This window comes from Trifolium pratense, linkage group LG2 (genome assembly GCF_020283565.1).
Source record: "Trifolium pratense cultivar HEN17-A07 linkage group LG2, ARS_RC_1.1, whole genome shotgun sequence".
Lineage (NCBI taxonomy): Eukaryota > Viridiplantae > Streptophyta > Magnoliopsida > Fabales > Fabaceae > Trifolium > Trifolium pratense.
Window position 1 is genome coordinate 55,680,073 of NC_060060.1, and position 142,184 is coordinate 55,822,256.

The 142,184-nt window shown below is 32.7% G+C and overlaps 15 protein-coding genes, 4 long non-coding RNA genes and 1 pseudogene across 28 annotated transcripts in view; 6 read left to right on the forward strand and 14 right to left on the reverse strand.

Moving 5' to 3' along the window:
- The first annotated feature begins 6,637 nt into the window (after positions 1-6,637).
- Positions 6,638-11,179, forward strand: LOC123907406 (delta-aminolevulinic acid dehydratase, chloroplastic). The gene is made up of 12 exons (XM_045957668.1): positions 6,638-7,110; positions 7,195-7,306; positions 7,643-7,716; positions 8,211-8,279; positions 8,357-8,440; positions 8,542-8,611; positions 9,029-9,084; positions 9,289-9,410; positions 9,586-9,657; positions 9,757-9,838; positions 9,947-10,024; positions 10,747-11,179. The coding sequence occupies exons 1-12, from the start codon at positions 6,853-6,855 to the stop codon at positions 10,912-10,914; spliced, it is 1,245 nt and encodes a 414-aa protein (XP_045813624.1). The 5' UTR covers positions 6,638-6,852; the 3' UTR covers positions 10,915-11,179.
- Positions 11,180-11,333: 154 nt separating this feature from the next.
- LOC123907405 (IAA-amino acid hydrolase ILR1-like 6) lies at positions 11,334-18,712 on the reverse strand. The gene is made up of 5 exons (XM_045957667.1): positions 18,003-18,712; positions 15,920-16,045; positions 12,424-12,738; positions 12,184-12,312; positions 11,334-12,064 (listed from the first exon to the last, which is right to left on the reverse strand). Exons 1-5 carry the CDS (start codon positions 18,495-18,497, stop codon positions 11,699-11,701), a joined length of 1,431 nt encoding a protein of 476 aa, XP_045813623.1. The 5' UTR covers positions 18,498-18,712; the 3' UTR covers positions 11,334-11,698.
- Positions 18,713-21,967: 3,255 nt separating this feature from the next.
- LOC123908824 lies at positions 21,968-23,877 on the reverse strand. Its single transcript, XR_006809729.1, has 2 exons — positions 23,748-23,877; positions 21,968-22,228 (listed from the first exon to the last, which is right to left on the reverse strand). It is a non-coding gene; the product is annotated as an uncharacterized LOC123908824 (long non-coding RNA).
- A 2,307-nt stretch (positions 23,878-26,184) lies between these two features.
- Positions 26,185-28,095, reverse strand: LOC123908825. Its single transcript, XR_006809730.1, has 2 exons — positions 27,966-28,095; positions 26,185-26,445 (listed from the first exon to the last, which is right to left on the reverse strand). It is a non-coding gene; the product is annotated as an uncharacterized LOC123908825 (long non-coding RNA).
- A 3,265-nt stretch (positions 28,096-31,360) lies between these two features.
- Positions 31,361-37,286, forward strand: LOC123908190 (F-box protein 7). Of its 2 annotated transcripts, none has more exons than XM_045958745.1 (11): positions 31,361-31,580; positions 31,889-31,975; positions 32,088-32,200; positions 32,656-32,772; positions 32,852-32,948; positions 33,251-33,324; positions 34,289-34,342; positions 34,430-34,531; positions 34,669-34,727; positions 36,459-36,669; positions 36,952-37,286. In XM_045958745.1, exons 1-11 carry the CDS (start codon positions 31,565-31,567, stop codon positions 37,009-37,011), a joined length of 990 nt encoding a protein of 329 aa, XP_045814701.1. In that variant the 5' UTR covers positions 31,361-31,564; the 3' UTR covers positions 37,012-37,286. The 2 variants fall into 2 exon arrangements, with proteins under 2 accessions (XP_045814701.1, XP_045814702.1); XM_045958746.1 differs by having other exon boundaries at positions 31,387-31,580; positions 31,904-31,975.
- Positions 37,287-40,192: 2,906 nt separating this feature from the next.
- On the reverse strand, positions 40,193-42,066 carry LOC123908191 (acetyltransferase At1g77540). The gene is made up of 2 exons (XM_045958747.1): positions 41,734-42,066; positions 40,193-40,414 (listed from the first exon to the last, which is right to left on the reverse strand). Exons 1-2 carry the CDS (start codon positions 41,986-41,988, stop codon positions 40,343-40,345), a joined length of 327 nt encoding a protein of 108 aa, XP_045814703.1. The 5' UTR covers positions 41,989-42,066; the 3' UTR covers positions 40,193-40,342.
- A 981-nt stretch (positions 42,067-43,047) lies between these two features.
- Positions 43,048-45,847, forward strand: LOC123907919 (BTB/POZ domain-containing protein At1g21780). The gene is made up of 4 exons (XM_045958380.1): positions 43,048-43,330; positions 43,408-43,553; positions 44,351-44,466; positions 45,033-45,847. Exons 1-4 carry the CDS (start codon positions 43,221-43,223, stop codon positions 45,642-45,644), a joined length of 984 nt encoding a protein of 327 aa, XP_045814336.1. The 5' UTR covers positions 43,048-43,220; the 3' UTR covers positions 45,645-45,847.
- Positions 45,848-49,904: 4,057 nt separating this feature from the next.
- LOC123907917 (beta-galactosidase 16-like) lies at positions 49,905-57,694 on the forward strand. Its single transcript, XM_045958376.1, has 18 exons — positions 49,905-50,212; positions 53,055-53,150; positions 53,264-53,376; positions 53,505-53,571; positions 53,825-53,917; positions 54,007-54,150; positions 54,302-54,396; positions 54,522-54,630; positions 54,720-54,804; positions 54,887-55,005; positions 55,093-55,251; positions 55,421-55,602; positions 55,711-55,802; positions 55,904-56,013; positions 56,136-56,228; positions 56,492-56,596; positions 56,824-56,969; positions 57,307-57,694. The coding sequence occupies exons 1-18, from the start codon at positions 50,036-50,038 to the stop codon at positions 57,419-57,421; spliced, it is 2,100 nt and encodes a 699-aa protein (XP_045814332.1). The 5' UTR covers positions 49,905-50,035; the 3' UTR covers positions 57,422-57,694.
- LOC123907920 lies at positions 54,624-55,780 on the reverse strand. Its single transcript, XR_006809522.1, has 3 exons — positions 55,673-55,780; positions 55,078-55,147; positions 54,624-54,827 (listed from the first exon to the last, which is right to left on the reverse strand). It is a non-coding gene; the product is annotated as an uncharacterized LOC123907920 (long non-coding RNA).
- A 148-nt stretch (positions 57,695-57,842) lies between the features above and the next one.
- LOC123907918 (N-glycosylase/DNA lyase OGG1) lies at positions 57,843-61,739 on the reverse strand. 2 transcript variants are annotated; one of them, XM_045958378.1, is made up of 4 exons: positions 61,003-61,739; positions 60,336-60,546; positions 59,747-59,972; positions 57,843-59,654 (listed from the first exon to the last, which is right to left on the reverse strand). In XM_045958378.1, the coding sequence occupies exons 1-4, from the start codon at positions 61,674-61,676 to the stop codon at positions 59,650-59,652; spliced, it is 1,116 nt and encodes a 371-aa protein (XP_045814334.1). In that variant the 5' UTR covers positions 61,677-61,739; the 3' UTR covers positions 57,843-59,649. The 2 variants fall into 2 exon arrangements, with proteins under 2 accessions (XP_045814334.1, XP_045814335.1); XM_045958379.1 differs by having other exon boundaries at positions 58,897-59,500; positions 61,003-61,726.
- Positions 61,740-65,166: 3,427 nt separating this feature from the next.
- On the forward strand, positions 65,167-73,033 carry LOC123906959 (SWI/SNF complex subunit SWI3C). Its single transcript, XM_045956991.1, has 9 exons — positions 65,167-65,516; positions 65,658-66,185; positions 66,456-66,991; positions 70,321-70,687; positions 70,763-70,836; positions 71,099-71,220; positions 71,572-71,645; positions 71,764-71,948; positions 72,183-73,033. Exons 1-9 carry the CDS (start codon positions 65,498-65,500, stop codon positions 72,642-72,644), a joined length of 2,367 nt encoding a protein of 788 aa, XP_045812947.1. The 5' UTR covers positions 65,167-65,497; the 3' UTR covers positions 72,645-73,033.
- Positions 73,034-82,604: 9,571 nt separating this feature from the next.
- Positions 82,605-85,331, reverse strand: LOC123904993 (annotated as a pseudogene).
- A 108-nt stretch (positions 85,332-85,439) lies between these two features.
- LOC123909182 lies at positions 85,440-97,010 on the reverse strand. Its single transcript, XR_006809845.1, has 3 exons — positions 96,979-97,010; positions 96,697-96,777; positions 85,440-85,526 (listed from the first exon to the last, which is right to left on the reverse strand). It is a non-coding gene; the product is annotated as an uncharacterized LOC123909182 (long non-coding RNA).
- A 7,241-nt stretch (positions 97,011-104,251) lies between these two features.
- LOC123909184 lies at positions 104,252-106,149 on the forward strand. The gene is made up of 7 exons (XM_045959961.1): positions 104,252-104,432; positions 104,606-104,653; positions 104,719-104,765; positions 105,294-105,360; positions 105,450-105,493; positions 105,716-105,773; positions 105,861-106,149. Exons 1-7 carry the CDS (start codon positions 104,355-104,357, stop codon positions 105,909-105,911), a joined length of 393 nt encoding a protein of 130 aa, XP_045815917.1. The 5' UTR covers positions 104,252-104,354; the 3' UTR covers positions 105,912-106,149.
- Positions 106,150-106,372: 223 nt separating this feature from the next.
- LOC123909183 (metal transporter Nramp5-like) lies at positions 106,373-111,294 on the reverse strand. The gene is made up of 13 exons (XM_045959960.1): positions 111,003-111,294; positions 110,747-110,825; positions 110,385-110,425; positions 110,201-110,279; positions 109,575-109,679; positions 109,215-109,324; positions 108,922-109,103; positions 108,763-108,832; positions 108,085-108,258; positions 107,870-107,974; positions 107,625-107,756; positions 107,433-107,528; positions 106,373-107,177 (listed from the first exon to the last, which is right to left on the reverse strand). Exons 1-13 carry the CDS (start codon positions 111,123-111,125, stop codon positions 106,830-106,832), a joined length of 1,644 nt encoding a protein of 547 aa, XP_045815916.1. The 5' UTR covers positions 111,126-111,294; the 3' UTR covers positions 106,373-106,829.
- A 5,338-nt stretch (positions 111,295-116,632) lies between these two features.
- LOC123909185 (metal transporter Nramp5-like) lies at positions 116,633-121,172 on the reverse strand. Of its 4 annotated transcripts, none has more exons than XM_045959964.1 (13): positions 120,879-121,017; positions 120,638-120,716; positions 120,486-120,526; positions 120,302-120,380; positions 119,803-119,907; positions 119,553-119,662; positions 118,839-119,020; positions 118,572-118,641; positions 118,285-118,458; positions 118,048-118,152; positions 117,816-117,947; positions 117,615-117,710; positions 116,634-117,223 (listed from the first exon to the last, which is right to left on the reverse strand). In XM_045959964.1, the coding sequence occupies exons 1-13, from the start codon at positions 120,936-120,938 to the stop codon at positions 116,894-116,896; spliced, it is 1,563 nt and encodes a 520-aa protein (XP_045815920.1). In that variant the 5' UTR covers positions 120,939-121,017; the 3' UTR covers positions 116,634-116,893. The 4 variants fall into 4 exon arrangements, with proteins under 4 accessions (XP_045815922.1, XP_045815920.1, XP_045815918.1 ...); XM_045959962.1 differs by having other exon boundaries at positions 116,635-117,223; positions 120,638-120,722; positions 120,879-121,172; XM_045959965.1 differs by having other exon boundaries at positions 116,635-117,223; positions 120,638-120,742; positions 120,879-121,004.
- A 7,469-nt stretch (positions 121,173-128,641) lies between these two features.
- Positions 128,642-129,796, reverse strand: LOC123909186. The gene has a single exon (XM_045959967.1). The coding sequence runs from the start codon at positions 129,744-129,746 to the stop codon at positions 129,255-129,257; it is 492 nt and encodes a 163-aa protein (XP_045815923.1). The 5' UTR covers positions 129,747-129,796; the 3' UTR covers positions 128,642-129,254.
- A 2,111-nt stretch (positions 129,797-131,907) lies between these two features.
- On the reverse strand, positions 131,908-135,606 carry LOC123909187 (ankyrin repeat-containing protein P16F5.05c-like). Of its 4 annotated transcripts, none has more exons than XM_045959969.1 (2): positions 135,456-135,606; positions 131,908-132,671 (listed from the first exon to the last, which is right to left on the reverse strand). In XM_045959969.1, exon 2 carries the CDS (start codon positions 132,611-132,613, stop codon positions 132,140-132,142), a length of 474 nt encoding a protein of 157 aa, XP_045815925.1. In that variant the 5' UTR covers positions 132,614-132,671; positions 135,456-135,606; the 3' UTR covers positions 131,908-132,139. The 4 variants fall into 4 exon arrangements, with proteins under 4 accessions (XP_045815925.1, XP_045815924.1, XP_045815927.1 ...); XM_045959968.1 differs by having other exon boundaries at positions 131,908-132,677; positions 135,456-135,582; XM_045959971.1 differs by lacking the exon at positions 135,456-135,606 and adding an exon at positions 133,989-134,177.
- A 1,465-nt stretch (positions 135,607-137,071) lies between these two features.
- Positions 137,072-139,747, reverse strand: LOC123909189 (elongation factor 1-gamma-like). 2 transcript variants are annotated; one of them, XM_045959972.1, is made up of 8 exons: positions 139,592-139,747; positions 139,437-139,461; positions 139,183-139,332; positions 139,025-139,085; positions 138,877-138,926; positions 138,688-138,789; positions 137,890-138,385; positions 137,072-137,666 (listed from the first exon to the last, which is right to left on the reverse strand). In XM_045959972.1, exons 2-8 carry the CDS (start codon positions 139,443-139,445, stop codon positions 137,287-137,289), a joined length of 1,248 nt encoding a protein of 415 aa, XP_045815928.1. In that variant the 5' UTR covers positions 139,446-139,461; positions 139,592-139,747; the 3' UTR covers positions 137,072-137,286. The 2 variants fall into 2 exon arrangements, with proteins under 2 accessions (XP_045815928.1, XP_045815930.1); XM_045959974.1 differs by having other exon boundaries at positions 139,437-139,509; positions 139,592-139,745.
- A 1,485-nt stretch (positions 139,748-141,232) lies between these two features.
- LOC123909190 (replication factor C subunit 2) overlaps positions 141,233-142,184 on the reverse strand; it is a 4,719-nt gene continuing 3,767 nt past the window's right edge. Inside the window, exon 12 of the mRNA XM_045959975.1 lies at positions 141,233-141,584. Within this exon, the coding sequence (XP_045815931.1) occupies positions 141,480-141,584 (105 nt within the window). The 3' untranslated portion in view covers positions 141,233-141,479. The remainder of the gene's footprint in view (positions 141,585-142,184) is intronic.

Sequence of the window (142,184 nt, forward strand, 5' to 3'; positions counted from 1 at the left end):
CTAATTAGGTGTAATATGTAACAATAAAAAATAAAATACAAAAATTCTAAGAGCATTTTCAATAAGAGTAGTATAGGGAATTTCATGGACTAATTATTCTATATTTATTTATGTGTTTATTTTATATTTTATATATTTTTTAAATAATTTTGGAACCCCATCGTTTTGTTTACTTATTAAAAAAAAAATTGCTGATAACTAAAGGTTAAAAAATTGATGATAATTAAAGGTTATAAAAAAACTAAAGACATAATCAATAACATAAACTTAAGTAGACATCCATAAATAAATAAAAATTGTGATTAATTCCGCCGTTCAAATTTATTGAAGACAGGGTTAACATATTAGGATTCCTAAATTCTTTCATAATTGAAGCACATGTTTTAGCGGTTGAAAGGTTTTATTGTAAGTAAGGGATGCAGGTTCGATGACAAATCTGTATTTTTTTAATATAAAGCTGCAATAAAAAGAAAGAGAAAATGAGAGGGGAAAAAATTTAGTTTAGGGTTAGCTTATGTTAGCAAGCTTATAATATAAGAGATTATCGGTTTTTAATTGTTTAAATTGTGCAATGAAAATTGATGGTGCTTAATTATCGTATGAAATCTTTCCTATGAAAATTGATGGAGCTTAACACTTTGTGGACATAATTTAAATCACAATTGGTCTGCTAGTGCATATTGTATCAATTGATCATCGGTTAATATTAAATATGCAATGTTAAAATCAAAATAATGAATGTGATTAATGACATAACTATAATTGTGTTTGGTTGTATTGCAAAAAAAAAATTGATTTAGCAGAATTGAGTTTGATAATAACTTTTCAAATTACACGTGATAATAACTTTCCAAATTTCACATAATAATTATTCTCTAAATTTATTACACGTGATAATAACTTTCCAAATTTCACATAATAATTATTCTCTAAATTTATGATCCGATAGAAAAAAAATCATTGATCAGGAAAGACATAAAAATATTTCGTGATGAATAATATAGTCAACAATAATTTTGATATGATATACTTTTAAAATTGATGGTGCTTATCAATTATTGCACATAATTTTAATCACAATTGATATACTTGCCATAGTGGTTGGAAATATTGCCTTGCGTTGAAGGGTTGCGAGTTCGAATCATAGTCAAGACAAAATTGTATTATTTTTTAATAAAAATTGCAAGATAAAATGGAGGGAAAACAAATTAGGGTTTAGAGTTTGCTTGTGTATACAAGCTTATAATATAAAAGATAGGTTGGGTTGGCCTGAGCCTATGTAGGTTAGGCATTACGGCCTAGTAGGCCGGCCTGACCTGTTTCCACCTCTAATTATACCCTCATCTTAATTCACCAATAAATTCCTTCTTTTTTTTTTGCACTCTTTCAAATAAATTTATTAGTTTGCACCTAGTACTCATCTTATTTAAATCTTCAATGAACCATTATTATAGATAACAAATTCTGTTTAAATCTAAATATAACAAGGAAGCAACAAACTTTCCTATCGTAAAAAAAAACAAAGTTTCTTTTTAAAAAAAAAAAAAAACTTTAGTTTTTCAAATATATATAGAAAATATATTGAAAAAGATAACAATAATTAACAAAGGGTATAATTGATAAATCATATTCTTAAAACACAAACTGGACAGTTAATTACAAATGCTAAATATAATAAAATTGGACGCTTTATAAAAAAACGGTGAGAGTAAAAAGTATAAGAGGTGCGTAAAAAAAATAAAAAATAAGCGGTACTCAATTTTCCCCTATAGGAAGAGTACATATTAGTACTCAAATGAGCAACTAGGCGAAAAAGGATTACACCCCAAACACTATGCTCTTAAACCAATATTATCCTCAAACCCATGTGACTTGCTTCTTAATTTAATAAAGGAAGCATTATCTATATCGCCACGTGAACGAGTCGACAAATAAATTTTTAAGATTCTAGTATTTGTTGAGAATATAGCAAGTGTGAGTTTGTGAAAATAGTCTCACATTGGATAGGAATGTGGTGACTTGAGCATTTATAAGTGGGAGAACCCACTCACCTATCACCTTAAGGTTTTGAGTGAACAAGTGGTGTGTCTCCCAAAAAGGCGTGTTGCTCAAAAGAACAAGTGCCACAAAAGTGAATGCTCCTCGCTTGACCCTCTCCCGATTGTTGCGCCAACAAATGGTATCACGAGCCTTTGGTTTCAAGAAAGGGACCGGCTTACTTGTATCGAAAAGTACCCCACATGGTCATGAGTAAGTGTCTCACATGTGGGTAAAAGAGTGTTCCGTTGAAGTGAGTCAACGGCGGTACAAAGTGTATGTGGAAGAAAGAGCTTCCACTTTAGGGGGAGCATTGTGGACTCACACTTGAGGGGGAGTGTTGAGAATATAGCAAGTGTGAGTTTGTGAAAATAGTCCCACATTGGATAGGAATGTGGTGACTTGAGCATTTATAAGTGGGAGAACCCACTCACCTATCACCTTAAGGTTTTGAGTGAACAAGTGGTGTGTCTCCCAAAAAGGCGTGTTGCTCAAAAGAACAAGTGCCACAAAAGTGAATGCTCCTCGCTTGACCCTCTCCCGATTGTTGCGCTAACAGTATTTAGGTAGAAAGATTATTGTATGTTTAGTTTTGTTGGTAGACATGACATTATATATGTAAAGTGGGAGTTTGAACTCCCCGAACATTCTATGCATATATTTACTTTAAGAGTCAAATTCTATATACTAAACTATTTGGTACGATATATTCATGTAGAAAGAAAGAGACACTAAAAATATGAATTAAAAAAAATAAAATAGCATGAATTTGGTACGATATATTCCCACTTTATTTCAAATCACCAAAAATTCAATCTAATGTCTCATAAAAAAGGGGGACAAATTGATCTGCTATATCATATTCATGTTATGCATATGATTTGTTTTTGGCAAGATGTGCAGGGGCGTCTCCGAGTTTTAGGAGGTTCTGTGCAAAATATAAAAGTGGCTCATTTAATAAAAAAAATTAAAAAAATTATTGATTTAAATTGCATATAATATAAAAAAAAACATTCTTGTAAACATATAAATTATCAATATTAAATCTTACATTAAATTAAATGGAACAAGAAATACAAAATAATTATCTTTGAATATAACGTCAAAAAGGAACATCATAATCTAAGATTAAATTTTATGCAAAGATTAAAATGGACTAGAACTATATTTACGAGTATAGATAACTAATATATTGATACTCATGATATTTATGAACATTAACAATATATAACTATTATTTTAGGGCCTAAAAATTAATCTATTAATATACATCTGATATTTTGTAGGTATAAATAATATATAAATAATATTATAGGATCTCAAAATTTTGAGTTGAGACCTCCAAAATTTTGAGGCCCTATGCCGTCGCACACCTCGCACATGTATGCGAGCCTCCGAATCTATTAAGATCTCATATTTGAAACTTTGAGAAACACCACCCTAAGATCATGTGGGAAAGAAATAATTAACATCATTTTTTTCATGGCACAAACCATTACGAATACGTGAGAGATAAGAATTATTAAAAAGAAAAGATAGGGAAGAAAAATAAAAATGAAAAAGTGAATGCATGAGCGGTCCCCATTCTATTAACGTGATTATAATGTTGGATTTTACCGACTTTGATGTCTAAATACAAATGCATGCATTTGCATTGACCCGTTTCTTTGTTCCAAATTAAGACATGTGAACCACATTTATCGATGCAAGAAAGAGTGGAGGAGAGTGGCACAATTGATAGATATTTGTATCCCTTATAGACTAATCATTTCGTCAAAGGTTCGATTCTCGATCGATGCATATGGAAAAAAAAATGTTGGCTATTGCAGTTATGCATATAGCATACCTTATTTAATTTGCAGAACAAATAAAAGTGCATTATAAGCTACGTACTTATCTGTATAGGATTAGTTTTTGTAGTTGCGTCCAGAATATACTTCGAGGAACTAGTCTTCGCAGTTAATGTTGAGATTTGTATAATGCATATTGGAGCAATTCTTCCATAGTCACTACCATTTGGTCTCCTTGTTTGATCACACTCACATATTTAGAAAAATGTAGAAAGGGAAATGAATTAAATATTATGTATTTTTAATATAATTAAATGATCAACCATTTTTGTGAGTATTTTTCTGCATATTGTCATTTAGACAGTTCCTCGTTCTGCAAGTAACAAATTAGTTAGTTGTAATCTATTGCTTATGTGTCAAGTAATAGTTATGTTTGTTAGCTAGAGAGTTAATAACCACTTTTGAGTTTGTTAGGGTGTTAGTTAGAAACTACCTTTGTAGCTTGTGTGTTAATCAATTCCTATAAATGCTTAGATTAATTTATCATTAGTAATTGTAATTGTGATTTTGACCCTAAACAATTCATTCATTGTTAAACCATTTTCATTGTTCTTCAGTCTTCTCCTTGCTCATGCATTTGCATTTTTTGGTTTTTCTGTGTTCCGACTCATAAGCGCGTTCGCGCCAGAGACTATGTGTGTGTGCTTGGTTTGATCTTTTGCTGCTTCTACCCAAAAAGAAAGTTACTTGAAAGAAACTTACAAACAATGTTAGCCTCCTGTAAATGAGATTAAGAGGTCTCTACACCTCTATGATGCTTTATTCTTCAATGAAAATAGCATAAGTAGTTGAAATATCATAGTTAACAAGTATTTGTTAAGCTTCTAGCAGTGATGGATTTGTGTAGTACACTATAGATTCTGAGTTCGATTTCAAGTTCATTGTAAATAAAAAAAATAGTTGCAAAATTAACTTCATTAATAATTTATGCTATAACAACAAAGAATTCAAAATTAACTTCTTTAATGCATTTTGTCAAACACTTTGTATACATAAATATCACTAAAATTCCTACCAAATAATTCAACCCAACAACTACCATATTATGATATTAAAACTCATTTCTTGGTTTTGGTTCATAGGCTGTTCGGGTAGATTTAACACTTTCTTGTATTCTGATTGGTGTGCTAATCCCTTAGAATGTATTCTTAATATCTAAGTTTTTTTTTTGTATTGTAAGGATTTGAGTACTCCTTATACTCCTCATTAATACAAATTTTGATTATCAAAAAAAAATATTATGATATTAAAACAACAAACCCTTATACAAAAAAAAAAAAAAAACCTTATTATAATCATTTTCAAACATAAACCTTAAAATCTATAACTACAAATTATATTTCTTTTGATATCAAAGAGGAAAAAAAAGAAGAGGGCTATTGCCCATATAACAACAAATTTCAACCTAACCCATAAATTATCATTTTACAAATTATAAATTAATTTGCAACAAAAACCACTTGTTGTGTTGATCACGTTGGATAGATGATAAAGGATGATTGAAGTGGATGGAATGACTTAGATTGATTAAGTTCTTTCTCATCCATCATGTACTGTTAATCAAACTTGAATATCATGTTAGTTGTCAAATGAATAACATATAACAGGCTTCAACCAATTTTATCAATTGCAAAAGAACCACCAAACCCCAAACGAACACGAATATCTTCAACTTTATTCGTATGAACAAGAGTTTTACATAAAAAAATTACATCAGGCTTGTATTTCCGAACGAGGTCTTGAATGGTGGGAACTACACTCGGGTTGCCTAGGCCCCGACAGTTCCAACTTAGAATACTCATTTTTCTCGACAGGCCTGCTTGCCAAGACCTGCGATAAAAAATTATGTTTACCCTTGTCTAGTGTGTGTTCTTCATTGGACTCCTTCCCACCAGAAGCACATTAGCTTCCACGTCATTCACTATAATTAAGTTGGACTACTAATTAATTCTGCAATATTTTTTTTTTGATGTTTTCTTTTCCCACCTCCCATGAATCTTTTATACCCCCAATATTCCAATTTTGCCCTTGCAGAAAAATTCCGTTCGCAGAAACCAAATTTTTTCTAGTGCAAATTCAGAGTAAATTTCGGTTTAAAAACCGAAATTTGTTTTCAAGGCAAAAAAAAACTTCGGTTTCTACGAACCGAAGTTTTTTTAAGGGCAAAATTGAAAATTCAAGAGGGATAAAAAATTCACGAGGGGTGGGAAGAGAAAACATCTTTTTTTATGATAGTGGGCCGAAGCCCAGCAATTAAATCTTTTTCTTCTCTTTCGGTTTTTCTTCCACATTCAATGCGAAATTTGATTGGCCATTGAATGTTACTATATACTATTAATTATGGTAATTAATTACATTACATGCTAATGCTACGGTGGACCACCTTCACAAGTGGTCCATCATAGATAAGTGATCTATCGAATATGAATTTTACGAAATTCACTGTTGGATTGAAAGTTTATATCGTATAGATCATTCATAAATTTTTTAATTTTTTTTTAAAATCATTTGATATGTTCCGTTAATCTTGATGTGTCTCAATAACATATCAAATGATTTTCAATTTTTCTAAATTTTTTTATGGATGATCTAAACTTTTAATCCAATGATAGATTTTATAAAATTTGTATTTATTATAATGTTATTCATTAATAATCCACCATGAACCACTTGATGAAGTAATCCATATTAGAATTTACCTAGATTACATAGTATTAATGAAAAGCAGCGACTGCGCTGCTAATTAGAGTGAAAAGAAAGAAACAGCGGCGGCTGTGTCAAAGGACAAAAATGGTTTGGTCAGGGACAGAAATGGAAATTGAATAAATTGTGAGAATAAATAATCCAGTGTACTTGTTCCTCACGAAACTTTATCTTGTTATTATTGGTTATCTAGATCCTCTCTCAATCATCAACATCTCACTCAATCTCAACCACCTTGGCTCCACATTTCAACGCCTGAATCATGGCAACAGCATCTTCTTCAACAATTCCAAACCTATCCTTAACATTCAATTGCAAAACCTACGTTGATCTCAAACCTTCATTACCGAACTATTTCAGTTTCTCTTCATCGAAGCTTCGACGACCTCCATGTCTTTTCACTGTCAGAGCTAGCGACTCAGATTTCGAGGCTGCCGTTGTTGCCGGTAATGTACCGGAGGCGCCTCCTGTACCGCCTACACCTGCTGCACCTGCCGGAACACCGGTGGTTCCTTCACTTGTAAGTATTATTGTTACTGCATTGCTGATAAATGAGTAAATTGATTTTGATTCATTCATTTTTTCTGTTTGTTGTTTGTCACAGCCACTTCAGAGGCGTCCTCGTCGGAATCGAAGGTCGCCTGTACTTCGATCGGCGTTTCAGGAAACAAGTTTATCACCTGCTAATTTTGTGTACCCGCTTTTTATACATGAAGGTTTGTTTTGTTATTGCTTTTGAAGAGCTTTTAAAAGATTGAGCTTTTGGGCTGTGATTATGTAATAGTGGCCTAAATACTTGTCAGACACTCAGACTGTTTGAGTGAACTTATCAAACAGCTTATGGCATGTTGATAAGTTGTTTTTGGCTTATTTTCATAAGCATGCTAAGATAGCTTATGAAAACAACTTATAGTTTGTACGAAAAGAATATAACTTTATTTTATCTTTTGTTGTTGAATAGTATACATAAGTGCTATGCTATAAGTTGCAAATAAGGATGTTTATCCAAACAAGGCCTATTTGATTTTAGATTATTATCCAAACAATTGCAGGTGAGGAGGACACCCCAATTGGGGCTATGCCTGGATGCTACAGGCTTGGCTGGAGACATGGACTTGTGGAAGAGGTTTTTATCTGCTTTCTCTCTCTCTCTCAACCATGTTTAATGGGAGATTATGCAGACTTTTTTCTTTTGCATAATTTTATTTCAATGTTCACAATTTATTTATTTTTGCTTTCATGCTAATTCTATGGTATACAAGATAAGTTATTCATATCTACTTTATGGATTAGCTTTCACTGTTTAAAGTATTATTTAAGCTACGTTTTAGAAGTTTCATTCTTCTCTAATTTGGTCTAGGAGTTTAGACAGATTTGAATCTTCCTAAGAATTTGACTTTTTCTAAGCATGCCATGATGGGGAAAATTTGCAGACTTGTTGGGTTTTTTACTTCCCTTGCTGAATCTTATCATTATAAGTTATAACTGATAAGTACACTGATTCGCATTGACATGAAGCCTTTTCTTTTTTATCTTTTAAACTGCTTGGTGATGGTGACATTGTTCTTGCTATTCCTTATTGAATTTTAGTTTAATTTCGGTGCGCATTTCATAATTTAGATTGCAAAAGCACGGGATGTTGGTGTTAACAGTGTTGTGCTCTTCCCCAAAATTCCAGATGCTTTGAAGGTTCTATTCTCTGTCCTACATAGAATAAGTTTTTAGTAGAATAAATTCAATCTAGTATAACAGGTTTCCCACTTTAGTCTCCCACAGGTGATGAAGCATTCAATGAGAATGGTTTAGTTCCTCGGACTATACGGTTACTCAAGGATAAGTACCCAGATCTTGTAAGTGAACATAGTTCTTCTGATTTGAAAATGTCATCTTTTTCATTTTGTGTTTGTCAGAAAATTAATCCATTATCCTTTCTTGTTCAATTTCTCTTCAGATTATTTACACAGATGTTGCATTAGATCCGTATTCGTCTGATGGACATGATGGCATTGTCAGAGAAGATGGTATGCTAAAAAATTTGTCTTTTGTACTTTGAGTTGAAAATCTTTTATTCAAACCTATTTTGTTACAAACATGATTCACTGGCTTAATAATTCATAAGAAATGCCTCTTTTATCTAAACATTTTACATTTGGATGATGGAATTTGTAAGTCATGCCAGAGCAGACTTCTAGCTTTAGTTTAATCCTTGCTGAATATGTTTTTCGTGTGTGTAGCTTTAATTATTCCTGGAAAAAATATTAAAAAAGAAATTGCCAGAAATTAAGTTGTGCCTTTATCTCCTTCCTGTATGAATTTCTGTATAAAATCAGGATCTATTCTGCGTTATTTGAACTTTTTTTGAAGGAAGTGGCAAATGGCCTGTCTTGATTGCAGTCACTTAAGTACTGATTATAACGTATATCCTTAATATCTTGTAGGAGTTATTATGAATGACGAGACTGTTCATCAGCTTTGTAAACAAGCTGTAGCCCAGGTAACATAACTACATGTTTCATGTGTACAACTTCTCAAAAAACCTAGGAAGGTTAATGGTTGAGCATTGTTAAATGGTGAAATCATCATATGTTTCTATGTTCCAAACCTCCTAGTTTTTCTTGACATGCTACTATATCCACACTACACACTTCTATATCCACACTAACATAATTTATTGTCTTTCTATTTTATTTTATAAAAGGCCCGAGCTGGAGCAGATGTTGTCAGCCCCAGCGATATGATGGATGGCCGGGTAGGAGCAATGCGATTAGCTCTCGATGCTGAAGGCTTTCAGCACGTTTCTATAATGTCATATACAGCAAAGTAATTTTATGACTTGGCCACTTCTTTTTCCTTATCTTGCTTTCTGTTTATGCCAACATGCATTGGAATTTACTGAAGATTATATCAGTGGATGTTGCAATTAGTTTCATGCATTCTTTTTCTTGTCAGTTATATAGCTCGGTCCTAAATTATGCCATTTATCTGTTTCCAACAGGTATGCAAGTTCATTTTACGGCCCCTTTAGAGAAGCATTGGACTCAAACCCCCGGTTCGGAGACAAGAAGACGTATGTGTTATCTTGAAATTGAACTTAGTATCAAATATCTAATCTATTTTACAATATTGATTCTTACTTTACCATAAATTTGGTTTGGCTGAACAAAAGCTATCAGATGAATCCAGCAAATTACAGAGAGGCATTGACTGAGATGAGGGAAGATGAATCTGAAGGAGCTGACATTCTCTTGGTTGGTTTAGTTTTAATTATGTCTCTTTATGTGTATGATCATAGATAGGAATGGAACTCATCTTATGCTCAATTTTTATACTGACTTTTAGAAAATTTTGATGTGCAGGTGAAGCCTGGTCTTCCTTATTTGGATATCATTAGGCTGCTTAGGGATAATTCTCCTCTGCCAATTGCAGCATACCAGGTTCTTCTCTGGCCCATTCTAGCTCTAGGAAAAATAGTTTTGCCGAAAAGTTGATATATTCAATTAACATACTCATAACAGAAGTCTGTTGATAATAGCAAAAGTGACCCTTATATTTTTATATCGAGCCGGGGCACAAGTTTTATGGTTGCTTCAACAGTTAAATGTTCTTATGTTGTTCTGCTGTTACATGTCATCAATTTTGATCTAATTCTTTCCAAAAGTGATTGATTGGCAATTGTTTGTGTAGTGTGATTGTTCTAGTTTTGGAATATAAACAGCACATATGTTTATAACATTTTTAACTGCTATAACAAATTAACAATATTTTAAGTACAAAGTTGCTCAATATTTTAACTTGAAGAAGCTTGTTTGATATTCTAATTCAATAGTTTCTTTGAAACACTTCTGTTGTAATAAATTTTGGCAGTTTGTGTGTTCTAGAAAGATTAGTCAACTTTCTTTTTAAAACTTTCTTTTTAAAATCAGCTGGTAAAGAATGGGAACAAGTATAAAACATACAAATGTTGTTCATCGTAGATATTATGGATACATGATGCTTCATACCCTACCCTTAAGTTTAAAGCTATCAATTTCAGAAAAAACCTTGACATAATTTTATGTGAATAAGATATGTTTCTGCATAGTTTGAAAACGTGTTGTTTTGCTTTATTAATTTAACTGCCCTTTATTCATATAATCATTCCGAATTCATGGAACAGGTTTCTGGTGAATACTCGATGATAAAAGCTGGCGGTGCTCTAAAAATGATTGATGAAGAAAAGGTTATGATGGAATCATTATTGTGCCTCCGGCGAGCAGGTGCTGACATCATCCTTTCATATTTTGCTCTACAAGCTGCTAGATCTTTGTGTGGAGAGAAGAGGTGAGATTCTTAAAATAGATAGGGCAATTTTCATCCTAGAAGGCCGATGAGCTCGAAGCATTTGCCAGTATGCAGGGTTCAAATAATATGCTTAGATTATTTTCCCCAATGTGTTATTGTAGTTTTTGTCAACCCATTATCTTATAAACGGTGTAATTTATTCATCTGCAGAATAATTAGTACGGTATAATCGATAGAATGTACTCAACTGCAGAACAATGAGAACTATAATGTTTAGTGCTGAAATAAAGTCAATTTTTTGCAAGGAATGTTTATGTTCCATTAGCTTCTCTTTGTCATATAGAATGCCGTTTATAGTATAAATCATACAATGGAGGATATGATTGGTGCAGCTACTTGATTTTGTAATAGCAGATCTCACGAACGGTCGACTCTAAGTGACATGGATTCAGACTCTAAGTATCGATAAAAGTAAATTGCATAACCATACTAACTATTCCTTTGTTTACTCTCTTATCCTCAGTCCGCTGGCATTGTAAGTTTTGCCAGTATAGCGGAAGCCTAATCTCAATAGAATGTGCTTATAAATTATTAATAGTTTATACTAAAGGACATCTTCAGAAACGGTAAACAGATTTTTTACATTTATATATTTCCTCCAACCCTCCCTCTCTTTTCTTTCCTATTTTGAACCTACCTTCTACACAAAGAAATGATAACCTGGTTTCTACCATTCCAACCTCAAGCAACAAATAAACAGAGAACATGAGGCGGAAGGATAAACTAGTGTACCAGTTTTGTACAAAATGGAATGGATTGTTCCAATATTAACCATGTTCGATGAGGTACCTCTCTGCAACAGTGGCATGAACAGAAGCTCCGATTGGTAGAGCATCTTCATCAATCATGAAATGCGGAGAGTGTGCCGTGTGAATAGAGCCTAGTGTTTCATTCATTATCCCTATGTAAAAGAAAGCTGAAGGAACCACCTGAGAGTAAAAAGAGAAATCTTCAGCACCCATCACAGGTGAGACTACTCTGAAATTCTCTTGACCCAGCAAATCGATGGACACTTTTTTCACATGCTCATACATTTGGTCATCATTAACCATCGGAGGGTAAATAGTGTACTCTTTTTCAAAGAAGTCAACTTCTGCAGAGCACCTGTAGACACTAGTCTGTTCCACAATCACCTGTTTGACAGTTGGGACAACAATAGAATACAAGGTAAGCTCATTCAGTCATTTGAACTCACGTTTTTAGTATAATGGAAGTAGAAATGGTGATACATTTATATAGCCAAGTCACCAACCTGCTCTATTCTTTTTAGCAGATGGTAAAAACTGCTGTTAGAAAATGCTCTGAAGGTCCCACCGATGACCACCTTATCTGCTATCATGTCATGACTATTGCCTCCATTAAAGACAGTTATAGACACAACCTGAGTTGTAATGGGAGCCAAATAGTTAGTTAGGGAAGGTATGCAAGCAAAACTTAGAGAAGAATACACAAGATTAAAATTTTGTTAAAAGGGGTATATATGAGGTAATACATGTGAATCCAATGGATTTGATTCGCGGGAGACAATGCCCTGTAAGCTTATAACTGCAGCTGAAGCGGCCAAAACTGGATCAGCATACTGGTGCGAGTTCGCAGCAAGGGAGCTTTTCCCACTAATCACAGCTCTGAAAAAACCACAACCAGCCAACAGGGGTCCAGGCCTCGACCCAATTACACCTGTTGGAAGTTGATGGGATACATGAACTGCAAATATAGCTTCCACATCCTCCAAAGCACCATCCTGTATCATTCGTTTTGCACCATTACCGGCTTCCTCTGCAGGTTGAAATAACAGAATTACAGTCCCCTGTAATGACACAACAAAAATACTGATTAAGAGCTTATGTTATAGAGGATGTGAAGTATGAAATTTAGTTTAGTGATAACTATAATTTACAAGTAGCTCTATCAAAAAATAATACTCCAATTTACAAGTAGCTTATCACGCAAATCAGAAACTCAGAAAAAGAAAGGTTCTTCCAAGTTTTAAGTGCATGTCAACAAGTGAAAATATTTCATGAAACTTGGGCATTTTATTGAAATTGTGATTTTCAAATTTCAATGGCTTTTGCTGCACTTTTGCAAATGACCACTCCCTATTTTAAAATCAACTTTTAATGAAAGTTCTGAGCGGCAGAGCGGGTAACTTGTCTGGTTTGCATTCATTGTGCACAATGCTTGAACTTTTCCGGCAGTAGCTACCAATTGAATTACTTTTACAGGGTAAATAATCTTAAAATACTCTATATGTTCCTAATTATAAGTAGCCATTAGCTTTTTTTGGGTTGGTACATTGGTATTGGTTTGGGACATGGGAGTGTGCTCCTTTTGAAGTCTGAGGTTCGATTCTCTCTGGTGCCAATTTGGATGGGCTAATTTAGATTCTTCAAAAAAAAAAATATAAGTAGCCATTGGAAAAAATATATAAGTTATCATATTTTTAATAACAAATACTTTCAAATCCACACTATTTTCTAAATGCATATTATGGGACTATGAATCTATGGAATCCAAAATTTTAACTTTATGAGGTATATTTACTTAAGGAACAAACCTATAAAATTTTAAATACATAAAATTAAAAAAAATTAATTCTATGGACTTAATTTATTTTATTTTGTTAACTATGGAGCTCAATTTTGAGGTATATTGATTAAGGAACTTCTATGCTACTTATAGATGTTCTTAAGATAAAGATTTCTTTTCTTGACCCAACACAAATGCTAACGAGTGTTTTAATGACATATTAATGAATTTAATAATAAAAAAAATTATCTTCTAAGTGCTGTATTTAATTTAATTTTATTTTTTAAATATTCAATTTGTGACATTCCAATACAGTAAATATTACTATTTCCCAGGTTTCCTTTTGAACTGCCAATGTTTTGTAAAATTTATTCTTATTTATCTATTACTTTAAAATTTTAATTTATTTTTTATTAATTTATTCTCTTACTTTATCAGGAAGGATTGAAAAAAATGCTATATTGATGAGTGAGCCAATAAAAGTAAAAAAGTTTTGAATAAAAAAAATATTAACGAAAATTCATTTTTAATTTGTATATAACAATCTTAAATGACACAATTGAGAGACTAACAAGTAACAAGTGTCCTGAGAATTATAAATTTGCATTTAAATTATCAAATTTTAATAAACATTTTCTTTGTCAAAAATAAAATAAAAAACAAACTAGTACAGGAGAAATGCTAACTTGGGCACAATCCCAAATAATTTTATTTAGGCATACACACATCATTGAAAAAAATTTAAAGATAAAAAAATTAGTCACATCATCTTATATTAATCCATTCTTTTATCTTTTAATTTTTTTAACTTATGTATGTGTGTCTAAGAAAAATTAATTTAGGCTTGTGCCTAGGTAAGAATACCTCCTAGTACAGAGTATATTGTTTAATGTTTAAGCTCACGTGTTAACAAGACTACTTACCCTAAATTTACGTACTAGCCACATCACATCGTCCTTTTCTCTTTAATCGACATAAGCTATCGCTTATCGGCAGCACTATTGAAGTACTACGCACTCTGGCCGATACAAGACAGACAACTTTATTCATAAAGGCCACTTTTGCATTTCTGCACTGTGGCAATAAACACTGAATATTTCCTTAGAACAGGAGGTCTGTGATATTATGTAACATTTTTTGTGGTAACTGAATGAATGACATTTTGTTTAACGTCTGTAAACTTCTCTAACTTGATATATATATTATGTAGTATAAATTAGTGAGACACTAGTATAGTGTATAGATTAAATATTAGTCCTATTAATATATTGTTTTTTCTCATATTATTCGTCTTATATTATTTGCCTCTTTATATAATCGATGAAATATTAATTATTATTTTACTATATATCCTTATTTATACTTAACTACTAGTACTTCATTCACTAAAATTAGTACTCCCTCCGTCTCAGAATGAGTGAGTCATTTGACTATAAGTGCACTATTCACATATCTTACTTTGATCCTATTTTTATATTAATAAATAAAAACAAATATTAGCATATAAGATGTTGTTGGATATCTCGATGAGTATTTTCAAAATATCATATTTTTATAATTTTTACTATTATACAATTAAAAATATTAATCGTCAAAGTTATGAATTGACATGCGTGAAGCAGTCAACTGACTCACTCATTGTGGGACGGAGGGATTAGTATAAAATTCTATTTTATCATTAACACTAATGAGTAATCATTTTGCTAAGATGAATGTTTGGAACACTCTTTAATACTTTAATATTTACTTTCTAATTGATTGAAATTAATATGAAAAACACTATGTTTTCAATATTTTCTCTAACACTCACTCTGTTCTACATTAAAATTAAGGGTCTTACTAACGTGTGCCCTAAGGGTACATGCTTAGAAACTCAAAGGCAGAATTATAACATCATAAATGCAATAATTTGACTTTTGAAAAGTTAAATGAACAATTTTTAAGAAAAATATTTCTATATTAAGTTGTTTATCATGTGTCTCAGCGCTTAGGACACATGTTAACATTTGCCTGAAATCAATATGGCAAACATTTCTTTTTTAATATTCACTCTCTAGTTAAAAATTAATATGGGAAACATTTGCCTATATAGATCTCTCACTTTAAAAACAATTCCCACATATATATATATAAAAAGCAAATGTTAAGAGAAAGTATTGATAAAGAGAATTGCTAAAGTTAATCTCTTTGTAACTCTCCAACACTTGCTCTTTGCGCAACTAAAACGTGACATTGTAAGAGGACAAAAGAGATTCTTTTGCATTTTGTCCCATATTTAAGGGATAGAATAGAATACACAAACTTTGGTTTGACAGCTGGTTATACAGTAGATAGATACCAAACGATTTAAAATTCTTCTGGTTGAAAATACTGTAGTAATAATAGTCCCAAAACAAAAATAGTGGTAAATACTACATGTCTACATGTGCGTCAATATATAAGGGATGAGAGTAAGAACAAACCTTTAATAAATGCTCCCGAGTTTTCAAGATCTTGGCAGCACCAATAAGCATCGCCACATGTGCGTCGTGCCCACAAGCGTGCATTTTGCCAGCTACTTTAGACTTGAACTCCCATTCCACACCTTCCTGGAACGGATCCCAAACAACACATTTTTTTCTTAAGATGGTAAATTTATTAAGGTTTAATCGGTCTTTTAGTCCCTTAAAGATATTTTAAGTTTCATAATGGTTCCTTAAGGAAAAAAGGTCAGGATTGGTCCCTTAAAGACACATTTGTTTCTCAATTGGTCATTTCCATCAATTTTTTACAAAAAATGTTAGTTTTAGTAAACTGAATTGTGGATGTCATTAAGTGTAAGTGGTCCACTAAAAACCTTATTAATTTTTAAAATTTTAACCATTTGAATTTTTTGTTATATTTGGAGTTAAAATTTAACGAAAATGACTAATACGGCAAAAATATATGTCTTTAAGGGACCAATCCGGGTCTTTTTTTTCTTTAAGGTACTAATCCGGACCTTTTTTTCTTTAAGGGACCATTGTAAAACCTAAAATGTTTTTAAGGGACCAATAGACTAATTAAGCCATTTATTAATTATACCTTGATTTCTAAAATGAATCAAAATTTCAGGATAAAAATAAAAAAACATTAGTAAAAGGACCATAGATTCACGGAGTGAGTTTATTATAGCAATATACTTCATCCATAACACTTTATTAACAAAAATACGTTTTTTAAGGTTCATTGTATAATATATCTAGTCAGCCAGATATATAATGAACGTAAAAATTGTATTTTTGCTTATAAAATGTTATGAAGGGGGAAGTAATCAGTACATTAATAATTAAATGAACTTAAAAAGTATATATATATATATATATATATATATGAGATAAAAAAAAGTAACATTTAATTTTAATGAAAACTAAAATTCATTAATTCAAGCAGAGTTTGGTGTCCACAATAAAGGTAAAAACACTTTATGGTTCAAAACAAAAAGATGTAGCCCTACTACTAGTTTTCTACAATAATTTGAACACTACTTTATAAATTAATGAAATCATAACTAATACTCCATCCGATCATTTTTATAAGGAACACTTAGGGCAAAAAATTTGGTCCTTTTTATAAGAAACTTTGACCAATTTTCAAATGTTTTAAATGTTCAATTCCACTTATGCCCTTATTTATTATGAGAGAGAATTTAAAAATAAGTAAGTTAGTTGAATAAAGAGTAATTAAATAAGGGTATACATGGAATAAATTTAAATTTATAAAAGTATTAAATGAAAATAACTATGTTAAATGTGTTTCATTGGTCTGTGTGATTTTTTCAAAATGTTCCTTATAAAAATGACCGGAAGGAGTACTAGTAACAATTAGGAATTAGTAAAAAAAAAAAGTAACAATTAGGAAGGTTATTTTTTTATCTAATAAAAATAGGAAAGTTATCTATAAAATTAAAATACTTAATTCATAATACTCTTCTGTCAAAAAAATATTAACCATGCTACTCATAGTTCAATACACAAAAAACTACACAAATCTAGTACTACATTATCTTATTTTTACTTGCAACATAAAAAATTTCTGACAAAACCCTTTAAAAGATTTAAAGGTTTATCCATATATAGATTCAAAAGTCTGACACACCTTTTAAAATGCATCATTAATGTAAGACAGAAAAAAAGAGACAAAATCAGATCAGGTGCAGTACAATATACTAGTACACGTCAAATCAGATATACTCCGTACTAAGATATTCAGAATCTTGTATGACTTATCGTCTCGAAGACTTTTCTAAATCCAACTCACCCAAACTTTTTAATCATAATCATTTATGAGAAATGAGAAATGTATTAAATTTTAAAATTTTAAATGTACATTATTACTCCATAGCCAAATTTAGGAAACATATTTGTCATGAAATACCAGCATAATTTCACCCAAAAATTAAAATAATTTTTGTGTTTTCTATTATATTAATAGTACTACTAATTCTAGCAAAAAATATAACTAATTGGGAAAAATAAATAATACTACAAAATAGTCAAAAATTGTGGAGTGGAAAGAAAGTGCAACCTGTATGGGAAGTGCATCCATGTCAGCTCTAACTGCAACAAAAGGCGGTCCACCAGTACCGATCCAGGCACGAATACCGGTTTTCGCGAGAGGATACCGATAACTAACTTCCATCAGATCCAACTCTTCTCTAATCAAACGGCTCGTCTCGATTTCCTCAAAAGCCAACTCCGGATTCTCATGAATCTTCCTCCGAACACTTTTCAACCACTCAACTGTCTCCGGCCGCCGTGCTACGTTGAACACCGCCTCCGAACATGCCTCGCTCCAAACTTCGCAGTTTGTTGCCGTCTTCCCTCTCAGCGTCTTGTTTTTGCATAAGGTTATAGTTAACTCTTTGTTATCCCGATCGCTGCATCTCCGATCGGAGAACAAAACGCGGTCGTAAGCGGCGGAAGGTATTTTCACGGCGATTGAAACCGTTAAGTGTTCTAGAATTATAACGGTTATTAAAAATTTGATCGGAAAGTGAAACGAAGAGTTTCGGAATTTCATTTTGTTTTAGTTTTCTGCTGAAAAAACAGAGTAGAGAAAAGAGAGAGAGAGAGAGAGAGAGAGAGAGAGAGAGAGAGAGAGTAATGAAGAAGAGATGAGAGATAGAAAAAGATTATGGAGAATTATAACACGTGGGGATAAAAGAACTTAAAATAATGGACGGAGAGAGAGTGAAAGAGATTACTTTAAATTTATTGATTTGTTGATTAAGAACGGAATTGAAGCACGTGGGTACGACACGGAAGTAAATGTAATGCAGGAACCGCGGTAGGGTGGGTCCAGCCACATTCAGTAGCGTTTACCACCGAAATTAAATGGATGCATAAGCCTACGACACCTAAATTGTCTACTCCCTCCGTCCCAAAAAGAATGACCCATTTTGAATATATGCACTATTCATATATATTGTTTTGACCATATTTTTCTACTAATAAATAAAAATAAATATTAACATATAAGATGTTGTTAGATTCGTCTCGATGAGTATTTTCAAAATATCAATTTTTTATAATTTTTACTATTATACAATTAAAGATATTAGTCGCCAAAGTTATGCATTGGCATGCGTGTTTCGGTCAACTGGGTCATTCTTTTTGGGACGGAGGGAGTATTGTATTTGTACATGTCTGGATAAGTCATAAGCGTTCAGGATTGTTTTGAAAACTGAGGAATTTGACCTTAATCGAAATTTGTCAGTGAAATCAAAGTGATCCAAGTAATAAGGAATTTGATCCTAATCGCGACCAGTCAGTAGAAGCAAAGTGCAACCCTAATCGTGACTTGCTAACACTATAAAGTTCTTATCCTAAAAACAAATGAAAAGTTCTCGAATAGAAAACTCTCAAATTGATAAAATTACACTACAAATCCTTTATCTTATTTTTTTGTAACAGTTTGGTCCTTTATCTTTTTTTTGTAACAATTTGGTCATTTATCTTTTTTTTTTAACACTTTGGTCCTTATCTTATTTATTTATAAAAAATAAAGGATCAACGTGTTACAAATAAAAAAAGATAAAGGACCAAACTGTTACAAAAAAGGGGACTAAAGTGTTACAAATAAAAAAAATAAAGGACTAAAGTGTTACAAATAAAAGATAAAGGACCAAAGTGTTACAAAAAAAATATAAAGGACCAAAGTGTTACAAAAAAAATAACATAAAAGACCTGTAGTGTAATTTTGCCTTGATAATATTCAAGTTGTTATTTGAGAATTACATGAGAGTCATGAAAATCAGACACGCGTACGGCCTAGATGCGCAACACCGCGTAACATGAGAATTGTGGGGGTGTGATGCGGGTGGTAGACCGCTAACACACGTCAAGTGTCTTTGGTCCATATAACTTTCTACACCAATTTCACTATGTGTTAAGTCTATCATTCTAGCACTGGTTCATATAGCTTGCTACACCAATTTGATGCGTCACACTCAAAAGTAACTCAGGCAATGTCTTCAAACAATTCTAATTTATAATTTTTTAATTTAAACTTTTAAAATATGTGAGGGATTGTTGGAAATTTGAGTATATTTCAAAAGTTTAAATTATATTGTGTCTCATAATTTCAAGTGAGAAATATAAAAATATATTTGGCTTAAATGCAATTTTACCCTCCTTGTTTTGATTAAATCAGAATTTTACCCTCCTGTTTTAAAACGCGGACTTTTACCCCCTGTTTTATAATTTTTTGGATTTTGCTCCCCTTAAAATTCTGCTTTCGAGTCACAACTTAAAAAGCTTATCACACAACTCAATTTGGATCAATAATTCACCAAACGTATACCGAAATGACCGTAATCGAGTTATCTTTCCACAGAATCAAACTCACTAAATTTGGAGTTACAAAGAGAGATTAATTACAGTTTTAGTGAAGGTATGTCCCCCAAAATTCTGCACAAAATCTGCTTTCGAGTCATAACTTCAAAACTTCGCATAGAATTCCATTTGGATCCTTAATTCACCAAACTGGTACCGAAATGACCGCAGTCGAGTTAGTTTTCCACAGAATAAACTCCACTAAATTTGGAGTTACAGAGAGAGATTAATTATCATTGTAGTGAAGGTCTGTCCAAATTAATTATTGTATGAAACTACTACTGGTATTTTTGTCATGTCTCTCACTTTGTAGCTCATTTTTTAATAGTATTTACATGTCTGGAAAGCTAACAAAATTACCATTGTTTTCATTTAAATTTCCTCAAATTTGGAGTTACGATGTGTTTGGTAGACGATGTTGAATTTGAAGGTCAGAAGTAGATTTCTGCAAAATTAATAATTAGACAGACCTTCCCTAAAACGATAATTAATCTCTCTTTGTAACTCCAAATTTAGTGGGGTTTGATTCTGTGGAAAGATAACTCGATTACGGTCATTTTGGTATCCGTTTGGTGAATTATTGATCCAAATTGAGTTGTGTGCGAAACTTTGAAGTTGTGACTCGAAAGTAGAGTTTTTGCAGAATTTTAGGGGACATACCTTCACTTAAACGGTAATTAATCTCTCTTTGTAACTCCAAATTCAGTGGGGTTTGATTATGTGGAAAGATAACTCGATTACAGTCATTTCGGTATCCGTTTGGTGAATTATTGATCCAAATTGAGTTGTGTGTGAAGCTTTGAAGTTGTGACTCGAAAGCATAATTTTAGGGAGGGGGGGGGGCAAAATCCAAAAAATTATAAAACAGTGGAGTAAAAGTCCGCGTTTTAAAACAGGACGAGTAAAATTCCGATCAGCGGGCAAAACTGCATTTAAGCCAATATATTTTTATTAAAAAATATTTTATTTTCTATTATATTTATTTAAAATTTTGATTAAATTGACTTGATCTTCTGACATGGAATTCCCTATTTTATAGTATCACTATGTTTTGCTTTTATTTAGGGAATTAATCATAGAATTAAAGTGCCACTTATTTAGATAACCGTTTGGAAAAATACTAATTAAGAGTATTGATTTGTTTTACATGAGAGGGCCATGCTTTTTACTTGGTCGTGATATCTATGTACGCATGCATTTTATAAACATGAAGAAATATATAGCAATTAGCAAGTATATACATGCCCAAAAACTTATGGTGTTTTATTTTCATCTAATGTATTTTCTAATAAGTGTCTGAGTTACCAACCATATCGATATTCTCGTGTTTTGATAGTCTCGACATATTTAACGTCGAGAAGAACCGGTTGTATTTTGGGGGAGTTGCGCAATATTTGCGGATAATTCCTTAGTTCAAGGATTACACGCCTCCGGTTATTTATTTTCAGCCATCCAGGCCAACACACATCACATAGTACTTCATCTTTATATCCTCCAATTGTGAACGACACTCGTACTTGTTTGGTCACCAAATAATTAGGCATATCTTTAAACTCCGGATCCTCAAGACTAGCAATTATATATTGTAACCACCCTAACCTAATATTCAATTTATCTTAATAAAAGAATGTTTTTTTTCAAAAACTACACAGCGGATAAAAAAATAACTTTAAGACTCGAAGTCAAAATGAATTATAAAATATTGGTTCAAAAGGTGTTACATTCTTCATTAAAAACTCTACTGATAAAATTAATTAGTAATTATCACTTATACAAAACCCTTTTATAAAATATACACCTTTAATTTAAATTAAATAAAAAAAACAACAAATAAAGACTCTGAACCCTTCCCCGTGTCATAATCAGAGCGGAGCTTCACCAACAACCCGAACACCGACAAACATACAACCTGAGAATCTGAACCCCCAACGGTTCAGCACAAACACAAAACAGAGGGTTAGATTATATAATCATAACCAGTGATCGAATATAACGAATATCCGACACTAAATAAATAAGTACAATTGCATAGATACAACTCAGACATCCACATACATGTATCAGACATACTCAGACGTATGTATATATGAGTTAAAGATAACATATATCACATAACTATATGTTATTAACAATTTGTAATAATCAGATAACACATCATATTCATTTATCAATCATACATCACATTTGAGATATATCAACCATCAAAATGAATTCTATATATGCCAAGTATCATTTAACAATTAGGAACAACACATAATTCCTAATATATTCTAATGTCACATAGATGTGATATCACCTAGACACGTCTAATGCATGTGGTACGATTTCATCATAGTCTTGGATAATTCAATCCAAGTGTTTTAGATCATCGTCTCTAAAACATTCTAGATCATCGTCTCTAGAATAACAGTAAACTAGATCATCGTCTCTAGGATACTCATCAATAAACACAACTTATGAATGCATGAATTTGCATATACCAAACGCATGGTTTTATCTCAACTATAACCTCAACATAATATGGATGACATAATCCAAATATTATAAATCATCGTCTTTAGAATACATCAATTCATGATAAATCATCATTTATCATCATCAATAACTCAACATCATGATTTATCATAATCTATCAACAACCTAATCATCATCATCATTAATCAACAACACATAATGCATCAACAAGGCTTAACAACATCACTATCATCATCAACTCATGGAAAATACATTTATTCCATACTCAAAAGATACTAAAACTAACCAACAACAATTAGTTATTTAATTCAATTAATAAAACTAATTAAGCATATTTTTTTAGCAAAATATAAGCAATCACAAATAACCAACCATCATCTAAGAAAAAAAACTCCGTAATTGGAATCTACACGAAAAACTGAGAAAAATAGATTTCGGGTGCATAAGTCAACAAAAGTCAAAAATAGTCAACATAAGGGTTGCGTCGGCTATAGCGTCGGCCTGATTGCGTCGCAACCGCACTGTTCATGCTGCAGAATTCTGCAGGGCACGTTTTGGCTCGATTTTAATCCAAATAAGCACTTATAAGCCACGAAAATCACTTATTTAAGCTCATAAATTCATGTCAAACAATTACCACACTTACAACATGATTAAAACAACTTAAATCATCATTTATAAGCATTTATTCATGGATTTTCATCATTTGTCAAAACTAATCAAACTTCTCAAATAATAACAACAATATACCAAGCATCAATTTTTATCACATCATTTCATTTATAAATCATGAACAAACATAGATAATCATATATCATAACATAAATTTCATGATTAACACATTCTCAAATCCCATAACTAACCCAAAATGAAAAGAGATGAGAAGAGTTTGAGCTAGAGAAAAATACTTCTCTCCTCTCCATTAATTCATCTCAAAGATTATAAAATCAAACCCTCATACCTTGATTGAAGGCAATCATAGCTCATCTTCTTCCTCTCTAGCTTCTAACTTGGCTTAGTCTCCTTTTCTCTTTCTTTCTCTCGTATTCTTTTCTCTAACTTATGACTACCTCTTCAAATTTTTTTTTGATAAAATGGTTTCTATCTTTGAGTTATCTTAATAAGTAGGGTTTACTATCTTTTTCCAATTAACACCCCCTTATTCTACTCATCTCACCACTTATTCTCTCTCTCTAGGCCCAATTCTCACTTCAAGCCCAAAATTTAATCCCACTCACAAGGCTCAATTCACATAAACCCACTAATTAATTAAAACTGGTTAAAACTCATAAATACTAACTTACAAAAGTTACGCGACACATAATTAAATAAACACAATTAAATTAATGAATAACCTATTAATAAAATTGGGATGTTACAACTCTCCCCCACTTAAAGAATTTTCGCCCTCGAAAATTGCCCGACTAAAACAACCTCAGATAAGACTCCTTCATCTGATTTTTTTTTTTTTTTTAAATCTTGAGCACACACACAACAACCGCAATTCCAAATCATGAGTCGGATAACTTCTTCCGTGAATCCCCCACTCCCTCGACGCATATGCCACAACCTGACCATTTGTAGAAGCACACCATTCAACTTATTTTAGTAAACTTTCAATACCTCCGACGGTAACTAGCTAATTCCCGAAAAATTCTAATCTCAATAACCGACTTAGGATTTTCTATTGCACCACGACATCCACTTTTATCTTATGATAACTTATCTCCAATCTCTCATACTTAACTTACTAGCACTGATCAACTAATCTATAAACTTGTCTAATGCTATTCTCATCCAATCGCCGAGAATCAACACGCCACTCCATATTGTCATCCTTCTTCTTACTCAACAATAATAGCTTCTCCACAACAAAATGATCGATCTGGCCAACTTCTTCAACGGTCCTCCAACTGCCCTTCTAGTTCATCCAACTCTGAAACGGACATCACTAACGCCTGAACACTCTCCTTCGGACATCTCTATCTATCTTATTTTCCTACACTCAAACATCTCAAAGGAATATAATCTTCTCCCCCACTTATCTCAAACCCACCTACAACTCCAATTGGAATTCTCAACTCTCATACCTAATTGTAGACTTCTAAGGTTCTCTAACTAGCTCTCACGAAAGAAACTAGAATCGACGGTGTTTACACACTTGTCGCATACAAAGGGTAAACTACAAAATACAAAACATGAACATCTACATGAAATTGCACAAAAGCCAAACATACCATTTCACATAGCATTCAAGTAACATATATCTTCCCTTAATTCTAAAAATTAAGAATTAAATCAAAACAAGAAAGGATAAATATTTCATAACAATGAATTCTAAAATTCAACAATTTACTTTCACTTAAGCATGCCATACAAAAATATAATTATCTTAACATGGTAAAACAAAATATCAAAACTTGTGGAAGACATTTACCAAATTCATCTTATAGAAAATAACATAGTTAATTCTCTATAACTCATAGATAATAAAAGAACAAAGAACAAGTCAAGTTTCATAGCAATAATCTAGTGCACGTCATATAAATCAAACATATCTTAGAATTCACTTATCTTTATTACCAATTCCTACTCTTCTTACTTTCATGAAAATAATTAGTTTCTCATACTCAAAGAAAACAATTTACATTTTCAACAAGATTTACATCATTGAAAATAAATACTTCTTCTAAAACTTTTATATGTCCTAAAGAACTACACACAAATTATACATATATAGACATACATAAGGATTCACATAAATTCTACCACGAATAGTTAATTTAACTATTGATTCCATTAGCATATTCAAGTCATGATTGAATCTAGATAACACAAAATAATTTTAAACATTCTATACAAGTTCAATTAATAACAAAACGATCATTATCTTCCCATTTAATTTAATCACAAGTAACACAAGAATGCAAGAATTTTCATGCTCAAGCAACTAGAACAAAACATCATCTATCATTCAAGCATTGACAAGTTAATACTTAAACTATCATCATTTTAATATTCAATCATGAAGTAAGGATTATAAATGCTAAAGTTCATTTCACTTAAAAACATAAGTTTTAAGAATCAAGTAAAGCAACATGCTAACAAGGAACTACCAACAAACTTCACGAAACTAGTCACACATACACAAAACAATTAAATAGTGACTAATGTGCAAGTGTAACTGCGAAAATTAAATCACAAAGTAAATACAACAATTACACAAACACGACTGACACTATGCCCACTAAGTCTGACTACACAGACTCGCTCTGATAGACACATAACCCACACAGTCCGAAGACAACGGGGCTCTGATACCACTTTGTAACCACCCTAACCTAATATTCAATTTATCTTAATAAAAGAATGTTTTTTTTCAAAAACTACACAGCGGATAAAAAAATAACTTTAAGACTCGAAGTCAAAATGAATTATAAAATATTGGTTCAAAAGGTGTTACATTCTTCATTAAAAACTCTACTGATAAAATTAATTAGTAATTATCACTTATACAAAACCCTTTTATAAAATATACACCTTTAATTTAAATTAAATAAAAAAAACAACAAATAAAGACTCTGAACCCTTCCCCGTGTCATAATCAGAGCGGAGCTTCACCAACAACCCGAACACCGACAAACATACAACCTGAGAATCTGAACCCCCAACGGTTCAGCACAAACACAAAACAGAGGGTTAGATTATATAATCATAACCAGTGATCGAATATAACGAATATCCGACACTAAATAAATAAGTACAATTGCATAGATACAACTCAGACATCCACATACATGTATCAGACATACTCAGACGTATGTATATATGAGTTAAAGATAACATATATCACATAACTATATGTTATTAACAATTTGTAATAATCAGATAACACATCATATTCATTTATCAATCATACATCACATTTGAGATATATCAACCATCAAAATGAATTCTATATATGCCAAGTATCATTTAACAATTAGGAACAACACATAATTCCTAATATATTCTAATGTCACATAGATGTGATATCACCTAGACACGTCTAATGCATGTGGTACCATTTCATCATAGTCTTGGATAATTCAATCCAAGTGTTTTAGATCATCGTCTCTAAAACATTCTAGATCATCGTCTCTAGAATAACAGTAAACTAGATCATCGTCTCTAGGATACTCATCAATAAACACAACTTATGAATGCATGAATTTGCATATACCAAACGCATGGTTTTATCTCAACTATAACCTCAACATAATATGGATGACATAATCCAAATATTATAAATCATCGTCTTTAGAATACACCAATTCATGATAAATCATCATTTATCATCATCAATAACTCAACATCATGATTTATCATAATCTATCAACAACCTAATCATCATCATCATTAATCAACAACACATAATGCATCAACAAGGCTTAACAACATCACTATCATCATCAACTCATGGAAAATACATTTATTCCATACTCAAAAGATATTAAAACTAACCAACAACAATTAGTTATTTAATTCAATTAATAAAACTAATTAAGCATATTTTTTTTAGCAAAATATAAGCAATCACAAATAACCAACCATCATCTAAGAAAAAAAACTCCGTAATTGGAATCTACACGAAAAACTGAGAAAAATAGATTTCGGGTGCATAAGTCAACAAAAGTCAAAAATAGTCAACATAAGGGTTGCGTCGGCTATAGCGTCGGCCTGATTGCGTCGCAACCGCACTGTTCATGCTGCAAAATTCTGCAGGGCACGTTTTGGCTCGATTTTAATCCAAATAAGCACTTATAAGCCACGAAAATCACTTATTTAAGCTCATAAATTCATGTCAAACAATTACCACACTTACAACATGATTAAAACAACTTAAATCATCATTTATAAGCATTTATTCATGGATTTTCATCATTTGTCAAAACTAATCAAACTTCTCAAATAATAACAACAATATACCAAGCATCAATTTTTATCACATCATTTCATTTATAAATCATGAACAAACATAGATAATCATATATCATAACATAAATTTCATGATTAACACATTCTCAAATCCCATAACTAACCCAAAATGAAAAGAGATGAGAAGAGTTTGAGCTAGAGAAAAATACTTCTCTCCTCTCCATTAATTCATCTCAAAGATTATAAAATCAAACCCTCATACCTTGATTGAAGGCAATCATAGCTCATCTTCTTCCTCTCTAGCTTCTAACTTGGCTTAGTCTCCTTTTCTCTTTCTTTCTCTCGTATTCTTTTCTCTAACTTATGACTACCTCTTCAAATTTTTTTTTGATAAAATGGTTTCTATCTTTGAGTTATCTTAATAAGTAGGGTTTACTATCTTTTTCCAATTAACACCCCCTTATTCTACTCATCTCACCACTTATTCTCTCTCTCTAGGCCCAATTCTCACTTCAAGCCCAAAATTTAATCCCACTCACAAGGCTCAATTCACATAAACCCACTAATTAATTAAAACTGGTTAAAACTCATAAATACTAACTTACAAAAGTTACGCGACACATAATTAAATAAACACAATTAAATTCATGAATAACCTATTAATAAAATTGGGATGTTACAAAGTTCAATAATATATGGTCTACAAAGTTCAATAATCGAAAGTCTCAATTTCTCCACCCCTGGTTATTCTTACCATGTTGATCCAATATTTTCTATCAATGAACAAGTTGCAAACCTTATCTTTCACGATACATTCAGGGGTGGAGCCCCTCATGGGCTGGACAGGGCCATGGCCCACCCCAACATTTTTAATTTTTTTTCATATACATGTCTTCTAGCGGCGGTTTTGATACTATTTGGCGGCGGTTTTGATACTATTAAACGGCGGTTTTAAACCCCCGCTAAATAGTACGTGTAGTTTGTTTTCCTCCAGTTTTGCGGGGGTTTCTATCTCCATTTTTGGGCAACCCAAAATTATTTAACTGCTTTCCAGTTTGCGGGGGTTATAAACCCCCTCTATGTTTAGATATTCAAATTTGATACACCCTTTTATATATATATATATATATATATATATATATATATATATATATATATATATATATATACACACTGTTTTTTTAGTAATTTTTTTTTGAATATTCAATTTATATTTATAGCGGCCCGCCCTCATTTTTTAGGCTAGCTGCGCCACTGAATACATTTTGTCAAGAAAATATGTTCCTTTTGCTTGCCCTTAAATGAAGGAACGCTCATCTTAATGCTTCTCAGTTGGTTATCTCTTCTTGATTCAACTCTTCGCCTCCATTCATTCCTTCTTCTATCGGAATACTCCTCTTCCTCATAACTTGGATGTCTTTGGCACAATCCTTTGATTGGTGGGAGTAGTCTCTGTGATCATTAATTATCCATGACTTTTTAGTTTGTCTACCGAGAAATACTCCCTCCGTCCCAATTTGAATGAACCATTTGCTCATTTCACACATATTAAGAAAAGTGTATGAGTGAATGAGAGATAATATTAATTTTACCAAATTACCTTTGTACTAAAATCCAATTTTAAAAAACGTAGATTCGATGCACTTTTCTCCAAAAACATTTATAAGGGGTAAACATGGAAAAATGACATAGAAAAGTGAAATGACTCAAGTATTATGGGACAAATTTTTTTTAGTAAATGACTCATTAAATTGGGACGGTGGGAGTATATGTATAGTTTAGGGTGGAAGTTTGGCACGAAATGATGGAGATGGAGGCATAAGCTCTTTGTTTTGGAGGAGAATTTATTTTTGGATTGTTGTGCTGAATTAATAACATGTAATTACTTGTAGATACATTATAGGGGATATACAGATATTAGAGTTCGAAATTGGTACTTTTACTTATTCATCTTAAAATGTGAAATTCTAACCACCAAACTATCTAATAAAAAATGTTCCACTAAACTATACATACACTAAGTGTGTGTTTGGTTTAGCGGCGGCTAAAATTGAGTTTGGTAGAATTGAGTTTGATAGAATTGATTTTAGTTAAAAGTGAGTTGGTCAGAATTGATTTATGTTTGGATACATTATCTAAAAGTGATTCTCAACTTTTAATGTTGTTTGGTAATTTGAAATTAAAATTGCTTTTAAACTTGGAAATTACCAAAAGGGTATAATATACAATATCAAGATAAATATAAAGACTAAGTGAAATTCTATACATGTTTAATTTGATTAAATGTGACAACCACTTTGAGTTTATCTAATTAATTAAAATCAATTTAAAAAAGAAACAAGAATTCTCTATAACCATTAATCAAAAATATAAAAAGAATTCTCCAGATCTCCCCATATAAAGATGAAGAAGACTATTGTATCTCTAAATTAACCCGATGTAAAGATGAAGAAATTTTTTTTTATCTCCAAAATTTTTTGTTGACTTTTGCTTATAAATAAAGTCGGACGGAGTACATAATGGGTTGAATACATGTGACTTTATTAAATAAAATATTGTCAAATATACTAATTATTTGATAAAAAAATAAACCGACTCAATAAAATGGCCTTCAGATGTATCTCTTTTTTTATCTAAAAAAATGAAATTGCCCAATTCTTGTTCTCTTCCCTAACCTCTGGATAAGTGCAAAACGCAACAAGGAAGAAAAGGGTAAAGTAGGAAACTATCATGTGACGTCCCTAAACGTGATTTCAGCCAACGCAAAAGCTACAAGGAGCAGCTTCAACTGGAATCGATTTTAAACAGAAGAATCACGTTTTTAACTAACTGCCAAACATCTTAAAATATTAGAAAATCACATTTAAAAAGGATAGACGCACGTTAATGGGTTCTCAACGCAGAACCAAACAGAGGCTAAGTACTTGTTTGGTTTCAAGTTTCAAAACACAATGTGTATATAGGTGTATGCAACAATACCAACCAAAGCATAATTACCGTGATATTTAGAAGCTAAATAAATGTGAAAATTTTGACATGATTTTTACTTTGCCTTGGAAAACAACTGCAGATTCAAATAGACCGTAAAATATCTTTGTTTTCCTTTCATTTTGGGAGATATGTACTTCTTTACAGTTGAAGATGCTTATCTCAAAATCAAAGGAAAAAAGGAAAATACTTATAGGAATCAATCAACCATATGGTCTCTTTTTTAATTAAATCTATCATATGGTCAATCATTAATCATTTTTACAAATTTTATTTTCAGTTAGGGACTTGATAGAGCTCTTAGTATTCATCTTTTTAATGTGCATGTTTTTGTCAAGTAGTTTATTAATAAAAAATTTTATTGGATAAGTGGAATGACCATGATTCGAACTCTGAGCTCCTACATATATAATACATTGCCTCTGTCAACTGAGCTAATCTCACATGATAATTTGTGCACACTTTCTACTACTAATATGTAGAGTAGTTTTTCATTTTTAGTATAATTGGTTTTTGGTTGATTAATTTTTTCATTTTATTTTTCTGAATCTCATTTACTCCATCAATGTAATGCTAATGCACCTGGACGTAATAAGCGAACATGTCATTTTCTTACGTTAATTTCTCTTAAAAATCCAAAATAAATAAATAAATAAATAAAAAATAGTAATGTTTAGGATTATTTACAACCGCGGAAATTTCATAATTCCGCGAAACCAAACCTCACAGCTCTCATCGATACGTCGTCGTTTTGACATTGTCGGTTCCATTGTCCAATAGAAACCTTGATTCTGAATCATTTTCATTCTCTTCACCTTCAATTTCGTTTTTGAGAAATTCACCAACGAACCTCACTCTCCTCTGTTGCTTCATATGGCTTCAAGTTCAGGTATATTTCAATTTCCTCTCACCACTTCGTTCTTAATCTTCTTCAACGGTTTAGATTTTCAATTTCGCGTCTATTCTTCCGCTATTGCTTATTCAATTTCAAAGTTATCAAATTTTTGAAATATTGGGTTTTGTGTGTCTTTTATTTTTCAAAAAATTTAATTTGGGTTTTAATTTTGGATAAATTGATAATTTCAGGTAATTTCATTTCATGTTCTGAATTTGGTTTGAGTTATTAAATTTGAGCATATTATAAATGAAATTGAAATGTTTATTGATTTGATATCAAAGTGTATCTTGATTTTGTAGATTTTGCTTTAACAGTTCCTTCTGAGCTGGAATCAATTTTGAGGTTGAAAACTGTTAACTACTTTGTTACAAGGAGGCCATGGCTCGGTATGTTCCATTTCCTTGCTGCAATGATTATTTGCTATTGTATTGTTTGATTCGTCTTAGATGTTTGGTTAAATTCACCTGTTATTGTGTTTCTATGTGTTTTGTTTTAAAGATCTTTATGGAGTTAATGTGAGGCCTGTTGCGCCGTTTGGAAGTACAAGTAGAAAGCCTTATGTGGATTCTTCTCTTCTACATCGTTGCTTACCGGATGAGCTTCTGTTTGAGGTATTGTATTTCACATGATGTAGCTCTATACTAGTATTTGGTTATGATGACTTATTGATATTGTGTGAGACTAGTTACAATGTGTGGGTATTGTTACATTTTTTTGTGTTGTATGCTCCTATTTAAGATCACTCATATGCGATATTTTATGAAATAGTGTTAGAACATATTAACAAATCTCTCCTTGTACTTGAAACTTTAAAGAAGGCATCTTTTTTTACAATATTAAAAATCACCTCTCTCTCTCTCTCTCACAACTTATTGACAGTATTTGAACAAATAAAGTGTTCTTAAAATAGGAACCAGAATGTGGATAAGCTATAACGAGTCTCCTTTTTAGACCTTTAAGCTGATTTTTGGACAAATTAGATGTGTGAAAATGCATGCACACAAAGGTTTATGGTTTTACACGAGCAATTTCTCAGAGGGAGATTTATTGAATACATTTTTTGCAGGTCTTTGCTCGAATGACTCCATATGATATGGGAAAAGCATCCTGTGTTTGTCGAAAATGGCGGTATACAATTCGTAATCCTGTATTTTGGCGCAATGCATGCTTGAAGGGTTGGCAGGTAAGGTCAATAGAGGTTTTTAATATGGAACTTTTGTTGCTTACAAGTCTAATTTCTGATCATGGAGCCTTTTATGCAGCTCTCTGGAGCAGTTGAAAACTATAAGATACTTCAATCAAAATACGATGGCTCATGGCGGAAAATGTGGCTTTTACGTCCAAGGTTGCGAACTGATGGTAAGCGCAGCTATCTCTTACTTCATAGCCTTATTTCATGATCTTCGTATTGATTGGGTACCTGTGATGGTTAAGTTTTTTATTCTAGTTGAAACAAATGTTGTATGGAAATGTATCGTATTTAAAGGCGTGACTCTTATAGATCAGATGATCTTCCCTCTCCTCCACTGCAAAAGACCAAAAATAATATTTTTAAAGTGGTTATAATACCATGCTTACAAGAGATTTACATGATTTTACTATTCCTTTTCTGTTCTACTATTTTGGCTATGCCACTGTCTTATCACAGTCTTGCATCACAGGTCTTTATGCTAGTAGAAATACTTACATTCGGGTTGGAGTTGCAGAATGGAAAGTCACTAATCCAGTTCACGTGGTATGCATTCATATGTACTTGTGCTATCCTACTATGAAACAGACATCCTTTTTTAAATTCTGTTAGTCATCGTTCATTGTTAGATCTGCATTAGGAATATAGGTAGCATGTGATTAACTAGCTCAATGTCAACTATTTGTCAATTTAATATCTTAGAAATAAGATGTATTAAGAGATAGTCTACTAAAATCAGAAACTAATTTATGAGACAATTTAAAATATTAGATGATATTTTCATATCATTTAACATAACATAAGCTTTAAAATTGTTTTCATGCAAACACTAGTGCATGAAGATGAAAATATTGCACTTGAATGAAAAGATCATAAATTAAAGGATCTGAACTCAGAATATCATGCTGAAAATGAATTTAAGGAACGAACTCTCGACAATGAATCCCATGAAACTCTCGAGAAATGGAAGAACGTGCACAAATTGATTTGCTCTGCCCTGCATAGTGCAGGAAAATTAAGTATAGTCAAAACCTCTTTAAAGTGTGCAACAGCCAAGAGTGTATGGGCACGTCAAAGAATTTTGGACATGATCTCTAGCAAAAAACTTATCATTTTTAACATGGAATGAATTAAATATGAATTTTTTTAAAGCCAAAAGTTTTAAATAAAATTAACGAAAATCTGGACCTAGAAATTAAATTTTGAGCTCATTTTTTGTAGAAGTTTTTTATAATGTTTGAAACATGCCTGCAAAAAAAATCATTCAAAAATAAATGTTGACTTAACAGCACGGACTAAAACAATGCTCAGGAAAATTGTGTAGGGACGAAAAACATATTTAACCTAATTGTATATGAATGTGACTTTAAATGTATTTCTCTAATCTTTATCATATGAATAATAACATAGTAATATAAATCCATGAGTAAATCTTGTGAAGTCTTTCATTTTTTCACATATTTTCTATATATAATATATTATATAATATTATTTTTCTCGTATACTGCAGGTCTGTTATTTCCGGTATCTGAGATTTTTTCCTTCTGGGAAATTTCTTTACAAGGTTATTATTTTGTGCAGTTTGAATCCATTTTAATAATATATGTTTTTCCTATATGTGACTGTATGAGAAGTTGATTGTATTGTACAGAATTCTTCTCAAAAGATCAAGGATGTGGTGAAGTGCATGAACTTTCGGTCATACAAAGCAGACTCTGTCTTTGGTGGACACTACACATTGACAGATGACAAGGTATGTTTTTTTCTCTCTTTAATCTTCATATTCATAGTTTGCATATCTAGTAGACATTTCTTTCTAGAGAAATATCGAGTATTATTTATTTCTATATACGGATCTTGAGGCATTTTCAATTGATATTATCGTTGCAGGTTGAAGCTGCTGTCTTGTATCCAGGCACACGACCTACTGTTTTGAGGATACGCATGAGGTAATTGATAAATTTTCCTGATAGCACATCCTGCTAAGAAGTTAAGTTAACATCAAGCACCAGAAAAGAAACTTTGTATTCCCTGTCTGGTTTGGTCGGGATTTGATGTTCCAATATGCTCTCTGCTAAGAGAATAGATCAAAATTCATCAGAAGTATCTTCAATATGTGGAGGATAACGTTTTCACTTTTATCTATCTTAGTGTGTGTGTATTTCTTTCACTCTGGGTTTACCAATGCCTAATTGACCCCCCATAAAACAATTCCCCCTCACATTGAAAAAAAAAAAAAAAAAAAGTCTGAAAGCGCATCAGTATCCTGTATAGTATGAATTAGAAGGCATCAATGTTTATGTTTGTGAAGAGAGAAAACAAAGGAAAGAAGGATTAAGTTGTGATTGGACAAGAATGACCTACGCAGACGACAGTGTTTTTAGGAATAACTACCATTGTGTCCCCGAAGGAGTATCTTGGTAGTATGGGTTCGGACACTAAAAGTGTTATATATAGAGGAGGTCTAGGGTTGAATTTCTGCTACCTAACATTTCCCTCTCTCCCTAACAAATTAACCACTAACATTTTGCCTATAAAAAGGAGGAATAACTACCATTTTGTTGGTTGGCATTCATGCGTTAATGAATTTATTAGTGAGGCTTCTAATGCTTTAACATCTGTACAGAGTTTGAAAATTAGGACCTTTGTAATGTGGCATATGTAGTAATAAAAAACAGTAAGTAAAAATTCAATAGAGATAGAAACTCAGAAGATTAACGTGGAACATTAAGTTTTAAGCCAAATCTTCAGAGAGACTTGTCAGGTAAGTCTTAGACTATTTTTTAGCCAAAAGCTGATTAAGAATTACGTTAGTTTCCTAGGACATTTTGTTAGATGGGTTGCCTAGCATCCTATCCATCCAGTTACACGTCTTAAGTAGATCACAAACACCCTAGTTCATTGCAAGGTTACATGCTAGTGTGACTTGCACCACATTTTAAATGGTTTTGGAACATTTGTCAAAAAAAAAAAGGTTTTGGAACAACATAGTTGACCCAAAAAAGGATGCTACACAGTAGAGATAGGGTATTTAAACAGAATAAGCTGCAAAGCATGCTTAGGCTGATCCAAACCAGAGATTGGAGGAGTTAGTTGAATTCTATCTAGCAAGGAAGTTAGATTCCCTTCATAAAGAACATGAATTAGATAAACAATTCAATCTCATTGGAAAAGTATAATGTTACCATAGAGATGGCAAGGAACGCTACCCTGACAAGATGAAATACAGCACTTCCAAAGACAATACATAAGAATTACAGAAGTGCAATTCTACAACAGCCTGCATATTAGCTGTTAAGTGAGTAACAACTATCGAAGGAAGCAAGATGGCAAGGAAGAATGTGTTTGACCATGGTAGAACCCAAACTAAAGAGAAATAGTAATAGTATTATTGATCGAAAAGGTAAAATATTACAAAAGAAAACTCCTGTAGTACCAGAGCTAAGCTCCTCAGAGAGGATATTATTGAACAAGGAAAGTATGCAGTTTATTAGATTTTGCATCTTTGTATGTTATTTTTATTCTTTGAAACTAAACCTTTTTCTTTTAGCTAAAAAATACAGAAAATAAATATTTAGCACAAGTGGTGCCAAATATTAAATAAGAGAGTTACAAATGTGTCAAGAAAGAGTTGGACTTTCCTTATGCACTATGCTGATATGGATCTACCTGTGGTATAGGTTAAGGGGAACAACTACAGGGGCTAACAATAGGATGGATTTGATCTCACTTGTCACTAGTGGTGTGGACAATAACGAGGCAAGTGCATATGAGGAGGACATTCTTGGAGTTGTTGAAGGATGGCAGGATGATGAAACCCACAACCCAGATGTGCCAGCTGTCTCTCATAAGAGGGGAATGACTCCCTTTGTCTTTGTTCCATTTGAAGAGGTACAGTTTTGTCATATTTATTGGCTTTCTTAGACTAAATTCAGCAACAAACTTCTAAATGAGCCTCTGGCTTTGAATGAGCATTACATCTCAGTTTTTGTTTGCCTAAATAGTCATCAATTTTTAAATTAACATTGTCAAATAATGAATTTGTATGCACTCTACTTCAGTTTATGCTATAATATTTTCTATTTGTGTCAATCTCTAGTATATAAATTTGTATGTACTCTACTTTAGGTTATGCTTTAATACACTCTTAAAATTTTTGCCTTTTGTATATAGGTGGAAACATCTGTTCTGAATTTGCCCGTGGAGAAGATGGATTATTATGTTCCTGGTTGAATGATGCCCTGGCCAAGAATATATCTCTTCAATTGTAAATATTCCATAACTTCCAATATAAGGTTAATAATTTGTGTAAGTAGTAAGTACATGCATGTGTGAAAAAGTGGCAACGTGATTGATTCTCTAGTTCATGTTGTCGAATTTATCTTTTGTTTTGTTTTGCTTTGCTTTGCTTTGTGCACCCAGGTAACTATAATAATGGTTTGTACATAATGGGAAGAATTGTTATATTGTAATTTGTGTAACATATAAACCATGTGTTCTGCTGTCAAGTTGTATTTTGAATCATAATATCCTTTATTTTTGGAATTTGAATTTTGAAAAAGTTGAACTAGGCCACAAGAATACCATTGTTCTTAATGTAGTGTTTGAAGGGAAGGGTTTAATCAACCTAAACAACTTTTCAGAGTATAATGAATAGACACATTTAGGAATCTATAGTAATTTGGCTATTGATTTGGATCTTTTAATCACTTAGAAGTTTGGATGTTACAAGTTCAATCGCTTCAAACCACCAACGATGGTGGTGCAATGTCGTTGTTTGAGCTTTCTTTAATTTCTAATGATAACTCGTCATCACCTCCTTCTTTTCATGTCATCACCTCCTTCTTTTCATGTTAGACGAGATTTCGGCTGGCAGCCAGACACAAGACCTTTACTTGCCTAAATCAATCATGTAATTCTGGCAAATGCCTTCCTTAAACTTGCACCAATACTATACCACCCAACTCTTCATCTTTGAAAAGCTAACTTGATTAATATAAAGTATGTCTTTATATTTTTTATTTAAGTAGACATTAAAATTTCTACAAATGTACATATCAACAAAAATTTCTACAAATGTACATATCAACAAAGGTGGTTTTTGCAATGATAAATAGGCTAGTGCTACTGTGCACCATCTTCATAAGTTGTCCACTGTGGACTAATGTTAAAAATTATCCGAAATTTTAATGACCTTTGACAATAATTTTTAAGATAAAAAATCTCAACTCTCATAGTCTTTACGGTTAAAACAATGACATGGTTGAAGTTGGTTAAATTCAGGTTACATCTTTATTTTTTGTTATTTTAGTCAAATTGACATCAATTAAGTCATTATTTTAATCGTTAAAATAAAAAAGGTAAATGACTGTTTAACCCCTGCAAAGTTAGGGAAATTTGATTTACCCCTTGCGCAAATGTTTTTTCTTCTGTTTACCTGTGCAATATAAAGATTCTCTCATTTTACCCCATGAGTGGACAGTTGAATATTTGACTGTATTTTTTATGACGAGGCATGCACATGTGCATGCCGTGCATGCCACATCATTAAAAATAAAATAAAAATTAATGACGTGGCATGCTGATAACAGTCAATTATATAATGTTTTAGTAGTATTTTAGGTTAGTTTTAGTAGTAATTGAAAATCAAATGCAAGCAAAAACCTAAAGAAAAGAAGTTACTTGACCAAGAAACAAGAAAAGTGGAAAATGAAAAAAAGGGCAAAAAAGGAAGAAACAACGCACATCGTACCAAAAACACCATAACTGGAGCTACGAGTATCGGATCAAGGCCCGTGACCATGCGTTGGAAAGTTAAGACAAAGAGCTACAACTTTAATGTTGAAGCAAAAATATAATTCAGAAGTCTCATCGTGCCCACGATGGATTCATCGTGCCCACGATGAAGAAGAAATTTAAACCGCCAAAACTGCGTGCTGATCAAGCCAGAAAATACACTCCATCGTGGGTATGATGGATCCATCGCGGCGCGATGGAAAAATCTCAAATCCACTAAAAATTATAAATAGAACTCCCCTCCTTCACAATTATTCGTTTAGAAGTTCAGAGAACTATAAGCTCACTAAGGAGCAAAGGAAGATGAGCAAGGATGGCTAAGGAGCTCTCAAGAGAGGGAGACTCTCCCTCACCATCGGGATACGAACTTCCTCCGCAAGGAATCAAAGTTATTTTTATGCATGTTTTCTTTATTGTTCAATACGCTTAATATTAGCTAAGTCCCTTTAGGTTAGGTCGAGTAGATGAACTCCCTTATGAACGCTCAGACATGTAATTTGGTTCGAACAAGACTATATACAATTACTATTTAGTTATTATCTGTTATTATCTCTGCTTATTTATACACTTTCATATATGAATGCGTACATATTTTGATAGTACCTAGAGTCGAAGTGGATCCCGTGACACATCTTAGACTCCGAATCAAAGAGATAATTTAACCAACAAACATGAGTCCATTATATTACGAAATCATTTTCTCTTATAATACAAACCAATTTGTTGATTCTATCCTTATTATTTGGTACTAATTTTGAGCAGGTAGACATTGAATTGCCAGAAGATTTGCCATTAAAAGAGCACATGCCATTGGAGAGACTCTACAAATAAAGCTCGAGAAACTTCCAGAAGTTGAGGGAGCATTAGTTCATCTAGACTTTGAGTGTGATCACAAACCAGAGTACTCAGTTCTTAGTAAACTACCCAACAATCAACCTTAAGCACGTTTTACCGGTTTGTGCATAAGAACAATTTCAATGCTGGTGTAATGAGTTAATATAGACCCAAGAGAATAGAAAAATCCAAGGAGTTGGCTTAAAGAAGTGGCGTTGGAGATATCAACATCGAAAGGAGACTCGGAGTCAAGGCTAGAACGGACTTTATCAGGAAGCATGGACAGAAAAGCGGATTTGAGAGAGCTAACTGAGTTCCGGCGAGTGACACAGGTTTTCCAAGCGCCGCGTTCGGTGGAGGTCCGGCCATTTTTGGACAAAAGTGGTTTAGTTGGATCCCAACCGGAAGTCATGTTATAATTATTATGAATGAATTGTCAACCAATCATTAATTTCAAGGAGGAAAGTTTCTGTTATTGAATGATGACAAGGAATAGGAAAATTAGTTTTACTTGGCAGCAATACAACTTAAGTACTTTGAAAAAGAAAAATTTATCACTACCCACTTGCCAATAGCTTACTCCTAAAATGTAGGAACCACTAATTTACTAGTAATTGAGAAAGCAGAAGTCTTGTTGTTGCACTGAACTTGCTGTAAAATTATGTTTGAATATTTTTATTCTAAAGACAAGTTTGATATAAACTTACTGTAAAATTTTCAATCTCATACAATAACTATTTTATATCGCTTCCAGTGAAAGCGAGAATTGAAGCGAAAAAATCAATTACCAAACACCAGTTTTTATTAATCAAATTTGGTACTCTGACATGAATCCAAACACAGTTATTCTGGGTAGCAGAGCCGCTTAATCGCAGCATGGCTAGATTTTGATGAAAACATACAAGCGTTTAGAACATCTAGGTGTTTAGTAAGTTTACATATTAGATTGGCCACCCTCTTTGTACACGACAGAATTCCAGGATGGGTTCTTCGGAAGAAACGTTTCCTGCAAACAACAGAAATCGTTACATGAGTAAAAGTAAAACAATAACTCTATCGTTGAGTAAATTCCCAAAGAGTGTTACTGCAAATCGCTAAAGTTGCTGATAACAAAGTTAAAATGAGGATTAGCAGGAAATTTGTGAACTGTAGTATGCGAGTAAAATCTTAAATGGGCTTAAAACCGATTCAACGATGACATAAGTGATGGTTTTTTTTGGAAATTAAGGGGTATTCAAATGTTATGTAGGTAGACTAAACATAAAAGGCAGTTAAAACCCAGAGACAGCAACAACAATCAAGAATACTGAACAACTGGACCTTTGTACTTTTGTTTCAGCTCAAGCATTGCACTTCAAGTTCGACCCCTAAATTGTCCATTCACTTAAGTAAAACACACTCGCGTTTCTTATTCATTTGTTGCTTGATATAGTCATCTAAGTTTCACAGCTAACCTTAAGAACATACTAGGTAATAACTTTCAAATAAGCTAATGGAAAAAAAAAAATCCCACTAAATTTCAGGGGATGGTGTCTCTAATCACTGCCATCTTGGTGAAGTGAACTATCTCTAGTCTAGGTGACTTAAATGTTTCCATGTAAATGAACTTATCCTTTGATATGTGGCATTATACAGCTTTAGGTTCTGATATGAGCACTTCATAGATAGACCACATGTTAAGTTCAACAAATATCTTTGTGGTCTCTGCGTATCATATTGATATTCTTCGATTACAGCTATATATACATGTTAGAAACCACAACCATTCATTCATTCGTGATTCATATCACAGGGGGAATTTGGCGCCACTACTCCCTACTCCTTGAATCAACTATTGTAGTGTTTCTGCTAGATGACTGAGGCGAAATTGTGGCAATAGATTCATAAAAACCTATTATTTTATTTGTTTAAAATAGGATGAAAAGGAACTAATGACATTCCATCAAAATCCAATACCCCAATTTGAGGAAAAAGATATGAAACAAATCATTTTGTCCATTGTTTTATATTTATTATTCATAGACGAAGTGACAAGCACCACTGAAACTCACACACAACTGCCAAGTCCGGGATAGAAATAATAACATAACAATTAACAAAATAATAACATAACAATTAACAAATTCATTCCACTCGGTTCCATTTGATCAACCATTTTCCATCTCATTCCATTTCATTTACCCTATTAGAAATCCAAACAAACATTTCACATAATCATAATTAAATACTTTAGTATATCATATGAATCAGATACATCAGTTATTGAGATTATTATACTTTAGTAAAACAGCAATCAATCAAGTAATGAAATTCAAATGAACTCACAGAGATGTAAGAACAGGTGGGGATGACTGATAATGAATGAGAGGATGCGTGATTAAAGGCAGCGAGAGTTAGGTGAGAAGCCAAACCCAAACCTCTCTTAGAAGGAGGAACAAAAGTGTGTACCAAATCCATCACTTTTCCGTTATCTCTGAGGACATACTCTAAGTATGCTTTCTTGTCATCTGTTTCAAACCTCTTTGTTCCTTCATTCCACACGATCGTTGGATTTCCAGTTCCACCAACAATATTCGCCATTTTCCTCAACTCACTCACTTTTCCAGTTCCACGCTGTTTCCCCCTCTTCTGATTTTTTTGTGGTATGAGTGATCTTTTAATTTTTACACATCTTTATTTTTTCTTATTATTATTAAATTAAAATAAAATATATTCATTTCATCAAGTGGAATATATTAAATTCACTTGACCAAAAAAAATAATATTAAATTCAACTACAAATTTAATACCACAGCAGTAAGGAGGTTTATTTTTTTTTATTAAAAATTCTAAAATGTTACGTGTTATTCCAAAACTAACGTTGAAAATGTGTCTGTATAATTAATGCATAACATTGGAATAGATTACATTTTATATAATTTAATAAGGGTATAAAAGAGATTACATATTTAATAAAGAATAAATTTAAAGAGTGTTTCTTATAAAAAATACCAAAATAAATTTTCAAAGTGTTCCTTATATATAGGACCGGAGGGAGTAACATAAAATGACATACTTATGTCTATAAATAATGTGATAAAATCAAACTACTACAATACACGGTGTGATTTTCACATATTTGTTTGTTTCGATTTCTCGTCTTTGTACGATAAATTTTGTTGGTTTGTATGGTGTATTTTTATTTTTCCATTTTTGTGCGGTGTTCATTTATTTCAGTTTTGATATAGTGCAAATCCAATCAATGTCGACTTTGGTGTTATTAACGATATAAATCTAGAGACATGAATACCTCGAATACTTCAATATAATTTGTAACTTATGAAATTTTCCATTTTATGCTATTAATATGGATACTGTGAGTTTGTTCGCAGATTTATTATTTTGTTTTGATTTATCCTTTTTATTTTTAACAAATTTAAATTTATATTGTCTTAATTTGAATGAATAAATATATTTTTTTTATAAAATGCAGTAGTTATTTTTTAAAAAAATTATTTATGGAAAATGATAGATATTTCTTATTACTCGCAATCCTTTCATTTAACAAAAATATCAAATGCACTCTTTATTAAAACTAGAAAAATAAAAATAAAAATTTTATAAAATAAAAAAAAAACACTAAAAGAAAAAGGAAAAAATATCTAAATAGAAAAAGTAGAAATAGAAAGCTTCCACGTTTGTGTTTCTTAGCTTGGAGACATGAACATTGAACACACGAGTGAGGATGAGAGAAGAAGAATCGTCAAAATGCTTTTAGACTTTAGAAAGACACTCTCCAACCTATTTTAGCTTTACTCTTTCTCATCTCAACCATGTCTGATAGGGTGGAAACAGTTGCAAGATTAGCACAATGGAAAATCGATAACTTTGGACCTTGTTCTTACAAAAAATCCGATCCTTTTAAGCTCGGAATTTGGAACTGGTATGTACAATTTATTTATTCGATTTAATATTTTTATTGTTTCATCTTCTTACTTAATTTATTTCCCAATTATTCAGGCACTTTTCAATAGTAAGGAATAGATTCTTCTCCATACATCTTTTTCCAGAATCTTCTCGTATTTCTAAGGAACATCCACCTGTTGCCAGATTCATTCTTCGTGTCTCGGTTGCTGGTTCATCTCGCAAATTTATTATTTCTCCTGGTCAGTATATATGCACCAACAATTATTATTTATTTATGTTATCGTTACATGATGGCATTATTTTTGCAAAAATGGGATAAAATGGTAAAGTTTGTGTATGTGTTTTGGCTTTTGATCAATGTTCATTTTTCGACTTTTTTTTACAGCTTATAGAGATTATGGAAGAGAGAAAATATACACAAACACAAATTATAAATTAGGATTGTATTGAAATGATTGAATTGATTTAAAAAGCTATGTCATTATTCAATAATATCGGCTATAATCGCCCCGTGTATTGCACCGGTACGTATACTATATATAGGGTAACAAACTAATATCTAGCTTTTTTGTTTGTTGGAAAAACCTACTCTATCCGTCCCATTTTAAATGACGTAGTTTGATCAGATACACTATTCACATATGTAAGATGTTAGATTTGTTTCGATGACGATTTTCAAAATATCAAATTTTTATAATTTTTACTAATACACAATTAAAGATATTAATGATCAGAGTAATATCTAACTACTGCTAGTAACCAACCAACCAACTAACTAACTACATCTCTAATAGGAATGGATTAGGCCGTTAATTAAGATCAGATGACCGGTAGTTTGAATTCGGTATTTGTTGTTATTCAATCTCTATCCAATGGTTTAGAGGGATTGATTGTAATCTTAGGAAATGACTCCTGAAATTTCATATTGCATCTCAAATAGGTAAATGAGGAATTTGCCATTGCAATTACCTATGCCAGTTTAAAGATTAGATGCTGAAATGCTGATGCGGGTTTATTTCTGTTTTCTTGTGTGCAGTTTATGAAAGGCTGCTTAGGACACAAGATGACTTTGTCTGGCCTGTTGACACTGCTTTTATGGGCCGCTTCATCATTGATGTTGAGTTTCTTGACCTGAAGATATGCCATATGAATGTGAGTTTCTAATTCCTATGCTTTTTTTCCTTTCCAATACCAATATTGATGTAGCCATGTAGGTGTGTTTAATAAACAAAATAGCACAGTACAACAGTACAAGTGATTGGGTCACTAGGTAATTTTTCAGCGATCTTAGCTGTTTGATTACCAATACACAGGACTTGCATTTTATCTATCTCTGCTAATTGATGTGCAGAAAAATTTACCGGATTGTCCTTTGTATTGTGGATTGTTTGTTTTGCATGCAATAGAGCTGCAAAAGTGAAAAGCAAGGGTCATTTGTTTTTTCTTCTTCTTTGTAATGTATGCTATGGGCAAAATATTGTCAATAAGACATGACATACCTTTAATTTGTCTGTCTCCCTTATTTTTAAACAAATCAAATGGACCTTTAACTATATAACCATTTAGCCAAGATGCATAGATGTCAAAATTATAGCGATTATTTTCGAAGATAATCTTTTACATAGCTACTAGTGCAGTTGGTTTAGTATATTGGTTAGTAACTTAGTATCAGATTTTTTTTCTTCTGCTTATGCTTTGAACTTTTTGTTTGACCTCAGGGTGGAGAACCTAGTTCTGTATGGTCATATGATGGAAATTCACAATGTGTTGAAGCTCAAAGAAGTACTCTCCATTGCCTCTCTCGCATGCTTGATGAGGCTATACTTGCTGACCTAACCATTATCACGGCTGATGGTACGTTGAGAGCTCACAAGGCAATTTTGTCAGCGAGTTCCCCCGTGTTTCAAAGCATGTTTCATCACAACCTAAAGGAAAAAGAGTCTTCAACAATCCATATCGAAGACATGTCACTTGAATCATGCACTGCTCTTCTAAGTTACTTGTATGGAACAATTAAACAAGAAAATTTCCGCAAACACTGTCTTGCATTGCTCGGAGCCGCCAATAAGTATGATATTGGTAGTCTTAAAGATTTATGTGAGGAAAACCTTCTGGAAGATATTAACTCAAACAATGTTCTTGAGATGCTAAATGAGGCTTGGTTTTATCAATTACACAAGTTAAAGAAAGGATGTTTAACATTCTTATTTGAATTTGGTAAAATATATGATGTTAAAGATGATGAAATAAATAACCTTTTCCAGCATGCAGATAGGGAGCTAGTGATGGAGATGTTTCAGGTGATGCTTACAATTTCCAACCCAGAATAGGTTAGTTAATTGTATGGGAAAATTATTTGCCACTTGGATCATGTAAATGGTATATCAATGTGTATATTCGCCTTTACTCAAAAAAATTTGTCAAGTATCCTGATGGTATATCTAGAGTTTGAACTCCAGGCCCTACAATAATGTCTCTAATAGCTACCAATTGAGCTGCATTTACGAGACGCATAACACGCGTTTACTCAGTTTCTACTTTCCCATTTACAACGTCAACAGTTTCATGATACATTGAGAGTTGAGACTAAACTGGCATTTTCTTTCAACAATCTGGCTGTGGTTAAAATGACAAATGAAGTATATTATGGTATTAAATTAGTTTTTTATCTTTAAAAATATTTACAATGATAAATTAACTTTAATTCTTAGTTCAACTATAAAGAATATTTTATTTTACTACTCATAAAACACAATTGGACCCTTATTGCCAACAACGAGGTCACAATATTAAGCCCGATTGGGATGATTTTTATTTTTCTGTTTTTAAATTTGAAAAGCTTTAGTTTTGAATTGAGTTCTGGTTTTTATTCATTTAGTTTTTATAGTTAATTTTTTTTTTCTATAATAACTTTCTTTGTATTGTTTCATTATGTACTTACTCAATACAACAAATAAAAACATGATATTTTTCATTCTCTAAAAATTTCAGTTTTGTTTTTGGTTCTCAATAAGCAATTTATTTTCATGGTAATATTGTCGAAATTATGTCCTCTTATCTTCAAGATGGACACATGTATGTCCATCCAATAGGTCAAGTGTCATTATGTTCATATTATGTATCAAAATTATGTTCATTAATTAATGGACAAAAATAAAACATAAAATTTTAGGAGAACGGAAATATTCTATTTTTTCATTTGTATAATGTCAAAATTCACTATATTTTTATGACAAAAAATTTATTTAATCTTATTCTATAATATGCAACATATTCTCACATTAAAGGTGCGTTTGATTTGCTAAAAAACAGGGGACTGGACAAGACAACTTTTGTTGTACTCTGTTTGATTTGAAATTTGTTATGGGACTGGACAAATTAGATAGCAAGGGACAGGACAAAAACAAGATTTTTTGTCCCTCACTAAACCACGGGACAACTTTTTGTCCACAGTACAAATATAAAAAATACGAAAATACCCATTTTATTTTCGAATATAAAAATATTATCGTCCTATATCTTTCCGGTACAGGTTTGTCCTGTCCTGTATTATCTTGTTCTGTCCTGTACTGTTCTGTCCAGTCCTTGTTGTTTTACGAATCAAACGCACCCTAAATATTTTAATAATTAATTTAATGGTTTTTGGATTAATACTTTTGTTCTCAGAGAAAAGAATTTCGATAATCCGACGTTCGTCCGCGAGGTAAGTAACGTCTGACAAAGAATATTGTTTTCACCAGGATTCAAACTCTGGCTCTCTTGTACGATTCGTCCTAGGGGAGTCCATTAACCACTTATTTACCCCCTTGAAATGACCAAACTAACCCTCTCGCTAGCTTTCTATGATGCGAGCATTTTTTCGCACTCTAAGTAGCGAGTGACAATATTTTTAACTCAAACACAACGTCTGCACTCTGCATCCCCATGAATGAAAAAATTATGAAAAAAAAAGAGTTCGCATGCTAGATACGAACTTTTTTTTTCATAATTTTTTCATTCATGAGGACGCAGATGTTGTGTTAGTATAAAATATTATCGCTCGCTACTTAGGAGAAATTCTTGTGTGAGTCCTCACCTAAGCATTAATGGTTACAGTTACACGCAACCAATCAAATGATTACAAGTAATTAATAGAGTAGTAATTAAAATAATTACAAGTAATCTAGGAAAGGCTTCCGGTTGGTGTGACACTCGGTCCTTTGGTGTATTTGGAGAGCTAGGAATAATATGGTTTTTAATAATATTCCGTTGGAGCCGTTGGAAATAGTGGAGGAAGTTAAAATAATCTCTTGAAAATGGAGTGTTGATAGATGATGTCTTGGGAGCCCGGAATTTGCTTCAATAGATGATGTCCCTTGGGTCAGTAGCTTGCTCTTTGGTTAGAGCTCTAGCTCCACCTTTCATTGTATTCCTGCTTTCACCCCTTTCTTGGCCCTTCTTGTGCCTTGATCGGAGGCTTAATAAATTGTTTGCAATTAAAAAAAAAATAAAATAAATCTCTACAAATTAAATAAGGAAAGAAAAAAAAATGTTCACTTTATAAAAAAAAATTATAATCGGTCATATTTTTTTCATTCCAACTAATCATTTTTTTTTTAATTTGCTACAAACTAATTAAGCTCTCTTTTTTAATATTTTATTTATTTTTTTGTTTACAATGACATGAGAATCGAACCCAGTACCTATAGCGTATTACCTAAACCCCTCACTACTAAACCTAGCAGCTTTAATTTTTTATTTCTTTGTTCCAATTATTTGTATATTATTATTTCTCTGTGTTTTGGAAATTTAGGGACTATACAAACTATTATAGCCCTGTTTTGTAAAAAAAAATTAGTGGGTAGTTAAACAAGCCATAAGTTATACATTCAAAATTTGACATTACGAAACATAGATATATGAATATGTACAAACTATAACCATAACTTAAATTCAACTAACAACAGCTAGTAAAACTCAATTTAACAAATATTAGAAGAATAATATTGTATTATAAATTCGTAAAAAAAAATTGTAGTATAAATGTATAACTTTTTTTTGTTACAGTATAAATGTATAATATAAATTAAAACATCTTTCACCTTGTTAAACTTAAAATATAAAGGAATAATGCAAAAAAAAAAATGGAACAAGAAATAAACGAAAATAAAAAAAATTGAGATTTTGGAACAAAAAAATATGAGGGATTGAAAAATAAAAAATTAAAGTGCACACGTGTTTTTATTATTATTATTATTATTATTATTATTTCTTTCCTTATTTTTAGAGATTTAGTTTTAATGACTACTTCATTAATAACTAATAATTATTTATTATAAAAAGACTTTACTATTAATTATTTGTAATTATGTGATTGTTGTGTGTAACCATTAATGCTTAGGTGAGGACTCACACAAAAAAATTATTTAATCTTATTTTATAATATGCAACATATTCTCACATTAAATATTTTAATATTTAATTTAATGGTTTTTGGATTAATACTTTGGTTCTCAGAAAAAAGAATTTCGATAATCCGACGCTCGTCTGCGAGGTATGTTTTCACCAGGAATCAAACTCTGGCTCTCTCGTACGATTCTTCCTAGGGGAGTCCATTAACCACTTATTTACCCCTTGAAATGACCAAACTAACCCTCTCGCTAGCTTTCTAGGATGTGAGCATTTTTTCACACTCTAAGTAGCGAGTGACAATATTTTTAACTCAAACACAACGTCTGCATCCCCATGAATGAAAAAATTATGAAAAAAAAAGAGTTCGCATTCTAGATGCGGACTATTTTTTTCATAATTTTTTCATTCATGGGGACGCAGATGTTGTGTTAGTATAAAATACTATCGCTTGCTACTTAGAGTGCGAACTAAAACACACTTCGCTACCTAGAATGCGAACGAAAATACAATTTGCTATTTAATGTGAATTTATATTTATTTTTATGTATATAATTTACTTCCTTATTTGGCGCATCAATTTTACTAATATTAACTTGATCCGTGGGAGAGAAAGAAACATGAAGAAAAATGTGTAATCTCTTTACATCAATGATTTGCTTAAAATATTGAATTTTCCATGAATGGAAAAGATACAGATATAATTACAAATATTAATTATAAATATTCTACATAATATCTTAATATTAATACAATTTAATTCATGTTATTACTACTTTATAAGATGAAGGAAACAAAAAAATTAATTTTTATATGGTGAACTAGTTCGCATCCTAGAATGCGAACTGTGGTTTTTCAATTTTTGCAGTTTTACACATTTGCGGATTGGCATGCAAACTGTGGTGTTTCAATTTTACAATTTTATACACTCGCTTCCTAAATAATAAAATGGGTAAATTGATAATATCAGGTGCACATGTATTAGGATGCAGAAGTAGGATTCTTTATCATTATGTTTAATATCATAGAATTTCCTTAAAATGCTTCTATTCTTATTTTTCTTCTATTCTTTAAATGCTTCTATTCTAATTTAGAATATTAAAAAGATAGTTGGTAAGTTTTATTTACACAATTCAAGTCTAGTAAGTCACCATATACACATCCATGTCAATATAAAAGGCTCTTTACAATCACAAACAAGAGCAAGTAATATCTCTCTCTCTCTCTCTCTCTCTCTCTCTCTCTCTCTCTCTCTCTCTCTCTCTCTCTCTCTCTCACACACACACACACACACACACACACACACACAAAAACAGCATTACCAAAATATACTATGGGAGATTGGTGGTGGTGGCGGTGTTCTTTTTTATTAGTTTCACTGATTTTAACAGCATCTCTTGGCACCATCCATGGTGGCAATGTCACCTACGACAGAACATCATTAGTCATTAATGGCCAACATAAAATCCTCTTCTCCGGTTCAATTCATTATCCTCGTAGCACTCCTCAGGTACGTTCAAGTTATATATATATATATATATATATATATATATATATATATATATATATATATATATATATATATCTTGTGTGTGTTTTGTTTTTTTTTTAGCTACTATAGTTTGTTCCGGGTTCGTCCCATAAGTGTAGCTTGTCGTAACATTGATTTGCAGAGACATACATGTTAGTATATCTGAGATTTTTCAATTCTCTATATTTAAAGTGTGATAGTCTATTTTAAAAGTAAAAGTAAGTTCAACAATGCATGCTTAATTTGTGTTATTATTTATTTGCACCATTCTATATCTTATATTTTTCATTTCTCTATATTTAAAGTGTTGAATTTTGACATTATAATCTACTTTAAAAGAAAAAGTAAACAATGCATTCTTAATTTGTGTTATTATTTGTTTGTAATATTACGTATTTTTGTTGTTGTTGAAAATATTAAGTTTTCTTAATAACAATAAAGAAATTTAATTAACCTAGCTATTACCTTTTATATTTATATAGTTAACGTACTTCAATGGTCAACTTTAAACTTTTTCTAAAAGATCCATATACGAGAAGCACTCATGTTTTATTGTATGTTTTTAGGGGTTAAGTAAAAGTCACATAAATTTTAGAATTAAACATATATTAGCAAAAGAGAGAAAGAGACGAGGGAGAGAGGGGAAAGAATCATATTATTCTCATTGTCCTTATTAGGTAAGAAGTATAATCTTTACTCCATCTCAAATGAAGTATAAATAAAAATTGATCACATTTGTACCATAAGCTCTAGCTTAACTGTTAAAAATGTTGAAATTGTTAGGTCGGACGTCGTGATCCGGGTTCGAACCCGGGATCTCACAATTATATATGAATTTAATTTCAGTGAATTACCCCTTCATCTAAGACAAAAAAAAAATTGATTACATTTAAATTATATGTAATTTCAATAAAAAAAATTAAGTTTATTGCTAAATTGTCATCTATATCACATGACTAATAAATTTGGTCTTTAAAAATATAAAAATTAAATTAAATTAAACGAAGAATATTTTAGAGACACTATTATATAGAGAAGTTGTTAAATTTGTTTATATTTCACTTTTTTTTTTATAATTTTTATATTTCACTTCTAAAAATATGAGTAAATTTTGCTTATATGAAAAAATATGAAATGGTTAACTAGTGCATAAAAATTCGTGTGTAATTCATAAGTACGATAGGAGGGAATTTGAACCAATTGATATCAGAATTGATCCCAAATTAGATTAAATTGGTGGTAAAAAAAATCGTGTGTAATTGAGCTTTAACACAGTTATTAATTTTATTCTAATTGCAAACTGAAACTTAATGCACAATCTGACATGACAAGCTGTTTTTCTTTACAAATAATGTGTGTAACATGGGCTTCTAATTTTATTTGATGAAGTATACTTATACTAATTAAATATTTTTTTTCTTTATTTTTGATCATGATGGTAACTGTCACAGTGCCATCTCTTGTATGTATTTAATTGTTATTGTTATGTCATGTGTATGTTTCACATGGTGAGGCCCTTAAGAAATAGTTTTTAATTATTTTTAGTTTGACCATTATATGTGAATGTGAGTAAGCCTTTAATTAATTAATTAAATTAAACTATACTTGTAAACAATATTAATGGGGTCTCCCTTCTCTCCAATTGTCAATTATATATATCTTGAGATTTGACTTGAACGAGCTTGTTTGGATTGGAGTTGAGCCATTAATTATTAGGATTGAGATTGAGTTTTAATTTCTCAGTGAATCTAGGATGTCCTCCAATATTGCTTAATTGTACTAGCTACTAGGGATACTCCCATCTTACATAATTTATGTAAATTTGTTTTCATTCTCAAATTATCTATCTTGTTACGTGCCGAAATAAATCTTCAATTCAGAGATGACGTCTTACCTAATTGGTTTAAATTTGGTTTTATTCTCAAATTTTCTTGTTCTATATGAGATCCAATCATTATTATTATATACAGAAATAAGAACATTATTTCCTTTGTATTTTACATTTTATTATATAATGTTTGTTTTAAAATATATTGAAATAATTGCATTTACAAATAATACTAATAATTAATATTATCTCTATAATGCTGTCCAAACATATCCATGACTTTTCATATTAAAGAAATATTTATTTTTTTGGACTAAAAATATTTATTTATTTGAACCTTTCATTTCCTGAATATTTCGCACTATATTATGGGTATATAGCTTTATTTATTGAGGGCAATAATCATTTGATGCAAGTCAAATTTAAGTTTCTAAGAGTGAGGTGAGAAACAATCATTTTATTTTATTCAAGTCAAGCTAATTTTCCAAAGAGTCTAGGTCCAAATTACTCTCTTCAGGTGAGAGCTATGTATATGTAGTCTTTTATTAAGGTGCGAGAGACCACATTACTTTCTTTCTTGAGAACTCGACTTCATTCTTCTTATGTCTTCTTCATCATCAGAGGTTCAAAAATGACAATGGAGTGCAAAAAATGAAGAGAAAAAAACCAAATAGTTAACAGCTAAATTATGAACCTATTAGTTATTTATTAAGCATAATAAGAATATATAAACAAAATTAATTAATTTTTATGAATTGAAAAATCGCATGCATTTTCACATTAAAAAGACAACTATACATATAGCAAAGTAAAATATAGAAGAAAAAAACACATAATAATTCCACTAAAATTTAAAATAACTTAAATTGAAAAATAAAGCTGGAAATACTTGTACTTATATTGTGTTTGAAGGGGACAAGAAAAACATGAAGAAAGACTCACTTTTAAATGATGAATTGGAATTAATTTTTTTTCTTCATGATTTTTTAACAGATGTGGCCTAACTTAATTGCCAAAGCCAAGGAAGGGGGATTAGATGTCATACAAACTTATGTATTTTGGAATCTTCATGAGCCTCATCAAGGCCAGGTAACCTTATTTGTCCATGATATATAATTTTTCAAAGTTTTTTTTTTCTTTCTTGAGCTCATAATTACCTACAAACAAAATGCATGGTTATTATTTTTTACTTGCTTTTGCAGTATGAGTTTAGTGGAAGGTTTGATTTAGTGGGATTCATTAAAGAAATTCAAGCACAAGGTTTATATGTGTCACTTAGAATTGGACCTTACATTGAGAGTGAATGCACTTATGGGTAAGGCTACCAACAAATTTAATTTTCATAACAAATTGCAATAAAAAAATATTTTCTATTGATTCTATTCATATATAACAAAAATATTTCATTGCTACCTTTTATTGACTCCTAATTTGTTGCTTTAGGGGTCTACCATTATGGTTACATGATATTCCAGGAATTGTATTTAGATCTGATAATGATCAATTCAAGGTACCACTAACTTTAGTTTTTCATCCATTCAATTTTTGGTAGTAGTAAAAACGGACATTTTTTGGATTAGGCGTGTCATGGTGTCAGACACGTGTCCAACACCGATACTTATAATTACATTAAATTGTGTCATTTTCTTAAATTATTATCGGTGTCGACGTGCCAGTGTCCGTATTGTATCTGATGTTCGTGTCTGTGCTTCATAACTTACTAGTAATTGATTATTCATTAACTTAACTTTTCTTAATGACAGTTTCACATGCAAAGATTCACAACCAAAATAGTCAACCTAATGAAATCAGCCAAACTTTTTGCTTCACAAGGAGGACCTATCATACTATCTCAGGTTTAAACTTCAAAAGAGATACTACCAATTAAGTATAAATTTGGCATTGTTTTTTATTGGTACTTAGGAATGTCTTGTGGTTCATGTAGATTGAGAATGAATATGGTAACGTCGAAAGGGGGTTTCAACAGAAAGGATTCAGCTATGTTCGTTGGGCGGCTCAAATGGCCGTGGGACTCCAAACGGGTGTACCTTGGGTAATGTGTAAACAAGATGATGCTCCTGACCCTGTGGTTAGTCTCTCGATTATATTGTCAGTTGCTTAAAGTTTTTCTGATGTTAACAAGTATACTGGTATTTTTATTTGATTCAAATTGAAACCAAATATATGTACCTATTTTATTTATATTTAAGACCGAATAAAGTAACAAATAACTTATGCAGATCAACACATGCAATGGCATGCAATGCGGGAAAACATTTAACGGGCCAAACTCGCCTAACAAGCCTTCATTATGGACAGAGAATTGGACTAGTTTGTATGTTCTTGTACAATTTTTCGTTACAATTTACAAACATTCATTTTTCTTAAAGTGTGAATTTCAGTTAGCAAAGTGTCTTACTATACTGATGTAATTTATTTAACGTTTAAATCAACTCGAAGTTATCAATTCTTTGGTGGAGTACCATACCTGAGATCAGCTTCAGACATTGCCTACAATGTTGCCTTGTTCATTATTGCAAAGAAAGGAAGCTATGTGAATTACTACATGGTATCATCACTGTCTATAATTAACTGCTCCTCTTTTTCTTTAGCTTCTGTTTTTCTCAGCAACTCACATGCATGATGGTTTTGATGCAGTACCATGGAGGAACCAATTTTGATAGATTGGCCTCCCCTTTCATAACAACAGCTTATTATGATGAGGCTCCACTAGACGAATATGGTACGGTTCTCTCGTTTCTCCACCTGCGTAAATCGCAAATATTGAACCATTATTATGTGATTGACTATGCTTCTGTAAACAGGTTTGGTAAGGCAACCAAAATGGGGACATCTTAAGGAGCTACATGCTGCAATCAAGTCATGTTCACAACCTCTTCTTTATGGAACTCAAACCACTTTCAACTTAGGCTTACAACAAAAAGTAATTAAGAAAGAATATTCTATAATATACGGTGATCAATGAATTAATAAAGCAAGTTAATCATTTTCTCACCTCTTTCCTTTTCAGGCTTATGTTTTCAGAAGCTCCACAGAATGTGCTGCCTTCTTGGAAAATAGTGGACCTAGGGATGTCACAATTAAATTTCTAAATATTCCGTATCAATTGACCCGAAAATCAATCAGTATTCTACCAGGCTGCAAGAATGTAGCATTCAATACTGGCAAGGTAAAATCGAATTTTTGATACATACTTTATCATTTATTTTAAAGAAATAACGAGTTTCTCTTCTTTCTTATCTGACTTACTTCGACCGTTATTCTTTGCATCAATGAGCTACATTACAGAAATATAATGCAGTTAGTGAAATGTGTCTCATATTTTTATGTTCTTGTAGGTGACTATACAGAACAGTATCAGAGAAATGAAACCGCAGTTTCGGTTTAATTCAGCTGAAAAATGGAAAGTGTATACAGAAGCCATCCCTAATTTTGACGATACGTCATTAAGAGCAAATAGATTATTAGATCAAATCGCCACAGCAAAAGATACATCTGATTACATGTGGTACACTTTCAGGTAAAATAGCAACATAATCTAAATGACAGATGCAGTTAAGAATGTTTGATGTATCATAAATACTTCATACCTTTTACTAAGATGCTTGTTGACCTATTGATGGTGCAGGCTTAATCACAACTCTCCTAATGCTCAATCTGTTCTTAGTATATACAGCCTAGGACATGTTTTGCATTCGTTCGTCAATGGAGTCTTAACAGGCGAGCTCTAAATATTCGTACTATATCACTTGTTCACTTTATATTTCAGTGTACAAACTGAGATATTAATATTTGGGCTCTATACATTTTTTTCACTCTAGGTTCTGCACATGGAAGTCACAACTATACGTCTGTTGCAATGGAAAAAAATGTTAATCTGGTAAATGGGATGAACAACATCTCCATACTAAGTGCAACAGTTGGATTGCCGGTAATTGTCTCAATTGTTTAGTCTACAATACAAAGATTGATTAAAAATCATACAAATAAGATTATGGTAACCAAAATAAGATTATGGATTTACATGAAATGTATATTTATTTTTACATGAAGAACTCGGGAGCATATTTAGAGCGCAAAGTTGCTGGTTTGAGTAAAGTGAAAGTTCAAAGAAGAGATTTCACTAATTACTCATGGGGATATCAGGTGATTATCTCTGCAATCTGCATAATGAGACCACAATTATCAATCATGTTTCTTTAATCATTAACCATCTTAACATACTATTCACAATGTAGTTCTCAGAACTTATTTAACATTTTTCTCTACAACTTGACTCTTTGAGCAAATTTCTTCTTAATGTATCCCTATAAACCTATCATTACCTACTACTTAAAAACTCCAATTGTTGATCACTTAAACAAAAATGTCTTGTCCACTGCATGATGATGTCGAATTTTTGAACGAAGGTTGGGTTGTTGGGAGAAAAATTGCAAATCTATACAGTCAGTGGATTAAGTAAAGTTCAGTGGAAAAGTTTTCAAAGCTCTACTAAACCACTAACATGGTATCAGGTAATTTATCATCACTAAATTTTATTGTTCCATTATTTTTCTTCAACAATGCATACTAGATTCTGTCTCAACCCTTTCTAAGGATTGGGGAGGCAGCAAAGGTGTAAACTATTTCACCGTCACAACAACTCCGCGTTTATATTATTTAACAACTAATTACTAACATTGTTCGTTTTTAAAAAAATCTATTCGGTGAACTAATATTTTATTTACCTGTTGAGTGACAGACCACATTTGATGCACCAGAAGGTAACAAACCTGTAGTGCTTAACCTTGGTTCCATGGGAAAGGGACTTGCTTGGGTTAATGGCCAAGGTATTGGTCGATATTGGGTATCTTTCCACACTCCACGGGGGACTCCTTCTCAACAATGGTACGTTTCTATGCCACAAATTTTCTCAAATTCCTACTTTCCAAATAGAAAATTAAAAGTCGCATGTTTAATTCCTTAAAAGTTTAAAAAATGTATTTTCAGTACAACATTTCTACTTTTTAATTCATTAATGTGCGACTTATAGCACAAGTTAACAAGACTCAGTACACGGCTTTTCAAACACAGATGACAGATATTTATAAATTTATAAAATACATGGGGAATTTGATTAGTTTTCTATATTTCTTCACGTTTTGAAATTCAGATTTTACACTAATATATAAATAAAGAATTATTCCAAACATTTATTTATTTTCAACTGATCATTTTTATTCAGGTATCACATACCCCGTTCCTTCCTAAAAGCTACCGGGAACCTACTTGTTATACTAGAAGAAGAAACTGGAAATCCTTTAGGAATCACTCTAGACACAGTATACATCACGAATTGAGATCGTCTTCATTCGAAAGATCGCACATTGTGAGTAAACATTCAACAAAGAGTGCTCTGTCTTCAGTCACACGAATAAAAATGTATCATGGAATGGATATATCATTATTTGTAGTATTATTAGGCTTCATGGTTACTGTAAAAGGGTTATCTTACAAGTAGAGAGCACAGAATAGCTAAAAGAAAGATATGTTTAGTTTAAGTAGTCTTGTACACATCAAGATAAAATTTAAATATATCTTATAGAATGAAAATGGAGTAAATTTAGAGACAATATATCGTTATTATTTGCGAGGAATCTTCGAATTTGGATCATCTGTTGCCCACCTCTCTGCAGCACCATCTGCTGCATTATTTTCAGCCTTTGGATTAATCCAACAGCTATGATATAAAATGAAATTAAAATGTAAAAGAAAAACCATGAAGAGCTTGTGTTTGGTACACCACCTTCTTTTAATTTTGCCAGAAAGTTTCCTTGCTCCTTCATATGCCATGGCAGTTTCAGTTCAAGATAAAACCCTTTTTTTACGAACCTTGTTGAACATTTGCAATCATTTTTTGGCACAATGTTATGTTTTTTCTACTACGCAGTTCTCTTTATTCTTTGTTCTTATAATGCATAGTTACTTTTGCCGCCCTACGTGTTTATCGTGCGCCCTATTTTTACTCATCCGCTACTTAGGTGGCAGATGCTATAAAATGAGAAATTTTAGGGAAAAATGTCGTCCGCTACTTTGTTTGAGAAAATGGTAGGGCGGCAAAAGTAACTCCCAAGATACAATAGCAATATCAAATTCAAAATTTGCCCAATCTCTTAATAGCAAGATTATAAAACAAAGAAAACCTAAAAATGCAAGTATTGTTTAATCCCAATTACAATAGTTAACAAAATGAAGCCCCAAATCCATCAACATAATTAAATTTGCCGACCCTGCCAACCTGCCACACCAAAGTGAGTTGGGTTCTTGCAAACAATCGTCACTGCAATTGAGGCGTGACCCCTTCATCTCTCAAGTCGATTGATTTCACTTGTGAGAAAGGGTTTCTAACTTTCTACAATGTAAAAGCATGTAATTTGTTTTTACAATTTTTATTTGGTTGTGTCAAATTCTATGCCGTTAGATTAATCACATGGATCAAAATAGTGAAGCAGGCATAGTTGCAGACATTGTGGCAAGTGAGGATACGGATCAGGAATGGAACCGGATCCTCTCAATTTCTTTTTCTGTCAATCTCTCTCAACAATAAAATACACCCTTTAGATTAATCTAACAGCTGACAGTTTAGAAGTCCATTACATGCATTCTCTCATCAAATCCTCGTCTTATCCTCACCGTCAGTCCATCACCATGTATAGTGTGTATTCCATCTTTTCGTTTTTTATTCAGTTTCTCAGAAGTTGTGTCAAATTCACAATAAACAATTAGCCTAAATATCAGAATCCATAATCAATTGTGTGAAGTGTTTATTTAAATAGAAAGGAAAATAAATCTTCCTCCTAATGAAGAAGAAAGATACAGAATATCAATTACAACAAATCAATCTGAAACTAATAAAATGCAAGGAATGCATGGTCAACACGAGAGTAGACAATGAACTATTGGTGGAAGACATGGTTGATGCAGACGATGAATTGTTGGGAGAAAACAATGGACATGCAGTGCAGGTCAATGTTAATAGCTGTGAATTCTTACTGATCTCACACCCTCTATCTCTGTTTGCATTTTCACTCAGTCATCCAAGAATCCCTATTAGTCTCAAATATAAAAGAAGTGAAACAGAGAATCATCATAGTAAGGGAAGAAGAGAAACACAGAACAGACACCAAGCCTCGTGAATGGTGATAAGTTATCCACATCTGATATAAGTTATTATTGACTGTTGACCTATATTTTCATCGCCACTATTTAATCTGGCAACAGTTTATCTTCCATGTCTGCAACTACTACAGTTTCCGCCAGTAGTTCATTTACCACCTCTGTTTGGCCCATGTCCTCTACTGATATTTCATTGTCCACCTCTGTCAACCAAGATTGAAGGTTAGGGAAAGAGCAGGTAACAATATGCATAGTAGAAGAACCTGTGTATAGTAGTTGAAACATCACACTTCATTCATCACTCAGCATTGTGATATCAGTATCACCATATTCAATCTCATAAAATATTGACTTCAGTGTGTCATGCCTGAGTCTCCAGCATTCATATCCCCAGACTCACCACCCATGAGTGTCACTCTAATTGAGAAAAGAAAAAGTAAATATTTGCCAGATAGTTGAATACCTAACTTATAAGGTCAACATTAAAAGACTACAATTGTTTTTCTTACCAGCTTCTTCACGGTTTTCTCTCTTTGTGGGAGTCTGCTGTTTGGTAGTTTTCAAATGTGAAGGTAGAAGGGCCTTTTGTGAAGGCAACTCAGCAATAAATAAAACAGCTTGAGCCCAACCGGCATATTTACCATATTTTGTTACAAAAGCCTCTGCAACACGATTGCAAAGCTTCAGTGTCAACTTGGAACCTGCAAGCTCGGGTAAGAGATACTTTTGAGCAATCTTACCCAAGTTTGAAAATGATAAATGCAAATCAACATCAACTCTCAATAAAACAGCAATCCAATCATAAAATTGTACAAGATGTGATAGATAACCAGTAGTAATGCATAAATGATAGCAAAAAAACATATAAATAACTTAATTAACATAGGAAATTCAAAATCTGCAATGAAACACTCCCCCCCAGAAATGACGACATAAATCAATCCTTTTACTATCATCTTTGTCTTGTTATACATTCAAATATATTCCCTATGATTGTACATTTTCACACCACATTCTATTACAACATAAATCACCTTGCTTATCGACGATAACAAATTTGAACTCGGAGCAGTTGGTGATAAATATAAAGTAGCTTACCCGCCACACATGAACATCAACAGGAATAGCATGGTGTTGATCAAGCGAGTATAGAGCTATACAAGCCGCAACTTTAGGACCCACTCCAGGTAACTTTGAAAGTTCAGATATAACATCTCGAAGCTCCAATTTTCGAAGAGAACGAAGCCATTCTTCCCCACCTTCAGGTTTCGATTGCAAAGCATTTACCGTGCCAACTATATACTTAGCCCTGTCAAGGAAAAAAACACACATTTACATTCACTCTATGAAGCACGGACACTCTTCAGATTAGGGTGTCCCGGTGTCAGACACAAATCGACACAACACGGATTACATTGACTTATGTCATTTTCTCGAAGGAAAATGCTGAGTATTACGAATCCAACTTAAATGAAACCAAGGAAATACACTATGGTTAATTTGATATCACCATTTTGTCCATCTTTTATTTTCTATTTCATCGAACTACCCATGTTTGGTTGGTTAGTTAGTCTATACTCTCCACCAATTTCGTGAGATAAAATGCCCTACTATATATCATAGCTATTTCTCAAATTATCACTAGTGTCGAAGTGTCAGTGTGTTGTGTCCGGTATTCGTGTCTGTTTGTGTTTGATAGCATTCACATTCACATGAAACTAAACTAATAGCAGTTATTATAGTTATCAAATGAACCGAACCTAACCTGTAACCAAAACCAGCATTTCTGAGTTGTTGCTCGGAGACCAATGAAAGCTGTTGAAGAGTTGGGAAAGCATGGAAATCAAAACCTTCAACATGACCTAAGAAATTCCCAAGAGACGAAACATATTCAACCATTTTAGTGATTCTACTAATATGATTATTAGAAGAACACATGAACTGAATCAAGCATTCAAAAGGATCTTGTCTCAAAACCCTAGCACCACTCAAATGTTGCGCCAGTTCCGCAAATCGTTCATCAGAAGCCGAGAAAACCTTCCACGTGTCAGCCAGAGAAACGTCCGCGTTCAAGAAATCAAGCAATGCCGATTTGGCATCGTCGTTGGATTGGGATTGGGAGTGAAGGGAGTAACATACGTCGCCGTTTTGAAGTTGTTTTAGGGATACGAGGTGGGGCCCGACGACGCCAGTGTATTGAGAAGGAGCGGTGTTTTTCCAACGGAAGGTTTGGCCGGTGGGGAATGTGAGGGGTAGTGAGAGTTCTTGTCGGGTTATGTTTAGAGGGATCCATACCCGTGATTTAGAGACGTTGGTGGAGTGGCGGGTTTGGGTTTGGGGTGTTGGAGGGGTTGATGGTGGAGGAGGCAGCGATTTGGGGGATCTTTTTCTCTTCATAATTGTTCTTACTTGGGTGGTAGCAAGATTCAATGAATTCATGTGTGAAAGAAGAAGAAAAAAAAGCCGTTAACTGCTTGATAATGTTATTGGTCAATAGATGATGAGAGGAGGAGAGTCAAATAATGGCGGGTCGGTTCATGGTCGTTGTTGGGTTTACATTGAGTCCGAAATTGTGGGTTTAGGAAGCGTTTGATTTGCTAAAAAATAAGGGACTGGACAAGATAACTTATGTTGTACTGTATTTGATTTTAAAACTGTTCCTGGTACTGGACAAACTGGGGGCCAAGGGACATGACAAAACTTGAAATTCTTGTCCCCCACAGAACCACGGGACAACTTTTTGTCCTCAGCACAAGTTGTCTAAAATACCAAAATAATCTTTTGTCCATCAAACATCGTACAACACAAAGTTTGTTCAATACCTTAAATGTTTGTCTTGTGTTGTACTGTCTTGTACTGTCTTGTACTGTTCCGTCCAGTATTTATATTTTGCAGATCAAACGGATCTTTAGTGTGTGTTTTTTAGTGTGTTGAATTAACGAAAATAGTTTTTCTAGCCTCTTGTATATGAAGATTGCTTTTTTCGCCCCCATAGTTTCCTCTAAGGTCCCCCAAAGTGACCATTTTGACCTTTTAAATGCATTTGGATTCTAGAATCCGAACATTGTTTGTTATGGACCATAGAATCCGTACATTGTAACCCACTTGAGTTGGTGCATTGGTATTGGCTTGGGACCTGGGAGTGTGCTCCTCTTGAGGTCTGAGGTTCGATTCTCTCTGGCGCCAATTTGGGTGGGCTAATTTAGCTTCTTTAAAAAAAAAAAGAATCCGAACATTGTTTGTTATGGACCATACAATCCGAAACCAGTTTAAACAAGCAATTGGTTGGTTATGGATGGCTTGTACGTGATATTTTGCCTAGAAAAACATAGGTTTGGACTGTACAATCCAAACATCCTTATTTTTAATGTGTTTGGAGTCTAGAATCCAAAACATGTTTGATATGGACCATACAATTCGAAACCAGTTTAAACAAGCAACTGGCTGGCTATGGTTGGCTTGTATGAAATGCCTTGCTCCTAAATTTTTTGCATCATTTCGGATTCTACCAACTGGAAATGCTGATATTCGGTTCGTAGGATCCGAATACAGTCTATATAGCCTATGTGACAGAAGTTGTACTTTCATAACCACTTGGGCACTCAATCGAGAGTTTCGGAGCTAGGGCGATTTTTTTGGCGTATCAGAGGCTTGAAAGCAACGTTTATTCACTCAAAGAGGGCGCAATACTCAATCGGAGTCATACAAGAGGTAATATGCGCTTTAAACCGTTAATGTTTTCAATTTTCATGGTTTTATGATCGCAGTCGCCTTTGGATCACACAATCCGAAACCATTTCGGATCCTACATGCCAAACTGAGCAGTTTTTTTAAAAAAAAAATTTGTAATTTGTTATAGGTAAGGTTTGGGATGACCAAACTTCCGTTTGAAATGAAACCAAACATCGATGAACCCGACATTGCACAACCTAATGTAGTTGAACCCGTCATAAGTTGTAATTTTCTTATAGGTTCACTTGTATTGTTTTTAAGTTTGAAGTTGCAATTGACGTTTTAGAGTTTGAAGTTGTAATTTATTTGATTATGTTTTGAAGTTTATCGTATGTAAGGACAATGGATATTTTTAACTTTTAATTTAGTGCAAAAGAGCAAATTCCGAACCTATGTTGGCATTTAACCTGTAAAAATTTCCTGCAGTAAACATGATTTCGGACTGTACAATCCAAATATGTAATTTGCTTGTCCATTTTGGTTCGCAGGATCCAAACTTGTAATTTTCGTGACCATTTCGGTTCGCAGGATCCAAACCTAATTTGTTTCGGATGGTAGGATCCAAACCAACGTCTGCACACATTTTTTCCTTGCAAAAACCATGTTCTCATCTATATTTGGCTTGTTTCGGATCCCACGACCCGCATCTAATGTATTTCGGATTCAAGAATCCATATCATCCCGAACCCCCCAAAATCAAGGTTATTTTGGGATTTTGGGGGGTTTAAGAGGAACATGGGGGGCGAAAAAAAGCAATCTTCCTTGTATATTGTTTTCGGGCCCCAAACTTACGAATTTATTTTTCGGATCATTTTGGATCTTATAATATAAATACATAATTTTGGAACATATTTTTCAAAATTATTTGATTTTTTTTAATTTCGGAATTTAGGTTCCCAAATTATGCGTGTTTGTATCTAAGATTCGAAATTAGTTTGTATCCTAAGATCCGAAATTAGTTTGTATATAAGATTCGAAATATGTAGGTTTCAAAACTGGCTATTTGAGGAACGTAGGTTTCGAAATTAATTACAGATCATTTTGAATCGTAGGTTCCAAACAAAACTAGGTCCAAATTAAAGATGTTTTGGGTTTTTGGATGGCCTGAGAGCATTTCAGGAGGCCTAAAGAGCAATTTTTTGTTATTTAGACATTGAGTCCATTTGGAGTGTCTAAACTTTGATTTAACGCTAATTATACTAGTGTCGTGCGGTTAGAGAATTGTGACTTAGAATTCTTCATTATTATTTTATATTAATTCAACATGATATAATATAATTAAAAATAACATAAATTTAAAGTCGTTAAAATTAAAAGAAATGAATATGTAAATAAACATGCAAGATCCAAGTGAATACTTCCTTCGGTCCTTAACAAATGAGTGTGTGCTTTGAAGTCCTTACCAATTGATTCTCAAAGTGATTCTCATGATGTGAGAATTTGATTGTTTGGTAGTTATAGAGAACACAAATAAAATGACACCAACGCAAAATTTTAATCTCAACATGAACCGGTTCAGAGGATTAGTATGCACTAGTTCATACAAAAAAAAAGGAACAAAAAGGACATAACAATTCTTTCATCGGTGCATGTTGAATTATGCACCGGTTCAAAATTGTTAGGAACCTCAAGTATCGGTTCATCCAAAGGGGTGCACCGGTTCATAAAAGTTTGGGGAAATTTGAAAAAACCTTCACATGTCTATACACCGGTTCATAAAACTCTCGAGTTTGTGAAAAATATCCATGCACTGATTCAAGATTTATGCAAGAAGTTTATAAAAAAAAAAACACTTCGTTAATTTGGTGTCATTATTTTAAAGAGACTTTTATAAAGGTAGAGAGAATATATTAGAAGTAGATTATATCTATACATAAATTCATTTTTTTTATTTTGTTCATATCTTATTAATAGAGTAAAATTACAATGAAAAATATAAAATTTGAAATATTATTAAAACAGATAAGAATAAATTAATAAATTTGATATTAATCAATTTGATTATATTACCGTAGATTAGAAGTAGATTAAGATATATTTTTTTGGATTAATTATTACTGGTATAGACTGTTTAGAGTAGACAAACAAAAATCCAAAGCGGGAGAAATTACCAAATAAATCAATAAATATTAGTACAGTAGTATTTTTAAAAAAGAAAAAGAATAAAAACAGCATATCAACCTTACATAATCGCGTACACATCACAACCTAATAAAAACATCGCGTTCGATTCACGCGCGAAAAGAAGCTCTACTAACTCAACTTTCACGGTACACACCCCGTTCCGATTCTGGTATCACCCCCACCGCACCACACCCACACCACACCACAACATCAACAATCTCAAAGTTTTTCTCCAAACTATTCACAACTCTGTGTTCACCTCACATCCATCACACACACATCACACAACACAACAACAACAACACATAACAACCGATCCCCCAATTATCACTCCCAAATCAACGACCCCACACACACACTCTTCCAATTTTCTCTCTCTTAAAACCCTTCTCTCCTTTCTTGCCATGCCAGCTTCTCCTTCAGGTATTGTATTTTCTCTCCCTCTCTTAAACCCTCACTCTCTCTCTCTCTCTCTCTCTGCAATTACAATGCCAACCCTATCTTCTGATTCATTCAAATCTTAGGGTTTCATTCTTCAATTCTCAATTTCAATTTTGTTACCAGATAATCGAACCAAATGGAGGAAACGGAAAAGAGAATCACAAATCACCAAACGTCAACAGAAACATCAAGAGGAAGAAGAAGAAGAAGACGAAGAAAATCCCAATGCCGATGAAGAAAACGAACGCGACTACGATTCAGAGGACCAACACAACCATAACCACTCTAATTCTCAACCGCAACATGAAATCGAGATTCTATCTGATCACGGTATTCAGATTTCGCACTTTCCCATGGTTATTAAGCGTGCTGTTAATCGTCCTCATTCTTCTGTAACTTCAATTGTTGCTCTTGAACGAGCTATGGAGTTGGGAGATACCAAAGCTCAGCTTCAGAATCAGAATCCTCCGTTTCTGGAGAATATTTCTCATGGACAGCTTCAAGCGTTATCGTTTGTTCCTTCTGATAGTCTCTCTTTGGATCAGGATCGTGCTGATTCCTCTTATGTTATCACTCCACCACCTATTTTGGAAGGCCGCGGCGTTGTTAAGCGATTTGGAAGTAGGGTTCTTGTGCTTCCAATGCATTCAGGTTCTTTCTCTTTTTCTACTTTCACTGTGTTGCCTTTGCAATGGTTTAATTTTAGATTAGATTTAGTTTGGATAACTTCAGAAATACTTATGGAAAGAAAAAATATTAATAGAAATTTGTAACTAAGTATGGTTTTTTAAACAATAGAGTCTAAAATCTTCTATAAATGTAACTTATAAGGACTTAATTTTAAGTGAGAAGCTAGCATGAATTGGTAATTAATTCAAGCTGGACCTAATTTAATGTTATTTTTGGAGTTTCTATGAGCAGATTGGTTTTCACCTGGAACTGTGCATCGGTTAGAGAGACAAGCAGTGCCACATTTCTTTTCAGGGAAAACAAAGGATCTTAGTCCTGAAAAGTACATGGAATGTAGGAACTATATTGTTGCATTATATATGGAGGAGCCGCGGAAAAGGATTACTGCTTCTGATTGCCAGGGATTGCAGGTTGGTGTTGATCATGAAGATTTGTCTCGAATTGTACGGTTTCTTGACCACTGGGGCATTATCAATTACTGTGCCCGGGTGCCAAGTCATGAGCCTCCAAATGCTGTGTCATGCTTGAAGGAGGATACTGGTGGAGAGCTTCATGTGCCATCAGAGGCCTTGAAGTCTATAGATAGTTTGATCAAATTTGATAAGCCTAACTGTAAGCTCAAAGCAGAAGAAGTTTATTCACCACCGACAACAAATAGCTCGGATGTCCCTGATCTGGATGGCAGAATAAGAGAGCATCTGTCTGATAATCATTGCAATTATTGTTCTTGTCCTCTTCCTGCTGTATACTATCAGTCTCAAAAGGAGGTATGCTGCATTTTTGTTTTAAATTTAATTATATATTATCGTCATATGGTTTTCCATTGCTTTTGTCATTTAGCTAATTTGCTGGATGAAAAATAAATAGGATTATGAATTGTTTCAGTTATTGAATGATCCCCTGTTAACCTTGCATGATTATGGTCAATGGACAGTTACCATTACATTAAATGATCAGTGCATATTATTGCTGAGAATAAGCCTGATGTAATTGAAAGCTGCACCTAGTGTAGTTCACAATTTCTATAAATAGCAACCCCGTCCCTTGCTTTTAAAAGCAGTTACTAAAATCAAAATTAAATATCCAAAATATGGGTTACTATTGCATGGTAGTGCTTATAGAAATGTTATATTCTTCCTGGAATTCTGAATAATTTCTCCCTATGGTTTGGGTCAATACACAAACAAAATATAACCTAAATAGGTTTTGGCTTGTCATCTGAGGGTGGATCTAGAACTAGTACTGTATTGTCAGGATGTTATTTTGAGGGAAACATACTATGCTGATGATTTATTGCTCATCTTTAATCTGCGTGTTTGTGTATTATACTCGTTATTTTGACAACAATCCAGTGTTGTTTCGTGAATCACAGAAAGTTTTGGTTTGTTTAAATTCTGCTAGCTACAGCGCTGCTATAGCCATTAGCCACTATTTGACAATACTTTGTATTAAATCATGTGTATTGTGGAATAATAGTAGTTGTTCAAATTCCAATTCACTATAGCGGTATACCGTATACCGCTGCTATTGCTGCTATTTGACAACACTGAACAATCCCTAAGTAGTTATTTTAGCAATTGCTTTATTATTGTGTTTGCAGTATCTAATAGTTTAATAATCAGTTTATGGGAAAAGTACTGGAATGAATGCACGTTTGTGATAGGGCCAACACATCATATTGGGTTCTTATTGTTGTAGGAGTCTTATTAGTAGGGTTCTTTTTGTACTAGTCCTACAATTTTAATACTTAAGTTTGTCTCGTTTTTAAAAATTGGCTCCAATTTATTGTATAGGAAAGAGGCTTCCATTTTTCCTGATTTAAGAATCTTTTAAAAAGGAGATAAAATACAACTGGTGGAAACTAAGGAATCCTTATAAGTAAAACAGTAACAGAATATTGAGCCAAACTGGATCAAACACGTAATAAAAGCTGTTCAATGTCTTTGCACATCAATGTTGGAAAATCCTCATCCCATGAAATAGCAATGAGCAGAGAACCAAAGAGAGGTCATGAACAAAATTCTGCCCCTAATCAATTGTAAGGGGAGAGAAGCTCTTGAATATGAAGGAGTTTTGTTTTTTGTACTCCACCAAATGCACCATAGAACTGCATAGACTACATGTTGCGACAGAATATTACACTCCTTCCTTCATAAACCTTTAAAGCATGCCCAAAGTTCATATTCTTATATCTTGAATAGGGGAGAGTTGTGCAGTCAAGAGTAGAAAATGTTTTAATTTACCAATATCTCTACCAGCCTGGTTCGTGCAAAAGTTAAGGTCCTAGGAAACACACGACCCTGAGAAGAATAAAAGCTCTTCATGGTTGACTTTAGAGAGAATTTAAATGAGGGAAAAGCTTCCAGAAGGAATTTATTCTACCCATGCTCAAGTTTTATGCGAGAGCCATTACCCGACCCCAAATATACTGAAAGGATCATGTACACAAAAAACAGGCAAAATAAAGTACTTCACTGGCTTTTAGTTTCAGTTTTTGGCAAGCTTTTATAAAATTTAGAAGTTGAACTTAAATTACATCAATCTTTCATGTTGAAGTAACTTCATTTCCACACTCTTAGAACTAATGTGATATAAGTGATGAAGCATAAACACATTTACAGATGCCGATAAAGAAATATATTCATCCCTTTTACTGGTGAGCTGTCAGATTAAAGTTTGATATCAGGAACATTCAGTTAATGGTTTTTTGGGGCCCACTTCTGAACAATAAGTCAATAATAGCATGTAAGAGTGAGTGCATAGGAGTTGAACTAACAAAATGAATGTTTGTTTAAGAAAGACAAGCAATTAGAAATCGATTTTAGTTGCTTTAGTAGCCTTGGTTATCAACTCTTAGGAATCTGCTGAATACGTTTTTTGCTAGTTTTTTATGCAAAAAAAAAAAAAAAAAACTTTGCTCTTTTTTGGATGCTCTCCTATTTCTCTTTATTATAGAGAAACATGTTATTATCTTCCATGCATTTTGACTTCCAATTTTGTCCACTCACAATGTCTGCAGTCCTACTCACACATCTGTGACACAGTTGATTGAATGACAAAATGGAAAAAGAAAATTTCGCTTCCAATGGTTTCCCCATGTATTTATGATTAAGTCCAGTTCTCCAATATTAAAAATTCAGAATGAATTCCCTTCTACCCTTTCCTACAATTTAAGCTAACTTCCTGACCCACTTGAAGTTCATCATTGTTCTCAAAGATGGATATTGGGGATTCCTCCTGCATGAGAATTCCCATTGGTCAGGTCATCTCCCCACATTTCTTTTCCCTCCGGAGTCAGGACCATACCCCATTCTTATCTACTTGCTCACTGCCAAGATTGTAACCATTTTTTTCCTGGCCATTTGTGCATAGTGCCAAATGCTTGGCCAAAAGCCACACACAAAACATCTACCCTTTCTTTGAAGCTCATTGCTGTCCTCAATGTGGAAATCAAGGATTCCTCTTGCATGAGAACTCCTGTAGGACACATGCCCACGTTTCTTCTCCCTCCTAAGTGTAAACCATCTCCCTATCCTTTTCTGCTGGTTCATATTCTCCCAAGGCTAAGTTAACGTTAGGTTTCTTTGTTCATTTATCAAATAATTGCTGAATTCCTTCGATACCATCTAAACTCTATCAGTCACATCCATAGAGATTAATCACTATCCGTGTTTTTAAGTTTTCTTAAAAAATTTAACCATGAACTCTATCACCAACATTCACCGTTCTATTTCTTTTCCAGTAAGAGATCTAGAACAAAATCATTACACAACCAAAAGCAGGATGTGATATTTCAGAGAAAGAGCTGAGAAAACAGATAAGAGGGACTGAGCAGTGGGATTATTCTGACGTCATTAGAAGGGGTCTTCCTACTCTAGGAGTGCCATAGTATTTTTTCTGTTATTTTTCCATATCCTCCAAGAGGATTAATCTCCATCCATAGCTTACTACTGTTACATTGCTTGTATTGAGGATTTCATCCTCTATTTCCCATGTTGATATGAATGCTATTCCCCCTTATTTAGCAACACTGATGTGTTCTCACTAGAGCACCTTTATCATCATATGTAATCCATATCGCATTCTCATGTTACAGGTGGATATTTTACTTTGCACTGATTGCTTTCATGATGGGAAATTTGTCGTTGGTCATTCAAGTATAGATTTTATAAGGGTGGACTCAACAAGGGATTATGGTGAATTAGATGGGGAAAGTTGGACTGATCAAGAGACCTTGTTACTGCTTGAAGCAGTGGAGATTTACCATGAGAATTGGAATGAAATAGCTGACCATGTTGGTACCAAGTCAAAAGCACAATGCATTCTTCATTTTCTTCGTCTACCCATGGAAGACGGGAAATTGGAAAATATCAATGTTCCAAGCATGTCCTCCGTGTCATCCAATGTGATGAGTAGAGATGATAATGGAAGATCACATCATTACTCAAACGGAGATTCTGCAGGTCTGTCTTATATTATTCTTAAACAAAACAAAATTGCTGTGATATAGTTTTGATTTTATATCTATGCTCTCACAGGACCTGTCCATCAAATCAGAGATTCTGACAGCCGCCTGCCTTTTGCTAACTCTGGAAATCCAGTTATGGCTCTGGTAGGTGATTACAAATAATATTTCCCAAATTATTATTTAAGAAATGTAATTTAAAAACAAGTTTATATATAAGACTAGAATGTGGTGCAGTACTACACTCGGCATCTTGTTCGTAACTTATTTTCTTTGAAGGAGCAAATGCTGACATGCGATATTATTTAGATACTGCACCAGAGTTTCACAACAAATTAAACTGTATTGTATATTTTGCAGTTCTTATGTTATTCTTACACATCTGGTTTTGGTTGGATGTTTTCTAAAGGTTGCCTTTTTAGCATCTGCGGTTGGACCAAGAGTAGCAGCTTCTTGTGCTCACGCAGCATTATCAGTACTGTCAGAGGATAACACTGGCTCCCAGACGGAAGCATCAGGACATGATAATAGGTGAGTAAGATTGCCAAAGAACATGCAGTTTTATTGGGCAAAATGTTTTCCTGGGTTGTTCCTCTTGTACATGTCATCATATCTCCTGCTTTCTTACTCCTCTCTCTCTCTCTCTCTCACACACACACACACACACACACTAGATTTGTTTTTTTGTTAAAAGAAATCTTATACAGTATGATTAAACCTTGCCTGGAACCCTAGAAAGATAAAAGGACGAAAACTTTCATTAGGTTATGTCTGCCCTATTTCTTTAGTAGAGTGGGAAAATCAAACACTGGTTTAACTGTTGTATTTGTGGTTGCTAGTTTATGAATTTTGTACTGACATTAATAATATTTACCCATGAAGGACAAATCCAGAAAACATACATTGTAGAGATGGTGGCTCTCGTGGAGAAACTGCAATTTCAAATAATCATAATGGTTAGTTATGGTTGCTTCTATTTAGTGTAGCGCTATAGCTGATATACTATCATTCCTCAACATCCAATGAGACATGGAATGTTGTTTTCTTCTTGACAAGTGCTACTTTTGATTTCAGAGGATAAGGCAAAAGCACCTTGTTCGCGGGATCAAAGTGAGGGTAGGACAACCCCACTTTCTACTGAAAAAGTTAAAGATGCAGCTAAAGCAGGTCTCTCTGCTGCAGCTATGAAAGCTAAATTATTTGCTGATCACGAAGAACGAGAAATTCAGAGATTGTGTGCTAATATAATTAATCATCAGGTACAACTGTTATTTCTGGAATTCTTCAATTTCAGTTGATTCGGCTAAAATATATCAATATCTGTCATCTCTCTTCTTTCTATTTCTGTATGATGTATGCATAGGCAGCAGTTTTTTTATTTTATTTTGTGTTGCAGAATTAGGTAAATTAAACAATTGGAGAAAACTCAAAATAAGGTGCAGATCTAATATTTTGATGTCTAACTTGTTTTAATGGCTTGCTGTTATTGACAGTTGAAAAGATTGGAATTGAAGCTGAAACAGTTTGCAGAAATTGAAACATTGTTGATGAAGGAATGCGAGCAAGTGGAAAGAGCAAAACAGAGGTTTGCTGCTGAGCGTACCCGCGTTATATCAGCACGTTTTGGAGCTGCAGGAACCATGCCCGCAATGAATGCATCAGGCGTTGGTCCTTCAATGTCTAGTAATGGCAATAATAGGCCACAAATGATCTCTGCTTCTCCCTCACAGCCCAGCATCTCAGGGTTTGGCAACAACCAACAAGTTCATCCACACATGTCCTTTGCCCCAAGACCTTCAATGTTTGGGTTGGGTCAAAGGTTACCCCTATCTATGATACAACAATCACAATCAGGTTCTTCAGCTCCCATGTTCAATGCCCCTAGTAATGTGCAACCCGGTACCAGTCATCCATTGTTGAGGCCCGTGTCTGGAACTAATTCTGGTTTAGGATAATTAGGGGAGTAGATGTTAAAGTTTTAGAATTTTAATGGTGCAATTTTCTTTGGTCATTGATTTCAGAAGTGAAGAGATCGGGTGGATGTGCCAAGAGAGTTATTTAGCATATTTATTGAGCCTGTAATTGGTTGCGGTTGATTGTGAAACTATTGTTTAAAGGAAATAAGTAGCATTTGATATTTTATAGTTTTAGTTTTCTATCCTGTTGACTATAGGTATGATGAAAATTTATTGTCTTAAGTGTCACAAATCTTGTGTTTAGTTAGATTGCATATAAAACCAACTACTTGGATGAAAAATGACAAGGCTATGGGGACTTGTCTCTCCATGCTACCTGTGCTGTTGTAAAGTTATAGTTCGCAATGCTTGTGGTTATTATGTTTCTATTTTGTGGTTTCTCTCGTTTTTTTTTATTCTAGTTAGGGTATATGATGACATTTGTAAGCAAATAAGTTCAAGAAAATTCAAAACCTGTGTCATCTGATCTGATTACAATAACGATTAGTGTTGTTCGTTGCTTTGTTCAGTAGTGTTTTGGCTCTTTTTACTTCTAAACATTTTGAACTATTCTTCATCTCGACAACTCATTATTAGCTTACGGGTAGATTTTATCATCTCGACAATGGAGGTCATCTCAACTTTATCTTTAATGGTTATCTTGTGAAATTAGTCATTATTGCAATGCTTGAGTGGTATTTTTCCTTAACATTAAATATTACTTACACCAGAAATATTTTTTCTATTCCATCCACTTTGTTTGGATTAGTTTATCTATGTATCTCTTCATCATTTTGCATATTAGATTCAAGGTATTTAAAACGTGACATTCTATTCTCTACCATAGAATTTGTTCAGTCTAGTTAGGTGTGTAAATCATGGTGCAATCTAACATAATTGAATGAGGGATGTTTGCTTAATACGTAAAATTGAACATCATGTAACCAAATTATAGTCTGGAACCACATGTCCAAAAGTAATATTTTCCTTTCATCCAAAAGTTTGTTAACATCATGCAAAAGCTTTTTCTTTTTTGGTTAGATCATGCAAAAGTTTATATCTGAATAGAGGTCGAGGAAGTAGGTAGTGCGAATTTTTTTTTGTTGTTATAAGTTCCTATAAAAATGGGACATAGTTTTCTCCCTATAAATTTTTTATTTATTCAGTTTTAGTCTGTGCTATTTTTTTCTTAATTATTCTTAAATTTTTAAATTTTTTTTCCTGGAATGTTTAGAATTACTGAATTAGAATAATATAACTATTTTTTTTTGAGAAATGCTAACCTCAAACTCTCAAACACACTCCATTCCTCACACTCTCCATGATTGGTCCACGTCATCCACTTTTTTATCCTTTTTATTTGTTTATTATTTATTTATTTATTTATTTGTTGTTGTCTTCTCCATCCAAATTGTTACTACCACCTACTACCTGGCTGTAATGGACAAAGGTGCTGACCCACTTTCTGATCTATAAACTGATTATCTATCTTTCTCTCTGTGCCCCGCCCTAGCTACATCATCATCATCATCAATTATCTCATTTTTCTGCGAACCCTAGATCCCAAATTATTACTTAAATCCTTCTTGCTTTGTGAAATCCATTCATTTTTCATTCATTCTCCTCTTAATTAAATTGAATAGTAATAATAATAATCTTCACTCACGAACGTTGCGATTTGTGGAATCAAAATCCCCTTTCTTGATGCTATATATGTTGTGTGCTTATGATAATTTTCGGTCATCAAATATGGTGGTTCGAAAAAGATAGAGGTCAGATGATGATGTGGGGATCTGACATACACACAACGATGACGATAAGAGGTATGGACACGGGCGACGTTCGTCGGTTTTGACGGCGTAGCGTAAGGCGGTGCTGCGGTGATCGATGGGTCATCGATCCCTCGATTAGAATAGAAGGAGTGACACTGCAGTAATACGACTTCATGGTGCTCTTACATGGCATGTTTGATTTTGAATGGATGTGGTGGAAGAGATCACGAGAAAGTTTATGGTGGATTAAGAGGTTTTATTATGGAGAGATGAGCAATAAATGTGAACTTGAGTGGTTTGATGGAGATGGATTAAAAAATGGATGAAGTGTTAGTGTCTGGTCGTGGCATGATTTTAGTTAGTAACAATGGAGAAGTGGTGGTTGTTGGATGGAGAAGACAACAACAAATAAATAAATAAATAAATAATAAATAAATAATTAAAAAGGATAAAAAAGTGGATGACGTGGCCCAATCATAGAGAGTGTGAGGAATGGAGTGTGTTTGAGAGTTTGAGGTTAGCATTTCTCTTTTTTTTTTGAATCAATAATATAACTAGTTTAAATTCGATATCTAAGTTTGTCATTATATTAAAGTAGAAAATATATTTAGAAATAAATATTTAAAAAATTGTTATATAATATTGTTAAAATATAAGTGGAATTATTGTGTTTTTTATTGAAAACTTATTTATTCAATTTTTTATGTTTCAGTGACGGTGACAAATAATGGTCTCGTGTATATTCTTTCTATAATTTTTTTATTGACTAATTTTCTATAATTTTTTTATTGATTTTTTTTGTCCCTATTTTTATGAGTGTAGATTGTTCTGTTTTGTTCTATCTAAAATTTGTTTTTGTTCATATTTTTAAGCGAGTCAGTATCCGTTGACACTAGGTGTCAAACTTTATTTTGACACCAAATCCCGTCCATTTAATTTATTTGATCTAATGGCCAAATTTAATCTCATAACTTATAAAAAAGATCAAATCTTAGACAATTAAATCCCTCTTTATTTATTTTGTCAAAAAAAAAACTCTATTTATGGAAGGTTTCTATTAATCCATCATAAAATTAAGCGGTACTTAATAAGCATTCCCAATCAATAAAAAATGGGGGACCAAGTTCTTTCTTCTTCATTCGTAAAAAAAAAAAAGTTATTTCTTCTTCATCCATATAATCAAAACAAATATTTCCTGGTTTTATAGAAAATAAAATAAAAATTGCCTGAAAAAATGTACAGAAATAGTATCACAAAAATAAGTAACTCAAGGATGGATTATATATAATCTTTTGACTCAACACAACAATGGAGTTAGAAATCATCAAAAGTCCAATGTGAAACTTCATTGCAAACTTGGATCATAAAAAATCATCAACTAAATTAATGAAGAATTTCAAGCGTTGGAGAGATCACGGGTTTGTGTGTGCGGGGATTTCAATGCTGTTAGGAGCGTAGATGAACGTCACTCGGTTAGGGCCGGGTATCGTTCCTCAGATCATATCCCTTTTAATCGTTTTATAGATGATAACACCCTGGTTGATCTTCCGCTGTGTGGACGTAAGTACACATGGTTTAAAGGGGATGGGCTTTCAATGAGCCGTTTAGATAGATTTTTGCTCTCTGGGGAGTGGTGCTTAACATGGCCCAACTGTACTCAGGTAGCTCGGATGAGAGGGCTATCAGACCATTGCCCCTTAGTTCTGGCAGCGGATGAGGAGGATTGGGGACCTCGTCCTTTAAGGATGCTTAAATGCTGGAAAGATGTCCCTGGGTATAAGTTGTTTGTGCGAGAGAAGTGGACTTCCTTTCAGATTGATGGTTGGGGTGGATATGTGCTCAAAGAGAAATTTAAAAGGATTAAGATGGCCTTGAAAGATTGGCATGCAACGCACACCCAAAATTTGCCTAGTCGGATTGAGTCTTTGAAAGATAGACTTGCGGCGCTTGATGCGAAGGGGGAAGAGGATGATCTATCTGAATTTGAGCTAGCGGAACTTCGTGGGGTCTCGTCGGATATTCATTCGCTTTCCCGTTTGAACGCAAGTATTTGCTGGCAGCAATCTCGTTCGCGTTGGCTCAAGGAAGGGGACGCTAACACCAAGTACTTCCATTCCGTCCTAGCCAACCGACGGAGAGGAAATACAATTTCGTCCTTGCAAGTGGACAATACCAGGGTGGAGGGCGTGGTCCCTATCAGAAATGCGGTTGTTTCTCATTTTGCTGCTCATTTTAAGGCTGTTACTATGGAGAGGCCTGGGGTGGAAAATTTAGTTTTTAAACGGTTGCAGGTGGCGGAAGTCAGTAGTTTAATCAAGCCTTTCTCGATGGAGGAGATAAGGGCAGCTGTCTGGGACTGCGATAGTTATAAAAGTCCAGGCCCTGATGGGATTAATTTTGGCTTTGTTAAGGATTTTTGGGCAGAGATTCAAGGTGACGTCATGCGTTTTTGTTCAGAGTTTCATCGTAATGGTAGATTGGCCAAGGGTTTAAATGCTACCTTTATTGCTTTGATCCCCAAAGTTGATAGTCCTCAAAGGTTGAATGATTTCCGGCCTATCTCTCTTGTGGGCAGTCTTTATAAAATTCTGGCTAAGGTGTTAGCAAACCGGTTGCGCAATGTGATGGGCAGCGTGATTTCTGAGTCTCAAACTGCTTTTGTTCAGGGTCGGCAAATCCTCGACGGAATTCTTATTGCAAACGAGGTGGTGGATGAGGCACGTAGGGCTAAGAAGGAGTTGCTGCTCTTTAAGGTTGATTTTGAGAAGGCTTATGATTCTGTAGACTGGGGTTACCTTGATGCTGTTATGGGGAGGATGGGTTTCCCAACCCTATGGAGGAAGTGGATTAAGGAATGTGTGTGCACGGCTACAGCTTCGGTTTTAGTCAATGGTGGTCCGACTGATGAGTTTCCTCTTGAGAGAGGCTTAAGACAAGGGGATCCGTTATCCCCTTTTCTCTTCCTGTTGGCTGCTGAGGGTCTACATGTCTTGATGGAGACCATGGTGGAGCGTAATCTGTTTACGGGGTACAATGTTGGAGATATAACTCCGGTGTCGGTGTCACACCTTCAGTTCGCTGATGATACGCTGTTGCTGGGGTCCAAAAGTTGGGCAAATGTCCGTGCATTGCGGGCCGGCCTTGTGCTGTTTGAGTCTATGTCGGGTTTGCGGGTTAACTTTAACAAAAGCATGCTGGTAGGGGTTAATATTCCTGATTCTTGGCTTGGTGAGGCAGCGTCAGCTTTGTGTTGTAAAGTGGGAAAAATCCCTTTCCTTTATCTGGGCCTACCTATCGGGGGTGATCCGAGGCGTTTGGGTTTTTGGGAACCGGTCGTGAATCGTTTAAAGAATTGTTTATCTGGATGGAGGAGTCGTTTTCTTTCCTTTGGTGGTCGCTTGGTTCTGCTAAAATCTGTGTTGACCTCTCTGCCTGTCTATTCTCTTTCCTTCTTCAAAGCTCCCTCAGGTACTATCTCTGCTATTGAATCTATTTTGATTAAATTTTTTTGGGGGGGATGTGAGGATCTTAGGAAAACTTCGTGGATTAACTGGAAAACCATTTGTTTGCGTAAGGAGTATGGGGGTTTGGGGGTTAGGCAGTTGAAGGAATTTAATTTGGCCCTGTTAGGGAAGTGGTGCTGGAGGATGTTAGTGGATAGAGAGGGTCTATGGTTTCGAGTGCTGGCTGGTCGTTACGGGGTGGAGAGAGGCAGGTTGTGTGTGGGAGGGACGAGAGGGTCTACGTGGTGGAGGGAGTTGGCGAGTTTACGAGATGGTGGTGGTGCGTTAGACGGAGGCTGGTTTGGAGGGCATATTTCAAGAAAGGTGGGAGATGGGTCTGACACTTTTTTTTGGACTGACCCTTGGGTGGATGGGATCACGTTGAGGGAGAGGTTTGGGCGGTTGTTTGACCTGGCAGAAAACAAATCGACTTCTGTGGCTGAGATGTTTATGCGGGGGTGGGGGGTTGGAGGGGAGGCGTGGGTATGGCGGCGTCAGTTGAGGGCGTGGGAGGAGGAGCTGGTGAGGGAGTGTCAGTCGTTACTTATGACCATTTCCTTGCAGGATTATGTTTCAGATAGGTGGCAGTGGCAGCCTGACCCGGACGATGGTTATACAGTGCGTGGTGCATATCAGCTGTTGACAGCACAGGATGCAGTTACTTTGGATGCAGCGGCAGGGCTTATTTGGCACCCTCAGGTTCCTTTGAAGGTTTCTATCTTTGCATGGCGACTCTTGCGAGACAGGTTACCTACCAAAGCAAACCTGGTTTCTCGAGCGATTTTATCTTCGGAGGATCATCTATGTGTTTCTGGTTGTGGGGAGGTTGAGTCAGCTCAGCACTTGTTCCTCTCCTGCAGTACTTTTGGCGCTCTTTGGTCTCTTGTCAGCTCTTGGATTGGCTCGTCTTTGGTGACTGCTCAGACGCTTTCAGATCATTTCGTTCAGTTTACTGGTTCAGCGGGTGGTCTTCGAGCTCGACATTCTTTTATGCAACTCATCTGGCTTGCTTGTGTGTGGGTTGTGTGGACCGAAAGAAACCATCGATTGTTTAGAGGCTCGGCGAATTCTTTACTTCATATGTTGGACAAGATCAAGACTTTTTCATTCAGGTGGTTGAAAGCAACGAGTAGTACTTTAGCTTTAAACTGTCATAGTTGGTGGTCTAGTCCTATGCTTTGTTTGGGCCTTGTATAGTTTCTTTCGGTTTTACTTTTGATTTTGGTTGTAACTTACTTTAGTCTCTCTTGGTACGTCTTGTGCTGAGAAGACTTTTTGGTATATATATATATATCTCATTTTGGTCTTTTCAAAAAAAAAAAAAAATTAATGAAGAATTTTCCTAATAGAATAATCGATGAGATTAATGGTTCTTCAAAAGCATGTGCAATTTATTAATGGGGAGGGATCAAATTACACCGGTGTAATTTTAAAAAAGTTACACTCATTTATATCCCTTGATTTTATTTTGATCTAATGACTATTAAAGAGTCACTTGTAGGCTCACATGATTCCATTAATAAATTAAAGAATCTCCTTTTTTTATGTTCTTACCTTCCTTTTTTGCATTAATAAATTTTAGGTATTTTTCTCTTCTTTTAATTAACGTAAGTACTTTATTTTTTGTTTCAATTAGCATTTAGATCATAATATGAGAGGAGAATTCTATGTAGTACTAGCATAACAATATCTTTATAACCTTTCTGAACAATATACTGAATATAACGTTTCATAAAATTTTGCAAGACTTTATGCAAGGACTTAAGTTGAAATTTTACTCATGGATATTTGTTAGAATAAAATGGTTGAGAAAATGAGACTAGCAGTTTGAAGATATTGTTGGTTATTATTGTATTGGCGGTAGTCATTTCCTTGTTTCAGACAATTTTAGGATGCTTTTTATTAGTTCTTGTTTTTTAGAATTTTTTAATGCTGATTTTTAGTTATAAGAAAAACCATAAAATTATATAACCATTTTAAAAGGGCAATATATTTTATTTTTTGGTAAAAAAAAGGGCAATATATATAGTGCACACTCATTAAGAAATTTCAGACCCGATCTACACTGGACTCTACATAGTTGTACAAATTGTTTACCAAAAAAAAATCTATTTAAAAAAAGTTATCCTAAAATTTATTAATGCAAAAAAGGAAGGTAAGAAAATAAAAAAAGGAAATTCTTTAATTTATTAATGGAATCATATGAGTTTATAAGTGATTCTTTAATAGCCATTAGATCAAATAAAATAAATGGACAAGATTTGGTGTCAAAATAAAGTTTGACACCTGGTGTCAACGGATCCTAACTCTTTTTAAGCATATCATATTTTTATTATATTTATCTTATATTCTTTTATATATATATATATGAGTCAGGATCCGTTGACACCAACTAGTTTGACACCAAATGTTACACCTCTCAATAACGTTTTAACCGATATAAATTTTATAAAATCCACCGTTGAATTGAAAGTTTACATCATATAGATCATTTGTGTAAAATTTCAAATAAATCCAAAATCATTTGATATGTTATTGAGATACATCAAAATTAACGGTTTTTGTATTTTTTTAAATGTCGTTAATCTTTATGTGTCTCAATAGCATATCAAATGATTTTAGATTTGTTTGAAATTTTACACAAATGATCTATATGATGTAAACTTTCAATCCAACGGTGGATTTTATAAAATTTATATCGGTTAAAACGTTATTGAGAGGTGTAACATTTGGTATCAAACTAGTTGGTGTCAACGGATCCTGACTATATATATATATATATATATATATATATATATATATATATATATATTAGCAAAATTAGAATGAATAATACAAAATTTGCAACGTGGTTAAAACTAATAAGAATAAATTAGTAAATTTGGTGGTAATCGATTTTAACATATTAGAAGCAGAAGAGTTTCTTTATAAAATTTTATAATTTTTTAAAATGAGAGAAGAATTAAATATGAACTTTTTAAATTTTGAAAGATAAAGATAAAAGTAATGAAAATTTTAATTTAGAAATCAAATTGAGTTTTTTTTCTTCTTTCGAGTGACTTTATAATGTTCTAAATATATATGGAAAAGTCTCCTTTATGGACTAAGATTAATTGAAATTTAGGCCTCATTTGACCCTACTTATTTTTCATTTTTTTTCTTTTCCTTAAAAGTAATAAATAAGTAAAAAATTGTGTTTGACCCAACTTCTCTTTATTTTCTACTTCTTTATTTTATTTCTCTAATTCTTTTAAGGAGAAATAAAGCAAAATACAATTTTCTACTTCTATATTTCTTTTAAGGAGAAGTGGAGAAGTAGAAAATAAGTAGGGCCAAATGAGGCCTAAAACTGCGTGCACAATAGGACCAAATTTTTGAAATTTATTATTAACAAATAAAAATGAAAAAGTGTTTCTCCTAAGGTACTCTTGCCTAACCAATGATCATGTCAAATATGAAACGTTAATGGTAATATAATGTTTCGGTCTACGGTGCAGAAAAACTCATCAAGAGAGTTGTTTCTGGACAATAATAACGTAAAATTGCAGTTTATGACTAAAATAACCAAGAGAATCTACAGTATTTTTATCACTAACATCAAATATATCAAGGACCGTTGCACGCAACTAAACATTAGTGGTACTTAAAACAGGATGGGACACGCTACCACTCTGCAGTTAAGACGAACAAAACATCATATATTAATAATACGAAAAATGCTATGTTGCACGACACTTTTTTTGTCATGCGCTCGATTGCCTTGACAACTTACAATTATAATGTAGTTTTGATCAAAAACTATCTAATAAAAGTTTTATTTACTTTTTAAAAAAAAAACTAAATACATTCGAGTGTCATTTAAGTTTTATGTTTGTAACAGTTATGTTCTTTAAGTTTGTTAGGTAACAAATAAATTTTTTAAACTTTCAACTTGTTACATCGTTACCTTTCGTTACCTTTTCATTTATCCTCCTTTACAAAATTTGGTTGTACAATTACTCTTCCAATTAATCTCCTCCAAACATGTGCCTTAGAGACTCGAATTCGATTCCTGATAGAAACATTTTTTGCCTAAACTTTATTTGCCTCGCAGTCGAACTTTAAATTCCTGAGACCCGTTTTCTTGGAAACCAAAATGTTAATACCAAAAACAAATAAATAAATTTTTACTCAAAAAAATAGTTTGATCATATTCTTGTCTAAAGGAAAACAGAATTACAGAAATAAAATAAATCAAATAATATCAAAAAGACATAAGCAAATGTTCGCTCGTGCTTGTCGTGCTTATGGCTTCTCATGCCATGTAGCACGAGAAGCCATAATTTTTTTGACAAGAATAATATTTTTATTTTTTTTACACATGTGAAGGCAAACACCCGAAGAAAAGAAAAACTAAGCCACGATCAATCTATGGTAGTAATCCCCATTTCATCGGCTAACAAGATGTCCCTAATATCCGACGGACAGGTTTCATAATAAATCACCGCATGCCCCACCAGATTGCACCCAATATTTGCTAATGCATCCGCACACTTGTTTGCCACCTAATACTCATGGAATATTTTCACATTCCAATCCATCTTCAATAATCGCCGTATTTTTTTAATTATGGCAAATCCTGCAAAACCTTCATTCTTCTCTGTTAAAATAACATAAATAATAAATAACAGCCTTCAAATCAATGCTTAACTCCACCCTCTTAAACCCAACCGCTGCGCAAGCCTCAACCCCTCCAAAACTCCCCAAAGCTTGCAATATCCAACTCCTTTAACAAAACCACCTAACCATTCACCTTGATTTCCTCTAATAACACCGCCACATCCAGCTCTTCTTCCTCCTTCCTTACAAGCCCCATCAGTGTTGAGCTTCACATAATTTTCCTCTGGAGGTTTCCATTTAAGATAAGACAAAATTCTGTCATACTGTCCCACTACTACCATATCACGTTGTTGCTCTCCTATAGTCATCTGCATGCTTTATTATGTGATAAACTGTGTTGTTAGGCCGCACGAAGTTACCCATAATTTAGAAGATAGTTAATATACAAAAGAACATAATCGACAATAAGATTTGAGCCAAATTATGGAATCTGTATACACACCTTGCTCTTCCCTTTGCCAGCTTCTCCCGTGAACCATGACACAGCCTATAGGAATAATTTGATCTCAGATTTTAGAACTGCAAATGCACACCAACATAAATACATCTCAAAACAAATGACACACAACAATTATATCTATCTCATCACTCTCAAGTATTCACTAGTGACATACCCAATTTTATAATCACGTTCGATCAAAAACTCAAGCTCTTCAACCTATCCATTCAAGCAACAAAGGCAATGGTCAACAACAATCAGTTTACAACTTTTTAATGGATAGAGATATAAATAAGAAACATACATCATCATCATCATCATCCTCAGGAATCTGGGGAGGGTTGAAAAAGTTGAAGAAACTTTCACATTTTTCAGTATTTATGATCCCTTTGGTATTTCTTGATCTTTTTCTTTGGCTTCTTCAAAAGCTTATGTGTCAAGCACTTTCCTGGATACCACTCAATTTCCGTTCTACAATGTTCCAAACAAAATTTAAAATATACAGCAAAAAGAAATATGAATATAGACCCTAAGAAAGTAAAACACATTGCTTACCCTGTTGATTTCTCTACTATAGGGTCAATATCTTTAAGTATGTGATATGTTTTTGTAAGCACGGAATTTTGGAAATAAGGATTGGAATCAAAATAGAACTCCAGCTTGAAAATGCGAGGATTGCGAAGTCTACACCACTTGATATCTTTGAGATACTTGAGGGCCTCCTAATCACGTTCAGTGATCTATCACAGAAAGAGAAAGGGGTAATTATATGCAATCATTAACAATAGATATAAATAAATTGTATTACCTCTTCAGCCAGTGTTTTATCATTCTTCATTGCAGTTAGCCAAAAGCTAGGCACTCCTTTCTCTGAATTTGAAGGAAGATCCAGAATAGTATCAAAAGCGATCGAGCGTACATGGCTAAAGCCTACACTATTGAAGAAAACTAAATTAACTTACCTTCAGCAGCTTCATTTGTGATTCCTTCAACATCAATAACACCATTGACAATCTCATACCTCTAACCATAAGAAAACAATGAAGAAAAAACAATTGTAACCATAAGTAATCCTTTTTTAAAAAACTAGTTATTATATCATAACCAATGAATAACACACACACACACCTTTGTGTAAAGTGGTTCATAAAGATTCATGTATTTAGCGTGCAACTGAACTTTCTCCTCAAGAGCCTCAGTCTCCAATTTGTCATATTCGTTCTGTTAGTTGAAAAACAAAATCAAATTTTCATTTCTTCCCCTTGTTAATGTAAAAGTGAAACTTTTAGTACAAAGCTACAATCGAGTTACACACAACATATATTAACATAAGTTCTACTCAATCGAGTATACTTGAGAGTTGAGAGTTGCAGTTTTACAGTGAAGATAAGAAGTTGGTAAAGGGGTTGTTGTTGTTGGTCTGGCATATAAGGTAATGTGGCTAACTTGAAGGCGCAGAATGATCTTGTGTTTTCAGGTATTCGACCCATTGTAGAAGAATTGGTCAACTCCGTTAAAAGTATCTCTTAGCAATGGCTTCTGGCAAAAAAGTCTGGAGCATCTTGTTTATTTTATGAATGGAATGGAATGTGAACTATTGTTTTGTTTTCTTCTTGTGACAATGTGGCAAGTACCACCTGTACCTAGTCCTATTTGTTGGGTTTAGTACAACTTGTACTTAGATCCAATTCTAATATATTTTTCCACAAAAAAAAAAAAAAAACCCAACACAGTCACTAAAATGGCAGCGACGCTAACACCAATAATAATTTGAGAAAATGAATTTATTGAATGTGATCACATGTGTCCATGTCAGACACTGACACATGTTGTATTGGGCATCAGACACGCCCTGGGTAAAAAATGTCAATGCTACAAAAGTCTTACTCATTATCGAACACAAGGATGTACATAGAAGAAAAAAAGTAACTACGACTATCACACAACCACACATGAAAACATGAGAAAGAGATATCAGGAGGAATGGAGAATCATCAAACCTGCAAATATTTGAGAACCTCCACGCGTTGGCTAACATTGGGTGAGGATCCTTTTTGTACAGCTTTTGTGAAATATGACAAAGCATGAGGAATAATTTTGTCTTTGATTGTCAATCTGCAAAGGCACGCCAACATAAATACATTTCAAACACAAAATAGGTAGGAAAATAAAAGCACGAGTTGTCTTCCCGTGAAAACTACATCACCAGATTCCATAAATGCCAATATTTTCTTCCTAAGTTGATAAAAACTCTTGTAATTCCTTCAACGTCAATAACACCATTGACAATCGCATATCTCTATAACCATAAGAAAACAATGAAGAAAAAAATTTGTAAACATTGTGAAACAGCAAGTAATTCTTTTTAAAAAACTAGATATTGTATCATAATTCATAACCAATGAGTAACACACACCTTTGTGTAAAGTGGTTCATAAAGCTTCATGTATTTAACTTTCAACTGACGTGATTCCTCAAAAAACTTAGTCTCCAATTTGTCATATTCGTTCTATAAGTTGAAAAACCAAATCAAATTTTCATTTATTCCCCTTGTTAGTGTAAAAGTGAAACTTTTAGCACAAAGCTACAATCTAATATACTTTCGACAACATAATTTAACACAAGTTCTACTCAATTAAGCACCATAACAAACACTGAACATGGCACTGACAGTAACACCTTGTTGTTTTCGGATTTAAAAAACCTTTTAAAAAATAATTTTTAGCCACCGAAGAGATTACTGGGTTGAGTCGCGGACTAGGTCGCTCTCTTTAAGACGTTTCGTGGCACTGCCCAAAATTGTGCAAGCAGACTATCAACCACGCCGTCCCCAGGATAAAACAGCCCAGTTACAACTGTATACCGATATGCTACTGCACGGTAGAAATCGGTCAAAGAATACACCTTCTTGAATGGTACTACAATACCACTCGAATTGATGCTACGACATCAATCTATGATTCATCGGTGATTCAGTGGTACTACAATACCACTCAAATTGATGCTGCGACATCAATCTATGAATCAACGGTACTACGATACCACATGTGGTACTACAATACCACATGTATTGATGATACTACAATATCAATCAATATAATGACACTAAGGTCATTCCAATATGGTACTAAAACCATTCTCAAATCAAAGGGATAATGGTACTAAGACCATTCCTTATTTGAAGGAACTAGTGATACTTTGATCACTCTCAAATCAATTAACACTAATAATAATATTATTAGTATCATATATAATACATAGAATAAATATTGTTTTTCTATAAAACAATTACGAATGCAAATCTTTCTAATAAAGAAAATAAAGAAACAATATAAACTATATTTTCATTAATCCAAAGTCATATAGAGGACATATTATGAACTATAAACAAATAGAAAATTATATTCAACTTATATAATATCAAGTTATTCAATTTCCTCTATATATAATTCATCGACCCACCGCCAAGTTAGACTTATATAATGAATTATCACAACAAATAACAATATAAATTAATTACTTCAAGCTATCACCAATCTAAGTATATACTATACATATTCCTAACCAATTAAACAGATTAAGAATTTAGCTTCAAAGTAATGAACATGATCATTTATCAATGGCCAACATATCTAATAATAATAGTCATATAAGCATAATTCTTATAATAATAAAGTTGTGTTACCTGATCATGTTCTTAAGACATAATGGCACTAGATGCCTCGTCAACGAATTGGATGTTTAATCCTCTGAATCTACCAAATGGTTTTAGCAAGGGAAATCAATACAATTGAGTATATGAAAATGCTAAGCTGATTATAATGGTGGCTTAGCAACTGGTTTTTTTTCTTGTTAGCAATTAGCAACCCAATTTAAAAATAGATTAAATTATATCTCTATACTTGGCAGCAACCAATACACCATATATTCCGTAGCCATGCTTGTATCTCATTTTCTATATATTTCAAGGAATCTACTCCTTCTTCAATGATATATTGGTATCCACTAAAAAAGAACATAGAAAAACTATGGTAGGTAGTCTTAGTGTAGCCATAAAATAGAGTTATTCTCCCATCAACTTAACCGTTACAAATTAATGGAAAATAAATCACAATAAATCAAATAAATAATTGTGAGACTTAATAAATTTATTTTCTCAAAATACACACTAATATGCTACAACACACTAGTATGTTATAGTACCCGATATGGGACTCAATTTTATTTTCAATTCACACACCAATGTGAACTTTGTTCCAACAATCCCCCACTTGAATTTAAAAGAAAATTCCAAAATATCGTAGGACGCTTCTAAAATATTGTGCATAAGCAAAGGTGTCTATGACTTGAACCTTTACATAGCAAGTAAGAGCCCGATTTAGTAAGAGTGACACTTGTCTTGAACTCTATCTCGGATTTTTCTCAAACCCGCACACAACCTTTTCTTAAGGTGTATCTTTATAGCCCGTGCTTTAATGGCCCTGCACGTGTATCCCAGTTTCATGAACGCTCTAGGAATTCGCCTCTAAATTCCATATGAACCGGCCTTAGTTCCACATTCATATAGGTGAGTCTATCAAGAGTACTCCTGAAGCTCGGTACTCCACTCATACAGAGTATAGATCTCATTAAGAGTTTTATTATCTCATCCTTTCGCTTTCAGGAATCATGCTTTTCTTATTTTTACTTGCATGATCATCTTTAACTCCTCACAACTTGTTATTACCCTTTGAACCTATTTCTTGGGATCTCCAGTCATTTAGGTTGGGTTTCCATCATGAGAAATTCATTTAGGCATTAGTCCCATCTTTCCAGATGTATAATGGACTTCCTCTTTAGTTATTCCTTTCGTCAAAGGATCTGCTAAAAAATTTCCATCAGCGTGTTCATGACCCATTCTTACAACACCTTTAGAGACTAACTATCTCACTGTGTTGTGCTTCCATTTAATCGACGTCTTTAACCATTATAATAACGGTTCAATTTATGCAATAGCCGCGGTACTATCGCAACAGATCAACACATCTGGCATAGATTATTCCATAAAGGAATCTCAAATTGCAAGCAACCAATTGCTTCTTCACTAGCTGTGGCTAATGGAATCATTTCAGACTTCATATTGGATTAAGCCAATATAGTATGTTTCTCTGATTTCCAAGATACAATTTCTCTACTATATATTCCAAATATATAGTCACTAATTGTTTTGGAATCATATAATAATGTATTCCAATCTACATCATTGTATCCTTCAAGAATATCAGAAAATCTCTAATAATAATATGATATGAGATTCATGGTCATTTTTATCTCATGAATCTCTCAATAGCATACCAATGCTAGTTCTTCAGTTTACTAACAAACCGGCACAACAGTACCACAACATATGCAATGCTACGACATATGCAACGTCGGGTCAAGTACAATCAGTGACATATCAAATGCGGCAACATATATATGCTTTCATATTCTGATTGTCTTACACTTTCACCAGTGTTCTTCCATAGTTTTTACACTATGATCGTATAGTATGCACAAATAAATTTGCTTCTGTAAATATATTTCTTTAAAACTTTCTCATCATAGTGAGATTGATTTAAGGAAATTTGCATTCATGGATCAATAATCTCAATATCCAAGATTACATTTACTTCGAAATTCATTTGACAATCATCAAATTGTCAAACTTTTCATGTCATTTCATATGGCTTGTTTAAGACTCTACAAAGTCTTATCCAACTTATCGACTTTAGTTTTCATGCCCATGAGTTGAAAAAAAATATTTAGGTTGTTCCATAAAAAATTCTTCTTCCAATTCACTATTTAAAAAAGTAATTATAACATCCATTTGGCCTTATGGATATTATTCTTGTAATTGGAGAAAACATGTTGAAAAGATATATATTTGTTTTCATTTCTAAAATTTATTTATAATCATTCAATTTGTACTCATGAGGCAAGTCTACTAAATGTCAAGTCTTATTAGACAATAGATAATTCATCTCATTATTTACGGCTACCACCATAAATCAACATAGAGAATCTATCTCATCATTTACGGCTACAACCATAAATCAGCATCCAAGAAAGACAATTTCTTGGAGGTTCGTTGGATCCTTTTCTAATCTATAAACCATGTAATCAGGTTCATACTTTTTAGCAACTTTTGCTATCTTACCTCTTCGAGGTTCTATTACATATTGTTCGATGTTCTCATTACAACTTCTGATCACTGGAATGTGACCAGGTACAATGCCCCCACTAGAGCCCCCACTATTTCTCAATTTTAAAGAGAAATTCATTTTCATAGAAATCATTTTTTGATTCTATGACCATTTTAGCATTTAGGCAACAACCTATAAGCTTTGATGTTAATTGTGTATCAACAAATACACATTCACAGGCTCTACTAGTGAGTTAAACTCTCTTGGAGTTGAGAATTTGAACCTACGTCAAATTACTCCAAGTTCAAAAAATAAGACAAGTTAAATTGTCTTTTCTACAAAATTTCACAAGTGAATTTTGTTCTTGCACTTAGGCACTCTATTTAGCACAAAACAATCAATTAATTGAATTCCCCCACTAATGAGACGCAATGCCGAAATTAAACATGACTGTAACAACTAGCTCGGCAAAAGGTTCTTTATTTTTATTTTATTTTTCTTTACCGTTCAACTCAAAAGAGTAAGTTGTAGTTGTTTCATGTATAATTTCATTCTCATTAAAAAATGTGGGAATCATATTTTGTGCCTTATAACAAAATGAAGTTACTTGACTTTCTTATTGAACTAATTTTCAATTTCAATTCCAAAGAATTGAAACATGTCAAGAACATTATTTATCACTTTTATTTTCCATAAGATTTATGAAAAATAATCTCAACATTCATCAACAAAAGTGATGAGTATCTTTTTCTGTTTATAGTGTTGTTGTTCGAGACAACAAACACTTCGTTATTTTTCTGATCTTGCTTTACAACTTTTTCTTTCAAAAGAAGACAAGTTATCAGACTTTCAAGTGCATCTTCTTTAGACTTTTTATCATTTTTAAACTTGTTCAATTATTTCAAATACAATTGAAATATAATCCTTCAACACGTTAGCAACTCTTTTATTGTTCTAAAAATATGATTTATTTTGTTGCTGATGTTTGAAGTGATTCCCTTTCAACCAAAATGGTTTGCCATAGTCAGCGACATAATAATATGAACCAGTAATTTCTTCGGTAGTCATGGCAGAAAGAAACGTCTTAAAATTGTTGTTTTCGGATTTAAAAAACCTTTTAAAAAATAATTTTTAGCCACCGAAGAGATTACTGGTTGAGTCGCGGACTAGGTCGCTCTCTTTAAGACGTTTCGTGGCACTGCCCAAAATTGTGCAAGCAGACTATCAACCACGCCGTCCCTAGGATAAAACAGCCCAGTTACAACTGTATACCGATATGCTACTGCACGGTAGAAATCGGTAAAAGAATACACCTTCTTGAATGGTACTACAATACCACTCGAATTGATGCTACGACATCAATCTATGATTCATCGGTGATTCAGTGGTACTACAATACCACTCAAATTGATGCTGCGACATCAATCTATGAATCAACGGTACTACGATACCACATGTGGTACTACAATACCACATGTATTGATGATACTACAATATCAATCAATATAATGACACTAAGGTCATTCCAATATGGTACTAAAACCATTCTCAAATCAAAGGGATAATGGTACTAAGACCATTCCTTATTTGAAGGAACTAGTGATACTTTGATCACTCTCAAATCAATTAACACTAATAATAATATTATTAGTATCATATATAATACATAGAATAAATATTGTTTTTCTATAAAACAATTACGAATGCAAATCTTTCTAATAAAGAAAATAAAGAAACAATATAAACTATATTTTCATTAATCCAAAGTCATATAGAGGACATATTATGAACTATAAACAAATAGAAAATTATATTCAACTTATATAATATCAAGTTATTCAATTTCCTCTATATATAATTCATCGACCCACCGCCAAGTTAGACTTATATAATGAATTATCACAACAAATAACAATATAAATTAATTACTTCAAGCTATCACCAATCTAAGTATATACTATACATATTCCTAACCAATTAAACAGATTAAGAATTTAGCTTCAAAGTAATGAACATGATCATTTATCAATGGCCAACATATCTAATAATAATAGTCATATAAGCATAATTCTTATAATAATAAAGTTGTGTTACCTGATCATGTTCTTAAGACATAATGGCACTAGATGCCTCGTCAACGAATTGGATGTTTAATCCTCTGAATCTACCAAATGGTTTTAGCAAGGGAAATCAATACAATTGAGTATATGAAAATGCTAAGCTGATTATAATGGTGGCTTAGCAACTGGTTTTTTTTCTTGTTAGCAATTAGCAACCCAATTTAAAAATAGATTAAATTATATCTCTATACTTGGCAGCAACCAATACACCATATATTCCGTAGCCATGCTTGTATCTCATTTTCTATATATTTCAAGGAATCTACTCCTTCTTCAATGATATATTGGTATCCACTAAAAAAGAACATAGAAAAACTATGGTAGGTAGTCTTAGTGTAGCCATAAAATAGAGTTATTCTCCCATCAACTTAACCGTTACAAATTAATGGAAAATAAATCACAATAAATCAAATAAATAATTGTGAGACTTAATAAATTTATTTTCTCAAAATACACACTAATATGCTACAACACACTAGTATGTTATAGTACCCGATATGGGACTCAATTTTATTTTCAATTCACACACCAATGTGAACTTTGTTCCAACAATCCCCCACTTGAATTTAAAAGAAAATTCCAAAATATCGTAGGACGCTTCTAAAATATTGTGCATAAGCAAAGGTGTCTATGACTTGAACCTTTACATAGCAAGTAAGAGCCCGATTTAGTAAGAGTGACACTTGTCTTGAACTCTATCTCGGATTTTTCTCAAACCCGCACACAACCTTTTCTTAAGGTGTATCTTTATAGCCCGTGCTTTAATGGCCCTGCACGTGTATCCCAGTTTCATGAACGCTCTAGGAATTCGCCTCTAAATTCCATATGAACCGGCCTTAGTTCCACATTCATATAGGTGAGTCTATCAAGAGTACTCCTGAAGCTCGGTACTCCACTCATACAGAGTATAGATCTCATTAAGAGTTTTATTATCTCATCCTTTCGCTTTCAGGAATCATGCTTTTCTTATTTTTACTTGCATGATCATCTTTAACTCCTCACAACTTGTTATTACCCTTTGAACCTATTTCTTGGGATCTCCAGTCATTTAGGTTGGGTTTCCATCATGAGAAATTCATTTAGGCATTAGTCCCATCTTTCCAGATGTATAATGGACTTCCTCTTTAGTTATTCCTTTCGTCAAAGGATCTGCTAAAAAATTTCCATCAGCGTGTTCATGACCCATTCTTACAACACCTTTAGAGACTAACTATCTCACTGTGTTGTGCTTCCATTTAATCGACGTCTTTAACCATTATAATAACGGTTCAATTTATGCAATAGCCGCGGTACTATCGCAACAGATCAACACATCTGGCATAGATTATTCCATAAAGGAATCTCAAATTGCAAGCAACCAATTGCTTCTTCACTAGCTGTGGCTAATGGAATCATTTCAGACTTCATATTGGATTAAGCCAATATAGTATGTTTCTCTGATTTCCAAGATACAATTTCTCTACTATATATTCCAAATATATAGTCACTAATTGTTTTGGAATCATATAATAATGTATTCCAATCTACATCATTGTATCCTTCAAGAATATCAGAAAATCTCTAATAATAATATGATATGAGATTCATGGTCATTTTTATCTCATGAATCTCTCAATAGCATACCAATGCTAGTTCTTCAGTTTACTAACAAACCGGCACAACAGTACCACAACATATGCAATGCTACGACATATGCAACGTCGGGTCAAGTACAATCAGTGACATATCAAATGCGGCAACATATATATGCTTTCATATTCTGATTGTCTTACACTTTCACCAGTGTTCTTCCATAGTTTTTACACTATGATCGTATAGTATGCACAAATAAATTTGCTTCTGTAAATATATTTCTTTAAAACTTTCTCATCATAGTGAGATTGATTTAAGGAAATTTGCATTCATGGATCAATAATCTCAATATCCAAGATTACATTTACTTCGAAATTCATTTGACAATCATCAAATTGTCAAACTTTTCATGTCATTTCATATGGCTTGTTTAAGACTCTACAAAGTCTTATCCAACTTATCGACTTTAGTTTTCATGCCCATGAGTTGAAAAAAAATATTTAGGTTGTTCCATAAAAAATTCTTCTTCCAATTCACTATTTAAAAAAGTAATTATAACATCCATTTGGCCTTATGGATATTATTCTTGTAATTGGAGAAAACATGTTGAAAAGATATATATTTGTTTTCATTTCTAAAATTTATTTATAATCATTCAATTTGTACTCATGAGGCAAGTCTACTAAATGTCAAGTCTTATTAGACAATAGATAATTCATCTCATTATTTACGGCTACCACCATAAATCAACATAGAGAATCTATCTCATCATTTACGGCTACAACCATAAATCAGCATCCAAGAAAGACAATTTCTTGGAGGTTCGTTGGATCCTTTTCTAATCTATAAACCATGTAATCAGGTTCATACTTTTTAGCAACTTTTGCTATCTTACCTCTTCGAGGTTCTATTACATATTGTTCGATGTTCTCATTACAACTTCTGATCACTGGAATGTGACCAGGTACAATGCCCCCACTAGAGCCCCCACTATTTCTCAATTTTAAAGAGAAATTCATTTTCATAGAAATCATTTTTTGATTCTATGACCATTTTAGCATTTAGGCAACAACCTATAAGCTTTGATGTTAATTGTGTATCAACAAATACACATTCACAGGCTCTACTAGTGAGTTAAACTCTCTTGGAGTTGAGAATTCGAACCTACGTCAAATTACTCCAAGTTCAAAAAATAAGACAAGTTAAATTGTCTTTTCTACAAAATTTCACAAGTGAATTTTGTTCTTGCACTTAGGCACTCTATTTAGCACAAAACAATCAATTAATTGAATTCCCCCACTAATGAGACGCAATGCCGAAATTAAACATGACTGTAACAACTAGCTCGGCAAAAGGTTCTTTATTTTTATTTTATTTTTCTTTACCGTTCAACTCAAAAGAGTAAGTTGTAGTTGTTTCATGTATAATTTCATTCTCATTAAAAAATGTGGGAATCATATTTTGTGCCTTATAACAAAATGAAGTTACTTGACTTTCTTATTGAACTAATTTTCAATTTCAATTCCAAAGAATTGAAACATGTCAAGAACATTATTTATCACTTTTATTTTCCATAAGATTTATGAAAAATAATCTCAACATTCATCAACAAAAGTGATGAGTATCTTTTTCTGTTTATAGTGTTGTTGTTCGAGACAACAAACACTTCGTTATTTTTCTGATCTTGCTTTACAACTTTTTCTTTCAAAAGAAGACAAGTTATCAGACTTTCAAGTGCATCTTCTTTAGACTTTTTATCATTTTTAAACTTGTTCAATTATTTCAAATACAATTGAAATATAATCCTTCAACACGTTAGCAACTCTTTTATTGTTCTAAAAATATGATTTATTTTGTTGCTGATGTTTGAAGTGATTCCCTTTCAACCAAAATGGTTTGCCATAGTCAGCGACATAATAATATGAACCAGTAATTTCTTCGGTAGTCATGGCAGAAAGAAACGTCTTAAAATTGTTGTTTTCGGATTTAAAAAACCTTTTAAAAAATAATTTTTAGCCACCGAAGAGATTACTGGTTGAGTCGCGGACTAGGTCGCTCTCTTTAAGACGTTTCGTGGCACTGCCCAAAATTGTGCAAGCAGACTATCAACCACGCCGTCCCTAGGATAAAACAGCCCAGTTACAACTGTATACCGATATGCTACTGCACGGTAGAAATCGGTAAAAGAATACACCTTCTTGAATGGTACTACAATACCACTCGAATTGATGCTACGACATCAATCTATGATTCATCGGTGATTCAGTGGTACTACAATACCACTCAAATTGATGCTGCGACATCAATCTATGAATCAACGGTACTACGATACCACATGTGGTACTACAATACCACATGTATTGATGATACTACAATATCAATCAATATAATGACACTAAGGTCATTCCAATATGGTACTAAAACCATTCTCAAATCAAAGGGATAATGGTACTAAGACCATTCCTTATTTGAAGGAACTAGTGATACTTTGATCACTCTCAAATCAATTAACACTAATAATAATATTATTAGTATCATATATAATACATAGAATAAATATTGTTTTTCTATAAAACAATTACGAATGCAAATCTTTCTAATAAAGAAAATAAAGAAACAATATAAACTATATTTTCATTAATCCAAAGTCATATAGAGGACATATTATGAACTATAAACAAATAGAAAATTATATTCAACTTATATAATATCAAGTTATTCAATTTCCTCTATATATAATTCATCGACCCACCGCCAAGTTAGACTTATATAATGAATTATCACAACAAATAACAATATAAATTAATTACTTCAAGCTATCACCAATCTAAGTATATACTATACATATTCCTAACCAATTAAACAGATTAAGAATTTAGCTTCAAAGTAATGAACATGATCATTTATCAATGGCCAACATATCTAATAATAATAGTCATATAAGCATAATTCTTATAATAACAAAGTTGTGTTACCTGATCATGTTCTTAAGACATAATGGCACTAGATGCCTCGTCAACGAATTGGATGTTTAATCCTCTGAATCTACCAAATGGTTTTAGCAAGGGAAATCAATACAATTGAGTATATGAAAATGCTAAGCTGATTATAATGGTGGCTTAGCAACTGGTTTTTTTTCTTGTTAGCAATTAGCAACCCAATTTAAAAATAGATTAAATTATATCTCTATACTTGGCAGCAACCAATACACCATATATTTTGTAGCCATGCTTGTATCTCATTTTCTATATAATTCAAGGAATCTACTCCTTCTTCAATGATATATTGGTATCCACTAAAAAAGAACATAGAAAAACTATGGTAGGTAGTCTTAGTGTAGCCATAAAATAGAGTTATTCTCCCATCAACTTAACCGTTACAAATTAATGGAAAATAAATCACAATAAATCAAATAAATAATTGTGAGACTTAATAAATTTATTTTCTCAAAATACACACTAATATGCTACAACACACTAGTATGTTCTAGTACCCGATATGGGACTCAATTTTATTTTCAATTCACACACCAATGTGAACTTTATTCCAACACACCTAAACACCAGTAATGATTTGGGAAAATTAATTAATTGAATCTAATCACATGTGTCCTTGTCAGACACCGGCACATTTTGGATTGGACACACACACACTACCGGCATAAGTAGATTAAAGTTAAGATTAATTTGTTAAAATAAAGCAACCCTGATATGTACTACTGAAGAGAAAGAAGAAAAAAAAAGTAATTACGATTATCACACAGCCACACACATGAAAACATAAGAAACAGCAAGATATTAGGAGGAATGGAGGATCATCGAACCTGCAAATATTTGAGAACCTTAACGCGTTGCCTGGAATTGGGTGAAAGTGTTTCCATATCCACATGGTTCCCAGTTAAGAGCTGAAGGTTATTAAACACAGGGCTATACATAAGTACATTACCAGCATAAGTAGATTAAAAGTTAAGATTAATTTGTTAAAACTAAGCAACCCTGATCATCTGTATCACTGAAGAAAACAAGTAATTATGACTATCACACAGACACACACATGAAAACATGAAAAACAAAGAGATATCAGGAGGAATGTAGGATCATCAAACCTGCAAGGCGAAATCCCTGTAAATGGGTGAAACTGAAAGTCCTTCCACGAAGGCGGCATCCACATGCTCCCCATACAAGAGCTGAATGTATCAGACACAAGGATGTATATAATGTAGGATATTTTATCTGATAATTTATTTTAAAGTTAATTTATAAAAATTTATTATTCATTACTTGCACATTTTCTTTCTTTCATATTGTAACGGTTTTACTTTTATGATAATCATGATAATCCTAATAACTAGGATTTATTGGTTGGCAAGTGACAAGAATTCCTATTATATTAAGGCACACGACAAAGGGTTGAGTGCATATAGAGTGAATAAGGGAAGCATGCTACTTCAATATCAATAATATAAAATTAAGTTTCCTTAAGCATCCAAAAGTAGTTCTATGAGACCTTGCTAATTCACGTGCAGTGTTAGCAAGAAGTGACTGTTGTATCCTGGAGGGTATTAGCTATGAGACCAACTGCACCGGGTAACTTACCTGTGATGGCGAAATACTCTTAAGCCCAGTGCATTGCACGCCTCAGTCAATAATGCGATAAGTTTTTCTTGTTCTAAATTATTTTATTATAAGTCTATTTATCTATAATAATAATTTCTCTTATTTATTTATTTGATTATAATTCTATGTCATAATATTTTTCCAACAATCCTAAGAGTAATCTTTTTTTGGCATAGTGTTATTATTAATTTTAATTTTGATTTGGTAATAGAATTATTTGTTGATGAAAAGGTGAAATTTTAATTTGAGAAATGAAGTTAGATTGATACCAAGGAAAGCAAATATGAGGTTACTCGCTCCATAACAGAATTAGAAGCGAGACAATATAGTCCCAATAGTGTTAATCACATGTGGATTCCTCAATCCAATCAATAAGAGCATGGTGTAATCAAGTCTATTGCAACTTGTAAGTTTTAAACTTTTCCCCCTTTCAAAACATCCACAAGTGATTAGGTACATGTTTCTAGTCTCTAAATCCTAGAAGTTTTGTTTTTGTGTATGTTGAAACTATGACTGAGTTGTTGAATGTGTAGAATTGATAGTAGCGATTTTTAAAAGCTAAATTTTGTTGAGCATAAATTAAATTGATATGTGCACTTCAATTTGTGTAAAATGGATTTGTAATGTGGAGGCTTATTTCATACTATCAAAATTTATTTTTACTAAACTTGCAAAAAGTTGACGAATGAGCTTCTATGTTAAAAAGTGTATGTTTGAGTAAATATATATAAATTGATAGAAAAAATACATCTTTAAATTTCAACTAGACCCTTACGAGTGTGATGCGATTGTTTTTATTTTACAATTGCATAAAACTGAAACATTAAATATTATCAAAATAATAATAATAAAATAGAGAATCCGATATTCAAAAGATTTATTTTTTAAGAAGAAGTGATGTGACATTGTAAGTGAGTGGTTAAATGAAGAAATATTATTGGTTTAAGGATTATGGTTTACTTTACATGAGTAACAGAATAACTATCTAAAATTTATATATACAGGAGTAATAGGATATATCTCCGCACAACATATAAATCTATTTCAAAACACATAAATGATTGGATGAAAAGAGATGTGGCAAAATCTAAGTCACACAATTGACATATAAATAGTGACAGAATTAGAAAAACTCAAATAAAACAAATAAAATTAAATGGTACATACCTTTTAAAAATATTCCAAAGGGACATGTGAAGAGCATCAACCTCACAGTTCAGTTCTTTTGAGTAAGAGATGATGACCCAAAACCTAAAATAAAAAATTATAAAAATAAGTATATCAATAAAAAAAATGAATAAATAAAAAGTAAAGGAAAGAAAAGTAAAACAACCATTACATAATTCAATTAAAAATAAAGTATATATTATTTAATTTGTATCATAATAGAATATGAATACACATATACAATAACACTTAACTAAACCTATAAATGATGTGCAACACAAAAGTTGAATGTATGATCTGCAACAAAAAAAAAGTCAAATTATCTTAATTTTATTTGTTATGCAAAAAGTTAATTTTTGCAAAAAATAAAATAACTACAACAAATCATGGTTTTAGAAAATAACATAAGTATTTATACCTGATGCACAAAAGATGAAGAGGCAAGATAATGGAAAGAGAAATTGCAAATATAAGATATGAAAAAATATATTCTCACATTCAACCGAAAAAACAAATGGTAATCTTGTTAAGCACATGATTGAGCATCATGGGATGAAAATATTTGTTTCTAACATTCGTAATGGTTAGTTAGGAAAATATGAATAAGATACAAATTAAAATAATTGTAACCTATATATTAAAATATTGGTAGAAGAGTCCAATGGAAGAAAATTGAATGGTGACTTTAGAGATGAAAAATATATTACCGGGAGTTACAATGTTAATTAGTATGTATTTTTGTATTCTCTTTATTGTAATATAGTAAGCAAAAATTATTATATTCGCAAAAAAAAGTAAATGCTAATTAAGTAAAGGCTTGAGTGAGTATATATTAAAAAACCATAAGTATATAAATGTAGAATATGAAAAGTATAGAGATGACAATAATAATAATAATAATAATAATAATAATAATAATAATAATAATAATAATATAAGTAGAAATGATGTGACATTGTAGAGTGATTTAATTGGATTTAAATAGATGATGTGGTCAAATAAAACAATTTGATTGGTCTAAGTGGATTAGGGTTAGGAGAACTATTTAGGAATTATATATATAGATTTCTACACTATAGGTCGTTGACATATCATTGTGTTTATTTTGCCTAATATCTATAGTGTGTACTAATTATAATTTAAGTGATGCAGTAAATTTTAGTTGCCACCGAAGCATAGCGATATTGAAATTTGGCAACATTGAGTCTCTCCCTATTCAAAGAAAGGATAGTTGCATCTGTTATGTATTGAAAAACCATTGAACATATTTGATCCCAAGATTTTAATATTCGAGAGATATTATGAAATATAAAAAAATATATATATTGTGGAGTATCCATTGTATTAGAATAATACAATGATGATTAATAAAACTTTCGATAAGAAAATAAATATTTGTGAGGATTAATTTTTTCAATGTGGGGGTTTGTCGCTTGGAATTTTTTCAAGTAGACTTGGATAAATAATTTGTTTGAAAACTTAATTCTACAAAATGTGGGGGTGTTGTCACTTGAAAATCTTCAAGTAGACCTGTCCAATAAATCTAAATATAGATTTAATTTCTCTCTTAGTGGAGATGTTGTTGCTTAGAATTTATCTAAGTAAGCCTATGATAATAAATCATAGATGTACATTTGAAAATAAATGATGAAATATTGATTAAGAGACGTCTTAGTCAATGTATTGTGATTTTGTGAAACATCGCGTTGTTGAGTGATATATATAAAGGATCCTGTGATAATCCCACTGAGCAAGAAACTAGTGGATGATATATACATCGAGGGGGATGAATTTATGTCCACTACAAAAATTGAAAGTGATGGTAACCCAACATAGATTGTGAAAATTTGCAAGGCTATGTTCATATGGGTAAGAACAAATCACTTGTCAATTTGAGGAGACACTATCCAATTTCTATTTGAGTTCATCCCTATGGTGTAGGATAGTGTATACAACAGCGATGGAGATTGAGTTTTTCTCTTAATGAATCTATAGCTCATGAATGAGTGGTGTGCTTGACTGTGGTGTACACTTGATAGATTCACCTATATGAGTGTTGAGGTGAGGCCGCTTCTATGAAAGCTTGGGCAGACTTTCTAGAGCCACTCATGAAATCCAGGAATAGGTGCAAGGCCAAAATGCACCACACCGCGTTGAACAACTTTGGACGAAAGATCAAGGTGAGTGATGAAGTCACTGTTTCACATACGGAATGAGGTTCATAGAGGTTATAATCTCACCGACATTCTAGTGGATCAAATTTCATTTGCTCTATGTGCTAGTTCATAGTCCAAAAGACACTAGTGCTTATGCGTTGATGTCTCACGCTCTTGGGAACACTTAAAATTTAAATTCTTAAAACTTTAAAATTAATTGTGGGGGATTGTAGGATATTTTATCTGTTAATTTATTTTAAAGTTAATTTATAAAAATTTATTATTCATTACTTGCACGTTTTCTTTCTTTCATATCGTAACAGTTTTACTTTTATGATAATCATGATAATCCTAATAACTAGGATTTATTGGTTGGCAAGTGACAATAAGAGGTATCCTAGAATTCCTATTATATTAAGGCACACGACAAAGGGTTGAGTGCATATAGAGTGAATAAGGGAAGCATGCTACTTCAATATCAATAATATAAAATTAAGTTTCCTTGAGCATCCAAAAGTAGTTATATGAGACCTTGCTAATTCACGTGCAGTGTTAGCAAGAAGTGACTGTTGTATCTTGAAGGGTATTAGCTATAAGACCAACTGCACCGGGTAACTTACCTGTGGTGGTGAAATACTCTTAAGCCCAGTGCATTGCACGCCTCAGTCATCAAACCGATAAGTTCTTGTTCTATATTTTTATTTTATTATGTATCATATATATATATATATATATATATATATATATATATATATATATATATATATATATATATATATATATATATATTTGTAATATTTCTTTGATTTATTATTATTGAAATAATTCTATGTCTAATATTTTTCCAACATATAAGGACACTACCAACATAAGTAGATTATAAGTTAAGATTAATTTGTTAAAACTAAGCAACCCTGATTATCTATACCTCCGAAGAAAAAAATAGTAATTACGACTATCACACAGACACAGACACACACGTGAAAACATGAGAAACATAGAGATATCAGGAGGAATGTAGGATCATCAAACCTTGAAACAATTGATAGCCTCAACGGCTTGCTCTTCACTGGGTGAAGGTGTTTTCCGGATATCCAAAAGCCTAAGAAAGCTAGCAAATATCTGACGTTTATCCTACATAAAACATTAGACATTACACAAACAATTCCACAAAAAGATAAGGAAAAAACACATTGCAAACTCACGAAATTAATATGTTCGTTCTGATTTAGACATTTTGAAGCAAATTTTTTTAATAGTGTATACTACTATTTGATATTGCTCACACCCAAGAGAAAATAAATAATAGAAGCTGCTCCACTCCACTTGCATACATAGTACAATTAGTAGTTATATTTGTGTTTTGAAGGTATCAAAATCGTAAACACGTTCATAAATATTTTTTTAATTAGTTATTTTGATCATTATATATATCTTTATGCAGTCAATTTAGTCATCAAATGTATTTTTTATCGATCAGTTTAATTCATAAAATTACTAACAACAACAACAGAGAGACATATTTGCAATTTCGATACATTTAGAACTTTATAGTGACAACTAGACCAGAACATTGGTTAGAAACTTACTTTCAGTGCATTGGCGAGTGCGAGACCAGAACTAGAAGTACTAGTTACATGAAGAAACAAACACGAGAATTTAGACCTAAGTTTTAATCAATTGATAATTTTTTTGAATAATAGATAAATACTAATTCACAAAGTTACAATAGATAAGAATGAGTGGTCGAGAAATGGAGAATCAAGCGATGAAATTACCACCGGCGCCGGCGGGTAGATTGACGGCGTGATCGGTCATAATGAAGGAAGCGAGGGAAACGAAAGTATATATACTTTCCTATGCACGTGTCAATTCTTTTATTTAATCAACTAATAACTATATATTGCACTTTTGTCCCCCAAATTTGGAGTAAGGATCTCTCCATTCTTTATGATTTTCATTTCTTCAATTTCCATTTTTTTTTAAATATTTTGAGGGAATGTGAATTTCTAATAATATTTATCTATATTTCTATTTTGGCATTTTCATTTTCAGGAATTTTAGCTCCGACTATAAAAGAGATTTTCACTTTTGTAAAAAAAAAAAAGAGATTTTGACTAATTTAAAATCATACTTTTACGTTATATTTTAAAAATTATATAGTAACGGTAAAAGTGAAAATCCCCTAACACACACATACACACACACTTTTAGCCTCTTTTGCATTTCATGGCCCCTTATGCCAATTTAATCCCCTAAGTTTTACAATTGCTCAATTTTAACTTCCTAAATTTCAATTTCTCGATTTTAACTCCTAAATCAAATTAAATATTTTGAAAATAAATAAAAAATGTTTTAGCCCCCTAAGTTTGGGGCTAAAATCGAGCATTTTCGAAGTGGAAGTAAAATGTGTGTATTGAAGCGATGTATTGGATTAAGCGGGTGTATTGGATTATGATTTCAAAAGATTATTTTGATAAAAAAATCCTTAAGATTTTATGGGATTATATTGACTTTGTGAGATGTGGAAGAAAAAAAATTAAAGACTTTTTATGATCAATATTCTTAATCTTAGATTTTAATGGATTTCTACCATAGATTTTTAAGATTTCATATTACTTTACGAAATCCACAAAAATTAGTCCTCCACAAAAATTTCACAGTAGTTCATGGATTTTTAACATTTCTCCACATATTTGAACCTTTATATATTTCTTGATGTCATGTTCTCGTTTTTTCTCGTGTTTGAATCATGGGTTCTTAATCATTGTCTTTATAATTTGATTTGATCACATATAAATGAAAATTGAAAAATTGTCAATAAGTTCCAATGAAAATTTATCAGAACAATATTCTTTGCGAAGAGAACACAAACCAAAATATTACTCCCTCTGGTCCTTAATATAAGAAGGAGTCAGCTTTTTAGACACATTGAAATATTAATGTATCTAGACAATAAAACAGTCCAGATACAACAATATTTCAATGCATCTAAAGAGTGAACTTATTTTTATGTTACGGTGAATTTGTTAATAATTTTTTTTTTGCTATTAACAAAAACATTTCTATGTTATGATGATTTTGTTAATAAAAGATATTTGTTGCTAAAAAAAAAAATCAAGGGTATTGTTGATATTTTGAAAAGTTCACACCAACTTTTTTATTGCCTAAGCCATTTAGTCGTAAGAGGTTTGAGTAGTATGCTATAAGTCCTTGATTCGATCTTCAGCTCATTGTAAACAAAAAAAATTATTGCCTAAAAAAAAAAGAATCTTAATTGTTTTTTTGATAATTTGAATCTTAATTATCTTAATTTAATACCACAAAATTTATTTTACTTTCATAAAAAACTTTATTAAATAACACAAGATTTTATTATCATAAAAAAAAAAACTTTTAAAATAATTTAAAATATCAATCCAATACACGCTAGAAAACTATAAACTCTTCTATTCTACGATTTGCTCTCACTTTCACAACCTCGTCGTCGAGAATCAAGCAGAGCAAGCTATAACGTGAGCGAGCACCATCGACGAACGACAATGAACATAGACCAGAACTTGACTTCTACAGCCCCAAAATTCCCTGTGTCACAACTCAATTTCTCTCTACAAATCAATGTATGCGCACTTTGATTCCATCACTGAATTGATTCCTTCAATTTCTATTACCTTTCAATTGATTCCATCACTGAATGCACATAAACTGTTTGTGTTTATTACTCACTCAAAAAACCCTCTCTCTGCTTTTATTCTTCACTGATTCCACTAATGTTTGTTTATTACTTTGTCAGGGAAACAACACCGAAATCGTTATTTCAAGTTATGAAGATCATTTTATGGTGAGTCAGTGCTTTGAATCTTGTGTTTTTATAGAAACAGCTGTTAAATTTCTCACTACTTTCAGGTTATTGCCACTCAAATAGGAGCCATGGGGACAATACTGCATGCCAGGTTTGCATCTCAATCAATTCTCTGCAATTTCTTTCATATTTTTTCATAGGTTCTCTAATCTCTAGGGTTTCTTATGAAAACAACTTTAAGCTTATTTATTTGAAAACAACTTGACTTTATTTTAGCTTTTGTTATAGAAATAATAACTTATAAACAAGTACTTATATGATAATTGCTTAACTAAGTTGTTTATCCAAACAAGGCCTAAGTGAAAATATATTTTACACTATCACGGTCAGATACTGGTGAATTTAAAAGTAGTGATTGGGTATACATTCAATCCCAATGGTTTCACTAACTCCCAATCCGAGCTATGAAATTATAACTTTTCCTACTATATGGGTACTAGGGATTTTCCCATAGCCATGATTGAATGTGAGAACTAGGCGTGGAAAATCTGTCGTGACTTGTGAGAACTAGGACTTTAGAGAGCTTGAAATTCCACATCATCATTCACATTCAAAATAGTGATGCTTAATGGAGGAAGTATTGCTCACATTATCACACGTGTGTCTTTTTCAATGCCAGGAAGGAAGAAGGGATGTCAATTAGCCCAACGTTCGATGTTTCTGTTTTATTTGGAAAACGGGATGAGGTAAACTGGCCTATGTTTGATATCATTTGTTTTCTTTGATAATTTTTTGTGAAGGTTTGGGTTTTTGCTTATGAAATTCATTGATGCAGCCAATGTTAGTAGCATGCGCACGCCAGCTGATTGAGCATATGACGTATGTATTCTTTCTTGATATGAAAAAACTACTCAATTAGAAATATTAGTTATTACATTTATGGAGTTTTCAATTTCATTATTGTAACTTTTGGTCTAAATTAATATAGGTTTCAAAGATCCCTTAAAAGGGATACTTTAAATCAGCTATAAGCCTTGTGGCTGTATACTTTAGTAAATCATCTGAGGAAACCATATTGACCATTCCATTTCTGATTTGCAGTTTGTCTGGTGTGTCTAAGCCGTTGGTGCTCTCACTAGGCCTTAAAGATCATTCTGCGGTACATTTTAACTAATTTTTTCCTCTTTACTGAAAATTAAAAGAAAAATTACTAAAGATGTCATACTCATATACCAATGCTATGCAGGAGACATTGAAAGGCATTGTTTCTGCTGTGATAGACAAGAGACTGTGGTAACGAATCAGATGATGAAAGTTCAAATTCCAGATTTTAGTCTGCCGGAATGCATATAGCTCAACCTGGTAGAGTTGGGAAGTAACAGCTGACTACCATATATATGCGGGTTATTTTTCTACTTAATATTGTTTGTTCGGCCGTAAATTTAATTGTATTGACATCTGGCACTTTCAGATTATAGTATTCAACTTACATTTATCACTGCAAGTTAATCTCATCTTCTACTTTAATTGTGACAGATTGAAGTATTCAATTATTGTTATCATGTTATGCAAACTTCAGTTCATATGTCTTATTTTTAGTCATTAATTTACTGTGATTAAATTACAGTTAACGACTAAAAGCAGTGATTGGACTTTGATGTCACTCTGTCACATTTATAACAATTTCTTAATATTAAGTGTTGCTCGTCCAAAACGTACACAGAAAGAAATAAACTGAATTCTTTGCTAATTAAAATATAGAATGTTTAAACAATGGTCTTGGTTAAAAAGTTGGAAAGTGAAGAGACAAAGTGAGAATGTTGTTAATGCAGTGTCCTGCATTTTATCATCCTGATTACAAGGTAGAAAAAGACACAAGAAAAGGAACAAAAGTAACATTCTCAGAAAAAATGGTCGATATACACCGAGTACAGGATATAAGATCTTCTCTTCACTCGTGCCTTCGACTTCAATGGAAACACTGACAGTAGTCTATTATTTGGTGGGTTGATTATTCAAGAAATTTGTAGACCATTTGACTTTGGGGCTTATACCAATCTTGCTTTCTTTTAAACACTTATAATATAACATAGAAACAATGAAACTTAACAAAATTTTACAGTAGTACAGAATCATTTTAAAATTAGACATCATCAGGTTCTCTTTGCTCACTAAAATGACCCGAAAGCAATGAGAAGTTGGTGCTGCATTTGACTCACAACCTAGGTCCCTCTGGCAGCGCGATTTCAGCAGCTAAATCTTCTCTGTAAGGAGCATAACTCAACTCTACCTGACCATTATTTACAAACCCCTTTTCTACGTGGGTTTGCATTGCTGGGTCATCCTTAACCTCCACAAATGTTTTAACAGTATCTTTTCTGAAGGTTAGATAGATAACTGATACAACATAGAGTGCCATTAGAGGAAACACTATCATCCCAATGAACACATTTGCCACCTTTGGTAGAGTGCTATGAATTAACCAACCCACAAAAGCAGTAATGAGGTAGTACACATTGATACCAATGATTCCTAAACCTAGTATCCATGAGATAACAATGATCTGCACCAACATTAATGTCAAAAAAATTGTTTTAAGTTTTTTAATCTATATAAATATAATAAAAGAAGACACTGTTGATTTTACTCATCTATCCTTTTTTCATTTTTTGACACATAATTAAACTATACAATATTCGACCTATAATAATAAAGAATATTGTGGTAACGCCGCGACCCGTGCGTGCGCAGGGGTATTATACTAATTAACAATATTTCACATGCTTTAGGTTGATGGCAAAGAAATAAGACAACTTACAATCATAGAATTCTTGTGAGGTCCCATCTTGGTACTGCTGCTGCTAAACTTAAGGAGCGGAATTAAAGCGAATGGAAGCTCAAAAGAAAGTATCATCTGCAATTTTTAATTTTTAATTAGTGTATCTGCATTATGTTCAATATGTACAATTACACAGAAAGAAGTGAATGACAAATTCTAGAATATACAAACCGATGCAATGATGATAAGTCTTCCGGCCCCAGAAGAACCACCGATGATAGAGACTACAAGACTAGGTGCTATGGCAACAATCCTAGTCACCAAATTCCTAAGCCATTTTTTCATCTTCAAGTCCAAGAAACCCTATATCACCAACCAAACCAAAACCCAAGTTTAGTAACCTCTTAAAAAAACAGTTATTGTTATTGTTGTTGCTTATGTAGTTTGTTTAGTGTTTAATGATGTTCTGAAATGACCTGCATGATAAATTGGCCTGCATAGGTTCCAGTGATGGCAGAACTCTGTCCTGAAGCTAGTAATGCTATGGCATAGATGATTGAGCTTGAACGTCCCAACACATTCTAATGGTAATGGACATCAAAATTACACATGTGAGATATAAATAGTTGCTTAATTAGGAATAAACGCTTTGAACATCCATAGCAATTGCAAAGTGAACTAAATTAGAAACCTTGAGAAGGAAAGAAGCGGAGTTGAGTGTAAGATCATTGCAGCGATCAACATTCTCTCCAGAAAGGTCATCGGCTTTGCAAACAGTGCCAGTGACAGAAATCATTGCAATATTGATTAGAAATGCCACAAACAAAGCGAAACCACTCTCAATGAGAAAGTATCTACATGCATCCTGCATAATCAATCAGATACATGTCATGAATATAGATAGATATAATGTAATGAATTATATTAAGTTGTCTTTATTTTTTTTTATATTCGAAGTTTATCACTTGTAGATTTGTTTAACCGCTAGAGTCTAACGCAAGTGATTGATGCAGAGTGGGTTTGAGTGTTGTAAACTTCAGCAAGAGGGTATCAAAGGGTGTTTGAGAGGAGCGACCACACAGGACATCAAAATTTTAGGGGTACCAATTTTTTTTTTACTTAGTGTGTGTATGTGCGTGTGTGCATGCACTTGTGTGTGTGCATTCGTGTGTGTTAAAATAAATAAATTTATTAGTTATTATAACTAAATTTTAAAATAAACTTAGACTATGATCTTGACGGTAAAATCAATTTGAAGAATGAAAAGTTATCAGAAAGATTTTAACCATTGAAAGTATAATCTTTAACTTTTCTTTCACATTATATATTCAAAATTTTAGGATTTATAAAAAAAAATGAGGTGGCTTACATTGATGCCGCGCTTAGAACCAGGTATTTTTCTAGACAGAACCAAAGCAGAGTGGAGAAAAAGATTATGCCTGCCAAAAGAAAGAAAACAGCCAAGTTAACATTTGAAGTACATTTAATGTAAAATAAAAAGAGGAGGAAGGAAGAAACGAATATATACGGCATGATAAGGGCACCCAAAAGGGCAATAGCATCGGCTACGGCACCATTTCCTTTGAGTTTGGGGACAAACATTCCCTCAATAACACCAGAAGCAGGTGGTTTTACATAGCTCATTTCTCCAAAGAAACATGCAGCCATTACAAATACTAAGATTGATATCAGCAGTTCCAACTTCCTCACCTGCATCCCCAAACATCCCAAATGATTAAATTTATGCAAGAACAATTGTAAGTGTATTTGATTTGTCAAACATAAATAAATTGTAAGTGTATTTGATAGTAAATTAATTACCCCAAATCTTTGCAGACCCAAAAACAAGAGAGTGCTGCATCCAGTCAGCAGAACTCCTCCCCATACTGGGATGTGAAAGAGTATGTTAAGTGCAAAAGCTGTCCCAATCACTGCCACAATCAATTTTGGATAACATTAGTAACTATCCAAGATAAATAGGAACATATTCTTGAATTTAATTTAGTGCATCTTTGCAGGAGGGTTCCGGAGGGTGTCAGACAGAGGCAACACATGACACCATTTTTTCCCCCTTAGTGTGTATGTGCGTGCACTCACATGTGCGTGCATGTGCATGCTTCCGTGTGATCTGCTACGTTTGTCAAAAAGGTGTTGAGCAAAAGAAAAAGAAATTGTTAGTACCTTCAGGTATGTCTGCAGCTATGACAGCAAGCTCTGCTAATATCCATAAGCAGTACTTCACAAATAATGGGTACTCTGCTTTACAAATTTCTGAAAGATGTTTTCCTGCCAAAATTGAAACAACAAATAATTATATTTTCAGACAGAAAGCACCCTTGTCTTTCATCTTATAAATTAATTTTGTAAGAATCAATTAGACTTAAGTTAATATAATTCGCGTCATCCACAATTTATATTCAAGCATCAAACCTAATAGTACTAAGAGCGAGGTGGTGTATTGAAAAATTGTGTTTGTTTGGAGTTTTACTTTTTCGATAATTTTTCGACGAATCTTCTTTAGATATGAATTAATTAAAAGGTTACATATTAAAGACAAAATCCGAAATTATTATTTGGTCAACTAATTTGGATAGTAACATGGATATCTTGTGGCATGACATCCCCCAACTTTGTAATTCTAATAGAAATAAATTTAATTTTCAAATAATTACTAAACATAGTGTGCAATGTTTTAAATAAAGTTTTAATTTGAACCGCAACATCAACATTTTTTATGCTTATGCTTATGCTTATGCTTATGCTTATGCAGTTATGCAACTGCTACACAACTGCAACTGAGGTCTTACCGGTGCATACTCCAAGATTTGCAGCCAATGACTGAATTATAAGGGCAAATATGAGTCCAATAAGTATGATCCACAACAGCTGAATACAAAATAAACATTGTATTTCAATTAATTATTATTTAACTTAAAAATATCAGTATAAATTATTTTTGGTTAATTTAGTTTCTTTGTCTAATTGCTTTACCTCATATCCATGGTTAGCTCCTGCTTGCAAATCAGTTTCCACTGCAAAAATGTAAAACTGTTAGCACACCAACTCATATAATAAAAAGAAGAAAAAGAAAATCAAATTAACAACGAAAATTAAAGACAGAAAAAAAATAAAATTCATCTTTAATTCTGCACTAAACATAGTAACAAAAGAGTCAAAGACAAATTTAATTTTTTTCGTCTCAAATTTCAACGTTAATTCAATTTTTCTAGTCACGAAATATGAAATTCATCTTTAATTTTGTCTAAAATTCAACATTAATTCAATTTTTCTAGTCACAAGTCGCGAAGAAAAAAAAGTATGAAAATAAAACACATAGAGATAAAGAAAATTACTATTTCCAGGATCAAGATAAGCCAAGGAGACAAGAAAACCAGGTCCTACATATGCCAAGAACTTTTTCCATCCTGGTGTCTGTTTTATCAATGCATCAAATTTATCATATACAATTATACATGAAGTTAGTATAATCATTGTACAATATTAATTCCTAAACCAAAAAAACTCAAAAATACAACTAAACTTAAATTTTTTTTTTTATATAAATAAATGTTAATTGTTAATTTGTTAGAACGAAAAAATTATAAGTACCTGATCGGGTTTCGAGAAGTCATGTTCATGAGATGGTGTACCAGAAGGGGTCACATTGACAGCTACAATGCGATTATTGTTGTTACCATTACTCACTTCTTGTTGTTGCATTGAGCTTGCCATGTTCTTCTTCACTTCACTCTTAATTTTTCTCTTCCTTTTTCACTAAAATCACTATGTGAATGATTAATGAATAAGAGTTAGCCATAGTATTTATGCAAGAGATTTATTATTATTTTAATAGTGAAGACCACTAAATTGTATAAGTTGTTAGTTAAATTAATTTGGCATTTGGACACAAAAGAGTTCCATCTTCATGCCTTTTAAGGCATGCGGCACGTCGTGTGTCACTATCTTTCATAATACCAAATTTTATAACTTATGCGTGTAGACATTTTCTTTACTATATAGTCTTCTTCTAAAAAACAAAGGAGTAAAGAATGCCTAGCAAAATTCCTGTTATACTGTAAAAGGACAGACACTTTTTAGATTAAACATGTCCTGGTGTGTCGAATACACATCAGTATCAGACACTGATACGACACCACTACTTTTAGTTTACTCAATTATATCATTTTTTAAAATTATTATTGGTATCAATATATCAGTGTCCATACTTCATGGTTGTTATATTAATCAATTCCCCCGATAATTCCAGTAGTCGTTTAAGATATATCATTACACTATATCTCAATTTTTTTTAATTAAGATCTCAGTGTTTCATTCTTTATTTGAGTTAATTATTGTAATTTCGGTGCTTTACAATAGTGCAATTTTGGCTACCATCTTTTGATTGTGTAGGTTGTCACTTGAAGCTGAAAACATTAAAATAAAATATATAAAAAAAAATCGATTTTAGGATAACAAAACATTATTTTTGGATATTTATAAATATTCACAACTACTTTAAAACTCGTAGATTACTTCAAAACTCGGATATAAGAGAAGATATAAATATCATACTATTGTCCCTTAGGGGACATCCGATAAATATCATACTATTTGTCCCCATTGATACTCATTCACACCTCTAAGTACAAATATCCAAACTTCGGTACCGCTTGACCCAAATTTTTTTTAAGTGTAAAAACTATTTTAATTATGAAGCTAGAAATAATAGCTTTAAAACTAAAATTAAATTTGTTTAGTAAATCTTACTTATTTATTAAAAAAAAGGTTGAAAGTTGTTTTTTTTATTATAATAAGATTAAAAGATATGTTTGATAATATATTATAATTTTTCTTAAAATATAGAAGCTGATTTTTTTTCTTTTTTCTTACTAGAGCTTTTAAAAAGTATTATTTGGCCTAACTTCTAAGGAAAAAGAAAAGAAAAAAAGGTTAGGAAAACGGTACCTTATTTTATTTAAGTCATTGTGTTTTTTTTGTCAAAAAAAAAAGTCATTGTGTTTTTTACTTGAAAAACAAGTATTTAAATTTAAAAAAAAAGAAAAATTTAAAACAAAATTAGGGATATTTTTTAGAAAAAATAAAATAGGAATATGCTTTTCTATTACATCTAGTTTTTTTCTTTTCAGAATTTGACTTCAAATATTATATATATACTTTTTTTTACTAAATATTATCTACTTAATTATTACACAAATATATAATTCTTTAACTTCATTTTAGTTTTATATTTTGTTTTCTATTTCAGTCTTTTACCTTTATAAATCATTGCACCGTTACCCTTTAGTTATCTATTTGTTAAAAATGTTGGAAAGTTCGGGGGACTGCCGAGAGAAACAAGGGATAATGCTCTAAGACCACAAGCGAGAAAAACACCACATCTCCACCTATATATATATATATATATATATAGGGTCTGTTTGGCAAGCCAAAAAAGCTAGCTTATAGCTTATGGCTTATAAGTTAAAAGACCTGTTTGATAACAGTCTTTTCAAAAAGAGCTTATAACTTATTTTACTAACTTATAGCTTATTTTTCAGAAACTATTTCAAGTAGCTTCTGAGCTTATAACTTCTAGCTTATCATTTTTTCTTCCAATTTTATCTTAAATACATTTTTATCCTTTAAAATTTATTACAATTGAAAACAAAATAAGTATGTTATATACCGTATTATTTTTTTATGTTTGTCCTTGTTTTTATTCCTGAAACGTTGCTGTAAGTACCCATATATTATCACCGTTTTATTTCTATGTATCATTACTTTTGATTTATCCTTTTATATATATGTTACCCCGTATAAGGAAATTGTTTGTTATTACCTGTACGTACCTATATTTGTTATAAAAACCTAAAAAATGTTAAATAAATTTGTTTGTTATAAAACCTAAAAAATGTTATGTTTAATCTTTTTTATAAAGTATAATCATTGAAATGAAAATAAATTTAAAACAAAACTTCAAAGAATAAAATTTAATTTAATAATATATAAAATATATATTAAATTAATAAATTTAAATAACTTTTTATAAAAAAAAAAATTATAAGAGGTTTTATTATATATTAAGAATGACCTTTTATGTCATTTTACGTTTATCAGTAAGTTGAACCGCTAATTTTACCAAACACTTCAATTAGCTTATAAGCCATAAGTCATCAACCATAAGCTATCAACAATCAGCTATAAGCTATAAGCTAGCTTATCAGCCAACCGCTATTTTTGCCAAATAGAGCCATAGTTAATGTGATTTATATACTCCTATATGATTAATAAGTAGAATCAGACAATCTCAATATGTGATTAATTATTTACACCGGTGTAAGATTCTGTATTTCAAAGGCATTTGATTTTGATCACAAGTCAGTCTGTCTATATGAGAGTCGTTTTCATGAACAAAAACAAAGCGATAAATGGACTCTTAGATTCCAATCCATTGCAAAGTCTTTGTCATTTTCATAATTATATATCTTTGATATATATAAATATCAATCCAATTATTCCGGAATGGTGTATTAATCAGTAAATAAATATGAAAACAAAACTATATATTAAAAAATAATTAGGTAGGGATTGATGATTGGCAGAGCTTACTTAAGCCATAAAATAAAATATTACGGTAACGGCCTGCAAAGTGCATGTTTCTAGTTGCCATGGCTTCTATGGTGCAGTTTGGCATATGCTATATGTTGTCTAGCATTTTAAAGGTGATAATATAATAAAATACTGAACATATAATGTGAAAACGTTTGGATAGAAAATATACTTGTTCATTCAGGCCTTTTTAAAAATCATGCTACATAAAAATTTCATTTCAAGACATGTGTGACCGTATAGATTGATTTCATATTATTATTATTATTATTATTACTTTCAATATATTAAAACTGAAATTTGAAAGTGAGAGTGGTTTGGTTATTTAGGAGAGCCAAACACTTAGAACCTAATCTTAATTGACTTGTGATTTTGTTGATAAGATAAAATGGATTTGCGTCCATTTATCTTTTGTTGCATGTGTTGTCATCATCTCAGCTGTCCATTCATTTTTTTTCTTCTTTAAAACCGTTTCTTTTAATTTATCTCTTTATTAGCTGTTAGATCAAGAGCAGGAGGAGGAATGACTGAATAGAAGGGGCAACAGAGGATCCAAACTCAGATAAAATAGGTGGTTCAATGGAGTTAGAATATCTTTGAACCTGCTAGACGTGGTAAAAATTAAAACTTCATATCCAATCAAATTCGGGTATCCCAAGAGGAATTCGTGTTATATTTTGACACTTGTTTATTAAAAAAGAAAGAAGGAAAGCTCAAAACTACATTACTTACCCATTTAATTTTTTAAAACAAAAATTAAAGGAAACTATTTAATTAAGACTCGCCTAAAAATAAAGAAATAAACAAATGTAAATTGTGATGGATTCGAGGTGAGTGTGTCCCCATTATATTCCACACCACCATATTTTGAAATGGAGAAAACTTAAACCTGAATTGAAATCCAATCAATTCAGGTTTTCTTCATCAAAGTCGGGGGCATGTACCCATCAGTCCGGATTCTATTGTTACGACTAAGGCACATATGTTAGCATTTTTTATTTTAAAATCGCTTATTTCAATACAAAATTTCTATTTTAGATTCTTTAACATGTGTGGTCTGAGTGGTTATGGATACTAACAAAGTATAAGATGTGATAAATTGGCCTATATTTCAAAATGTGTCAAGCAATTAAGAGAATTCCTTGGATTCACATGATATTATAGATGGTTTATTAAGGTTTATGCTAGGGTGGCAGCCACACTTACTGGCCTTTTTAAACAAGAGGCATACTGCCGGAACAAAGAGGAAACATATTCTTTGCAGTCACAGATTTGCCGCATTTACGCATACATTTGGCACGTTGTCCGTCATTGGATCATGATCGAATGGTCTAAATTTTAATGTAGTTAAAATATCGAATTTAAAATTTAGACCGTTCAATCTCAATTCAACGACTGTGAATGTGTCAAATGCATGCATACGGCAAATTTGCGAATGCAGGAAACCATATGGTCCAGCAAAGAGGCAGACAAGGCCATCAATGAATAAAAAATTCATGACTTCAACACCTGTGTTGGCAATACCAAACTTTCAACAACCTCTTACTTTATAAACTGATCTTACTCTATGAACTGATGCATCAGAAATGGGAGTAGGAACAATGTTACATCAGAATGGTCATCCTATAGATTACGTTTCGAACCTAAGTTGCAAAAGAAATCTGCATATGTCAGAGAATTTTTGGCCTTAACTGAAGCATTAGTTAAGTTTATTGTCTTACTCCCTCCGGAATGAAATATAGGCAAAAAAGACGGTTGAAAAGTTGATGTATGTATTTTTTTTCAACTACCTTTTTGCCTATATTTCATTCCGGAGGGTTTGTGTGACACATTGTGAAGATTGTTGGAGAGTGTTTTGTGTGACACATTGTGAAGCTAAATGGTATGCCAAAAATATGTATCCGATAGAGATAATAAGGTGTTCACTAGCGATTTTTGGAAAAATCTTGTTTCTCAGTTACAAGGTACTACTCTAGCCATGAGTTCGCGGCCTACCATTCACAAACGGACGACCAATCTGAAATTCTCAACAATTGTCTTGAAATGTACCTAAGGTGCCTCATATTCAATAATCGCGAGTCTTATTTGTACGAGTCCTTCAAGAAACTAATAGCTGGAAGTTGAAAACTCTTTGTTGTTAGTTGAACAACACAGTACACTTCCTATTCATCGTGAGTGCTTAATTAGAACCATAACACGTCCACAAATCCTAATTCAACCGGCAAAATTGTCAGGTCAGACACTGTGACGGGATTTGAAACTTGACTCCTCCACTTGTGTGTATGAGTTTTCTATAGCTATTGTGATTTCGTCTATCTACCAAATAAAAAAAGCAAACATAACAAAAGTACCATCTTTCTTCATAATCTATCTTTCATGCATGCATGCAAAAATTAAGCATTTTAACATCAAGTTATTCTTCATATGGGAAAAGTACAAAATGGTAAAGGTAGCCCTTGTTCTTCTTTTAGTTATGCTTTTCTGTTCTTTTAAATTTTCTACAATGAAAATGAAACCTTCATTAATTTTGTGTCCAACATTTATAAGGCCAAATTTGTGTTAACTTATAGTTTATGAGAGATTCTCAACTAATATACATATTTGGTACTTATGAAGAAATTAGACAAGAAATGATTCTGAAGAAATCAAAATGCAGAATCTAATTTTATCTAATAGAGTAGCTATTATTTAGAAGACAGTAATTACTGTAACATCCTTTCAACTTGTGTTTTTCTATAAATGTTTTCTATAATTGAAATTACAATCAATTTCTATCATTCTAACAATCAGTCATACTCATACAAACATTGGTCATTAGAATAACTTTAAAGCTATATGAATATTCCATTTTACATACAAAAGCCCTTCTTGCTGTGCAATGCATTGGTCCTTTATTCTGGCAATGGGATATCAGCTAAGTCTTCTCTATAAGGAACATGGCTCAACTCTAATTGACCATGATCCATTCCTTTTTCCACTTGGTTTTGTGTTACCGTGTCATTTTTTGTCTCGATAAATGTCTCAACCGTGTCTTTTCTAAAGGTGAGGTAGATAACTGAGAGAATATAAAATGCCATTAGAGGAAACACTATAATCCCAATGAACACATTTGCCACCTTTGGTAGACTACTATGAATTAGCCACTTCACAAAAGAAGTACTGAGGTAGTATACATTGATACCAATGATCCCAGAGCCTAGTATCCATGAGATTGTAATGATCTGCACAAAGATTGTGTCACATTTTTTCAATGTTTAATTAAGAATCAAGGTTATCAGACTCGCGAGTCTACTCAAACTCGTAAAGAGTCCATAGACTCGACTCGTAGACCCGACCCGTAGACTCATACGAGTCTGTGGAAAGTTAAAAATGACTTCTACACACACATGCACACACGCGCGCGCACCCGCACACGCGTGTGCAGGCGCACACACACAAATATTTAAATTACTCATAAATACAAACTTGTTAACAAAAAAATTCTATAATAAAACCAAAAAAAATATAGCAAAAAAAAGTTGTATGAGTCTACCTGCGAGTTTGATATCCATGTTAAGAATATCTCTAATCTTATCTTAGCATACATATAGAGGATAGAAAAGGATAACTCACAATCATTGAATTCTTGTGAGGTCCCATTTTGGTACTACTGCTGCTAAACTTAAGGAGTGGAATTAAAGCGAAAGGAAGCTCAAAAGAAAGTATCATCTGCAAAACAAAGAATCTGAATTAGAATGCTTGTGCTTCAAGTTAACGCAGCATGTGTGAATGTATAAACGAATGAAAAGATGACAAAATCTAGAGTGTACAAACTGATGCAATGATGATAAGCCGACTAGAACCAGAAGAACCGCCAACTATGGCAACAACAAGGCTAGGTGCTATGGCAATGCACCTAGTCATCAAGTTTCTTTTCCATCTTTTCATCCTTATGTTCAAGAAACCCTATAAAACCAATCAACCAAACAATCTAAATTAAGTAAATCGTTCAACAAAACACCTTTTATTCATTTTTATGTATTTTTTTATGATACTTCTAAATTACCTGCATGATGTACTGCCCTGCATAGGTTCCGGTGATGGTAGAACTTTGTCCTGAGGCAAGCAATGCTATGGCATAAATGGTTGAGCTCGATTTTCCCAACACATTCTACATACAAGTTTAATGGATATCAAAATTAATACATATGAGATATAACTTGGTGCATAGTTACGATTAAACTTAATAATATCATGCTTTGACCATTGCAACTTATTACTAGTAGTGAATTAAATTAAGAACCTTGAGAAGGAAAGAAGCGGAGTTAAGGGTAAGATCGTTGCAGCGTTCAACATCATCTCCAGAAAGATCACTGGCAGAACAAACAGTGCCAGACACAGAAATCATTGCGACATTGATTAAAAACGCCACAAACAAAGCAATGCCACTCTCATAGAGAAAGTATCTACATGCATCCTGCATAATCAAACAGATAAGTTTCTATGTTTAGTATAAATTTTACTAAGAAAAGCTAGCCTTAAGGTCTATCAATTAGGCACAAAATCGAGTATAGTTCTAGAGTGCCTTACATTGATGCCTCCCACAGAACTAGGTACTTTTCGAGATAGCACCAGTGCAGAATGGAGGAAAAGATTGTGCCTGCATTTTGTCCAAAGCAGAATTTATAAATTTTGGTGCTACATGTTAATGAAATAAAATGTTACTATATTACTTAACAATATTTATTTTATAAAATTAGTGATGAACCAGGACTAGTACTTCATTAAATTATGGTCTTCAAATAAAAAACGAGTACTAATTGGCATGGAAAAGTTATAGGGGAAAAGAAATAATACGGCATGATAAGGGCGCCCAATAGGGCAATAGCATCGCCTACGGTTCCTTCACCGGCAAGTTTGGGTATAAACATTCCCTTTAGTAGATCAGAAACTGGGGGATTTACATAGCTCATTTCAGCAAAGAAACATCCCGCCATTACAAATACTAGGATTGTTATCAGTAGTTCCAACTTCCTCACCTGTTCAAAACAGGTAAATATATGATCTTAAGGGTGAATGTATGCATTCCGAGGTGTGAAGTGGGAGATATTTGAACACACATGTAAATTACTCATAAATACAAACTTGTTAACAAAAAATTCTATAATATAGACACAATTCATAAATGCAAACCATGTTCTCTAGAGTTCAACTACAATTCAGTTTAGAAAATACAGACACTAGATAAAAAAAAAAGTAAAACATGATTTCATACACCAGAAATCCAAGTCCTCTTCAATAACAATACTAGTTACTTGAATATAGACTCAAATATAATATTATCTTAATCCTCTGGTTCATAGGAGAAAGGGTCCTTGTAAGTTGTCAACCACAGTTCCAACGAGCGGTAAGTAAAGTCTGGACGAGAGTCAAATCAAATTTGAGGACAAATTCTTTTCAGTTTAAAACTTGCAAACCATAACAAAAACATCATCATTCGACTTTAATATCTTATTCAAAGATATTTTATAATTGTTCATATTTCATAGTTAATGCAAAAAGCAAAATTACCCCAAACCTCTGCAGACTCAAAAGCAAGAGAGTGCTGCAGCCAGTCAACAGAACTCCTGCCCATAATGGGATGTTGAATAGTATGTTAAGTGCAAAGGCTGTCCCAATCACTGTCACAATCAAGTTTAGATAAACATTAGTAACTATACTACAAAGTCAATCATATTGTAAATTGTTAAGCTAAATGATTTTGATTGAAAGGAATAAAATATAAAAAGACGGTCGGATAAAATAAAAAACAAATTAGAACCTTCAGGTATGTCAGCAGCTATGACAGCAACCTCTGCTAATAACCATAAACAATACTTCACAAATAATGGATATTCAACTTTACATACTTCTGAAAGATGTTTCCCTGTCAAATGTAAATAACAATGATAAAAAAGAATCACATACATAGCTTATGCTACTAATATCAACTATTAGATCAAACTGATTATACAGGAATAGTAGTAAGTTGATGATTGACTTAAGTTTTATCATTTTTTTTTTGGAGTAAGCCAGGTATCCTCTACATGCAACTACCCCTCGAGTCTTGTGGGACATAAATGGGCGGCAAAATCTCTTTAAGAGTTTTAACGTTGTTGTGTGCCCAAGTCAGGGATCAAACCCAAGATCTTGGTTAAGCTAGAAGAGACCTGCGCAATCTCATCTAAGCGCTCTTGGGTAGGTTTTATAATTTCTAGTTAGGCCGTATCTCTAACATGACAAGTGACAACCATGAGACTTTAATTTTTCTAAATACTCACCGGTGGTTACGCCGAGATTTGCAGCCAATGACTGAATTATAAGGGCAAATATGAGTCCAATAAGTATGATCCACAGCAGCTGAAAACATCACAAACATATCCATTTCAAAACTTATTCAGTTTTTAAAGCAAATGTTAAGTCGGGGATCGAATCCTGGACCTCTTTCTTAATAAATTTTTTTACCTCATATCTGTGGTTAGCTCCAGCTTGCAAATCAGTTTCCACTGTTAAAATAACAAAGAATAAACCAATAAGCACAAAGATGAGTTACTTACTGTTTCCAGGATCAAGGTAAGCCAAGGAAAAGAGTAAAAACACAAAGATGAGTTACTTACTATTTCCAGGATCAAGGTAAGCCAAGGAAACAAGAAAACCAGGACCAACATATGGCAAGAATTTTCTCCATCCTGATTTCTGTGTCTATTAATGAATGCATCAAGCTACCAAAGAATTAATCAATGTAATAATGTACTAATGCTAAAATAAACCATTGACTAGTTACAAGTGAACCAAACATGAAAACTTGAATGAAAAATATGATTAAGAAAAAAAGGTACAAAGAGAAAGAAGAAGTACCTCATGATGATTTGAAGATGTTTCCATAACTTGATGTTGTTGCTGCATCAAGTTTGCCATTACTCTTTCTCTGATCTGCTTATCACATTCACTTTGTGACTTTTGTTTTTCCAAGAGAGACTCAATTGGATTCAGTCATCATAATAATAAACAAAGAAATAAAAAAGTGTTTTCTATTTGTTTTTACACATAAATTAATTAATTATTACAACTTGTTATGTACTGGTCTTAGATGAGTAGGTAGGATTACATACATTACATAATATACTAATGAAGTTGTTCAGGATTCAAATCACTTATTTGTTAAATTTTAACTTTTAAGAATGGACTGCGTCAAAAAATAACTTTTAAGAATGGATCATGTCATGTCATGTCATCATCAGTGATCCACAAAACAAGTGTTTGGTAATTCCCTCCGTACAACAATATTTATCACATTTGTAAATAAATTGGGAGCATTAAATTAAATGAACATGTTAGAAGATCAATTTCTTAGGTGGCATTCTCTCAAAAAAATTAATTTTACCTGGCAATTTCTCACAATTCATTTAGAGCATCACCAATAGAGAGTTTTATAGGCTAATGATACGGTACCTTATTTTTTTATTATTGGAATTCCATGACGTGACACAGAGGATATCAAAATTGATGATACCTATCATCAATTTAATGTTATTTTTATTATTATTATTATTTTTTTTTGGTATATAAAATCAATTTAATGTCTCTATTAAAAAAAACTAATTTAATAGCTTCCATATATTTGATATGTCAAAACATTACCATTTGACATTCAATGGCCTCTTGATCTTCGATTTTTTTTTCTTTTTTTACTAACATTAATTTGATGATATTTCATATTATTATATATATTACACAATTTCTATTTGTTTTGTTCTCAAATCATTTTTTTCATTATATATTTCCCGTCGTATTTATGCATTTTTCACCATTTTTTATTTATTGTCATGTATTTCTCATTATATTTAATTACTAATGTATTTATCTACGTCTTTATTAAATTAAATAAATTTTATATTTTTATTTTTATTTAGACAATAAAAAAATAAATATAGAAGGGACCACTTGTTATTAATATATGATAATCAAAAAGTGGTATCACAATTGGATAAAAATATGTAAGAGTTGCATAAATATTATATGTTGTTATAGGGACCACTTGTTAGTAATGTATGATACCCAAAGTGGTATCACCATTGGAAATGTTCTATATATCAACAAATTATCGAATTCAAAACATAAATGATTGTATTAAGTATTAACTACATTAAATAAAATACTATTTCGTAAATTTTGAAAATAGAAAATTCAACTATATATTAATTTCAAAATATGAAACATTATGCTGGCAACATGTTATTACCTAAAGAGGTTACTGAAATTCATGTGGATATGTTCTGGTGAATAACCGAGTGGAAATAAGAATAAAAAAAAAATGTCAAGCTTTGGAAGATACTGAAATATAACATATTTATTAGAAATCACCTCACTAAGATTGGCATAGGAAAATGTCAAGCTTTGGAATGAAATTCATGTGGATATGTTCTTGGTGTTGTTGTGTTTGTATATTTTATTATTGTTGTTATAAGAAAATGGCATGTTGCTCCATTTGCTTTGTACGTTGTGGTCAATCGGTTGCGGTTTCATATATGTGTCATTTAATTGCCTTTAGTTAACAATCTATATGTGTCATAAGCCATTCATATAAATTCCTTCACAAAAAAAAGCCATTCATATAAATGACAATAGCTCGAAGATTTTTACCCAAGCTCCACTACCAAGACCAATGTTTAATCTTACCACCGAACGGTTTCATTTGATTTGTTTCATGATTTTAAGTTTTGCGTTATAATCACTATAACAAGCTTTATCTTGAATTTTATTTGTTTTGTAATATTATACTTATATTGAATATTAACATTCAATATTTGATGTAGAGTAATGAGTCGGAGTAGCAAACAAGTTCTTCAATAGCCAAGTTTTTGGACGACCTCTATAAACGACATAAAGTTTCGCAAGCATCATGTCAGACGAATCACGAATGAAGCCAAAAAAGTCTGGTAAGTTAAAACCTAAATTGTTTCTGATAAGACCCTCATAACTAGCTCTAACCGGGGAACCTAAACTACCGTCAACATCGAGGATCACACAAGAGAAGTTTTCATTGTTCCATTTGATGAACCTGTACCAACGTGATTACAGGAGAAAAAAGATGTGAAAATCTCGACCAAGCTCTGGATGTTGAAGGATAGCTGATTTAGGGACAAAGATTCATAGTTTAAATAAATTAAATTATGATATCTCCATATACACCAAACACCAGCCGAGGAAGAATTAGCTTTGGGACCCATGGAGCCGACCTTGAGCTAATCATGTGCGTCAATTAAAGAGAAGAAAGTTCGGTCATTGAATTCAATGTGGTGCCAAAGGTTTTAGAGAATGTATAGTCCTGAACACAATGAAGGAAAGTCGTTTCCTGGAGGCCACATCGAGTAAAAATAGAGAAAGTGTCCAACTTCCGATTATTGAGTAAGGATAAAGTAGGAATCGAATTATGACAGGCTAACCGTAAGAAAAAGATGATATTTGCATGTAACTACTTTACTTTAAATAAAATGCAGAAAGTCAAAAATTTAGAAATAAAAAGATGATCTTCGAAGGTAACTACTCTACTTTATTTTATGTGTGCAGCAAATTTGAATTGTGTTAAGTTGTTTTTGTAATAAAAATAAATTTAAATTATATTGGTCTTCATATTTTCATAAAAGTAAAATTTAGATCCCTTATTAAAAAATGATTTTTTGGGCTTAATTTTTTTTTCAAACTTTTAGTCATTATTTAATTATTGGCATTTTAATTTTTGAAGTAGCAAAATTTGTTACACAGAATTTTAAAGACAAAAAAATTCGGTGTGACTTATTAAACATATTAGTGTAATTTATAATTTTTTGTGTTAGATAATTAAGAAATTTGAAATATTAAAATGTTAATTTTTATAGTTACTTTTTAACATGTGCTTGACACGGGTCCGGATACTAGTTAAATAAAATACCATTTCGTAAATTTTGAAAATAGAAAATTCAACTATATATTAATTTCACAATACGGAGTACCTTCGTATCCAGTATCCTTCCATGATAAGTTATCAAAATGCAATCATGACCATAAATTACTTATTACTTATGCAATTGTGATATATTTCTTTATTGCAAAAGCTTAAAATGGAAAGAATCACCAATTTTTCATGTCGTATTCTACGCAGGATGGAATATTATTTGAGATATTTGAACAAAATCTATATCTATATAATTAAAAAAAATCTCAAGGAAATATGTGTGCGCTATAGGTAGCTTAAGGACCAAACCGATCTTCGAATTCGAAGTTGAAATCCGAAACTTAAGTTTGCTTTGCTAGATAGCTTTTCCTATACAAGAGGTAGGTGTGGGTGTATGTGTAAGGGCTCCAATGCAGTAATCGCATGACTTCAAGATTTTTTGACTGCATGGAATCTAAGTCCGTGTGTGTCGTTCTCTTAATAAACAACATTTTCTTTAATCCTACGTGGCACATTCACTATTCAATTCTTACGTGAATTTTTTTTTTTTTTTTACAATAACAAAATGATATTCATTCATTCAAATTGATATATTACATCAAATACAACCACATAATCAACATCGCTAAAAACGTAAAGGATGAATCTGCGAACAAAACTCACAGCATCCGAGTTAATAGCATACAACGGCAAAATGCCTACAACAAATAATATGATAAACTTAAAGTCACCGAAGTATCCATGCCTCCGGATCTGCAGCGTTGAAGCCCAAATCATTGGTTGAATCTGTAATTGACTGAAGCCGATCTTTTCAATAGAAATCAAATGAACATCGCACAATACGGGACAACAAAAACGTCGCACAAGACGACGAACAACACAACGCCGCACTCAGACGGCGAAATCACAAAAAAGAAAACACAAAAGAAAAACTTGATCAACGTGAAGATCACTTATTTAAATAAAGAAGAAAAGGAAAAACAATTATGAGAGGTGATTTTGGGTCAAAAATTGACCCTAAAACCACCCCTCCTTGATAGATCAAGAAGGAAAAAAAAATCCTAGATAAAATGCAAGATTTACAACATTTAATTCTTCGTTAATTCTCTTTTCTCTCACAACTTATTCCTTATTCCTTAGTGGCAGATCTAGTCTCCTATACTGATGTTGATTGGGGAGGATGTCCCGATACTAGACGATCCACATCAGGATATTGTGTGTTTTTGGGTGACAATTTGATTTCGTGGTCGTCCAAACGTCAATCTACTCTATCTCGTTCTAGTGTCGAGGCCGAATACAGAGGGGTGGCTAATGTTGTTTCTGAGTCTTGTTGGATTCACAATCTCCTCTTGGAATTGCATTGTCCAGTTCGAAAGGCTACATTGTGACAATGTGAGTGTCATTTATCTATCTGGGGAACTCTGTTCAACACCAACGCACAAAGCACATTGAAATGGATATTCATTTTGTGAGGGAAAAAGTTGCACGTGGAGAGGTTCGTGTTCGTCATGTCCCTTCTCGTTATCAAATAGCTGACATCTTCACTAAGGGATTGCCTCTCATTCTTTTTGAGGATTTTCAAAACAGTCTCAGCGTTCGTGACCCTCCCGTTTCGATTGCGGCGGTGTGATAAAATATGAAATAATCATTATTAGTTTGGATTACTATTGATCGTATATTATTGTATATTAATGATTATTATTTATTTGGTGTTGACCGTATATTATTAGTTACCTTAGATATAACCTTAAGAGTAGCCTTATGTTACACTTGATAACAGCTAGCAATTCTTGTATATATGGATTGAATCATGGAATAAACAAGTCAAGGAATTATATTGGTTTCAAATGTAAAAATAAGTTAACTAACATGCATTTCTTTTTACTTAACCAGAATCAGTTCCTTTGAGTTGATGAATTTGCAGCAAAACCAACGTGTCTAAAGCTGCTGACTGCCATGCTTGCTTACTGTCATTACAATCGAATAAAAAATGTCAATCATTCTCACAAATAGGACAGATTATTGGACATGGTACAAACCGCTCTTTCAATCGAATTCTCGTTTGTAGACACTCCTTGCAAATACGCCATAGCAAGTGCTTAGCTTTCGGTGGCGCGTGCACCTTCCAAATCCACTTCCAGACCTCAATACCTCATGTTCTGTTCTGGTTACATCAGCTAATGTGGGATTTAACATGTTATAACCTGATTTTACGCTGTAATTTTCGTAAACATCATCAACCCAAACAAATTTATCTTCTTCAACCGTATCAAATAAGGGAACAGCTATAATATAATTAGCAACATCTGTAGTAAATAGCATATTAATTTTATCACTATCCCATTCTTTCCCATTTGAACGCATAATTAAGTTGGTTAACAAACATATTAAACGCACCTCGTTCTTGTGGTGATTGCACCCATAAGCCATCTTTCTTCTTAAGCCAAGGTTCACTCATAATCTTTATTTTTGTACTATATCCTCCATCTACAATCATTCATGAGCCCTTGTCGTGCATTTCAAATGCTACGCCAAGCATAGCTCGGATTACTACCAAGATGAGAATCAAAGAGTAAGGAATTAGGAAAGTACCTCGCCTTATAGATTTTTGCCACAAGAGTGTTTAGTTTTGTCATAAGATTCCAACCTTGCTTGGTTGCCATGGCCAAATAAAATTAGTTTAATTATCAAAAAAGTATTTTATTTTTATGAGAAAAATTTAAAGTTGTTGGATATGCCTTGAAATCTCGGTAACAAGAAGTCAGAAAATTATGGTTTTGGGAGATTCTGCCTGCTCACGCCCAGGCGTGGGAGCTGGCGCCCAGGCGTGCAGAACTGGGATCAATTCTGCCTTCTCACGCCCAAGCGTGGGAGCTCACGCCCAAGCGCAGCGCGTTTTGACAGCATGTGTTGTTTTGCTGTTTTTTTGGGAAAAATCTTTTCTTTGAGGGTATTCTGACTTGGATTTGTTTTATTTTAAAATAGATTTGTTACTAGTTTTTTGGCATATATTTTTCTATAAATAGGGATCACTTTATTCATAGAAAAATTGAGAGAGAGAAAGGGAGCAACAATGTAGGGTTTTCAATTAGGATTTGCCGCCGACACAAGGCTAGGGTTTTAGAGAGAAACAAGAGGGGTTGTCTCTTGGTATAACTCTAGGGTTGGGCAAAGGGGATTGATTACACCTTGGGAAACACTTATCAAATTGAGTCTCTTGGCCACGGGAAGAGATTCGGGATTTGGGTAGAATTAGGATTAATTCTTGTAACTCAATTGGAACTCTTTGTAAAAGTTACTCGTTTGATATAGTGGAACGGAGGGGCTGCTCTCTCCCCCAGACTAGGTCATTATTGGACCGAACTGGGTAAACAAATATCGTATTCTTTCTTCTCCTTTATCTTGTTTATCTATTATTATTATTGCTTATTCCGCTTAATCATTGGTTGTCGTTCTATTGCTCCACACATCAAGTTCTTTTATGGGTGTGATTTTTATAGACGAATTCACAACAAAAGTGAAGGGATGCTAACCTAATCTAAGACAAAGAAAACTTTATGCATCTTCCTGAAGCAATGCCATTTTCTACTGCCAAACAAACTCTGAAAAAGTTGGATTTCATTGTTGACATGCTAGCGGACGTGAATTAAAAACCAAACACTAGATGTGCTCTAATGATGGTAAAATGGATTAACCTGCATAGTCGTAACTTGAGAAAAGATTCTCTCCGGTCAACTTTATATCCAATAAAATCTAGACCGTTCTTTTTCTTTTTTGACAAGTAGATCAAGTCAACAAAAACAATTGTAAGCTGCAGATTTTTTTGGAATTCCTATTGTAAATATTTCACGGGAGAGAATCCACACTCGTCTTAACCCATCCTGTCTAAAATAGAATAGGGGGTGAACAAACTATATCTCAAGTTGGCTGTCTATGATTTTTTAAATAATTAAAAATTGACAAAATCAATTTAAAAAGTGTAAAAAAATAAACATAAAGCCAATTTAAGATCAAACTATTTCTAAATATAATCAAGCTCCTTGCTGATGTTACAACTGTTTCGCTATTCCAAACATTTCCTAATTCAAATTCAATGGTGTAATTTTATGAAGAGAGAAAGTAGGTTTTTTATCATACAAGCATGAAGGTGAGAAAGTTAATTTGACTGTTCAAGGAAAGAATCGGACATTGTTACCTCCAAATGCTTAAGTTGAGCGTGGTTCAATCGAGCATGAATGTCAAGGACCTTATTAAGGCCATTGATGAGCAGTTTGTCTCATTTGATAAGGCTGGTGCCAACACACTGATCATAAAGTTCTCAACCATGAATTCGAAGCTCGCTGAGGTGAGAGGAGTGCGTGATCACATCATGCGTATGGGGATATAGCGGCTCAACTTAAGGATTTGGAGCTAACAATGTCTAATTAGGTTTCGGTGACCATGAAACAGAGTGAATACATTCTCAATTTATAGAGTCTTGCCCAATCTTGAAACGTGTTGCACTTTTTGAGGGTTAAATTTAAGCATTATTCAGTATGTGCATTAGATCAGAGGATAAGTAGGAAAAAGAGTGAACCAACTCAGCATGTTTTTTCCCAGGAATAGCAATCCACAACAACTCATTTGTGACTTAAAAATTGACTCATTGGGAGGAAAAAAAAAACAGGAAAAAATAATTTAGTTGGTAGCTAGTATTCACTCATTTAAAATTAAAGAGACGAAATTACAATACGTAAGGGTTGAGGTACTTGAGATTCTTTTCTTATTTATCTTGATGTATAAAATTTTTATCACTAAACTACTTAAAAGTATTGATTGCTACAATTAAATTCAATTTCAACTTTTACATCAAAAAAAAAATTCAATTTCAACTTTCTGAAAACCTCTTTTGATTATAAATGCACATATATATATTTATTCAAAGTTCATCTTATATTTTACAATAATTTTTTTTTACATAAATCGTGAAATCTTCTTATACCGTTGCTGGATACAAAATGAACTTTTAAGACTACATTATTTGGTTTGGTAAAAAAAAAAATACTACATTATTTGGTGTAATGAAGTGAATACACAATCCTTTTGATGTCATTAGCACCGTGTGCGGATGCATTACCATCTTTGAGGTGTTCGCTGAATGAGGCAATTCAATTCTTTGATGATTGTCCTCCGCATATTAGTTCTGTATTGGCCGCTGATATTTTGAAAATTCCTATCCCTCGTTTAGTTTCGGTGTAATTTTTTTCCAAAGTGTTTAGCCCTCATTGTAATAAAAATACTAAATTAAAGATCAAAGTATTTCAGAAAAGACCGAACCCGGCCCATTCAACATCGCCAACAGGTTGTGGCGACGATGCAATAGAAGACGACACTGTTGAAGGCCGGAATGGCGAGAGAGACTTTGTAGTCGACGAAAAAGACCACCGACCAAGCGTCTCCAGCTCCGATGTATAATCAAATTCAACCACTTTCTTTGGAACCGTCTTCCTTCTCCGTAGCCGCTTCAAAAAAGGCGAGAAGAAACAACCCGACGAAGCCACGATCTCGGGTTGGGCAAGGGGTCGCTCAAACTGCCATCTTTTAGACCGGACCTTAGGACTTGATCGGAAAGACCGTGTCCGAGGCTCCACGGGAGATAACTTGTAGGAGCCGAGTGGCGGCGGTGGCCTGAGCTTCAATGAGGGAGATTCCAACAGGTTGTGATGATGGGGTATGGGGAGTCCAGGTTTGATCTCCCATTTGAATGGAACTGCTCCTGGCTTCTTGAAAGAATAATCTTCCATCACAACCATATAGTTTATTCAATTTGATTATTATGTGTGCATTGCACTTAAAGTGAGGGCATTTGATTTTTATATTGACATTATTATAGGGTGACAATGCGAAATCAAAGGCATGGATTAGTGGGGGGAGTCTTGTCTTGGCCCACACTTGTGGAACTTGATATGAGTTGAGTAGCTGACTTTGTTTCTGTTTTTTGTCAAGACCAATTTTAATCTTATAAGTTCATTCATATCACTAAAATAGACAACAATCCTTTTCAGAAAATTATAGCGTTATTTTATTACTAACTTAAATTAGTGTTTTTTAGTCCGCAAGTATAATTCAGTTGATAAAAATATGACATTTTTATATGTATTTTATAAACTACTCCAAATAACATTTGAGTTTATAGTTTAACGTTTTTCTATAAATTTTATTCGTATTATCTAATCAATTAAAAAGATTAAATTTTACTATAAATTACAACTTCAATCCAGCCACTATTATATCCGCTATTGTTAATTATAAACTCATTTGTTATCGAATATTCGTTATTTCTTACTATACAAATATGTATTGCGCGATGTTATTTGCTAGTATTAGAAATTTGAAAAGCATCATAATAACAAGTGTCTTTGAGACACTAGCTAAAAAATCCAAAAAGAAAATATAATTACGCAAATTCTAAAACTATTTTATATATTAAGTTTGTTAATTAGTGTATTTAGTACCCCAAGAATTAGTTAGCATTGTCCCTGTAAACTTATCTTAGTTGACAGAAATATCACACTATATGTGTAGGGGTTGAGGTTCAAACCCCAAATATTCACTTATTTACTTTTAAGGTGGATTTTCTAACTATTAAACAACTTGACAGGACAACAAACAAAAAATAGTTAGCATTTTCCATTAGAAAATACGCCACATACTATCTTGTGACTAGCCTTTATATTTTCAGACTTTTGTGTCGATCAAATTTTAATATTCAAATGTCCATTGAGAATTTAGTAGATGGACGGACCTACTCTTTTAGCTACATTTTAGGGAGGATTTGAATGAAATAACATACGACTAAGTGACCTCTCCTACATCAATGGACTTAATTTCCATTATTTCTAGTTATCATTTTTGTCTCTACTCATCTCAAGAGTCCCCACTCAATACAACAACAATTCAACATTCAAACTTATGCATAATTTTCGCTCTACCACCCTCAAATCATTTGCTAATACTGTCCTCAAAATCTCAATTTTTTATAATTAAATGGGTGCATAAATAAAATTAAAGAGACAAATCCTCGAGCATAGTTCAGTCAGTGGAGACATCACATTTTATATGTAGGAGCCAAAAAATCAATGAGACAAAATGATTATCTTAACTGTGTGTTATTATGAGTCTAGTTTGTTTACTATTCGAGGATCAATTATACTCATGAGTCATGAATAACATGAGAAATGATAAACAGTGTCTCCGGAACAGACACTAGTTAAACATATATTAATTTTAAAAAAATTATAACTTGTGCATTCAATACCTTAACACGTAAAAAATTATATTTAAACAGTAATTTTTATATTTGATTTCCTTTTTTATTATGTTTAACAAGTGTCTCAGGGCTGCGAACCCGGTTTAGCATGACTCATAACAATATTGCCAAGTTTCTTCATGTGGTAAAAGTGCTGCTGATACTTATCATTTTGACTAATTACAGCTTCCTGGGCATAATAATCTTCAGCGTGCTTATTATTCCTCAGTTCTGACCCTACAATAACTTATAAGTTTGTAAAATCAGAAGAAAAAAATGAAACAAATTTTCCTTGTTCACAAACAGTTCACACATGCATTGAGTTTGCATTATTGAAAAGGACAGTAACAAGGTAAATTCAAACAGAAGCATCGCATGAATCAAGCAATATTATGAAATGAATTACACTGTACTTGTTAGGACTTTGATTGAATAATGGTAAAATATGCATAAATCTCTTACAAGAGCATATGATCAAAAGAGGAGAATTCCACTGCCAAAATGTGTAGCATCGACGAGCAGGATTGATAGCCGGATATTTTCAATTAGTATTACTTTCAGAACAAAATAACAGCAGATAAAAACAGAATATAGTCAGCTTCTCAGTATCCATCTTCCATCAATTTGCCAGAGCATCCACAATATTGTTTGCCTCGCTATTGATATGATTCAAAATTTAAAGTTTATTGCACCTAAAGTGTTTTTTTTACTTCAAAATTTATCAACTTTGCGTTCAGGTACACAAAATGGCTTCAAGTCCATTTCCCAGGAATTAGATAGAAACTGGAAGGAGAAAGTTTGTGATCGTGTTCACACTGACAAAGCAAACATCACAAGAAGATAAGTATAACTATCACCAAAGTTTCATATTACAAGCTACTTAGAGAACGATAAATTTTAAGTTTCCTTTGAAGAACCCATGGCGCCACGAAGTTCAACTAGTGCCTCTGCTTCATTAATTGCATCCATCACTTCAAGTTTGCCTCTAGTCAGAGCTTCATCCATTGGAGTCCTGTCATGACTGTTTAAAACACCAACATTAGCTCCAGCCATTATTAATTTCTTCACAACCTCAACATGTCCATTGAGGCACGCCCAATGAAGAGGTGTGTTCTTTTCCTCGTTTTCTGAATTAAGATTCGCTCCTCTACTGATTAAATACTCTGCAATATCAATATGTCCATTTGCTGCAGCCATATGAAGAGCTGTTCTACCTTGATCATCCTTGGAATCAATAGGAACGCCGTTGGATGTTAAGCTCACAACATCGTCCATGTCATTATATCTTGCTGCCTCAAGCAAGGCTTCGATGTTCTCCATCGTCGTTTCAGGTGGACTCTGCAGTTTAATGTTCTCTTCCACCGCTCCCATTTTATGTTGTTACCTCACCTCAGTCACTCTTCAGATTAGAGAAGGGAAAACAAGAAACCTGCAACTAAAGATCAAGACAATTCATTAAGAAAAAAGCTTCAACAAAAAATAAAATAAAAACATTAACCACAATATAAATTACACTCTATAAGCTGTGCACTGATCAAAACACATAAAGATGCGGATAGCTAATTGATCCCTCCAAACTATTTTAAGTGTAATGTTTGTCACTAAGTAAAATTTATAAAATAAAAATAGTGATTTCAATGAAACAAACACGGAACAAGCTATGCGTTGATCAAAACACATGAAAATGCGGATAGCTAATTGATCAGTCCAAACTATTTTAAGTGCGATGTTTGTCACTAAGTTAAAATTTATAAAATCAAATAAAAATAGTGATTTCAACGAAACAAGCACGGGACAAGCTATGCGCTGATCAAAACACATGAAGATGCGGATAGCTAATTGATCAGTCCAAACTATTTTAAGTGCATTGTTTGTCATTAAGTAAAATTTATAAAATAAAAATAGTGATTTCAACAAAACAAACACAGGACAAGCTATGCGCTGATCAAAACACTTGATGCGGATAGCTAATTCATCAGTTCTAACTATTTTAAGTGGAATGTTTGTCACTAAGTAAAATTTATAAAATAAAAATAGTGATTTCAAGGAAATAAACACGTTGCACATACACGAGGCAAGTTATCTGCCGATCAAATTTATAAAAAAAAAAAACAGTGATTCCAAATTTAAAATCTCAATTCCTACACAAGAAAATTCAACTTGCAACATTGAATTTGGTTGATAACAGTGATCCACACACTACGATCTAACGCACCCCGACCCAACAACCCCGACGAAACCTAACGCACGGAACGCGCGACCCGTGCGACAGCACGGGTATGTTACTAGTTCATTAAGAAAAAAGCTTCAACAAAAAATAAAATAAAAACATTAACCACAATATAAATTACACTCTTTTTCAATCATTATTATGATCCCTACAACTCATTTATTCTGAAGAAGTAACAAAACAAAGTCTCTTTAGTCTTAAACATATAAAAGAGCTTCAAAGGCACAGTTCATATCTCGAATGAATTTTTCTCTTTGAATTTCAACATATTCAGTGGAAAAAGTGACATATATCAAATTTTAATTGCTCTTCAATATAGTAGAAATATAGAGTAACTAATTACTGCTCAATATCATCATGTGTAAGTGTAACAAGAAAAATAGTTACAAAAATCAGAGACTAACAACGATTGTTTCAATTGTTTCAAAAAATTGCATGTAATGCACATCAAAAATTATAAATAGAGAGAGAAATACATTAAAAAAATGGAAGAAGAATGAAGGGAGCAGCGAAAACCTGCTAAGCAATTTGACGGCAGTAGAGAAAGGAAAGTTGAGGGTCGGTGAGTTGCAAAGTGGAAAAGGGTTAGGGTTTGAATCTCAAAATTTCATCTTTTGAAAGTGGAAAGAGAAATTAAATTGGAGAACCAGTAGTAGTATCAAATTTGTGTGATATGGGCTTAATGGGCTGGTTTCAATTTTTTTTAAAAATGATTTGAGCTTTTAAAATTTGGAATGGTTTGGTTATTGGTGTGGTTAGTGAAAATTTCTCTTTAAGCCCCTCGGTTTCTACCAGGCCCCCCAAAATTCTGTTTTTACCTTTAAAATTCAGTTCAGAATCCATGTTCCGAACTTGGTGTAGGTTCGGAACGTAGTTTCCGAACCCATTTTACATTGAAAATTTTCGGATTTTAGATTCCGAAATTTTCCAAAATCTAAGCCTTTCAAAGAATCTAATATTTAAGTTACCTTTCAAATCTGTACCTATACAACTTTGTAAATCAAACTTGAGTTTTCTTGTTTTACTCAACTTTAAAAAAGATGATTCTTGTAGAATTCAGACCCTAATAGGGACCATTTATGGCAGAAGCTATTGAACACTAATGTTCCTCCTAGAACTCAGACCCTATTAAGTAATAAGGACATTCCTGTTTGTGGTGAGCTATCTAAAAGTCCCTATAAGCTGTCCTATGTGTTATCAAGAGAGGGAAAGTATTAATCACATTTTTACATGATTCTAAAATCAACCCAAGACTGTTTAAATATTGCTTATGTTATTGATGGGCTTTGGTATACTAGAAACAAGAAGGTTTTTGTATTATCAGAAAGGCGCGTGATTGTGCTAATGAATGAATATAAGCAAACTGCAAAACTCGCAGTATTAAGAATCATGCAACACAGACAGACGATAACATAGTTGCTCTCTGTCGAACCGGATAATTACAGAGTTGCTCTCCATCGAACGGATAAACAATCTCTTTCAAGATTCGTTCTTAGCTAATTTTTGTTGCCTGAATTAGAGTAAACAGTCAATTTAGTCTCTAACTAAACTATCACACTCTCACAACAATCTAGTCCCTAAACTATTAAAAGCAACTAAAAGGTCCCTAAAGTATACTCGCATCCAACAATTTGGTCCTTCAATTAACTTTTTTCTGTTAAGTGGTAGTTAGTGGTCCTAAACTATTAAAATACTTCAATTTAGTCCCTAATCTATCTTGAAAAACAACAAAATAGTCCCTAAACTATCATAAAAAAAAAAATAATAATAATAATAATAATAATCCCAAAATGTTTAAAATAACAAAGAAATTAACACTATAGGGATTGCAAAGCAATTACAAAGAAGAACAAGGTGATTATCTACGTCATACAATTAACACTACCACGATTGGGGAACACAACTCCACAAATCATCTCTATAAAACAACAAAACAATACCGAACACAAGAGGGATACGTGTAACAACAAATTGGAAACAAACCTGGGTTTTAGCAGCGACGAGAGAGCAAAACGACCGTTGTCGGAGAGCAGAGCGTTTGGCGGTAAGGATTTGAAGGGTCTGGTCGAAGCATAAGGAGCAAGGATAATTATATTTTAGGGTTTTAGAAAATCACATTACATTATTATTTTATGTGAATGTGAATGGGAAGAAATTAAAATAATAAGGTTAAATTGAAATGAAATAGTATCTCGAAAAAAAAGTTATAAAATTAGCTTTTAGCTTTTGTCTTATGACTTATAAACTAAAAGATCTGTTTAGTAACCGTCTTTTCAGAAAGAGCTTTTAGTTTATTTTACTGACTTATAGCTTCTTTTCCAGAAGTTATTTCAAGTAGCTTATGAGCTTATAGCTTCTAGCTTTTCATTTTTTCTTCCTCTTTTACTAAAATCCATATTTACCCTTTATAATTTATTATCATTAGAATTTAAAATAAAATAAGTAAATGCATGTTTTAACGTTGCTTCTTTTAAAATCACATGTATATAGTATGCTTTAACGTTGCCTTATTATCTATTTTCAAATATGAAGGATAAAACATATTTTTTTTTTATCGATTCATAGGTACATACCTTACTATAATTTTTTTTTGAAACAATGTACCTTACTATAATTAACCATTATACTATATTGTGAATATATTTTGTTGTTATTTTTTTCATAAAGTATATCAACCGAAAGGAAAATAATTTAAAAAAAAAAATCAGCATATAAAAATTAGTTTAATAATAATATTTGAAAGATATATTTATTGAATTAATAAACTTAAAATATTGTAAAAAAAAAAAACTTAAAATATTAAAATCTAAGTATCTTAAAGTATTAATTTGATAAAAAAAATTATTGAATTAAAGATATCCTTTTATGTCATTTTACATTTATCAGTCAGTTGAACCGCTAATTTTACCAAACATTTCAATCAGTTTAGCTAGAAGCTATGAGCCATCAGCCATAAACTATCAGGTAGCTTATCAGTCATAAACTATTTTTGCCAAACAGAGTCCATGACTTCTCTAATAAGCTTGTTGTCTTATAAGTAGTGGTGAACCTAGGACTCTAGTTTAGAAAGTAAATTTTTTTAAAATTTAATTAATAATTATTATAACATACGATCAGATATTGCACTCAATTGTATATATATTTTCTTACAGTGTTATGATCTTTTTTGGTATATAGTTTAATTAGTTCAATTAGAATTAAACTCGACTCAAATTCGAATTGAATTGTTTTTAACCTCCAATAAAAATTTAGAACTATTGAGTCATTATATAAAATATTTGCGGATATTTTACAAGCTAATCACCATGGATCGTGTTTCCCCTTTTTAATATAATCTAGGACAATTAATAACACTAAAAAATAAAATTAAGGTGAAAGTCTAGCATAATTGAGGAAAATTTTGAGAGTTCAAAAAGCAAAAAGGTAAGATTATCACTCATTATTCTTTATTGAGGAAAATGGTTCCTATAACTGTAACGATAGAAGTTCAATGGAGAATTGTAATTAATTTTGCAAGTCCTAATATCATTTTATCGTTTTTCTCTTACCGAGAAGAAACCAGATCGCATCCCATGAATCCAACGAATTTCATACATGCATACATCAAAAAGGAGATATAAAATTATAGAACTTGTAAAACTGGTCCTGTTACCATCAAAATTAAGCTACTACAATCACGCATTTAAGTTTCAACGTTGATAAAATCACAAAATATCTTAAACTTCACTATAGCAGAAAATGGGAAAGAAACGAAACTCTACCAAAAAGTCATGACAAAACCATAGCCTTTCAATAAGAACTGGAAACTAGTTTTTCACTTAAAGCACTTGGCATCCAAAAGAGCCTCACCCTCAAATGGTTCAGCATCTTCAATCATCTGACTGGCACGCTCTTTTTGAGCTTCGTCAGAGATGTCAACCTTGGTCCACTCATACAGCTCCATATCATAGCATTCATCAATGACAAACTTTGGAATCTCTTGTCCACGGAAAAGCCACAATCCCTTCACCTTAAATGGAGGCTCTGATCCAATGACAAGCATCTTTCCAAATGCATACTTGCGAGCAAGATCCATCCTCTGAAGAAATCCTCCAACCTTGTTCAGCGTCACGAAAGAAACGGTGTTCTCATCATTGTATTTGTAGTCACAGAACCAGAGAGAATATCCCTCTGGATCATACATATCCCAGAATCCTGCAAGTCAAAAAGAGGAAATTAGATTGACAAGATCTCTAACCTCATCAATAGATTTTGACATTCTTCACTACAATATATTTATTTATTATAAAAAACGAGTTTCAGAAAACATTGCAATATTAGTATAGTCCAAAAGGATGTAAGCAAAGATCATTTCATTATCCTAGAAGTTACACAACTTGAAAAATATATAAACTACGGGAGCATAAATAAACAATACCTTTGACTGCAACCTCACGGAAGTTAGTCTTAGTGTTAGAGTAGAGTCTTTTCCAGTCATCCAATACCATCTTGCTTGGAGGAAGAAGATCAAGAGGATTCTTGGGTTTGGGCTTGGGTGCCTCCTCTTCAGCTTCTTCTTTGGGCTTTTCGGGCTCTGCTTTAGCCGCTTTCTTTGGTTCTTCTTTAGTTTTGGGCTTTGGCTGGGCAGGCTTCTTTGCAGATTGAATAGGTGGCATAGCTTCAGTCTGCTTAACCTGGCCGAATATCTTTCGGAAATTTGGCTGGTTGATTAAAGTCCAGAAGTATCTCTCAACATGAGGAAACTCTGAGGTGAAGCTCTTGACCAAGAGTTTAGCGAAACCCAAATACAAGTTGGCTGTTGTAATGATGTCAGCAAGGGTAACAGATTCCCCAACCAGGTAAGTATTGCTGGCAAGGTGAGTGTTCAAAGCCTCAAATGATCTCTTCAATGCAGAAAGTGCAGCCTCCTCTGCCTTCATTCAGATACAAAATTCAAAAATAGGAAAATTTTCAGTAAAAGCAGAACTTAAAAAGTATTACAAGCCAATTAAAATAGCAAACAGGGTACCAATTAAGATGTTAATAACTTCAAAAAAAGTTAGAGATACATTAGTTTCTAACAAAACCAATTGATTTCAGAAAATGCATATCATTACTTTTGAATAGTTTCCTTGCCAGCAACTCAAATAACATTATATCAATTGCTATTTAGAAACTTCAAACAATTATCAAAGCACATCAATATTGAAAAAAATGAACATTTCACACAACTTACTGGAGGAAGGTAGGGGGCAAATCCAAGTCTAGGCAGGAACACCTTCATAAGATTGGCATCAATCTCCAAAGAAGAAAAATCAATCCACTGCTCAACGTGAGCCTGAAACAGCAAAACACAAAGAGAATGAAACACGAGGCCATTTCCAAAGCATGTATATTAATAGTCCAACACAGGCACGAATCATACCTGATCAATCGGAGATGATCCAAACAAATTGTTTTCACCCAATCGAGCAACTACGGCACATCGAAAGAAAAGTAAATTAAATGACAACAACATGATAACAAGAATGAATAAATGTACACAAACAGACATGCATAAACGCTAAGCATACCGTAGCGAGCAATGGCATTGCTCTCGAAGATCGGACCATCGGGGGTTTCCAAGACAGGAACCTGTGAAAGTTAATAAAAATAATTTAGTAAAATTGATAGATTATATAATAATTAAGTTATATGGGACAAAACAAAAGTGAATAAATAAAAAAAATACCTTTCCAATAGGGTTCATCTTGAGAAATTGAGGGGTTTTGTTGGAAACACCCATCTGAAAATCTGGAACCAATTGAACTTTGACACCGACATATTCAGCAGCAATCAAAGTCTTGTAAGCATTTTTGTTTTCCTTGGTAGCGTGAAGGATCTACACATTAAACAAAATTGCAATCCGAAATTAATAATTAATAATAATCAAAGTAATTGAAATGAAGTAATTAATTATTATCGAAGGAAAAGAAAATAACTGACCAGAGCCATGGTTGGTTTTGGAGATCTGATGAGAAAAAGCAAACAACAGAAATCTGAGTATAGCAGTGTGGTGCTGAATTGTAATTATATGATAATTAATTAATGAATTGAAAAGAAAAAGAAAAACGGATTAGAAAGAAGAGAACGGCACTTACTTGCAGTAACGGAATGAGAGGAGAGTTGAGTTGAGAAGAGAATGAGTGGGACTCTTCTCTCGATTCCTGAATGAATGAATGTGTGTGCGCAGTCGATACTCACTCAAAACCCTAAAACGGGTTGCCCACTCACAAGCAAACAAATACAAATCCGTTTTTTTTTTTTTTTTGTATCCTAGGGATTTATTATATTTTTTTTATTTTTTTATTTTATGTCAAACTTGTTAGAATTGTAAATCAATTAATTAATAAAAAATTGCAACCTATCTCCAACTCTATTAGTAAGGAGATCGTATATATTATACGGAGTTTAATTTGTATACACCGTTAGTGTAAAGTTTTTTTACACATTCATCCAATAATTTATTGCCACATCATTTAATGAATGTGACATATCATGTGTTTTTAAACATCATACATGATGTGTTCATATATTATTAGACGTATGTGTAAAATAATTTACACTAACAGCGTATATAAATTAAATTCATATTATAATGGAGTCGAGGTTCAAATCTCAAACATTTCGCTTTTGAAACAAACAAAAAAAAAGAAGTTAAAATAGTATAAAAAGAAACAAAAGATGTTGATGGTTGCAAATTTCCTCTCATGTCCCCCTACTTTTTATAGTGCAAATTATATCATAAGATATTTTAGTGTAAAACTATTTTTAAGAAAATGTTTCTTCGAATATAAGTGTAATAAGCAATTTTTTTTTTGAGTTGATTAATAATATAATAATAATAGTCTTCGTGAGCTTTGTTCGGTTGGTCTTGATTTGTCCTGAACTAACTATAGCACAAAGTCGTATTTCTTTAGTTAATAAAATCCAAAAAGTTTATCGATCCCAGTGAGTACACATCCATAATAGATATATCGAAATTACGTCAAATAACATACAAAGTCTTGGTTTCAGAAGATGGAATGTCTAATGTATTTTTACCTGGCGAACTAATTGGATTATTGCGAGCAAAACGAGCAGGACCTTCCTTGGAAGAAGCTATTTGTTAGTGAGCTTTATTATTGGGAATAACAATCTTTGAATACTCAAAGTTTCATATCTAAAGCGAGTTTTCAAGAAACTGCTAGAGTTTTAGCAAAAGTCTCGCACTATATGTACAGGAGTCTGAGTTCGAACTCGGGATACTTCACTTATTCACCTTTAAGGTGGATTTTCTAACTACTGGACTACTTGACAAAAAAATATAATAATAATAATAATAATATTGGTCCTAAGTATAACTTAGTAAGAACATTACATACTCTTGTTCAAAACCTATCTAAATGGATTTGACTCGTAAGTGGTTCACTTTCAAGTTTAAAGTGAATAATTTCAACATGTGATTAACAAATCAAAGTTAGATAAAATGTTAATTTTTTTTTAACAAATGATACATTAAATATGAATTTTTAAGTTTTTGGCGATTAAAAATTCAAATATGTCTTCACTTAAGTAAGTAATATTAACCGTTAATTAATAAATAAAAATTCAGATATATCATCAGAAATTAGACATATGAGCAAAAATTCTAACCCGTGACTCTTCTAAAAGTTTAGAGATTTTGCATGGACAAAAATGACCATATTTGCAGGGACCAAAGTGTCATACAATGAGATGTTAAGTAGCAATAGACCAAAGTGTTCTCGTGAATGGAATCAATGCCACCATGGATAAAGTATGTGACCACTTACGGAGAATAAAACTATGAAATTGCTACTTAAAATCTTGTTCGATTCATACAGGAGCAGAATCCAAGTCCTCTGAACTATGGGATCAATGCTAGTAGTAGAATACTTGTTCAGCAGTTACAGTTACAAAGTTTAACTACCATGGATAAATCCTTCGAAACTGAATTCTACATAATCCAACATGCAGACTAACTAATGATTAACTCTCGTAAGCAAATCCTTCTGGCATGTTACATAAAGCTTGTATTGTATTGCTGACAACAGCAAGAAGCTGCAAATATTCATCAGCACCATCAACTAGACACTGCAATACCACAAGCAATAAGTAAAAAATTCATCCAAGCCAACTTTTGAATCTCCTACGAGCTAAGAGATATAAACAAAAAAGAAAAGAAAATCCAATATAATATAAACTCATTCTTATTCTTGAGACTGACATGCACATTTTGTGATTCACCCTTATATAGCACCATTTGTGTTGAAATTTATCTTTCTTTCCAAATATTAGTTAGTTACTTGTAATATCAAAATAATTCATTTCAAATTTCCCTTTTTATGTAATTTTTTCCAGTTAAGTCTACTTAATTTCTTTTAAATTTCTTGATGTGCCTTAAAAAGTTAAAATTAGCTTTCTTCCCAAATCGCAACTATTTCACCCCTATGTATAAAAAACTGAATGAAGTACATTATCTCAGTGTCATTCTATTTCATACTCATTGTAGATTTTAAATTCAAAATCTTTTAACTGCAATTTTTACTTTTTTCCGATCGTTGACTTTTATATCTCACTCCTATTATACATACATCTCTAATTATTTGTAACAATTTCATTTTATATATTTTAAATTTTATTTGAAATTCAAAATACTTGTACAATGCCCAAAATTCTTGCTAGTGATGTAAA

What these genes read in the sequence shown, in the direction of transcription:
- LOC123908191 (XM_045958747.1), bottom strand. Translation starts at nt 41,988, where the DNA reads ATGGCGAATATTGTTGGTGGAACTGGAAATCCAACGATCGTGTGGAAT. An exon ending in CCACCTGTTCTTACATCTCT is followed by an intron (nt 40,415 to 41,733) that starts GTGAGTTCATTT and finishes TGTTGTTTGCAG; the next exon opens with GAAACGTTTCTTCCGAAGAA.
- LOC123907917 (XM_045958376.1), top strand. Translation starts at nt 50,036, where the DNA reads ATGGGAGATTGGTGGTGGTGGCGGTGTTCTTTTTTATTAGTTTCACTG. An exon ending in GAGAGTGAATGCACTTATGG is followed by an intron (nt 53,377 to 53,504) that starts GTAAGGCTACCA and finishes TTGTTGCTTTAG; the next exon opens with GGGTCTACCATTATGGTTAC. An exon ending in CTGATAATGATCAATTCAAG is followed by an intron (nt 53,572 to 53,824) that starts GTACCACTAACT and finishes TCTTAATGACAG; the next exon opens with TTTCACATGCAAAGATTCAC.
- LOC123907405 (XM_045957667.1), bottom strand. Translation starts at nt 18,497, where the DNA reads ATGAAATTCCGAAACTCTTCGTTTCACTTTCCGATCAAATTTTTAATA. An exon ending in CAAATCCATTGGATTCACAT is followed by an intron (nt 12,313 to 12,423) that starts GTATTACCTCAT and finishes ATTACAACTCAG; the next exon opens with GTTGTGTCTATAACTGTCTT. An exon ending in TGCTAAAAAGAATAGAGCAG is followed by an intron (nt 12,065 to 12,183) that starts GTTGGTGACTTG and finishes ACTGTCAAACAG; the next exon opens with GTGATTGTGGAACAGACTAG.
- LOC123907918 (XM_045958379.1), bottom strand. Translation starts at nt 61,676, where the DNA reads ATGAATTCATTGAATCTTGCTACCACCCAAGTAAGAACAATTATGAAG. An exon ending in AATGCTGGTTTTGGTTACAG is followed by an intron (nt 60,547 to 61,002) that starts GTTAGGTTCGGT and finishes TTTCCTTGACAG; the next exon opens with GGCTAAGTATATAGTTGGCA. An exon ending in TTGATGTTCATGTGTGGCGG is followed by an intron (nt 59,973 to 60,335) that starts GTAAGCTACTTT and finishes AACTTGGGTAAG; the next exon opens with ATTGCTCAAAAGTATCTCTT.
- LOC123909187 (XM_045959969.1), bottom strand. Translation starts at nt 132,613, where the DNA reads ATGGGAGCGGTGGAAGAGAACATTAAACTGCAGAGTCCACCTGAAACG.
- LOC123908190 (XM_045958745.1), top strand. An exon ending in TACAAGGAGGCCATGGCTCG is followed by an intron (nt 31,976 to 32,087) that starts GTATGTTCCATT and finishes TTTGTTTTAAAG; the next exon opens with ATCTTTATGGAGTTAATGTG. An exon ending in GTTTTGAGGATACGCATGAG is followed by an intron (nt 34,728 to 36,458) that starts GTAATTGATAAA and finishes CCTGTGGTATAG; the next exon opens with GTTAAGGGGAACAACTACAG.
- LOC123907919 (XM_045958380.1), top strand. Translation starts at nt 43,221, where the DNA reads ATGTCTGATAGGGTGGAAACAGTTGCAAGATTAGCACAATGGAAAATC. An exon ending in AAGCTCGGAATTTGGAACTG is followed by an intron (nt 43,331 to 43,407) that starts GTATGTACAATT and finishes CCAATTATTCAG; the next exon opens with GCACTTTTCAATAGTAAGGA. An exon ending in TGAAGATATGCCATATGAAT is followed by an intron (nt 44,467 to 45,032) that starts GTGAGTTTCTAA and finishes GTTTGACCTCAG; the next exon opens with GGTGGAGAACCTAGTTCTGT.
- LOC123909183 (XM_045959960.1), bottom strand. Translation starts at nt 111,125, where the DNA reads ATGGCAAGCTCAATGCAACAACAAGAAGTGAGTAATGGTAACAACAAT. An exon ending in TTGGGTGCCCTTATCATGCC is followed by an intron (nt 108,833 to 108,921) that starts GTATATATTCGT and finishes TTCTTTTGGCAG; the next exon opens with GCATAATCTTTTTCTCCACT. An exon ending in GTTCTAAGCGCGGCATCAAT is followed by an intron (nt 108,259 to 108,762) that starts GTAAGCCACCTC and finishes TTGATTATGCAG; the next exon opens with GATGCATGTAGATACTTTCT.
- LOC123907406 (XM_045957668.1), top strand. Translation starts at nt 6,853, where the DNA reads ATGGCAACAGCATCTTCTTCAACAATTCCAAACCTATCCTTAACATTC. An exon ending in AGGATAAGTACCCAGATCTT is followed by an intron (nt 8,441 to 8,541) that starts GTAAGTGAACAT and finishes ATTTCTCTTCAG; the next exon opens with ATTATTTACACAGATGTTGC. An exon ending in TGCCAATTGCAGCATACCAG is followed by an intron (nt 10,025 to 10,746) that starts GTTCTTCTCTGG and finishes TTCATGGAACAG; the next exon opens with GTTTCTGGTGAATACTCGAT.
- LOC123909186 (XM_045959967.1), bottom strand. Translation starts at nt 129,746, where the DNA reads ATGGTTGTGATGGAAGATTATTCTTTCAAGAAGCCAGGAGCAGTTCCA.
- LOC123909184 (XM_045959961.1), top strand. Translation starts at nt 104,355, where the DNA reads ATGAACATAGACCAGAACTTGACTTCTACAGCCCCAAAATTCCCTGTG. An exon ending in ATTTCTCTCTACAAATCAAT is followed by an intron (nt 104,433 to 104,605) that starts GTATGCGCACTT and finishes TTACTTTGTCAG; the next exon opens with GGAAACAACACCGAAATCGT. An exon ending in CAGCTGATTGAGCATATGAC is followed by an intron (nt 105,494 to 105,715) that starts GTATGTATTCTT and finishes TCTGATTTGCAG; the next exon opens with TTTGTCTGGTGTGTCTAAGC.
- LOC123909185 (XM_045959962.1), bottom strand. Translation starts at nt 120,938, where the DNA reads ATGGCAAACTTGATGCAGCAACAACATCAAGTTATGGAAACATCTTCA. An exon ending in AAATCTCGGCGTAACCACCG is followed by an intron (nt 119,908 to 120,301) that starts GTGAGTATTTAG and finishes TACATTTGACAG; the next exon opens with GGAAACATCTTTCAGAAGTA. An exon ending in GGCTTATCATCATTGCATCA is followed by an intron (nt 117,711 to 117,815) that starts GTTTGTACACTC and finishes TTTGTTTTGCAG; the next exon opens with ATGATACTTTCTTTTGAGCT.
- LOC123906959 (XM_045956991.1), top strand. An exon ending in TGTGCTTCCAATGCATTCAG is followed by an intron (nt 66,186 to 66,455) that starts GTTCTTTCTCTT and finishes TTCTATGAGCAG; the next exon opens with ATTGGTTTTCACCTGGAACT. An exon ending in ACTATCAGTCTCAAAAGGAG is followed by an intron (nt 66,992 to 70,320) that starts GTATGCTGCATT and finishes CTCATGTTACAG; the next exon opens with GTGGATATTTTACTTTGCAC.
- LOC123909189 (XM_045959972.1), bottom strand. An exon ending in TTGCCCCCTACCTTCCTCCA is followed by an intron (nt 138,386 to 138,687) that starts GTAAGTTGTGTG and finishes ATCTGAATGAAG; the next exon opens with GCAGAGGAGGCTGCACTTTC. An exon ending in CCGTGAGGTTGCAGTCAAAG is followed by an intron (nt 137,667 to 137,889) that starts GTATTGTTTATT and finishes TTTGACTTGCAG; the next exon opens with GATTCTGGGATATGTATGAT.